General features: G+C 47.5%; 4 protein-coding genes and 1 long non-coding RNA gene across 8 annotated transcripts in view; 2 read left to right on the top strand and 3 right to left on the bottom strand.

The window, feature by feature from the left end:
* The window catches only part of Fam110c (family with sequence similarity 110 member C), a 6,367-nt gene extending 5,166 nt beyond the window's left edge, over nucleotides 1-1,201 (bottom strand). The window contains exon 1 of the mRNA XM_005327376.5: nucleotides 193-1,201. Coding sequence (XP_005327433.1) covers nucleotides 224-1,201 — 978 coding nt within the window. The 3' untranslated portion in view covers nucleotides 193-223. The remainder of the gene's footprint in view (nucleotides 1-192) is intronic.
* A 452-nt stretch (nucleotides 1,202-1,653) lies between these two features.
* Nucleotides 1,654-5,085, top strand: LOC144369487 (uncharacterized). Its single transcript, XR_013429317.1, has 2 exons — nucleotides 1,654-2,024; nucleotides 3,007-5,085. It is a non-coding gene; the product is annotated as an uncharacterized LOC144369487 (long non-coding RNA).
* A 59,073-nt stretch (nucleotides 5,086-64,158) lies between these two features.
* Sh3yl1 (SH3 and SYLF domain containing 1) lies at nucleotides 64,159-94,644 on the bottom strand. 3 transcript variants are annotated; one of them, XM_078029769.1, is made up of 10 exons: nucleotides 94,046-94,639; nucleotides 84,963-85,073; nucleotides 83,036-83,149; nucleotides 80,960-81,024; nucleotides 73,144-73,256; nucleotides 72,162-72,290; nucleotides 70,574-70,736; nucleotides 69,980-70,058; nucleotides 66,444-66,500; nucleotides 64,159-64,602 (listed from the first exon to the last, which is right to left on the bottom strand). In XM_078029769.1, coding segments are annotated over exons 1-10 (1,023 nt in total). In that variant the 5' UTR covers nucleotides 94,047-94,639; the 3' UTR covers nucleotides 64,159-64,411. The 3 variants fall into 3 exon arrangements, with proteins under 3 accessions (XP_077885895.1, XP_077885896.1, XP_077885897.1); XM_078029770.1 differs by lacking the exon at nucleotides 72,162-72,290 and having other exon boundaries at nucleotides 94,046-94,644; XM_078029771.1 differs by lacking the exon at nucleotides 80,960-81,024 and having other exon boundaries at nucleotides 94,220-94,641.
* Nucleotides 94,645-94,777: 133 nt separating this feature from the next.
* On the top strand, nucleotides 94,778-108,242 carry Acp1 (acid phosphatase 1). Of its 2 annotated transcripts, none has more exons than XM_078029773.1 (6): nucleotides 94,778-94,934; nucleotides 100,137-100,210; nucleotides 100,449-100,562; nucleotides 105,211-105,272; nucleotides 107,006-107,111; nucleotides 107,247-108,242. In XM_078029773.1, the coding sequence occupies exons 1-6, from the start codon at nucleotides 94,892-94,894 to the stop codon at nucleotides 107,322-107,324; spliced, it is 477 nt and encodes a 158-aa protein (XP_077885899.1). In that variant the 5' UTR covers nucleotides 94,778-94,891; the 3' UTR covers nucleotides 107,325-108,242. The 2 variants fall into 2 exon arrangements, with proteins under 2 accessions (XP_077885899.1, XP_077885898.1); XM_078029772.1 differs by lacking the exon at nucleotides 100,449-100,562 and adding an exon at nucleotides 100,298-100,411.
* Nucleotides 108,243-109,299: 1,057 nt separating this feature from the next.
* Alkal2 (ALK and LTK ligand 2) lies at nucleotides 109,300-117,951 on the bottom strand. Its single transcript, XM_005327379.5, has 5 exons — nucleotides 117,061-117,951; nucleotides 115,662-115,715; nucleotides 115,504-115,584; nucleotides 112,877-112,942; nucleotides 109,300-109,897 (listed from the first exon to the last, which is right to left on the bottom strand). Exons 1-4 carry the CDS (start codon nucleotides 117,317-117,319, stop codon nucleotides 112,878-112,880), a joined length of 459 nt encoding a protein of 152 aa, XP_005327436.4. The 5' UTR covers nucleotides 117,320-117,951; the 3' UTR covers nucleotides 109,300-109,897; nucleotide 112,877.
* Nucleotides 117,952-142,550: the final 24,599 nt, after the last annotated feature.

Genomic DNA, 142,550 nt, shown 5'->3' with positions numbered 1-142,550 from the left:
AGCACCTGCATCTGGTCCCTTTGGTCTGGCTGCAGTGATTCCACCAGGAGCCTTTCCATTTCTTAGGGCCTTTACCAACATAGGGGCTTTATTTTAAGTGAAAGTTATAACTGGATAGCATTCAGTTTAGTCATACTCAGCAACCTGAACACAGACTCCCGCCACTGTCCCCCAAGCTTTTTGGGCTCGCACCTGAGGTCCTGGTGTCCTTGGACGCAGGCCTTCAAGCAGGCCCCTGGCTGGGGGGCTCCTTGGCCTTCTTGCAGGTGTACAGCCACTTAATGATGCGGGCATTCCTCTCCACCACGGAGGTAGTGCTGGGCACCTGCTCTACGAGCTCCTCTTCCTGCAGCCCATCGTTGACCTCGTCGCTGTGCCGAGAGAAGCCACTGTCGGAAGTGGCCACACTTACGCTACGCACCTTGAGGGCAACACAGTCGGACCCTGCGGAGAAGTTGTCCTTCCCAAGAGCCTCTACCACCTCGGGATCCAGGCCGCAGTACAGGAAGAAGGTGTCAAACTCGGCCTTGGCCAGGGAGTAGCGGGAGCTGAGGTCTGACTGCGAGCGCTGAAGCCCCCGATGTCTGGCCACCAGCAGCTCCTTACCGGCGCACGAAGCCTGGCCCCCCGGGGTCGCTGCTGAAGGCAGGGCGGGGTCCCCGGGCTCTGGGCCCGCTGCACCGACTGGGGCCGTAGGGGCCGCAGTTGCAGCCACCAGGAAAGGCTCTGCGGGTGCGGCCTCCCTGCCGCCGGCAGGACTCTCCTCCCTCGCCCCGGGCGTTTGGAAGGACTCCCGCGCCTTGTCTTTGCTCGGTCCCTGGAAAAGTTTCTTCACCAGGCCTCCCCTGGGGCCGTCGGTACCCGGCCCTCGGACGAACTCGCATTTCTGCCGGTAGATGACCAGTGAGTCAGGCCTCAGAGACTTCCGCGCGATCACCCTGCGCGCCACCGGCGCGGGGACGCGGGCCGCAGCAGCCGGGTCACAGCGCTGCCCCGCGGGCGTCCCAGGGCTGCGGCCTTCAGAAGCGGGGTCCAGATGGGCCCCCGGCAGGCCTCGAACGTACTTGGCGCGGTCCGCAGCGAGCCTCTCCACCGCGCTCCTGCGCGCCGGCCGCACCGCGTGTGGATCCCGCAAGGCCTCGGAGTCCGGGGGAGGCGGCTGCTCGCCGGCAGACGCGTCTTGGGCAGGCAGAGCGCGCATCCTCGCAGGGCACAGACCCGCCGGGCTCGCGTCCTCCCGGGTTTCGGCGCCCGTGGGTCCCAGGCCAGTTCCGAAGTCCGCTCGGGGTGGGGAGTGGCGCCGCAGGGTCGGGCCGCTCAGGTCCGGAATTGGGGCGAGTCTGAGTTCGTTTGGGCAGGTGAATCACCCCAGTCCCCGCCCGCTGGCTCCTCCCACCTGCCAGCCACCACCCGCCACCCAGTCCCAGGTCCTAGCCGCCTCCGCCAGGTGTCCCCGCCCCCCATCCTGCAGTGTCCCCGCCCTTGTCGGTCCCCACCTCCTCACCTCTAGCTGGGTATCCCAGCCAGGTGGGCCCTCAGCCTCCGCACCTCCTCTCAGTGTCCCCTCCCTTGTTCTTCCCTAGACTTCTCTCCTCCGACCCAAGCCCAGTCTCTCTTCTACCTTAGCAGGCTGTGGGGAGGGCCAAGCCGTCCCCTGGGGCAGAGATGGGATGAACCACGCCCTTTCAGCTCCAGGTTTCAGCCATTTCCTTCCAGTCCCGGAGTCCCTGAGGGCACTGGCGGACAGGGCAGGGCGTTTCTTGAGAGGGGTTGGGCCAAGGGGACGGGCTCCCTGAGGCAGGTGCCTTGTGTCCTTTGATTTCTTAAAGTGATCTCAGCGTGCTTGGACTCTTGACTGTTTTCCTTAGTTTCTACCAGAGCCCATAGTATCAGAAAAGAAGAGGATACAAAACGAAAGAAAACTTTGGCCGTCAGGGTCAGTCTGTTTGGAGGAACCCAGGACCTTTGGGAAGGACCAGAGGATGGTGAAACTGCAGGCAGTGAGGCCTAGAAGTGCTGAAAGTGTAAGAAAATGTTTCCAAAATTCCATTCTTTTCAGACAATGGACAAAGGACTAAAAATATCTGACAAACAAGTGAAATACAGGTGTTATCTCCTACAGGGGTGTGGCTCTGGGATGCTCCCAGCACTTGGCTGTAGTGCCTGTTCTGCTGCCTTACTGAAACCTGTTTTTAGCACCAGAGGGCACCAGAAGTGGTCTGGCCCCTGGGAGAGAGCAACAGGGGGTGTCCATTGGTCCTGGGGGAAGGGAGAAGCCCAGAACCACACTTCCCAGATAACCCTGCTGGCAAACGTGGCACTTACAGATAGAGACAGGGGAGAGAGAGAGTATGAAACAAATCAGAATGTGTTCCAAGGTTGAGGGCTGTGCCTGGAAGGTAGATGTGCCTGGTATCTACTCACCAGACCTGGTGTCCCAGTCAGAGGACAAACCTTTTCAATTGTTTGGCTGAACCTGACTCCTGTCACTGCCTCTTGGGCAGCAGCAGCAGTTCTGAGAGAATCCTAAGCCAGGGACTCTGGAATTTGAACCTGGGCCCAAATTTACCAGTCATATTCCTTTGAACAGATGGTACTTATCAGGGATTTTATTTGTCATCTGCAGAAACCCTGTTTTTATAGTGTGCCTTGTAGTGAGTGCCAAGTAAATGTGAGGTTAAGGCCTCTGCCTCCTGATGTAGGAACTGTTGCTGATCTGTAATCAGCCCACTGTGTCCACGGCCAGGTCTTGTCAGTTACAGAGAATTCTTATTAAAGGGCTCGGCACTTCATCTGGTACAGAGTGGATTTTCAATAAAAGTTAAATTTTCTTGTTTTGATGAGGATATTATGATAACTGTTTGCCACTTTTGAATCAGAGTTAATGAATTTGCATATGAACACTGGGCACATTAAAAATAGTTTCACTTCTATAGATAGTTATATTTAAGACATTTTTATTTGATTAATTTTATTTATGTCTATGATCTCCCACCTCTTAAGCAGGTAACTTACTGGAATAATGGAACTGAAGTAGTAAGATACTGACAGAGAAATTTCTTGACTGGAAGTATCAACTTTGAGAACATTTCCTTCCTGGTATTCACCTTGAAAGACGTGAGGGCAAAACAAAGTGCAAATGGACTGAATGATCCCATAACTCAGCTCTGGGAATTTGTCCCTGGGAGCTCACAGTACGTGTGTGCAGCAGGAGGGCACCCACTGCAGAAGGGCCTGCAGTCAACCAGCAGGCGGCAGCAGAAGGGAGGCTGGGTGATGATGGCACTGTTGATGATTCAGAAGGAACTGGAGAAGCCTGGGGGAGCGTGTTGTGGTGTTTCTGTGGGCACTGGAAGCGGCAGCACTGAGTGGTGCAATGATTAATTTGTGGATCAACTTACCTGAGTGATGATGCTAACAGCTGTGGTCAGACTCATTCTGAGTGCTTCTTCGAGTGAAGCAGATTGCCCTCCCCAATGTGGATGGGCCTCATCCAGTCAAAGAGTGAAGGCTGGCCTCCTCTTGAGCAAGAGGAAATTCTCCAGTTGTTCATCAGACTGGAACTGCCACCCTGTCTTTCCTTGTTTCCTGGCCTGCTGGCAACCCTATGAACTTTGGACCAATCAGTCTTCACAACCTCATGGCCAGTTCCTTTAGCTAGGTCTCCTTTTATGTGTGATAGCCATATGTTCTTGGTTCTTTTTGTCTGCAGAACCCTGACCAACACAGCAGGTTAGGAATACAAGACTGAAAGGAAGAGAGGCTGAGATGGATAGACGCGCAGAGACTGGTGACCCCTGGATGTAGAGGGCAGAATGGATAAAGAGCTTGGCAGGCTTTGCTGATCTGACTTGGGGACTGCAATTGTCCCAAATTAAGTCATTATGAAGGGGTGGGTATTTAAGAGGAGAGAATCAATGTTGAGGTATGCTCCTAATATCCCTAGTTTTTCTAGTGTTTTGAACAGGAAGGTGTGCTACTTTATGTCAGTTGCTTTTTCTGCATCTATTGAGATGATCTTATGATTCTTGTTTTTAAGTCTATTAATATGATGAATTACGTTTATTGATTTATGTATGTTGAACCAACCCTGCATCCCTGGAATGAATCCTACTTGATCATAGTGCACTACCTTTTTAATATGTTTTTGTATGTGATTTGCCAGAATTTTACTGAGAATTTTTGCATCTATGTTCATTAGGAATATTGGTTTGAAGTTTTCTTTTCTTGGTGGGTCTTTGTCTGATTTTGGTGTCAGGGTGACTAGTCTCATAGAATGAGTTTGGAAGGGTTTCCTTCTTTTCTATTTCTTGGCATACTTTGAGGAGTATTGGTGTTAATTCTTCTTTGACAGTCTTATAGAACTCAGCTGAGAATCTATCTGGTCCTAGGTTTTTCTTGGTTGGTAGGCTTTTGATGACATTTTTTAATTTCATTATTTGACATTGATCTATTTAAAGCATGTATGACATCCTCATTTAGTTTGGGTAGAAATTTGTTGATGTCTTTGATATTTCTATTTCATTAGAGTATAAATTTTCAAAATAGTTTCTAATTATCTTCTGTATTTAGACATCTTTGTTGTGATATTTCCTTCCTCATCTTGAATTTTAGTAGTTTGAGTTTTCTCTGTTTTTCTTTTCATTAGCATGGCCAGAGGTTTGATCTATTTTATTTATTTTTTCAAAAAAACCCAACTTTTTGTTTTGTCAGATTTTTCAGTTGTTTCTTGTTTTAATTTTATTGATCTCAGCTCTAATTTTAATATAAAATTCTTGGTTGGCACCTGTTTTCTTTCAGAGCTTGAATTATATTATTCCAAGACCTCCTAGCTTTGAGGGTCTGGGCTGAGAAGTCAGTTGAGATCTAAATTGGTTTCCCCCTATATGTAATTTGATTTTTTTCTCTCTCACAGCCTTTAAGATTTTATCTTCATTCTCTGTGTTAGTCATTCTCATTATTATGTCTTGGTTTGGGTCTGCTATAATTTTGTACATGTTGGGTCCTATAAGCTTCTTGTATTTGATTTTTTATTCCATTCTTTAGAATTGGGAAATTTTCTGCTATTATATCATTGAAAGATTGTGCATTTCTTTGGTTTGTATCTCTGATCCTTCATTTACCCTGGTCTACCCCTTTCCCAGTGGGGCAGACACCGCCAGAGCCTAGCCTTTGTCACAGGACCACCCCTTCTGACCAGTACACTACCGATGGAGGTCAAGCCCAGCAGCCCAGATCCACCCACTCCAATATATGTAGGACCCAGACCCAGGATTCAGTAGCATTCATGGAGGGATACCATTAGGGTTTGGAAGCCCAAAATCAAGGTGAGGTACAGACAATCTGTACAGGTACTACAAGAATATAGGGAAGAAACTGTAATATCTCAGATTCACACTGCAAGAAAGGAAGACACATAGACAACATGAAAAAAACAAGGGAGGAAAGTGCCCCAAACAAACCAGGACACTATAATAACAGGATCTATGGACAGCAAAGTTGATGAAATGTCAGAGAAGGAGTTAGAAGGTTCATAATTAAAATGACCTGTGAATTAAGGAATGACCTAAATGAGCAAATGCAGGCAAAAATTGATCACTCCAACAATGAGATAAGAGAGCAAATACAGCTAGCAAAAGATTACTTCAACAGAGAGATAGAGACCCTGAAAAAAAAAACAGTCAGAAATGAAGGATACAATAAATCAAATTAAAAACTCAATAGAAAGCATAACCAATAGACTAGATCACTTGGAAGAAATAATGTCAGATAATGAAGACAAAGTACACAATCTGAAAAATAAAGTTGATCACACAGTGAAGACAGTTAGAAACCATGAACAGAACATCCAAGAATTATGGATCAGCACCAAAAGACCAAATCTAAGAGTCACTGGGATAGAGAAAGGTACAGAGTTTAAAACCAAAGGAATGCACAGTCTCTTCAACAAGATAATATCAGAAAATTTCCCAAGCATGAAGAATGAATTGGAAAAACCAAACACAAGAGGTTTACAGGATACCAAATGTACAAAATCTACACCAAGGCACATTATAATTAAAATGCCTAGCACACAGAATAAAGATAGCATCTTAAAAGCCACAGAAGAGAGGAATCAGATCACACATAGGGGGAGACCAATTGGTATTTTTCAACCCAGACCCTCAAAGCCAGGAGATCATGGAACAACATATACAAGCTCTGAAAGAAAATGGAGGTCAACCAAGAATCTTACATCCAGCAAAATTAAGCTTCAGATTTGATGACTAAATAAAAACCTTCATGGAAGGTTTTACAGTAAGAAAACCTGCACTACAGAGCATCCTCAGCAAAATATTCCAGGAGGAGGAAACGAAAAACCACAATAAAAATCAGCAAAGGGAGGACCTGCACTAAAGGAAAGGCTAATCAAAGGAGAAACCAGGTTAATCTAAAAATCAAAAATAAACCAACATGTCTGGGAATACAAGTTTCAATAATAACCCTGAATGTGAATGGCCTAAACTCATCATTTAAAAGACACAGACTGACAGATTGTATTAAAAAAAAGACCCAACTATATGTGGCCTTCAAGAGACTCATTTCACAGGAAAAGACATCCACAGACTAAAGGTGAAAGGGTGGAAAAAAACATACCACTCACATGGACCACATGGACAAGTAAGATTTTCCATCCTCATATTAGATAAAGTGGACTTCAAACCAAACCTAGTGAAAAGGAATAAAGAAGGACATTTCATACTGCTTAAGGGACTTACACATCAACAAGATATAATAATTATAAATATCTGTGCCCCAAACAATGGAGCATCTATGTATGTCAAACAAACTCTTCTAACTACAAGAACCAAATAGAACACAACAAAATAATACTGGGTGACTTTAGTATACCTCTCTCACCACTGGACAGATCTTCCAAACAAAAACTAAACAAAGAGACTATAGAATTCAATGATACAATCAATAATTTGGACTTAACAGACATATGTAGAATATTCCATCCATCAACAAGAAAATACACTTTCTTCTCAGCAGCACATGTGTCCTTCTCCAAAATAGACCATACATTATGCCACAAAGCAAATACAAAAAATAGAGATACTACCCTGCATTCTATCAGACCATAAATGGAATGAAATTAGAAGTCAATGATAAAATTAAAAAGAGAAGCTACTCCAACACCTGGAGACTAAACAATACACTATTGAATGACACATGGATAACAGAAGACATCAGGGAGGGGATTAAAAAAAATCTTAGAGGTAAACAAGAACTCTGATATAACTTATCTCTGGGACACTATGATGATAGTGCTAAAAGGAAAGTTCATTGCACGGAGTTCATTCATTGAGAGAAGGAAAATCCAACAAATAAATGACCTGATAGTGCAGCTCAAAGCCCTAGAAAAAGTACAAACCAACATCAAAAGTAGCAGAAGTTAGGAAATAATTAAAATCAGGGCAGAAATCAATAAAATTGAAATGAAAGAAACAATTCAAAATATTGACAAAACAAAAAGCTGGTTATTTAAAAAATAAATAAAATTGACAAACCCTTATCAATCAATAAAAGAAAAAGAGGGAGACAACTCAAATTACTAAAATTTCTGATGAAAAAGGAAATATCATGACAGACACTATTGAAATACAGAAGAAAAATAGAAACTATTTTGAAAATTTATACTCTAGTAAAATAGAAAACCTCAAAGACATCAACAAATTTCTAGAGGCATATGATCAACCCAAATTGAGTCAAGAGTACATGCACAATTTAAACAGATCAATTTTAAGCAAGGAAATAGAAGACACCATCAAAAGCCTACCAACAATTTTGCTTTTGGATAGGCAAAATTAATATTGTCAAAATGACCATAGTACCCAAAGCACTATATAGATTCAATGTGATTCCAATAAAATCCCAATGCCATTCCTTATAAAATTAGAAATTTTATCATGAAATTCATTTGGAAAAAATGAGAGGCCCAGAATAGCTCAAGTAGTTCTTAGCAAGAAAAGTGAAGCAGGAGGCATCAAAATACCAGATGTTAAACTATACTACAGATCTATAGTAACAAAACAGCATCGCAATGGCATAAAAATAGACATGTAGACCAATGTACAGAATAGAAGACACAGAGACAAATTCACAGAAATACAGTTATCTCACACTAGACAAAGGCACCAAAAACATAGTGGAGAAAAGTTAGCCTCTTCAACAAGTGGTGATGGGATAACTGGAAATCCATATGCAGCAAAATGAAAATAAACCTTATCTGTCATCGTGCACAAAACTCAACTCAAAGTGGATCAAGGACCTAGGAATTAGTCCCAGAGACCCTGCGCCCTGTAGAGTAAAAAGTAGGCCCAAATCCTCTTCGTGTTGGTTAGGCCCTGACTTCCCTAACAAGACTCCTAAAGTGCAAGAAATAAAATCAAGAAGTAATAAATGGGATGGTTTTAAACTAAAAAGCTTCTTCTCAGCAAAAGAAACAATCAGTGAGGTGAACAGAGAGCCTAGATTTTGGGAGGAAATTTTGCCACACACATGTCAGACGGAGCACTAAGCTTCAGGATATACAAAAAAATTAAAAAAACTTAACACCAAAAAATCAAACAATCAGTCCATCAATGAGCTAAGGAGCTTAACAGACGCTTCTCAGATATATATATATATTTAATCAACAAATATGTGAAAAAATCTCTATTAATTAAGGAAATGCAAATCAAAACTTCCCTAGATTTCACCTCACACCAGTAAGAATGGCAGTTATCAAGAATACAGGCAACAATAAATGTTGGCGAGGATGTCGGGGAAAAGGCACACTTATACATTGCTGATGAGACTGCAAATTGGTGCAACCAATATGAAAAGAAGTATGAAGAGTCCTTAGAAAACTTGGAATGGAACCACCATTTGATCCAGCTATCCCTCTCCTTGGTCTATACCCAAAGGACTTAAAATCAGCATACTATAGTAACACAGCTACATCAATGTTCATAGCAGCTCAATTCATAATAGCTAAACTGTGGAAATAACCTAGATGCCCTTCAGTAGATGAATGGATAAAGAAACTGTGTTTTATATACACAATGGAAAATCACTTAGCATGAAAAGAGAATAAAATTGATGACATTTGCATGTAAATGGATGGAGTTGGAGAATATCACGCTAAGTGAAGTAAGTCAATCCCCAAAAAACTAATAGCCCAATGTTCCTCTGATAAGTGGATGCTGATCCATAATGGGGAGGTGGGAGGCATGGGGAAAATGGAGGAACTTTGGGAAAAGGGGAGGGAGGGGAGGGAGCGTGCATGGGGGCAGGAAAGATGGTGGAATGAGAAGGACATCATTACCCTAGGTACATGTATGACTGCACATATGGTGTGACGCTACATCATGTACAACCAGAAAAACGTAAAGTTGTGCTACAATTGTGTACAATGAGTCAAAATGCATTTTGCTGTCATACATACCTAGTTAAAATAAATTAATTAAAAATAAAAAGTGTTAATAACAGCATTTGTATTCTTCATAAATTTGACATCTGTTTCCACATATAGATAATGGCAAATTTCTGAATCTAATGTAAAAGCTAAGTTAAAAATTTAAATTCCAAAATGACTGAATTCCAGTCCTCAAATAAATGAGCTTTTCCATGCACAAGGAGGGATTTGGAGCATGATGTTACTTGATGGCTTTGTTGCGTTGTACCTGGGTTAATGCAAAGCTATGATATGAGTTTTACAGTGAAGAATGAAGTCAGTATTTATTATAGCAAATTGCATAAACATTAAAGTAATTTTCTCAACAGTATGTGAACCCAAATATAAGTGTTTTTTTTTTTCTCTACCAAAAGCCACTTTCCTTTTCAACAGAATCACTGCACAAATGCATTAGTCACTGTTTTCCCTGAACTAGGACAGGCTGATTGTCAGATGCAGAAGTCCAATTGTCACTTGGGGAACATTTATCTTTGTCTTCCTGGGACAACCCCAGCTGTGTGGTCACCCCAATGTACGTGCTTATACTGCTTTCTGTTCTCAGAAGCACCTCAGTTTGGATATGTGGCCACCCTAGTCGTATGCCCATGCTAATTAGCTGTGTGACTAATTAACAATGATTAATATAATTAACTCTGTGTCCAAGCTAATTAACATATGAGCTCCATTCCCCTCTGTAAAGGAGGCAACTGACCTGTGCACTGCCTCAGGTCTGGCTGATTCTAGGTGACAGGTTGGAAGAGTACTGGTAGGTTTGAAGGGTGATGCTTCCCAGCACTCCAGGTATAAAGAAATTTGCAGAAAGACTTTTTAGAACCAAACCAAACCCAAGTGCTCCTATCTGCTCAAAGTACATGCTCCTAAACTCTGCATGACTCATCTCCCTTGTGAAGGCTTGTCCAGAACACCAAGGCTCTCATAAACTTCATCCTGTGTAGGTCTTTATATTAGATAGACTTCATCTCTTTGGTGGATATAAACTGGGGAAAGAGGTAGGCAGTGGAGGAAGAGCAGGAAGAAGCAAATCAGAATCGTCAGTCAAGTTGTTAAGTGGGTTGCTGTAGACCCTTTTGATGGCCAGGGGTGTGTGGAGCCTCCAGAGAAGGAGGTTGGCTGTGTGTGTCCAGAACATAACTTTCAGCCCAGGTTTCTGCAGCTGCCCTCAAAACAGACACTAGGGGTCTGTTACTATTTTCAACATTCTGAAACTCTAGTCGGAAATTATCTGCCTTTAACATTTACAGCTTTCTTAGCAAATTGAGAAAACAGGTTTCTGTGCTTTCAGCCAGTTCTGTGACTCCATCACGGTAGTGGTGGAGCCTGAGACAGACCGGAAAGCCCAGTGGAGAGGCCTCACCAACAAAGGCACTGCTTTTGGTCTGTGTGCTCTGGGAAGAGGATTCTGACCACATAGACCTCATGAGGAGGAAAAAGACTTTGCTGAGCACACCTGAGAGTGTCCTGCTCTCAGAGTGGTGCAGAGCTGGGCACCATCTGGAGCACAAGGAGACTGCACAGGCAGACGCAGCTTCGGCTGTGGTACGCCACCTGTGATGCTACTTGAGTGGTCTTTTACTTAGTACTGGGCCATGGGGGGCTTAGGTCTCCCCTTGGGAATGATCCTGGCATCCTGTGTGTAGACTGCCCAAGGCATGAGATCTCTGCCTTCACCCTACTAATGGGACAGCTCTCATGGCTCCGGAGTTGGTGTAAATTATTGGGAACTAACAGCCCACCCCCTACCTTATTTGGCAAAGAATACTCTGTGGAACACCTTTTGATGTTTCCCCCATATACAAATAAACCAAACGTGGGCGGGCGCTCTCTCTCTCTTCCCAGTGTGGAAGCTGGACCCTTAAGTTCGTAGAGCCGTCCCATTCTCGCATTTCAAAATTACTTTCTGTGTAGTGTGGTTTCTCCGCTGCCTTTTTTTTCTTAGCTTTATTTTGCAGCCATCCCGAATCAGCAGAGGAAACCCAATTTCCATCTCCAGCGTGGAAGATGGAAATCTGGGCGAGACTGGCAGCAGCCCTCTCTCCATGTGTATTCCGTGGCCACCACTCCCAGGACAGGGATGGGCACTGCTCAGCCTTGATGCTCTTCCCTCCTGTGAGTGTCACGGCCTAGTCTTTTGCAGTGTCTGCCACAGCACTTGCTTTTTGTCTCAGTTCTTAACTGCTAATTGCAGAGGGCCTTGGGTTTTGCTGAGCATTTTCTTAGATGCAGGCATATACAAAATCCTTTCATTTGTTTGTTTATCTCTTGTCGTTTTGGTTTTGTACAGTGCTTAGGACTGAGGCCAGGTGTCCTAGGCAAGTGCTCTAGTGCCCTACAGGCCGTGGAGCTGGTGTTTCTTATGTAGTGAATCCAACAGTGGAAGGGGGCAGGGACAAGGAAACGTGGAAGGAATGCCGCCCAGTGGGCATGGGGTGGCCTTGCAGGTATCATGGTGGAGGCCCAAGGCACCTCCTGAGAGGAGTTACGAGGTAATTGAACTGGAAGCCACACAGAGCTAGGGACTGCCTTGGGTCCTGGAGCAGCCTAGATTTTGTATTTTATTTAGAGACAGGGTCTCACTGAGTTACTTAGTAACTTGCTTTTGCTGAGGCTGGCTTTGAACTTGTGATCCTCCTGCCTCAGCCTCCCAAGTTGTTGGGATTACAGGTGTGTGCCACTGAGCCTGGCAAGCTCTCAAGAGACTCTTGCTGAGCTTTGGAAGGAGTGCTGCCCGCCTCGCAGCTACAGAACTACACTGCAGGAGACACCCTCCGGATGCCAGGAGGGCGCGCCCTGCTTGAGATGAGCCTGGCAGATCTTCTCTGAAGCTCTTCTGTTTGTCTGTGATTAAGGTTGCATATTAGAATTTTGAAGAACTGGAAACATCTATACTAACAAGTTCCGCTTAATTTTTGCCACTTAATTTTTCTTGCTTCCTGGAGAGCAAGTGTGTGCTGCTTACCTGCACCTAGCAGTTGGACAGCTCCTGCAGGTCTGACCATGGGTCTGCTCTGGGAGGGCAAGGCCATTCTCTGGAATGCCTCTGGTCATCAAACCGCATCATGGGGATGCAGTGCTTATTAAACTCTGGCTGGGTCAGAGCTGAAGGTGAAGCTCATGACAGGCCCTGAAAGGTCCGTGCCCTTTCCTCTGGCTGCGGTTCGTCTTTTTAACACACCTATTTCCTCTCAGTGCTTCACAGACAAGTGGAGAAACTGGTCAACATCCTTTCCCCAAGCCATCAACCAGCAAGAGGACTACTCTCAACGCCTCAACATCCCCTCCCGCTGTTTGTTCACAACTCTGGATCTCTTCATCGCCTTTCTTTGAACTCTGTGCTTTCCCTTCTCCTTTTTAAAACTAGGGCAGCTCTGGAGTTCAACTAGGGTTGTGGCAAACTAGAGAGAATGACAAAGTGGCAGATTGTTCTTCCTTAACAAGAACTCCTTGTGCTCAGGCTTTGGTTCAATGTTTCAAGTGGTGACATTTTAATATGAGCAAAAGGAAACATGGTGTCAAACTGCAGTCATGTACTAACCATTGGCCCCAGAGCTTGGAGACATTATCCTGTCAATCTCAACACAAACAACTTTACAGGAGCAATTGGCAGTTGACATATTGCCTGGACTGGTCCTGACCAGGCAGGTGGGTGGCTGGGGCCCAACAGCCCACCTCAGGAGCCGCACTGTTTTGCCTGGGTCTGAGTCAGACAAGGAAGGAAGGGACACTGGGACAAGGGCAGTGGTGTGGCATACATGTGCTGGTAGCCAATGACAGGATGGCTGTGTGCATGTGTCAGCCATGAGCAACAGGCTTCCCTCTCTGAATCAAAGCCGTGATGTTTCCTAAGCCAGACACTAAGAATAAGTTGTTAATTAAACAGAGACTAATTAATAAATCACCTAGGCCAAAGTACATTTGCAGAGATAATTGCAAAATTTGATAACTTAGTTTGCCCTTTAAGGAGAAAGTTTATTGATTTTAAAGGCTTAGGTGTCGGGAGGCCTTGGAGAAGTAGCCATCTGGACACATGGCTCTAGTTCCTGGTCCGAGAAGGCAGCTCTGATTCAGAGGGCTTGAGAAAGGACAGTGGTTTTGAAGCCAGAAGTTCTGAGGTCCATTCCTGGCTCTGCTGCTTACCAGTCATGTGACCAGACCCAAGAAATGCCTTCTTGCCAGTACAGTGTCGGTGATGGCCGACACTCCACGGGGTCTGTGATGGAGTGGGCAATTGCTTTGCCCTCCCTGACACGTGGCTTTTCCCCTCTCTCACAGATCTTGCCTTTCCCTCAATGCCAAAACCCTGGGTCTTGAGTTAGCGACTGTGTTTGGAAGCCACAGAGGCTGGGCACCTTGTCCCCACAGTCTCCAGATGCTGTGGGAGACTTGTGGAGTGTACAACTTGCCCACGCGATGCTTCCCAGGAAGGCGGAGGAAATTGCTGAGGGCTGGCTCTCCCAGCTGCACGGCAGATCCTGACTTTGTCCTCAGTGCCTCTTATTTTGTGCTTGAGTGCCTTGGGTTCCAGGGGGACATGTGTCATGAGAGCTGTACTGGCCAATTAGAGCACTTCACTTTCTAAGACAGGGTGAGATGACAAACCTCCCTGTTACACGTGGACTTCTGGGAACCCTGAGAGCTGCACAGGGCAGGTCATCTGCCAGCCTGCACAGTCCTTGCTTCTCCCCACTCCTCGTCCTTCCCCCGTGGCCTTGCAGTGCCTCTCACTCGGGAGTGGGGTTGGATGTCTGCAGGGTCCTGACTGGCACTGTGGCCAGCAGAAGGCTGGCAGGCCTGGAGCCAGTGGGTCAGGGAAGCCCTATGTCCTTGCTGCCCCTTGCTTCTCTGAAGCCCTTCTTCCAAGAGATGTCAGGTCATTGTGGAGTCCTTCAATTATTTTTCTGTTACAGTGATGCTCTTAACAGGCAGAGAGTAGGTAAGAAGGGGTACGAATATATAAACACATGAGTGGCTATCTGTGACTTCCAGCATCAGCCTGTATCACCCTGAAAGTAAAGGGGGACAGCATAACACCATGTTCCTCAGTGCCCTTTTCCATTCCCAAATACCTAGCCAGGTCTCAGGAACAAGGAGGGCAGGTCGTGCCAGAATGTCCAGATACGTATTGCCTCCAAGGACGCTGGTTTTTCTCTTATGTGTGCTGGGGAAAGGGGCAGATTAGTGTTACCCAGAGAGCTGCTTTTTTGATGGTCTGCCAAGTTCCTTGTGGTGCTGGGCATATGGTGGTATAGAGCAAGCTGAGATGCTGCCGTGGCAGCTACCTACCCTGCTAGCCCCTCTCTGTGGTATGGGTTGCACCAGAGCAGCAATGGAGGAATAGGCCTTCTCAAGCCTGCTATCCAGGGTCAAAACCCTATGAGGGCCACGAGACAACACTCTCTGGTGATGTGCTGCATGCACAGTCAGCAACAGAGCTGCACCTGTCCAGCCCACCTGGACCTCCCATAAGTACTTCTCAATAACCCCCGTGACTCATGTCCTGTCTCCAGGGGTTCCCTTGGCCTCTTGGCAACCTGCCCCACTGCTCTAGCACACAGGGACATGAAGTGGACCCTGGGGCTCTTTATCTGTACTCCTATCTTACCCCCAACCCCGGATTGCACCTCTTCCTCACTTGACTTTGCAGCTGCCCTCCCAGAGTGTGGGAAGGTTGCCTCCCTTGACTCTTGTGCCGGTTGTCACAGCTCTCCCTCTCTCAGGTCTCTGGCAAGGACTCAGGGCACTGCTCTCTCCTGTTGGAGGAAGCCCTCTAGCCCCCTCCAGGCACTCAGAGTCAGGTCAACCTTTCTGCTCCAAGGGTCCAGCCGCCGCCTATTCTGCAGTACCTGGGTATGAAATGATGCTAGCACCCCTTGCCCTTCAAGTCCACCCACTAAATTTTCAAATTCAAAACCAGCGAACAGAAGTAAACTGGCCCTTGTTCTGCCACCATTCAGCTAGGGGACCAGCACATCCTACAGCAGCTCTGTCTTCTGATGTTGCCAAATCCAGAACTGGACTGTCATCCCAGGGAGACAGCAATGTCAGGAAGAGCGGGTGGAGAAGAAGAAAGGCTGTGTTCAGTGCTGAACACGAGAAGGGTGTGCTTGGCTACACTCCAGGGGTTGAAATGCTGCAGATACAACATAGGAATAATGCAGGAGAAGGAGAATAACAGATATAACAGTAACTAGGGGAGGGATGTTCATGTTCCTTCTGGGAATGGGCAAGGACCTTCCAGGAACTTGGGGGCCACCTCTGCTCACTCCTTTCATTATCTGGATTTTCATTCCTGGCAGCTGGTGAGTGTCTTTAGCCTTGAAGTGGAGGGCAGAGACAAGACAGGTCTGGGTCAGGTCAAGCCCACATTATGGTCCTGCACAAAGCATTTCTCCAAAGATTTCGTCTAAGTGCAGAGCACAGTAAAGCTGACCCAAGGTTGAGGCAGCAAACATACAGTCAGCATGAAGACAGAGATGTTTATGAATGTCTGCCTGCCTGCCCTGGGGACCTGTGACTGTCCTCTGCCTGCCTGTGCAAGGGATCTATGTCTGCTGGCTCTTTTTTCTAAAAATCATCATTATTCCAAATTTACAGCAGATAAACTTGAAGCTTGAGGGCTTAGTTATTTCAACAATGCACCATAAAATGCCCAGGGGCAGAACTGAATTTGAGGCATTGCTGTGCCAAGCCTCAGCTTTTTTTTCTCCCCATATGCTGTCTAGGAAGAAGGTGACTCCTTTGGTCTAGACAGCCCTTTGATGGCATCAATGACAGGGAGATGTCAGGACAGTGAACTGGTATATGACATTGCTTGTGGGGTTCCTCAGTTCCAAGCAAAGAGCTTTTCCCTGTGTATGTGGGACACTCATCTCGATACCCTCAAGTGTGAACGTACGGAATGTAGTAGAGCTTAGTCTGTTTACCCTGCTTCTGCCTTGAGTACCTCAGTGGCACCTCTAGAGTAATAGACATATTTTCTGGTACTTTTCTTTTTTTTTTTTTCAAAATTCAGTCATTTATTTTCAGGTATTCTGTGATCATATGGGAGAAGTAGCTGGATTATGCTTTAACAAAATCTTCCACTGTCAAAGGAAGACAATGTCAGACACTTGTTAAAGGTGGCAGGGTGGACTTTATTCAGATGACAGGACAGAGACTCCCCAAGGCAGAACTCAACTCCCACTCAGAGAAGACTGAGGTTTCTAAACAGAGAACAGAAGTGAATAAAAAGGAGCCACACAGGAATGGAAAGTTAGAGAAGGGGTAACATAAAATTGTAGAGAGCGCTGTTCACCGCAGGCTGGGACAAAGCAGTCTTGGTGTACATCTCCTTGAGTGATGCACACCAGGCCATCACAGGCCTGGTCAGGCATGGGTGGGCTGCAGTGCCTGAGTGGCTCAGAAATTCCCCTGCACTGTGTGAAGTGAGAGTTCACACCCAGATGCTGGAATCACAGCAGCACATGGTCTCTCATTCCATCATTTCTGCAGCAAACCTCTGCAGCTCAGAGACTTGTGGGAACACAAGCGCATGCCTGTGACCCTGGAGCAGGAACATGAGTATTCTGTGTACAGTCCTGGAGGCCAGAAGCCTGAAGAGCAGTCTCCCTGGCGTCTCCAGCTTTCCCAGACTCCCTGGATTTCAGCCCGCTTCCTCCAGAGAAGCTCTACTTCATCCTCGCTCACTCCAACCCCTGCGCCTCTTTATCTTGAGGACCCACATGTTCACACTGGGCCCTCCAGTCATGAAGCCTTGACTTGAGGGCCTCTGGGAGTCCTTTTGCTTTGGGAGGCCACACCTTTACAGGCATACTGGGGGCTTTGTTCTGACATGTGGTTAAGTGGTGACACATGTTTGCAACTGCAGTTCTATGGAGATGGAACCCTAACCTCAATGTGTAGGACTCTGTCAGAAGTGGGGTGCTGTGCGGGATTGGCTGGCAATGCTCAGGCTCTGACAACAGAGAGCCTTCTGAGGGCATTCACACTGCCCTGCAGGCAGTGTGACCCCCCAGGAGAACCACCTGCAGGAAGATATGCTGGGCCCAGATGATGGTGTGAAGTCATCCTGTGCCATGCCACTTGAGAATAACTGTCCTCTAGCTTGACTGGGTCCTTCTGGTCTAATGTGTCTCAACAATGCCATGAGATGCACGGCCTCTAAACCTAGGGTGTAAGGCAGTGGTGACCTAGGACTGGTTCAGCTACACTGGGAGGCCTCCAGGTCGATGGCCAGCCTCAGGATGGCAGTAGCTTGCAGCCCTGTTGGCTGCCCACTGGTATGAGGTCAGCTCTCTGAGGACTGGCCTGTGGCTATAGTTGGACAGCTGGGTCTGTCCCAGGTGCTCACAACCACATGTCTCTCCCACCCTTGATCAGGCAGCTTGGGTGCTTTCTCATGCCCAAGAGAAGCGAGGGGCAGCAGGAATACAGGTTTCCTTGACCTTGCTTGCTTCAGGTCTGCCAGCCTTCTTTCGGCCACAGTGCCACTCAGGACACTGCAGGCATCTAACCCCAATCCTGAGTGAGAGACACTGCAAGGCCACAGTGGGAAGGATAGAGGAGTGGAGAGAAGCAGAGACTGCGGCAGGCTTGCAGAAGACCTGCCCTGCGAAGTTGTCAGGGCTCTCAGAAGTCCAAGTATAACAGGGAGGTTTGTCATCTCACCGTCTTAGAAAATTGAAGTTCTAAGGAGTGATCAATGCAGCTCTCTCTGACTATGTTAAGAGCCTGTGAAGAGAGTAGTTTCCCTGCCACTGGACTCCACAACTATGATGTCCATTCAGGCCCAGCAACTTGCCAACTGAGAGCTGGGGAAAAGCAACATACTCTGGAGGGAATGTGGAGTCTGAGAAGTTGCCAGACTCACTGCTGGACCCTGAAAATGGGAGCCCACTGAGATGTGCAGGTTGCACTGGGCCAGAGATGTATGGTCATCAGAAATTCCACACTTTCCGGGTAGCAACAGATGTCCAGCACATGCCAAACCAGCACGGGCTCCATTATGATGCCAGGTATCTATTTAACCAGAAATTCTAATTTCTTCAAACATTTAAAAATCATCCTGTAGGTGCATGTTTCAGAGAGCAAACACAGGGCAAGTTGATACCAAACCATGGGCCTAACTCAAGAGATCAAACGCCCTTGAACACTGGGATATTCAGCTTCTGAAAACACAATGTAAATATTTGTGACGAGTCATTATTACAATGGTTGCTACATATGAAAGAAGACAGAAGAGGAACTCACCCACATTTCACGGGGAAACCCTGGCCCATGAGATGGCTTTCAAAGTTCTGGTTCAGGGGAGAGGGAAAAGTTGAATGTGTATGCCACCAAGGTCCCTCAGAGGAAGGTGTCCCAAGCCCTGACCACTCAGCTGGGGAGCAGGGTAAGGTGATGGAGGCAGAGCAAAAGTGGTCACAGTCTACTAGGAGATAAAGCAAGCCAAACAAGAGGTGAAGAGCTATACGCTGTGAGGAGTGTAAGGTGTAGTTGAACTTCTACAGGAGGAAGTTACATAAAAATGCATAAGAGAGGGCACATTTCCTAGTGAGAGAAGAAGAAGAGGAGAGGCTCAGGGAAAATGGGATGAGGACTACAGAGACCAACTCTCATTTTAGTATAAATTTTCAAACGTCTATGCCAGCAGGTAGACAAAGACTCCATTCCCATGAAGCAAAGGACCAAGAATGAGATGAGGACAGAAGGCGGATATAGCCCACCCCTCAGCTCTCATCACTTGTAGGACAAAGGATGATGGGCAAGGATGGGCTGAGGGCAGAAGGTGGATCTAGGCCACCCCTCAGCTCTCATCACCTGCAGGACAGAGGATGATGGACAAAGATGGGCTGAGGGCAGAAGGTACATCTAGACCACCCCTCAGCTCTCATCACCTGCAGGACAGAGGATGATGGGCAAGGATGGGCTGAGGACAGAAGGTACATCTAGGCCACCCCTCAGCTCTCATCACCTGCAGGACAGAGGATGATGGACAAGGATGGGCTGAGGGCAGAAGGTGGATCTAGGCCACTTCTCAGCTCTCATCACCTGTAGGACAGAGGATGATGGGCAAGGATGGGCTGAGGGCAGAAGGTACATCTAGGCCACCCCTCAGCTCTCCTCACCTGCAGGACAGAGGATGATGGACAAGGATGGGCTGAGGGCAGAAGGTGGATCTAGGCCACCCCTCAGCTCTCATCACCTGCAGGACAGAGGACGATGGGCAAGGATGGGCTGAGGGCAGAAGGTGGATCTAGGCCACCCCTCAGCTCTCATCACCTGCAGGACAGAGGATGATGGACAAGGATGGGCTGAGGGCAGAAGGTACATCTAGGCCACCCCTCAGCTCTCATCACCTGCAGGACAGAGGATGATGGACAAGGATGGGCTGAGGGCAGAAGGTGCATCTAGGCCACCCCTCAGCTCTCATCACCTGCAGGACAGAGGATGATGGACAAGGATGGGCTGAGGGCAGAAGGTACATCTAGCCCACCCCTCAGCTCTCATCACCTGCAGGACAGAGGATGATGGACAAAGATGGGCTGAGGGCAGAAGGTACATCTAGACCACCCCTCAGCTCTCATCACCTGCAGGACAGAGGATGATGGGCAAGGATGGGCTGAGGACAGAAGGTACATCTAGGCCACCCCTCAGCTCTCATCACCTGCAGGACAGAGGATGATGGACAAGGATGGGCTGAGGGCAGAAGGTGGATCTAGGCCACTTCTCAGCTCTCATCACCTGTAGGACAGAGGATGATGGGCAAGGATGGGCTGAGGGCAGAAGGTACATCTAGGCCACCCCTCAGCTCTCCTCACCTGCAGGACAGAGGATGATGGACAAGGATGGGCTGAGGGCAGAAGGTGGATCTAGGCCACCCCTCAGCTCTCATCACCTGCAGGACAGAGGACAATGGGCAAGGATGGGCTGAGGGCAGAAGGTGGATCTAGGCCACCCCTCAGCTCTCATCACCTGCAGGACAGAGGATGATGGACAAGGATGGGCTGAAGGCAGAAGGTGGATCTAGGCCACCCCTCAGCTCTCATCACCTGCAGGACAGAGGATGATGGACAAGGATGGGCTGAGGGCAGAAGGTGGATCTAGGCCACTTCTCAGCTCTCATCACCTGTAGGACAGAGGATGATGGGCAAGGATGGGCTGAGGGCAGAAGGTACATCTAGGCCACCCCTCAGCTCTCCTCACCTGCAGGACAGAGGATGATGGACAAGGATGGGCTGAGGGCAGAAGGTGGATCTAGGCCACCCCTCAGCTCTCATCACCTGCAGGACAGAGGACAATGGGCAAGGATGGGCTGAGGGCAGAAGGTGGATCTAGGCCACCCCTCAGCTCTCATCACCTGCAGGACAGAGGATGATGGACAAGGATGGGCTGAAGGCAGAAGGTGGATCTAGGCCACCCCTCAGCTCTCATCACCTGCAGGACAGAGGATGATGGACAAGGATGGGCTGAGGGCAGAAGGTACATCTAGGCCACCCCTCAGCTCTCATCACCTGCAGGACAGAGGATGATGGGCAAGGATGGGCTGAGGGCAGAAGGTGGATCTAGGCCACCCCTCAGCTCTCATCACCTGCAGGACAGAGGATGATGGGCAAGGATGGGCTGAGGGCAGAAGGTGGATCTAGGCCACCCCTCAGCTCTCATCACCTGCAGGACAGAGGATGATGGACAAGGATGGGCTGAGGGCAGAAGGTACATCTAGACCACCCCTCAGCTCTCATCACCTGCAGGACAGAGGATAATGGACAAGGATGGGCTGAGGGCAGAAGGTACATCTAGGCCACCCCTCAGCTCTCATCACCTGCAGGACAGAGGATGATGGACAAGGATGGGCTGAGGGCAGAAGGTACATCTAGCCCACCCCTCAGCTCTCATCACCTGCAGGACAGAGGATGATGGACAAGGATGGGCTGAGGGCAGAAGGTACATCTAGACCACCCCTCAGCTCTCATCACCTGCAGGACAGAGGATGATGGGCAAGGATGGGCTGAGGGCAGAAAGGACATCTAGACCACCCCTCAGCTCTCATCACCTGCAGGACAGAGGATGATGGACAATGATGGGCTGAGGGCAGAAGGTACATCGAGGCCACCCCTCAGCTCTCATCACCTGCAGGACAGAGGATGATGGGCAAGGATGGGCTGAGGGCAGAAGGCGGATCTAGGCCACCCCTCAGCTCTCATCACCTGCAGGACAGAGGATGATGGGCAAGGATGGGCTGAGGGCAGAAGGTACATCTAGACCACCCCTCAGCTCTCATCACCTGCAGGACAGAGGATGATGGGCAAGGATGGGCTGAGGGCAGAAGGTACATCTAGGCCACCCCTCAGCTCTCATCACCTGTAGGACAGAGGATGATGGACAAGGATGGGCTGAGGGCAGAAGGTGCATCTAGGCCACCCCTCAGCTCTCATCACCTGCAGGACAGAGGATGATGGGCAAGGATGGGCTGAGGGCAGAAGGTACATCTAGACCACCCCTCAGCTCTCATCACCTGCAGGACAGAGGATGATGGGCAAGGATGGGCTGAGGGCAGAAGGTACATCTAGACCACCCCTCAGCTCTCATCACCTGTAGGACAGAGGATGATGGGCAAGGATGGGCTGAGGACAGAAGGTACATCTAGACCACCCCTCAGCTCTCATCACCTGCAGGACAGAGGATGATGGGCAAGGATGGGCTGAGGACAGAAGGTGCATCTAGGCCACCCCTCAGCTCTCATCACCTGCAGCACAGAGGATGATGGGCAAGGATGGGCTGAGGGCAGAAGGTGGATCTAGACCACCCCTCAGCTCTCATCACCTGCAGGACAGAGGATGATGGGCAAGGATGGGCTGAGGGCAGAAGGTGCATCGAGGCCACCCCTCAGCTCTCATCACCTGCAGGACAGAGGATGATGGGCAAGGATGGGCTGAGGACAGAAGGTACCTCTAGGCCACCCCTCAGCTCTCATCACCTGCAGCACAGAGGATGATGGGCAAGGATGGCCTGAGGGCAGAAGGTATATCTAGACCACCCCTCAGCTCTCATCACCTGCAGGACAGAGGATGATGGGCAAGGATGGGCTGAGGGCAGAAGGTGGATCTAGACCACCCCTCAGCTCTCATCACCTGCAGGACAGAGGATGATGGGCAAGGATGGGCTGAGGGCAGAAGGTGCATCTAGGCCACCCCTCAGCTCTCATCACCTGCAGGACAGAGGATGATGGGCAAGGATGGGCTGAGGGCAGAAGGTACATCTAGGCCACCCCTCAGCTCTCATCACCTGCAGGACAGAGGATGATGGGCAAGGATGGGCTGAGGACAGAAGGTGCATCTAGGCCACCCCTCAGCTCTCATCACCTGTAGCACAGAGGATGATGGGCAAGGATGGGCTGAGGACAGAAGGTACATCTAGGCCACCCCTCAGCTCTCATCACCTGCAGGACAGAGGATGATGGACAAGGATGGGCTGAGGGCAGAAGGTACATCTAGACCACCCCTCAGCTCTCATCACCTGCAGGACAGAGGATGATGGACAAGGATGGGCTGAGGGCAGAAGGTACATCTAGGCCACCCCTCAGCTCTCATCACCTGCAGGACAGAGAATGATGGGCAAGGATGGGCTGAGGGCAGAAGGTACATCTAGGCCACCCCTCAGCTCTCATCACCTGCAGGACAGAGGATGATGGACAAGGATGGGCTGAGGGCAGAAGGTACATCTAGACCACCCCTCAGCTCTCTTCACCTGTAGGACAGAGGATGATGGGCAAGGATGGGCTGAGGGCAGAAGGTGCATCTAGGCCACCCCTCAGCTCTCATCACCTGCAGGACAGAGGATGATGGACAAGGATGGGATGAGGACAGAAGGTACATCTAGACCACCCCTCAGCTCTCATCACCTGCAGGACAGAGTATGATGGGCAAGGATGGGCTGAGGACAGAAGGTACATCTAGGCCACCCCTCAGCTCTCATCACCTGCAGAACAGAGGATGATGGGCAAGGATGGGCTGAGGGCAGAAGGTACATCTAGACCACTCCTCAGCTCTCATCACCTGTAGGACAGAGGATGATGTGCAAGGATGGGCTGAGGACAGAAGGTACATCTAGGCCACCCCTCAGCTCTCATCACCTGCAGAACAGAGGATGATGGGCACGGATGGGCTGAGGGCAGAAGGTACATCTAGGCCACCCCTCAGCTCTCATCACCTGCAGGACAGAGGATGATGGACAAGGATGAGCTGAGGACAGAAGGTACATCTAGACCACCCCTCAGCTCTCATCACCTGCAGGACAGAGGATGATGGGCAAGGATGGCCTGAGGGCAGAAGGTATATCTAGGCGACCCCTCAGCTCTCATCACCTGCAGGACAGAGGATGATGGACAAGGATGGGCTGAGGGCAGAAGGTACATCTAGACCACCCCTCAGCTCTCATCACCTGTAGGACAGAGGATGATGGGCAAGGATGGGCTGAGGGCAGAAGGTACATCTAGGCCACCCCTCAGCTCTCATCTCCTGCAGGACAGAGGATGATGGACAAGGATGGGCTGAGGGCAGAAAGTACATCTAGACCACCCCTCAGCTCTCATCACCTGTAGGACAGAGGATGATGGGCAAGGATGGGCTGAGGGCAGAAGGTACATCTAGACCACCCCTCAGCTCTCATCACCTGTAGGACAGAGGATGATGGGCAAGGATGGGCTGAGGGCAGAAAGTACATCTAGACCACCCCTCAGCTCTCATCACCTGCAGGACAGAGGATGATGGACAAGGATGGGCTGAGGGCAGAAGGTGGATCTAGGCCACCCCTCAGCTCTCATCACCTGTAGGACAGAGGATGATGGGCAAGGATGGGCTGAGGACAGAAGGTGCATCTAGGCCACCCCTCAGCTCTCATCACCTGCAGGACAGAGGATGATGGGCAAAGATGGGCTGAGGGCAGAAGGTACATCTAGGCCACCCCTCAGCTCTCATCACCTGCAGGACAGAGGATGATGGGCAAGGATGGGCTGAGGGCAGAAGGTGGATCTAGGCCACCCCTCAGCTCTCATCACCTGTAGGACAGAGGATGATGGGCAAGGATGGGCTGAGGACAGAAGGTGCATCTAGACCATCCCTCAGCTCTCATCACCTGTAGGACAGAGGATGATGGGCAAGGATGGGCTGAGGACAGAAGGTGCATCTAGGCCACCCCTCAGCTCTCATCACCTGCAGGACAGAGGATGATGGACAAGGATGGGCTGAGGGCAGAAGGTGGATCTAGGCCACCCCTCAGCTCTCATCACCTGTAGGACAGAGGATGATGGACAAGGATGGGCTGAGGGCAGAAGGTACATCTAGACCACCCCTCAGCTCTCATCACCTGCAGGACAGAGGATGATGGGCAAGGATGGGCTGAGGGCAGAAGGTACATCTAGGCCACCCCTCAGCTCTCATCACCTGCAGGACAGAGGATGATGGGCAAGGATGGGCTGAGGGCAGAAGGTACATCTAGGCCACCCCTCAGCTCTCATCACCTGCAGGACAGAGGATGATGGACAGGGATGGGCTGAGGGCAGAAGGTACATCTAGACCACCCCTCAGCTCTCATCACCTGTAGGACAGAGGATGATGGGCAAGGATGGGCTGAGGGCAGAAGGTACATCTAGGCCACCCCTCAGCTCTCATCACCTGCAGGACAGAGGATGATGGGCAAGAATGGGCTGAGGGCAGAAGGTACATCTAGACCACCCCTCAGCTCTCATCACCTGCAGGACAGAGGATGATGGGCAAGGATGGGCTGAGGGCAGAAGGTACATCTAGACCACCCCTCAGCTCTCATCACCTGCAGGACAGAGGATGATGGACAAGGATGGGCTGAGGGCAGAAGGTACATCTAGACCACCCCTCAGCTCTCATCACCTGTAGGACAGAGGATGATGGACAGGGATGGGCTGAGGGCAGAAGGTACATCTAGACCACCCCTCAGCTCTCATCACCTGCAGGACAGAGGATGATGGGCAAGGATAGGCTGAGGGCAGAAGGTACATCTAGGACACCCCTCAGCTCTCATCACCTGCAGGACAGAGGATGATGGGCAAGGATGGGCTGAGGGCAGAAGGTACATCTAGACCACCCCTCAGCTCTCATCACCTGCAGGACAGAGGATGATGGGCAAGGATGGGCTGAGGGCAGAAGGTGGATCTAGGCCACCCCTCAGCTCTCATCACCTGCAGCACAGAGGATGATGGGCAAGGTTGGGCTGAGGGCAGAAGGTACATCTAGGCCACCCCTCAGCTCTCATCACCTGCAGGACAGAGGATGATGGGCAAGGATGGGCTGAGGGCAGAAGGTACATCTAGACCACCCCTCAGCTCTCATCACCTGCAGGACAGAGGATGATGGGCAAGGATGGGCTGAGGGCAGAAGGTACATCTAGGCCACCCCTCAGCTCTCATTACCTGCAGGACAGAGGATGATGGACAAGGATGGGCTGAGGGCAGAAGGTACATCTAGGCCATCCCTCAGCTCTCATCACCTGTAGGACAGAGGATGATGGGCAAGGATGGGCTGAGGGCAGAAGGTGGATCTAGATGACGGTTCACCTGTTATCACATGTAGGACATTTGAACTCCCTGAGCCTCCTCTCTGAAAGAAGAGGGCTAAGATTTGTTCACGTACTGTGAAACATTAAAGAAATAGAATCCTTTGATGAATATTTTCATGGAAATGCGCATTTCAGTGTGACAGGACTTTTCTGCTACCTGTGAGGCATCAGAGTTCACAGGTGAGTTTTCACATGCTCTTTCCCTTTGATCTTCCGGGTGTTACTGAGTGAACATTTTGCTCCTTGGCCTTCTTTTCCCACATGCTTCTCTAGAACACCTAGAATTCCACTGTCTCTACCTCAGTCCCTAGAGGTTTTTGTTGTGGCTGTTTATTAATAATTTCATGTCATTTCTTTATTCATGAGAACAAGTCCAATTGCAGGAGTTTCTTGTCATCTCTGAAGCGGCCTTTCTGCAGATGAGCACTGTTTATTCTTGCCGTCCAGCAAGCCTGCTGACCCCAGAGCACTGCCCTTCCATGGTTCCCCCCACTGGACTAAAGGCTGAGGGGCAGTACCAGGAGTGAGACCTCTGGTGACCTCAGTGCTGAGGTTCTTCGCACCAGAGACTCTGAGAGTTTCCTGTCACGTTTCAGCTCCCCACACCTAAACCACTATTCCACCACAGAATTGTCTCCGTCTTGACATGATTGTTGACCTTTATATTTCAAGTGTGCCTGCAGGTTAACCTCTTAATATTAATTTAGTGAAACTGTTAAATCTAATATTCGTTCATTTCTTCAGTACAAAGTCTAGTACATGTTAACTGTCCTTACACCCTGTAGGACAACCTACTCATAATCTGTCAGTATACGCAGAAAACCTACACGTTGCCTTACCTGTCTGTACACTAGGACAACTACCATTTTTGGCAATCTAATCCATGTCAAATATTGGGATAGGTGCTTTACCTCTGTTGTCTGGTGTACACTAGGCAACACTGTACTGAGGATGTAGTTAACCCTCCTACTGTGGAGGTAGAGCCTTCCCCCAGGGCCTGCAGCCCTGCCAGGAAAAGGCCTTGGCCTGCAGGTTCGAGCATGTCAGTTCCTGTGCATGTGCCCTCCCTCTGCTGCCCTCCAGGGCTTTGGGACCTGTCAGAGTCAGGGGCACCAACATGTGTGACGTGGTGTTTTCTGTTGTGGAGCTGTGAAAGAGCTTGGGAGAGGGCAGATAATTGATGTGGTGTGCTAAATAAACAGCAGATGGTGCACTGTGGCCAAGCATCAATGAGATCCATTCTGAGGAGGGCAGGGTCCCCAGGCCTCACAGTTTTGTAAAGACCCCACAGAATGAAGCTAGGCCTGGCCCCTGGCAGGAAGTGCATAGGAAAGAAGACAGTGGATGGGGCAGTGTCTCCAGAAGTGAGGTGAGAGGTACAGAAGCCGTTTGCCTCTGTGCATAAAGCACACACTGAGAAGTGGAAAAGTCAGAGAGTGTGGTTCAAATTCTCACCTGAGCAGGCTGAAGGCTCTTAGGACCATGGATGGGCTGCCACATAGACCCCTTCAGATAGACAGTTCCAGCAGCCAGAGGTCCTATCAATGCTTTTCTCTTGTATACCTGGACACCTGACATCATACCCTACCCATCTGCACATCTGGACAACCTACACATTGCCTAAATCTGTACACTTGGACAACCAATATTCTGCCTACCTGGACATCTGGACAACCTATGCATTAACTGTCCATACATATAGACATCCTATTCAAAAATCTCAGTATACCTGGAACAACTACATGTTACCTATCTATACACAAGGACAAACTACACAGTATCTTATCTGCTTTAGTCTTAAGAACATTTGATTTGTAACACTTAACATAGATACACCAGTATAAGTTGCCCTTGATACAACTGGTACAGTGTGCCAAAACCATGAGGCCCACTGGGCTTTTGAGTTAAGTGGCTGAATGGTTTTATAGGTGACATGGTGTCCACTGGGCTTTTAATGATGGACGCTTCTGTAGATAAGAAGATTAAATTTCACATGCCTGTAATCCAGCTGCTTGGGAGGCTAAGGCAGGAGGATGGTGAGTTCAAAGCCAGCTTCAGCAACTTAGTGAGACCCTGACTCTAAGTAAAATATTAAATAGGATCTGGGATATGGTTCAGTGGTTAAGTGCCCCTGGTCTCAATCCTTAGTACAAAAAAAAAGGAGGAGGAGGAGGAGGAGGAGGAGGAGGAGGAGGAGGAGGAGGAGGAGGAGGAGGAGGAGGAAGAGAAGGATGCCCAGATGGTGACAGCTAAGGAAGGCTTGGAACCAGGACAGACTCAGGTTGGGAGTAGGGATTGATACCGTAGGCCAGGCAACACAGAGGAGCCTGGAAGGGGCCAGGCAGCCCTGGTGATGCAGGACCCCAGGGCAACAATGAGGATGACTTAAATAATCTTGATGTGGCTCTGACAGAAGCAAAGGACAGAGTGGGAGTTGAGGAAGAAAGGACAGGGTATTGTGTCAGTTTCTTTTTGTAAGGTTTACTAATATATTCATGTAATTTTGAAGATCTTCATTGAAGGAAATAGAACATACATATGGATAGTTTTATCTTCTTGGAGAATATGAGCCCACAGTTAGAAGTTTAGATTACAAAAGAGCTATTTTTGGTAGATAGAGAAATCATTTCAAAAATCACAAGACCTCTTATCTTCAAAATAAAATCAGAAGTCACTATCACAGGTTAGGAGATGGGGGGAGTTTTGCCTGGTCTGCATAGATTTCATCGTTCAGTAAAGTAAGTTGGTGGAAATGAGTCAGTCTGAATCTGGCGTCACTATTGGCAAGGACTCTATGGAGCCATCTTGACATTTAGCAAATACCACTTGCTCTTCAGCACAGCATGACCCAAGCAGAGCCCTGCTGAGGACTGCGCAGAGATCTGTCCAAACACTGTAAACTCTGATCCAAAGCCTCAGCTGCTCAGTGTTGGACTTCTTCTAAATCAGTAGTTTACCTTGGGAGGCTTTTAAAAATACCAGTGCTGGGCTGGGGATGTGGCTCAGGCGGTAGCGCGCTCGTCTGGCATGCGTGCGGCCCGGGTTCGATCCTCAGCACCACATACCAACAAAGATGTTGTGTCCGCCGAGAACTAAAAAATAAATATTAAAAATTCTCTCCCTCTCTCTCTCTCTCTCTCCCTCTCTCTCTCTCTCTCTCTCTCTCTCTCTCTCTCTCTCCTCTCTCACTCTCTCTTTAAAAAAAAAAATACCAGTGCTTAGTTCCCAAAAATAAAGTGAAGTGTATGAGTGGGGAAGTCCTACTGCTGCTTACCAGTTGTAGCTGCTTGGGGCTGGGCTACAGTCTGTTTTACTCTGAGTCTGCAAGCAAGGGCCTGTGCTGGCTGAGGTCAGGTTTCCTGTCTATACCTAAAGGTTTTTCTTTCCATACAGAGTCTTCCAATATTTCTGGCAATGGGTCCTACTGTATCTTGTAGGCATTCGTAGAACCTAAAGTGTGTTCCACATTGTGAGGATCCATGCTGTCTCAACATGTGGGTCACAGTACACATATTGGCTAAACAAACCTGAATAGAATAGAATAATGAAGCCCTGGCTTCATTGAAATCTTAGCCTCTGGAGCCAAATTGCAATATGATCAAAGTGAAGTCAGGTGTTTGGGACATTTGTTCTTGACTTGCAAATGGGAAATAATTTTCTCCTGAGCTTAGCCTGTTTTACTATGACAGCCACCTCCCCCACACAGGAAAAGCTCCAGCACTTGGGTTGCCCAGTGCTGCTGGAAACAGGGCCTCACTCTCTTGAGGGAGCAAACATCTTGCTGAGATGCTGGAGGATGGAGCACCAAGGTGAAAGTGGAGGAAGCCACTCTATGCTGAAAGTGGAGGAAGCCACTCTAGCTGCCAGTGGCCAGTGTCCCCTCCCCAGTGCTGGAGAAGGGACTGCTGGTAGTGATCACCCAGTGTGAGCCCTGGCTGTGGGCTTCTGCTCACTCCTCTATGTGCCTGGACTCCCTTGCTCTGGACAGGGGAGTGTGCAGAGCTGCAGCAGGCTTTGTTGGGAGGCTTCTTCATGCCACCAACAAACCATTCCCACAATACATGGAGAACCACATGTGATCTTTCTACATTTGTGATGGGGAATGGCATACATGTGCACTGCTTGTCAGAAAGCTGTTTGCAGGGAGCATCTAAGTCAGGTCAAAGAAGCCCCAGTGCCAATATCACTTGGACCTGAAGGACAAGGTCCTCACAGAGGTCTCACCATCAGGCTAGACCTGTGCTTGGTAACTTGTATGACATCTGGGTGGCCTGCGCCTCTAGGTCCAAGAAATTATGCTGTTTTGTTGCTATGGTAACTTAGGGACTCTTGAAAACCCAACAGACACCTGTAACCTGCCACATTCCTCAACACCCCTGTGTGGATTCCTGTGCGGAATCCCTGTCTGCCTCTTTTTGTTTTTTGTTCTTTATTGTTTGTTTTTGGTACCAGAAGTTGAACCCACAGGCACTTAACCACTGAGCCACATCCCCAGCCTTTTTATTTTTTATTGTAGGGCAGAGTCTCACTAAGTTGCTTAGGGCCTCACTAAATTGCTGAGGCTGGCCTTGAACTTGTGATTCTCCTGCCTTAGCCTCAGCAGCTGAGATTACAGGAGCATGTGCCATCACTCCCAGCTGGTAATCTTGTTTTTGACTCTGGCACATGTATAATTAATTGAATTGGCTAAACAAACCTGAATAGAACAAACATGCACTAAATTAGCAGACATACAAAAGGGGAAACAATTTGTGTTTTAGTTTGCCTTACACATTTCCCAGAATGAAATGCATCAGGCCTCTGCCTGTGGAAAGGGGCTCTTGACTTTGACTTCCAGCTGGCTGTGCCCTAGGGAGGCTCAAGCAGATGCCCGGGAAGCAGAGAGGGCCTGTGTGTGTGTGTGTGTGTGTGTGTGGCCTGAGCACGGGCCCACCATCAATACACCCTGTCCCCAGTTCCTGCAGGCTGTGCCACCTCTTCCAACTGGATTCCAAGGACACAGATGTGCTCAGCCCTGGCCTTATGGGTCCTGGGAAATAACCAGCTACTCCAGCTACTGCCTCTGACTGGTCAGTTGCTGTTCCTCCTCAGCATACTCCATGATCCACTCCTTCTCAGTGACTTAGACTCACTCCATGCCCTAGTCAGACCCAACCTGACCTCTGACTGCTTGTGCCCAGCTCCTATGACGCTTCAATCCCTGTGTAAAGCCTCAAAACTGTGCAGAGAGCAACAAAGAGCCCCTTTGTTTCAGACTAAAGTAACGCTCCATGATTTACTCTCATGATTACTATTTACTACATGATTTACGTATTTGTGGGATATGAATTCTGAAAATGAAATTCCTCTGGCCACATATCTGCTACTTTACTTAGTCCTTGGCTTTCCAAAATATTTAACAAATTGGATGGGGGTTCAAATGCTCTTATGTGTTTTGTTAGTTATGGTCTTTGGATAGTAAAGGAAGCAAATCAGAATTTGATTTGTGAAAGGACATTAAACTAGGTTTTCTTTTTTTCACCATGATAAATGCAAAGAATATTTGGAAACCACTGTTTTTCCTGTAGATTTTGCTGCCTTGGGAATCCTCATCCTGCTGGTTATCCAGATGTGATGAAATTTCCTATTCCATATTTTCATGCATTTTAGAACAATGATTTTTCACTTTTAATGCATTGCCTCCCCAATATGACTGATGATGTTGAATAGTACAGGAAATTTGAGAAGAGCTACATATCACCAAATCAAGCTTCTACTTCCATGACAGAAATATGGTTTCATTGTTTCCCCACTGAAATTGATGCTGGGCAACATCACTAGATGGCTGGCTTTTTAGAGTCATAGAGCAATGACCCTTCTCCATAGGGTGGGGACATACAGCCGTCCGAGGCAAATTGTAGCCATGTGGGGAAGTCACATGCACACATCATCTGTGGCTCCTGAGGGTAAAAATCTAATCAGCAGGCTTGTGCTGGAGGAAGGCAGCTCGATTCACTGGAGGGACATTCATCCTGAACTCACAGGCTGTGCTGTCCTCCTATGAAGGTTCAGATGAGACATGGTAACTTGCTGACCTTGAGCGAGTTCTAAGGAAACGCCCGCTCGAGTTACTGATCTTCACATTCTGTATTTTGTGGAAATAAAAAGCTATGTAGCACTTGTGCACGCCCTCTGCTGATGCTGGCTTTATGGGATTTGCTGTACGAAAACCGTATGTGAAGCCTCTTGTGGGTCTTAGTACCAGGAAAACTTCTGTGTCTGGGTAGAAGCCATCCAACTGTAGAACAAAAGTTTGCAGTTGGGAGATCTAACACTGGAATATTCCCCAACTTTAAGAAAAGCCATTTACTTGGACCTGAATGTGGTAGGCTGCAGGTGCCTGGAGCCATGCAGGGTGGTATGCAGTGTGTCATCTAAAGGCAAAGTCCTCCTAAAGTTGGCTAAGTACTGTGGGCCCTTCATTATTTCATGTTGGTGTGCACCCCAGTTCCAAGGATGATTCTTAAAATCAATTCAAAGCAGCTATTTCCTTAATTCCACATGGGCATCAGAAACATTGAGGTGGGTTCCAAACCAGAAACCCTTTTGGACATCAGAAGGTATTTCTCTGGATGCAGAAGTAGTGCCTCCTCTTTACGTTCCAAAGAGCAGTGCTTAATAAATACCCGTTGAGTTGAAGGAGGGACTGACTGAAGGGTCACAGTATATCCTCTTTGCTGAAATGAGAATTAGATATTTTTAGTCCTTGTTATAATCTCAGAAAAGAATTTATTCATTAAATTTTTAATGTCCCACCCAGCAAGAGTCAGAGCCAGTCTGATGCACATTCAGGCTTGAGAAGATCCATCATAACCCATACCGATCCTGTGGGTATCGCAACTTATTGTCAACGTGGATATGCTTCCATTCAACACACGGCAGATCCTTTCAGGAATGATTAGTCGTAATTGCCCCAAACCTAAGGCAACCAAGATGTGCTTCAGCAGTGGAATAGACAACTCTGATACCTCCAGATAGTGGAGTATTATTCAGCAATTAAGAAATGAGCCATTGAGACACAGGAGACCAAATGTATGTGTTCAGTGAAAGAACCAGTCTGAAGAGGTCACACATAGTGTGATTCCAACTATAAAGTTTTTGAAAGTGACAAATCTGTGGTTGCCAGGGAGAGAAGGGGCTGGAGACTGGGGCTTTTGTGCAGTGGCACTGCTCTGTGAGATCACAATGTGATGGTGGACTCATGATATCATGCAGACTCTAGCCCATAGAATGTGCAAGTTCAGCGAATAAGAGAAAACACCTTCCATTTACCATTCTGTATCATGTGCTTCCTGAATGGGGATGGAGGAATGCTCTAGACATGCAGGATTGATCAGCTCTCTCAGGCTCATTTCAGAATGTTACTTAAATAACAAGTCCTCATCCCTTACAGCTGAGCAGTGGTGCAAATGGTTATGTGGTCCCCATCCACCTTCCTGCAGGCCCTGGTGCTTCACTGGGGCTCAGTTTAGCCAGCAGAGCACAAGACCGCAGGTCCCACCTGAGCTCCTTGGACCTCTCAGAGTTGAGCATTCTCCAGAGCCACTTAAAATTTCAGCAGTATGACTAATTCTGGACTCAATCTGTGTTTTTCCTTGAAAAGCAAAGGTTTTGTGACATAGGATGGTCTTCACCCTCTGCTCCAAACACGTTTGGAATCCAACTAGGATGCCTGCTGCAATGGCAGGGGGCCCCTGCTGAAGTCCTGCAGCAGGGAGGCCACTCTACGTCTAATGAGCCAAGAGGGGAGAGTTATAATCCACCTCAGAGAGTTAGAATCCAGGTCCTCGCCTGCAAGACCTTGCTTCCCATCTTCCATAGGCTGAGATACTTTGGGACTAGTATGTGCCTATTTTAAAAATGGACTCAATAATTCAGCAAGCATTGTCCAGAGGCATTCTGGACCACGAGTGACATTCAGCTGTGCTCACATGCAACTGGATGCATCCACAGTCTCCAGGAGCTTCAAGGTGCTGCCTATGGCCACAGAAGAGCTAGGCTATGTCTACCTCTAAAGCTGTCTTAACAGCAAAACCTTTTCTTCTTTGGTAAATTAGAGTTTACAAGAAACATTATAAAACATAAGTGACCAATTTATATGCTCCAGTCGTTTTACAGGAAATAACCAAATGAGTGATGGCTGCAGTTCCATCTAGCTGCTTTCAGTTCTCTCCCCATTTCCCTTCATACTATGCTGCTGGCATACCCTGAGGAGTGCAGGTGGGCACTTCCAAAGGGCACATCCTGACTTGTATCCAAAGATGTCCGTTAGAATTTCCTGCTATTTCTCTTGGAAAATTCTAGATAAGTTTGTTATGTCCTAAAACTAAGTGACTACAAACATCTAACATTTCTCACTGACCTTAATATAAACACATCAGTCAGAAACGAAGCACAATTTTGTGGCCAACTGGCTGGTGATACCCAGATGCACAGGCCTGCGCAGAAGCCTGTTCACCTCCGACTGCACCCGCAGTGTGCCTATCAGCAGGGTGCATCCTGTGAGTGTCCACGAGGGGGCTGCAGGCAGGAGTCATTCCCCACTGTGAACTGGGTTCTGTTCAGGGGCACAGAGGGACAATGTGCACATAGAGCTCCTCTCATGGCATGCAGGGAGACAGGTGTGGGCGGTCCGTGTCATTATTTCATTGATGACACATTTACAATACACTTGCCTGGCATGACCTTAAATGCATTGTTATGACTTTTAAGTCTGGGTGTGGCAGGCTGAGTTACTAGAGAAATAATCAGCTCACATATTTATGATGTGCACTCTGGATACGCCAGGGAAGAAGAAAGCACCACCTTCCCCATTTGCTCTTCATTTATGAAGGCCAAGGCAGGCTTCTGTAGATCAGGAATCTCACATAGGCACATGCACCAGCTCACGCGCAGCTCACACAGACTCACTACAGTCTCTAAGGGCCACAGGGGAAAGAAAGCATTTGCCTTGACAACTTACAGCAAGACTTTTTCAGGGAGATCTAGGATCATCTATGGGGTTAAGCTGGACTAACAGCCCCATCCCCCCCATTGTGAAGAACCAGCACTTGGCAGCCATGGCAGGAGGGAGGCAGGACGGACAATGGGCTGGCCACACGAGCCCCAGAGATGTCCCTCAGTGGAGGGGCGTTTTCCACATCTTAACCTGAGGGAGCTCTGCAGAGACACGAGGCCGTACAAAGAGAAGGAAGCAAGGCCTCCCTTCATCTGAATGCCACAGAGCAGCTAATGGCTGAGCCTTGGCTGTTCTGGATCCTGAGACACCAAAACAAAGCTCATTACTAATACAGTGATCCTCTTCAGAAGAACAGGGGAGACTTCATCACAGCAAGTGCAGTTTATCAATTGTGACATGCATGAAAACTCGTGCCCTAGAACCAGAAGCCACAGTCCTTACTCTAACTAAATTCACATAGGACATTCAACTCTGAAGTTCCTTGGAATTTCCTCAACTCATTTGAAAGCTGTTGGCTCAGAGAACCTCACAGGCATAAAATGTCTGAACAATAATCTTCCTTTGCCTGACAATCTACCTGTTTGGAAGGGGATTTGGAGGTGGAGCGCACCCAGGGACTGCGTGGAGGAGGCGTTGCAGTGTGGAATTCATACCACCAGAGGGCGCCAGGCGACTGTGGGAAGCTCAGGTGGCAGCCGCTGGGGCCAGGGTGACCAGGAAAGAACAGCTGTGCTCATTTTCACAAGCACCTTGATTGCTAGAGATGCTGAAATTTTTTTCCTTATATTTGTTGTCCAATTGTTTTTCTTCTTTTAAGAAATGTCTGTTTAGTTCTTCTGCCCATTTACTGATCGGGTTATTTGGTTTTTGTTGTTGTTGCTGCTGCTGTCAAGCTTCTTTATTCTGCATATATTCTAGATATTAATGCCCTATCCCAGGAGCAGGTGCAAAGATCTTCTCCCATATTGTTGGCTCTCTCTTCAAGCTCTTACTTGATTCTTTTGCTGTTTAGAAGCTTTTTAATTTGATGTCTTCCCACTTACTGATTTCTAGTTTTATTCCTTGTACTTTTGGAATCTTGTTAAGGAAGTCAATTCCTGTGCCAACCTGATGCAGTATTGGGCCTAGGTTTTCTTCTAGCAGGTAATTCTGAGGTCTTTGATCCACTTTGAATTGACTTTTGTGCAGGGTGAGAGGTAGAAGTCATTCTTGTGGATTTCCAGTTTTCCCAGCACCTTTTGTTTAAGCTCTTTTCTCCAAGTGTTTTGACACCTGTCTGACATCAGGTGATTGCACTTACGTGGGCTTTTCTCTGCGTCCAGCACCTCTGGGATGAGAGACCAGGTGTGCACTAGCCTTGGACACTGGCAGTCATGATTAGTCAGCCTTTGCAGAGGAACCCACAGCAGGAGGGATGCTCAGCACGAGAGAGAAGCTTGTGTATAGAATAAAAATTCTGACCACACATAAAAAAACAAAAAACTTGTGACCCTCTTTGCTCTTCCCAAAACAGGGCCCCAGCAGAACCTGCAACTTTCTCCCTTCCTTTCTGTAACAAAGGAGCCCGTTCTTCCCAGACCCAGGGAGGTGCGGAACAGGAGTAGAAGGTCAAATGTCAAGTCATTTTTTTTCTTGAATAAGAAGTTAAAGAATACCAACAAAGATATAAGAACCCCCAAATAATAAATTAATTTTCACAGTGCAATATCTTAATTTGTGTAGAGAAACAGAATGCATTTCATCTCAAATAAAATGTGGTCACAACCTTGAGACATTGAAGAGTAATTAATATGTTTCTTCAAAAAAACCCATCAAAAATCTGATCTGTACTTTTTGAGTGTGACTATTACCACAAAAGCTTGGCATAATATGTTTAAAACAAAGAAGAAGCAAAATAATTAATTATGCCTCTATCACCTCTTTCAAGAGTCTGGAACCTTAAGATATTCAGATGGGGCAATAGGGGCACCTAAGTAGTAGAGCACTTGCCTACCAGGCATGAGACCCTGGGTTCCATCCCCAGTATGCACTGGTAAATAATTAATAAATAAAATAATAAATAAATAATCCCCCAATGATCAGGTTACTGGAGATTTTTAAACCTTCTCCCAAATTTGACATTTTTAGGTGAAATCTCCCCAAGTCAAACATGGCAGACCCATGGCATCTCCCTCCTCTCCCCAGAACCACATCATGTGGTCTGGCCATCAGCAGGTGGGAGAGTGGCAAGCAGGGCTGGAAGGTGACCTGTAACTAATGCTGCAGAGGAAGGAGCCTCCCTGGCACAGGGACGCAAGGGCAGGCAGTGCGGGAGGGAGCACTTGACCCCAAGCGGGCATTCCTGCCTGCCTCTTGAACAGTCCTGCCTCCCCTGTCCCCATGAGCCACCCCAGCCTGCAGTGGAGTTCCACACTCACAGTCAAGTCCCTCCTCCCCTGAGGAGGAGAGCCCTGCTCCACAGGAGCGACATCCAGGACAAACACATCACTCACCGTATCTGGGAAATCCACCCCCAGACAGAACCTTGAGACAAGCTTTGAGCCCACAGGCAGACTCCCTCCTCCATTACTAATCACTGCCAACTCAGCCACCAAGAGGACACCAAAGGTTTAAGAGAACAGGCTGAGATGGACCCACTGGGAGAACCAACAGCCTCAGAAATAAGCATGCCTTGCCTGACAGTTCACGTATGGACACAAGTGCACCATTTTGATATGTTTTAATTGTTAGGATGAAGTATTCTGAGAGCAAAGATCAGCAATGGATTCAAAATCAGCAGGTCCACATGTTCAAGAGTTTTTGAAAAATCAAAAAAACAGAATTGACTCAAAATCTGGTAGCAACCCAGGAAGAAGCCAGCAGTAGGAGATTTTGTGATCACATAATAATGGCAGGCCATTCTGTGTTCATCGCAGTAGCAAAATATCGGGTTTTATTTTAATAGCAAGACATTGTGCATTTATTGGGCTTTAGGGGTTGTGAGACACATCGAGATACCTTATTTTGTTTGATTTTTAAGCAATTCTATAATTATAAATCTGAAAAATAAAATTGTTAAGAAATCTAAGACCTGGATGTGAGGGCGATCTGGCTGCGACATCTGTCACTCCATTGATGGCCAGGGTTGATTCGGCTGACCTGGCTGGCGGTGTCCCCTTCCTCCCTCAGCGCTCCACGTGCGTCCCTCCCGAAGCTGCGAAGCTGTGCTCAGTGGACGAGGACGACCTTCCCAGATAGAGGAGGACCGTTCTTGGTCAAGGGTAAACGAGTAGCTGCGCTCCCCTCTAGAACCTCCAGACAAGCTCTCAAGGAATCTAAGACCAAATACATGAACTCCTTGCTTGAACTCTGCTTTGGATGCCTGGTGGAGAAAGAGCCAGGACCAGATCACCTGGACCCAGAGCTCAGCTTCAGTTACCCCAGAGCCAAGGGGACACAGCCACGGGGGTTCCCGAGGCAGAGGCAGCAGGAAGAGAGTGGCTGAAAGGGTGGCAGGGAGGCAGAGGCGAAGGAGGCAACAAGGTAAATACGAGGCTTATCCACGTGGGGAGAAGTTGTGGAGCCGTGGAACTGGAGAACACCACATAGACAATCTCCCGCTGGCCCGAGGAACATCTCGGCACTGATTCCAAGAAAGAAAAACTTGAAATCTTCCACATGTGAAGGGAAGTCATGAAGGTGAGGCTCAGAAGCCGAAGTGAATTTACAGCACACACAGCTACATACAGCACACACAGCCAGGGAAAGGCCTGCTTCTGAGGACACTTCTGGAGACCAGCAAGTGGACCACACACATACACACAGACTCTCCACACTCTCACATGAACACACACCCACATACACACTCACACACTCATGCACACATTCTTGTATGAACATTACACACTTGCACACACATTCACACTCTCTCATAAACATACACTCACATGCACATATATGCATGTAATAACTTGTGCATGCCTTCACACTGTCTCACATGACACACTCATACACTCACATACTCATACACACATACACACATACCCTCGAATGAATGTGCACACACTCGTACACACATGCATGTGTGCACACACAAGCCAAGGGTATACAGGTGGCCTGGCACTGGTGGTGTGTGCCTGGCTTCTGCTGAGGCCTTAATGTCTTGCCTGGGGCTGCATGCCACTGCATGCTAGCGGCCCAGTGCTGCTGAGCCCAGCCAAGCCCTATAGGACGCCTATGGCCCGAGCACAAATGATCTCTGTTTTAGTCAGCTTCTCCCCTATTGTGACTAAAGGATCTGACCAGAACAACTATAGAAAAGGAAGAGTTTATTTGAGGGCTCACAATTTCAGAGGTCTTAGTCCATAGAAGGCCAGCTCCATTTCTCAGAGCTCGACACGAGGCTGAACAGTATGGACCAGGGTGTGGCAGAGGGAAGCAGCTCACATCACAGTGATCAGGAAGCAGAGAGGCTCCACTCTCCAGATGCAAATATATACCCAAAGCCACGCCCTCATTCCCACCTCCTCCAGCCACACCCACCACTTCAAACCCACTCAGTGAATCCCATCAGGGGATTGAGCCGCTGATTGGCCAAGACTTGTACGATCCAATCATTTCTTTCCTGAACTTTCTTGCATTGTCTCACATGTGAGCTTTTGGGGGACACCTCACATCCAAACCATAATAATTTCCCTTTCCTTTCTGCGTGTAGCTCCAGGAAGTGAGAGAACAGCTTCAGGAGAGAAAGAAAGAAAGCGTGCAGTGCGCAGATGGAGTAGGTGCCTGGGAATGGCTTCCCTACACTTGTCCCTGAATGCCCAAATATTAATGTCTTGAGGACAGAGCAATGGCTCCCCTCAGCAAGCTCAGAGACAGTGAGCATGGCCTCCTGTCTGTGCTAAGCCCACTGAGAACCTCCTGCTTACACTGTGCACCTCATGTCAGAGAGGACCTGGGTCCTTGCACAGTGCCCTCCAGCAGCTGCCTGGCTGGATTCACACTGGCAGAGGACTTTCCATGCCTGGCGCCTCCTGCATCCAAACATATTGAGGCCTCCTGGCTAGTGAAGGGGGAATTGCCCCTGAGGTTGGCTCTGCTTCAGCATGCAAAGCCCTGCTGTTTTTTCCCTGGACCTGGTGCTTGTCACCATGCTTCCCCGGGCACCCTTCAGAGCTGTGCTTAGACATCCCACCATTGTCCCACTGCTGTAAGCTCTTCACTGAATGGGACAAAGGCCTCTTGATCTTTAAGATGATCTGCTTGGGAAATGTGTAAAAATAAAACAAGTTGAAATTCTGCGACCCCCTCTAAAAAGCTTTTAGCAGAGTGTCCAGGGCAGGTTGGGTTATCAGAGTCTGTGGTTTCGAATATATGTGCACTTGACAAGCCGCAGCTGGTAAGAATGAGGTGGAGGCCCCCTGACTCCTCTGAAGATCAGACCAGCGCCCTCAGCCTCTGGCTGCCTATTTCTCCCATGATTCAGAAAGAACGTCTGGAGCCCATGCTCCAGACAAAAGGTGCACGCAAAGGCCGAGGAGTGGAGCCACCAGGCTTGGATTCTGGCTGAGTTTAGATGCACAAGCGGGGCCTTGATGACACCGAGCCTCAGCAGATGCCTGGCCACCTTCCAGGGCAGCACAGCTTTGCAGGTTCTCTGAACTGTCCTGAGGCAGCACAAGGCAAGGCTGCAGCCTGTGTGCCGGCCTTGCTGCCCTGGGAGCTGAGTGCCGGCTCTGGCACGATCGTTGCTCTCAGGACTGTGTTTAGGTTTTACAGATTTTTGCGAGATCTTGTTATATAAGCTCTATGTACTGAAAGTTCTTATTTAAAGATTTTTAAATGTTGAGTAAAGTGTTCTCTGGCCAGAGATATAATACATATATTAATCCTGTCATGTAATTTATTTTCTTTAAAAACAAGCCTCTTATACAAATTGCCTGTGGAACTTTTATTTAGAATTTAAGGTCATTTGGGGCTTAGAGTCATGTAAATACCTTCTCCAGAACACTGGGGTCTTGGGGGTGCACATTTTGTCGAGCCACAGTGGAGTTGGGACTCACAGCGGTTGGGCCAGCAAGCCTCTTGCCTGACTTTGTGAGGGTCAGCATGCCCCTTGCTGGACCATCAGCTGTGAGCACACAGGGGTGGAGAACACAGACATATCTTTACCTTGATGTTTGGAGTTGATGGAGACCTTGGACACCCCAATGCAAGAAGAGGGGCTCAGACTCTCCTGCAGGGTTCTGGTTCAGGGAAGAGGATGGTGGAGAAGTTGTGTCCTTCCAGTGCCCTCAGCTTGCCCATGTTTGGAAAAAAAATCTCACCAGGCAGTGGCTGGACTCCCTGTGAAAAGTGGACAGAGAAAAGACCTGAGGAGCCCCTCACCAGGCCCCAGACCCCAGGAGCCTGAATGTCAATTTCCTTTTAGTTGAATAAAAATCACAGCATCCATTCCCTCATATGCTGTGTGGCACTGTGCCTAGAAGGAAGCTCAATGTCCAATGCACGTCAGGCCCAGCAAAGCCACAGCTAAATCTAAAGGATCGCACACTGCTCTGCAAAGCTGAGGAAATCAGGGGTTCTAGATGCAGAAGCAGATAGGTCAGGATGGGTCTTGTGGCCCAGGAGGCTGTACCTGTCACCAAACGTCAGTGCCCTCTGTTCAAATCATCTAGCACAGTGTTGACCTTGCTGCCTGGTCACCTGTGAGTGCTGCTTATAGAATCAGAGTACATGAAATAAACAAGAAAGTGCAGAATAACATACAAGAAAATGGTGTGGAAGAAGCCCAGGCCCTGCCCTGAGTGACTCCATTGTGTGCAGAACTGCATCTGAGTGACCCCATGGTATGCAGAACAGCAGTGCCCAGGCCGTGCCTGCCCAAGTGACTCCATGGTGTGTAGCACAGCAGTCCTCAGGCTGTGCCTGCCCTGGTGACTCCATGGTGTGTAGAACAGCAGTCCTCAGGCTGTGCCTGCCCTAGTGACTCCATGGTATGCAGAACAGCAGTGCCCAAGCCGTGCCTGCCCAAGTGACTCCATGGTGTGTAGCACAGCAGTCCTCAGGCTATGCCTGCCCTGGTGACTCCATGGTGTGTAGAACAGCAGCTCTCAGGCTGTGCCTGCCAGAGTGACTCCATGGTGTGTAGAACAGCAGTCCTCAGGCTGTGCCTGCCAGAGTGACTCCATGGTGTGTAGAACAGCAGTCCTCAGGCTGTGCCTGCCCTAGTGACTCCATGGTGTGTAGAACAGCAGTCCTCAGGCTGTGCCTGCCCAAGTGACTCCATGGTGTGTAGCACAGCAGTCCTCAGGCTGTGCCTGCCCTGGTGACTCCATGGTGTGTAGAACAGCAGTCCTCACGTTGTGCCTGCCCTAGTGACTCCATGGTGTGTAGAACAGCAGTCCTCAGGCTGTGCCTGCCCTGGTGACTCCATGGTGTGTAGAACAGCAGTCCTCACGTTGTGCCTGCCCTAGTGACTCCATGGTGTGTAGAACAGCAGCTCTCAGGCCGTGCCTGCCCTAGTGACTCCATGGTGTGTACGACAGCAGTCCTCAGGCTGCGCCTGCCCTAGTGACTCCATGTTGTGTAGAACAGCAGTCCTCAGGCTGCGCCTGCCCTAGTGACTCCATGGTGTGTAGGACAGCAGTCCTCAGGCTGTGCCTGCCCTGGTGACTCCATGGTGTGTAGAACAGCAGTCCTCAGGCTGTGCCTGCCCTAGTGACTCCATGGTGTAGAACAGCAGTCCTCAGGCTGTTCCTGCCCTAGTGACTCCATGGTGTGTAGAACAGCAGTCCTCAGGCTGCGCCTGCCCTAGTGACTCCATGGTGTGTAGGACAGCAGTCCTCAGGCTGTGCCTGCCCTGAGTGACCCCATGGTGTGTAGGACAGCAGTCCTCAGGCTGCGCCTGCCCTAGTGACTCCATGGTGTGCAGAACAGCAGTCCTCAGACTGCGCCTGCCCTAGTGACTCCATGGTGTGTAGAACAGCAGTCCTCAGGCTGCGCCTGCCCTAGTGACTCCATGGTGTAGAACAACAGTCTTAAGGCTGTGCCTGCCCTAGTGACACCATGGTGTGCAGAACAGCAGTCCTCAGGCTGTGCCTGCCCTAGTGACTCCATGGTGTAGAACAACAGTCCTAAGGCTGTGCCTGCCCTAGTGACTCCATGGTGTGCAGAACAGCAGTCCTCAGGCTGCGTCTGCCCTAGTGACTGCATGGTGTAGAACAGCAGTCCTCAGGCTGTGCCTGCCCTAGTGACTCCATGGTGTGTAGAACAGCAGTCCTCAGGCTGCGCCTGCCCTAGTGACTCCATGGTGTAGAACAGCAGTCCTAAGGCTGTGCCTGCCCTAGTGACACCATGGTGTGCAGAACAGCAGTCCTCAGGCTGTGCCTGCCCTAGTGACTCCATGGTGTGCAGAACAGCAGTCCTCAGACTGCGCCTGCCCTAGTGACTCCATGGTGTGCAGAACAGCAGTCCTCAGGCTGTGCCTGCCCTAGTGACTCCATGGTGTGTAGAACAGCAGTCCTCAGGCTGTGCCTGCCCTAGTGACTCCATGGTGTGCAGAACAGCAGTCCTCAGGCTGTGCCTGCCCTAGTGACTCCATGGTGTAGAACAGCAGTCCTAAGGCTGTGCCTGCCCTAGTGACACCATGGTGTGCAGAACAGCAGTCCTCAGGCTGTGCCTGCCCTAGTGACTCCATGGTGTGCAGAACAGCAGTCCTCAGACTGCGCCTGCCCTAGTGACTCCATGGTGTGCAGAACAGCAGTCCTCAGGCTGTGCCTGCCCTAGTGACTCCATGGTGTGTAGAACAGCAGTCCTCAGGCTGTGCCTGCCCTAGTGACTCCATGGTGTGCAGAACAGCAGTCCTCAGGCTGTGCCTGCCCTAGTGACTCCATGGTGTGTAGAACAGCAGTCCTCAGGCTGTGCCTGCCCTAGTGACTCCATGGTGTGCAGAACAGCAGTCCTCAGGCTGTGCCTGCCCTAGTGACTCCATGGTGTGCAGAACAGCAGTCCTCAGACTGCGCCTGCCCTAGTGACTCCATGGTGTGCAGAACAGCAGTCCTCAGTGTGTGCCTGCCCTAGTGACTCCATGGTGTGTAGAACAGCAGTCCTCAGGCTGTGCCTGCCCTAGTGACTCCATGGTGTGCAGAACAGCAGTCCTCAGGCTGTGCCTGCCCTAGTGACTCCATGGTGTATAGGACAGCAGTCCTCAGGCTGCGCCTGCCCTAGTGACTCCATGGTGTGTAGGACAGCAGTACTCAGGCTGCGCCTGCCCTGGTGACTCCATGGTGTGTAGAACAGCAGTCCTCAGGCTGTGCCTGCCCTAGTGACTCCATGGTGTGTGGAACATCAGTCCTCAGGCTGTGCCTGCCCTGGTGACTCCATGGTGTGTAGAACAGCAGTCCTCAGGCTGCGCCTGCCCTAGTGACTCCATGGTGTGTAGAACAGAAGTGCCCAGGCCGTGCCTGCCCTAGTGACTCCATGGTGTGTAGGACAGCAGTCCTCAGGCTGTGCCTGCCCTGGTGACTCCATGGTGTGTAGAACAACAGTCCTCAGGCTGTGCCTGCCCTGAGTGACTCCATGGTGTGTAGAACAGCAGTCCTCAGGCTATGCCTGCCCTAGTGACTCCATGGTGTGTAGAACAGCAGTCCTCAGGCTGTGCCTGCCCTGAGTGACTGCATGGTGTAGAACAGCAGTCCTCAGGCTGTGCCTGCCCTGGTGACTCCATGGTATGCAGAACAGCAGTGCCCAGGCCGTGCCTGCCCTAGTGACTCCATGGTGTGTAGGACAGCAGTCCTCAGGCTGTGCCTGCCCTGGTGACTCCATGGTGTGTAGAACAGCAGTCCTCAGGCTGCGCCTGCCCTAGTGACTCCATGGTGTGTAGGACAGCAGTCCTCAGGCTGTGCCTGCCCTGAGTGACCCCATGGTGTGCAGAACAGCAGTCCTCAGGCTGTGCCTGCCCTGAGTGACTCCATGGTGTGTAGGACAGCAGTCCTCAGGCTGTGCCTGCCCTGAGTGACCCCATGGTGTGTAGAACAGCAGTCCTCAGGCTGTGCCTGCCCTGAGTGACCCCATGGTGTGTAGGACAGCAGTCCTCAGGCTGTGCCTGCCCTGAGTGACCCCATGGTGTGCAGAACAGCAGTCCTCAGGCTGTGCCTGCCCTAGTGACTCCATGGTGTGTAGAACAGCAGTCCTCAGGCTGTGCCTGCCCTGAGTGACTCCATGGTGTGTAGAACAGCAGTCCTCAGGCTCTGCCTGCCCTAGTGACTCCATGGTGTGTAGAACAGCAGTCCTCAGGCTGCACCTGCCCTAGTGACTCCATGGTGTGCAGAATAGCAGTCCTCAGGCTATACCTGCCCTAGTGACTCCATGGTGTGTAGGACAGCAGTCCTCAGGCTGTGCCTGCCCTGGTGACTCCATGGTGTGTAGGACAGCAGTCCTCAGGCTGTGCCTGCCCTAGTGACTCCATGGTGTGTAGAACAGCAGTCCTCAGGCTGTGCCTGCCCTGGTGACTCCATGGTGTGTAGAACAGCAGTCCTCGGACTGCGCCTGCCCTAGTGACTCCATGGTGTGTAGAACAGCAGTCCTCAGGCTGTGCCTGCCCTGGTGACTCCATGGTGTGTAGAACAGCAGTCCTCAGGCTGTGCCTGCCCTAGTGACTCCATGGTGTGTAGGACAGCAGTCCTCAGGCTGTGCCTGCCCTGGTGACTCCATGGTGTGTAGGACAGCAGTCCTCAGGCTGTGCCTGCCCTAGTGACTCCATGGTGTGTAGGACAGCAGTCCTCAGGCTGTGCCTGCCCTAGTGACTCCATGGTGTGTAGGACAGCAGTCCTCAGGCTGTGCCTGCCCTAGTGACTCCATGGTGTGTAGGACAGCAGTCCTCAGGCTGTGCCTGCCCTGGTGACTCCATGGTGTGTAGGACAGCAGTCCTCAGGCTGTGCCTGCCCTAGTGACTCCATGGTGTGTAGGACAGCAGTCCTCAGGCTGTGCCTGCCCTAGTGACTCCATGGTGTGTAGGACAGCAGTCCTCAGGCTGTGCCTGCCCTAGTGACTCCATGGTGTGCAGAATAGCAGTCCTCAGGCTATACCTGCCCTAGTGACTCCATGGTGTGTAGAACAGCAGCTCTCAGGCTGTGCCTGCCCTGGTGACTCCATGGTGTGTAGAACAGCAGCTCTCAGGCTGTGCCTGCCCTAGTGACTCCATGGTGTGCAGAACAGATGTCCTTAGTCTGCACCTGCCCTGAGTGACTCCATGGTGTGCAGAACAGCAGTCCTCAGGCTGCACCTGCCCTGAGTGACTCCATGGTGTGCAGAACAGATGTCCTTAGTCTGCGCCTGCCCTGAGTGACTCCATGGTGTGCAGAACAGCAGTCCTCAGGCTGTGCCTGCCCTAGTGACTCCATGGTGTTTAGAACAGCAGTCCTCAGGCTGTGCCTGCCCTAGTGACTCCATGGTGTGTAGGACAGCAGTCCTCAGGCTGTGCCTGCCCTAGTGACTTCATGGTGTGTGGAACAGCAGTCCTCAGGCTGTGCCTGCCCTAGTGACTCCATGGTGTGTAGGACAGCAGTCCTCAGGCTGTGCCTGCCCTGAGGGACTCCATGGTGTGCAGAACAGCAGTCCTCAGGCTGTGCCTGCCCTAGTGACTCCATGGTGTGTGGAACAGCAGTCCTCAGGCTCTGCCTGCCCTGAATGACTCCATGGTGTGCAGAACAGCAGTCCTTAGTCTTCACCTGCCCTAGTGACTCCATGGTGTGTAGAACAGAATTCCTCAGGCTGTGCCTGCCCTGGTGACTCCATGGTGTGTAGAACAGCAGTCCTCAGGCTGTGCCTGCCCTAGTGACTCCATGGTGTGTAGGACAGCAGTCCTCAGGCTGTGCCTGCCCTAGTGACTCCATGGTGTGCAGAACAGCAGTCCTCAGGCTGTGCCTGCCCTGGTGACCCCATGGTGTGTAGAACAGCAGTGCCCAGGCCGTGCCTGCCCTAGTGACTCCATGGTGTGTAGAACAGCAGTCCACAGGCTGTGCCTTCCCTAGTGACTCCATGGTGTGTAGAACAGCAGTCCTCAGGCTGTGCCTGCCCTAGTGACTCCATGGTGTGCAGAACAGCAGTTCCAGGATGCATCTACTCTGAGTGACTCCATGGTGTGTAGAACAGCAGTCCACAGGCTGCGCCTGCCCTGAGTGACCCCATGGTGTGCAGAACAGCAGTTCCAGGATGCATCTACTCTGAGTGACCCCATGTGTGTAGAACAGCAGTTCCCAAGCCGTGCCTGCCCTGAGTGATTCCATGGTAGGTAGAACAGCAGCTCTCAGGCTGTGCCTTCCCTGAGTGACTCCATGGTGTGTAGAAAGAACATCAGTTCTCAGGCTGTGCCTACTCTGAGTGACCCCATGGTGTGCTCAGTCTGCGCCTGCCCTGAGTAACCCCATGGTGTGTAGAACAGCAGTTCCCAAGCTGTACCTGCCTTGGTGACTCCATGATATGAAGAAGAGGAGTTCCCAGGCTGTTCCTGCCCTAGTGACTCCGTGATATGAAGAAGAGCAGTTGTTCCCAGGCTGTGCCTATTCTGAGTGTCTCCATGGTCTGTAGCTCTCAGGCTACGCGCCCTGAGTGACTCTATCATATATAGAACAACAGTTTTCAGACTATGCCTAAATCTGAGTTATTCCATTTTATTAAACAAAAATTTGCCACAAGCTACTCCATTTTGAATACATGTGCCAAGGTGGGATGATTCTACACCTGTTTATATAATTAAACAACCACCATCTGCCTAGCACCACCATAAGGCACAAATTGATAAAAAACTTATACCCATGAATTTATCAAATTAAATTAAGAAGTATCTGGACATGTGGACATCCCGAATCCTATCAGGAACACCAGACACCACAGCTAATCAACCTTACCAGATGCAACCCCTAACAGCCATAAAAGGAGGAGCCTTCCCAAACTGGACAAGGGGGGACCCTGACTCTTCAGTTACCTGGTGTTTCATCTCCAGGTGTGCCCAGGGAAACCGACATAGTGAAGAATCTCCAGATTCCTGTCCCATCAGGCTTCAGCAGAGAGGTTTCTCCTGCCCATGAACACCAAGCACAGCCACTCTAAGCTGACATCTGAAGCTGCACCATCTAGACCCTCTGCAGAACTGACCACCTACAGCCACTCTGCTCTGCTCATCTCTCCCTCTGCCTGTGCTCTGGGTTCAGCATCCTGTGACCAAGTGGTTGTTTCAGTCCTTCCTGAGTCTTTCTGTGATTTATTTATAGATGATGTAGAAAGTGTGGGTGTGACTTGAGAGCTATAGATACTGCGCATTAAAATTGGATTGAAGAACCTGCGATTGCCCAGTTGACAACTACCAGGTTTTGGCAAGTATTTGGAAAACTGCCACCATTGGAAGTTGTGCAGCTTCTGAATTCAGTAAGTTATTCAGTAAGTTCTGTGTTCATGTGGACAGACGTGAATGTGTTTGGTCTGTTAGTGGCATAGCTCATACTCTCCACACAGTGAGTCCTGAGCAGGATCGGGCTGTGGTGAGCTCCCACCCTCACGCAGACGGAGGGCTGCTCTGCAAATGCATCAAGCTGTTCAATCTGGGGAAGCGGCAGGGAAGCCCAAGCCGCAGAGCATCCAGCTTCTCTTGTACACTGGCAGGAAAGTATTAGGATGATACACACTTTGTGCAAGTCATTCCACTCTTCCAAAGACTCCTGATCCCTGCCAAGGAAGGGGAGCCACAGTGTACCCCAGGTCTGCCAGGACTGGGCCTAAGCATGGAGACGAGCATTCCAATTAAATAATAAGGAATAGAAATGTGCCTTCATCACAAGTATTTAAAAGTATTATTAGTTTTTGTTGTTTCTCATAACATAAAGCTCAAATCATCTAATTCTGCAGAATGTGTTGTGGCAAAAAAAAAATGTTATTTGGCTTTTATTGTGAGCCCTGTGGGGAGTGGGCAGACTGGGCCTTGGAACTGCCAGGTACTTAGTTGTGGCTGGGGCAGAACCCCGGAGTCCAGTCTTCTGAGAGACTCTCCTTGAGAGCACACTGCACCAAACTACTTCCAGTGGAGGGTCACGAGAGAGCTGGATTGTCTTCCCTGGAGAAGCCATAATTCTCTGGGCGTAAGTTGGGTTCTTTCTATGATGGCCGACTGAGCATCCGAGAGCCTGGGGCCAAACTCAGACAGATCTGCCAGGTCCTCAGAGGGGCCATAGTCCCCATGCAGCTGTATGGCAGGCTGGTGCAGGACCCTGATTCCCAGAGCACAGGAAAGTGTCCAATACACTAAGTTGGGGTGATTTGTCATGTTTCCTTAGGGAAAAACACATCCCTCCACAATGTCCATTTAGAGTTCTGGGGATAAAGACACCTGTGTCCCCAGCTGTCTCTCCAATGGCTCAAAAGAAGTAATGCACACATTCAAAAATGCATGAAGAGAGGTGGAATGAGAATGTGAACGGCTGGAAGAGGGGAAAGGGTGGAAGAGAGTTTCAGGCACAATGGCTCACACCTGTAGACACAGAAGCTTGGGAGGCTGAGGCAGGAGGATTACAAGTTCAAGGCCAGCCTTAGCAATTTTAATGAGGCCCTAAACAACTTAGTGAGACCTTGTCTCAAAATAAAAATACAAATGATCTGGGGATGTGACTCAGTGGTTAAGCACCCCTGGATTCAATCCCTGGTACCCCTCCCCCCTAAAAAAGTGGAAAATGAAAATTACTCAGATGGTAAAAGAAAAAAAGCCAGTTAAACTGGGAGTGAGCTACAATAGTGAGACTGGAGATCAGCAATGTGTGTGCACAAGAGAGCCAGGGCCTCCGCTCCCCGAGTGGAGGGAGTAGTTTGTCCCATGGAATCACAGGCCGACTGACCAAGACACAGGGTCCTGGAAATACTGAGGCATCTTCTATTCCAGACCAGCAAGGTGCATTGAGAAAGAAACTGATTTCATAAAATTGTGAAATAAAATTAATCTAAGACAGAAGCCACGGGTATTATTTTGTGAATAGTTACTAGTTTGGGTTTGGGAATCTGAAAGAGCCCTTGGGAACCTGTGGGTTGGGGCTGTTCCACCTGCCTGCTGTGAATGGCCGCAGCCACAGCCCTAGCCCCACCAGCTGCACAGCGCAGGTGTCCACCCAGGTCAAACCAACAGTGGATCCAACATGCTGTGAAGACCTGCATCTGCACTGAGCGTGCATGTGTGTTTCTTGCCATTGTCCCTGACAGTGCAGGGCGACCACTGTCTCCACGGTACCTGTGCTATGCCAGGTGTCGTGGGCAAGCAAGAGACAGCAGTGTGCAGGACCCACAGAGGTCACATCACGTGGGGCCTGAATCTACAGAGGTCACAGGTGAGCACATGGCCACTTCACACAGGGACCTTAGCAGCAAGGGCTGGGAGGTGCCCTGGGCAGTCACTGTGGCTTCTGAGGGATGGCTGAAACCCAAGGCCAGCATCCCATGATGCTCACTGGGGATATTTGCTTCTACTGGTGTTGAACAAATCTGTACAACTTGTTTAAAGAAACAATTTAGTCAGGTGTGTGTGTGTGTGTGTGTGTGTGTGTGTGTGTACAAAGCTTTATGATAGTCTGACAGTATTTACAAACTTCTCTTGGCAAGTGGGATGCTACAGGAAGATTCTAAGCACAAAGATACGTATGGCAGTGTCTCATGTAGTAGCAAAAAATGGAAATAAGTCATTTGCACATTAATTAAAAATGGTTCAGCACAAGGAGGAATTTGTAATATTACATAATATTTATGAAAATTTTTAAATGTGGGGGAAAGCTAGCTTTAAAACGTTACTTAAAGATTATAATATACAGCATAATCTCACATTTTAATTCATAAGACTTGAAGGAAGTGCCATTTTTCTTTATGCTCACATGTATTTCCAAACCAACTGGAAAGTACTGTGGTCCTATACATAGAAAGATTATGCAGTGGTGTTTGACACTCCATGGTCTTTCTGATGAATGAAGATGGCTTTCCTGAATCTTTCTTTAATAATTAAGGCAATTAACAAGACACGTCAGTTGTGCTAAAATAATTGGTGAGTTATAAGTTTATAGTTTCCTAAAGTAGGCACCAGGGAAAAAAGAGTTTTATGGTCATTTTAAAACAACATGTGTTCATGCCAAAATTTAAGAGCAATTACATGAAGTTTATTTTTTTAAGAATATTTATAAGTGGTCTACAGAGAGATGTTTTATTTTTATATTCTTAGAGTACAGTACATATGTCAAATATAATTGAAATAACAGTAAGCTAGCTGTTTTGCAAATAAATTGTATCTGCATGTGGGCTTCATATCACTACCTTATAAGATATTAAAGCAAAAACAAAATTTTAAATTTCTCTAAAATATCCACATTTCCCCTTGGAGCCATTTGTATCACAGGAGTTAACTACTGTGGAATCTTATGGAATTAAGAGCTCTCTTTCTCTTGACTATCCCACAAATACTCACAAGGCATAAAACCCACCTTCACTCCAGCGCACAGTATTTTGGTGCTGAGAAAGAAAAAGCCTTAAGAAACCCAGGTGGTCAACATCATGGACAGTTCCTGCAAGGATTCCCGAGTAGCATCCCCAGGTTCCTGTGCAAAACTGCAGGTCATGGCTTCTGCCCAGGCGATTTGCCTAGAGAGGATGGCCTCTGGAGCAGTGGCTGAGGGCGGAGCACAGACGGGCCTCACACTGACCTTCCAGTTGGATACGTGGGAGCTGTGGAGAAGCCTGAGCCAGGTGGGTCTCAAAGATGACCTTTCTTTTTTGTGCGACTTCTCCTACTCCCATCAGACCCCAGATCCCACGCCTATGTGCCACTTACCGGGGAAAATCACCACACCTTCACTGACCCAGTTACTGCATGAATCCACAGCACAGATACCTGCAGAGCACGAAGAATCACATCACAAGACGGCAGGGTCTTGAGCAGGTGACTGACCAAAGAAGACACAAAAGGGCCACCAAGCACACGCCAGTGCTGGGCCTCACTAACGGTGGGCACACGCAGGGCGGAGCCACAAGTCTACCACCTCACACAGGAGACTACCTACCAGGACAGAAAAGCCAGCAGGAGGCTGCTGTGAACAGGCCCCTCAATAGTTTGGCAAGGAGGGTCAGGGGTGCAGGGACCCAGGGGGAGCAGGCTGCGGAAGGCTGTGTTTTGCACGTTTGTCTTCGCCACAGCCAAGTGGAAACAATCCCAGTGGAAAGGTGAACGGGAAAAGAAACTGCTATTCACAGGAATATTACCCAGCTTTGAAAGGAAGGAAGCCCTGCTGCCCACCACAGCACATGTGGTGAGCTGCAGGGGCGTCAAGCCGAATGAAGTAAGCAGCCACGAAAGAATCCACCACGGGAGGTCATTCATACAGAGTGTCTGTGGAAGCAGAAACCAGTGGATGCAAGGGGCTGGGAGCAGGGAGGAGGGAATGAGTATTGATGGGCATCGAGTTCTAGAGCTCTGTGTGCAACAATGCCAAAGTCCTTAGCACTGGTGACAACTACAGTCAAAAGTCAGATTAAAATAAAATAAAAGTGTCAGCAGCACATATGTGTACCTAACCTTAGGGCATGAGTACCAAGACTAGCAGTAGCTTTCTGATGTCGGTTTGACCTCAGCGTAACCCAGGGTTCTCTGATGCCTGACCTGGACCCATGTCAGTCTTCTTTCTGTTCTGTCTGCACCTGTTTCTATCAGCCTCCTCCCCAGTCCCCTTCCCATTCCTGGTCACCCTGTAAACCTGCATCACTGCAGCAGCTGTTCTCCCAGAAACAAGGTGGACAGGCTTGAGGGTTCCAGGTCTAGCTGCAGCCAGCACACTTAAGGTTGGTAAAACATCAGGGAACTAATATGGGGAGAAGTTGAGTGTCATTGCAACTGTAATGGAGGAAAAGCGCACATGGCCTTGCTTCTTCAACAAGGGCACTAGCCAGAAAAGAAGACATCCACAGAACAGCCGTCCATTCCCTGCAATGCTTTCCCTAATTCCTGGGAAGAACCCAGGCATCTTCCAGGTAGAGTTTTTTTGTGCTGGTGACTGCTGGGGCACTGGTGACATGGTTGTAATTATACCAGTGGCTCCAGCAGTTTGAACACCTCTGAGAGGCTAACAGCCTCTTGCTCACACCACGGAGCAACCTGGAGATGTGTATTTCCAGGGGCAGTTACTGTGGGTGTCTGTTCATCCAGAGGGCTGGACTTTGCTCTTGTGCCTTAGGAAGTCCTGGGGTTTTCTACTCACTCCTGGGCACTCAGGAGGGGAGGCCATAGGCCTCCTTGTCAGCTGTACTCGGATGACTCTGCACCTCCTGCGCCTTCCAGCATGGTGGGCACCAGTGTGTTCAGCCCCCACACAGTCAGTGCCCTGCAGAAATCCCTGTCACCCTGGGGCTCTCCCCTGGCACATGTGCCAGCAGAGGTGCGTGGAGAGCTGGCCTGGGATGGGCACACAGAGCCTGAGCCCTGCAGCAGCCCCAGCAGCACTCTCATTGCACCAGTGCTCAGGGCAGCTGAGGGTGTGCTGATGCTCAGGCACGTCCTTCTTCCCAGATGTCATTTTCCTTCCAGAAACATCTGACTCTCAGTGTTTTCTAGTTTTGGGGGAAAGAGAGACAGTTATTTTGGAGGTTTTTTTTTTTAACTTTCTAGTTTCAGTGGCCTCCACCCTCTGTGGCCTGTGCATGTCCCCATAGCCTATTGGGGACCTTGAGCCCAAGATGAAGGTCAGTTTACAGCAAGGTCACCAAGCCTCAGGACACTGCTCACCAGCTGTGCACCTTCAAGGACTGGGAGGGGCTGCAGGGCTGTAGCTGTGTGGGGCTGGAAAGGTCCCAGAGAACAGTTCCACACCCAGTTCTACACCGGTCCTCGAGCTCCAGGCTCTGGTTCCGTGTCCTGTGGCCTCCTTCAGGCAGTGCTCCTCTCCACACTAGATCCCTCTTGGAGGTGCCCTGTTGCTCCAGGTCCTCATTTCCACTGCCTGAAGAACAACCCTATGAAGCCTGCCTGGTGTCCAAACAGATCCCGGTAAATGCCCTCCGCCTTGACACCACTCTGGCCTCAGTGGGTCTGGCTGACCCTCCCCTATAACTGATTCTCTGGGTCCATTTCATTAAACTTCAGTGTGCCCCCAGCCTTTCTGCTCCACACGTCCAGAGCTGGCCCCAGGATTCCATCTCCTCCTCTCTCTGGGTGCTGAAGTTCCTGTGCACACACCTATCCCCAGAGGCTTGCAGACCCTCTCTGCTTCTGGGCTACCCCAGGGCGTCCACAGGTGCTGGAGATGCCCCATAACCAGAGGAGCACTGCAACAGTCCCTGGTTCAGACAAACTCCACACCAGAGGAGGCTCTCAACCTGGGGAGCGGCCCTGCCCTTCTTTCCCTGGCAGCTTAGCTCCCCCTCCCTTGGGATGGTACAGATCTCTGGGGTGATCTTTCCCCAGAAGATCTTCATTCTTCCACCAAGAACCCTGTAAAAATCCCACTCTCCTCCCTCCTTCTCTCCTTCCTCCCTCCTCCCGCCCACCTCTTCCCTCCCTCCTTCCTTCCATCTCTATTCCCTCCTCCCTTTCTTCTTCCCTCCTTCCTGTGCTAGGCACTGAACCCTGGGCTTCTGGTATGTGAGGTGAGTTCCTTCACTAAGTTGCACCAGTTCTGCTTTTGGCATGTGCACAGGTCCCATATCCTGTGTGGAGATCTGCCTTAGTCTGCAGGAGGGCACCTGGCCAGAGGGAACATCAGTGTCTGGTTAGCTGGGGGCAGGGAGAGGTGTTATGGCAAAGGGAGAATTCTTCCAGATTTTCAGACCTCTCAAGGTCAGGCTAGAAAGGGCACTTGCGTTGTGGGGAGGGACCCAGGAGAGAAAGAACCAGGGGAGAAGTAGGTGGGCAGTGGGTGGGCAGTGAGCAGATAGATGGGGGGCAGAGAAGCATAGCAGGGGGCAGGCTGGAGGGATCAGTGAGCCCCAGGCTTCAGGAGATGTCCATATCTCACCTTCACAACAGCAATGGCTATTTTTCCTCCATGTTTCCACATAGTCTGAGATTAGTTATATGTAGTAGAATGAGCTCATTCACCTTCCTTCCAAGTCCTTAGCTTCTACCATGGACACCAACTCTTTATCACATGTGGGTCCTGCTGGGCTGGCACAGTGAGTCAGGGATTCTGAGCTCACTCTTTCCCCAGACTGGTCCCCTGCATTCCCACAGTTTAAAGTCTATTTTAAGTTGTATCGTTTCCCACGTTCTTTGTTTCTTTTAGATAACGTGCATGTAATTATGAAAATATATTTGGACCAAGGCTGCGTTTCTGGAGGTTGGTGCAGGGCAGAACGGCCGAGATCTGGAGCGGGTGGCATGCCACCTCTGTCAGTACATATTCTGTGGGAACAGGGCAATGTGATTCTTTTAGAATAATTAGGGGAGATGTGCAAAGCTGCCAGTGGTGGCTGGTTCTGTCCTCAAATGTGCACCCATGCATACTTGTCTTGTGCACTGAGACTTCTCCCAAAGGATTAAGCAGCATGAGCTCTCCTGGTGCAGCAGTGTGGAGGCCTAGAGGACAGCCACCGCCCCCTGCCCACCAAAGTACACAGTCCCAAGGGGAGACAGAGAGTAGAGTTAGTATCTTTAAAGCAAAGCTGAGTTGGCACACAAGTGAGGGATGTAGAGATAAAAAACAAAAAACAAAACAAAACAAACAGGAAAGATGATGCCTAAGCCCATTAAATGGTGCTACTGTTGGAGGTGAGGTGTCCCCCAAGTCCCTTATTAATGAAGAGATGCTATGGTTGGAAGTGAGGTGTCCTCCAAGATCCCCTGTTAATGCAGAGATACTCTGGTTGGAGGTGAGGTATCCTCCACGGTCGGTCCCTTGTTAATAAAGGGATGCTATGGCTGGAGGTCCCCTGTTAATGTAAGCATGCTATGATTGGATGTGAGGAGTCTCCAAAGCTTTCCTGTAATTACAGGGATGCTATGGTTGGAGGTGAGGTGTTTCCCAAGCTCCCATATTAATGCAGAGGTGCTCAGACATGAGTGATTAGTTTGTGGACCTGTAACCATGCTTGTGTGAATGCACTAACAGGTGGTAACCATGCACAAGGCAGGAGCATCTGCATGAATACGTTTTCCCTGTGATCCTGTTCCTCTCCCCTCTGGTTCCCGACCCAGCCATCTCCTGAAGAGCTGTCTTCCCTGGGCTCTTCTACCATAATGTGCTGCCTCACCTTGGGCACAGAGCAGTGGAGTTGTCTATTTATGAACTGAGGTCTCTGAAATCATGAAACCTAAGTAAACTTTTTCTCTCTAAGTGGTTCTTGTTCAGCATTTTGGTGATAGCAACACAGAAGTCAACTAGAACAGATGTAGATGTGCTCTGTCTGGAAGGCTGCGCTAGACTGGAAACACAGGAGAGAAAGCCATATCTATCCCAGTGGACAGACTAGTAGGTGAGCCCCCAATGAAGCTGGGGCTCAGCATGGGAATACGTGAGAAACCAAGTCCATGCAATGAGAAATAAAGTTGTCCTGAGAGCTATGCCCTGAATCACATATTCATCCCTAGGCCCCAGATGCCTCTGAGATGCTCCAAGATGAAGCCTTTCTAGGCTGCTGAGCCCCCAGGAGATGGGCAGAAAAGAATATCCCTTGGATTTCTGAAACTTTAAGCCAAGACACAAATACAGGGCCTGGGAAATTGATTCATGTCCCATAAAAAAATCAGGAGCAAATAAGCCTGTTCCATGAGCAGGAGAAAACAAAGGAAGAGCAGAGATTCAGACTGGATGGGCTCCAGGACTGAGGTGTTTGACACCCTACAGAGTGGAGGAGAACCTGAAAGCACAGCAGGAACAGAGACCCCGAGGAAGCCACTGAGAAGAGACAAGAAGCACATGGACAGATGAAGAAAGTCATACTGCAGCTGGAATTTAAGCTGTGATGAAGTGTTCCACAGCATGTTCCACACTCAGGAATGAATCAGAAAGCTAGAAAGACCTCTAAAAATTATCCAAAACACAGTCCAGTAAGACAAAGAGAAAACAGTGAAGTGTGAGAAATGGGAGGTCCACTGAGCTGTGGCTGAGGCTCAGAGGTCCTAGGAGATGAAAGACAGAGAGGAGCGCCAACACTGACCGGAGCTGGCTTATACTGTTTTCAGGACGGCAGAAGGGGCAGCTCTGGGTCCAGGAAGCCCACAGCCGTGGGAGCTGTCACTGCCGAACGCTGGTCTACAGGAGAGCTCTGTCAGCCATCCAAGAGCATGCCATGCAGACTCCTGCAGTCTGAGTGTGGCATCCTCTCTCACTGCCACAGACATAAGGTCACTTTCTCTGACCTTGGGACCACACGCACCTTGGCTCATCCCTGCCATCCAAACATCAGCCATGCACCTTTTACGTAGTCAGTCTTCTCTTCTGCTTGCTCTTAGGGTCTGCCTTTGGTGATCTGTGCTTCATTGTTGATTATTTCCTTTTGAGGTACCTTAGCACCCCTAAGCATCTCTTTCATATTTGCCATCTTTATTTATATGCCATAATTGATTGAATTCTACATTTTAGTTAAATGATATTTTCCTCTTCTAAGTCTGACCTGATGTTGAACCAACACTTCAATTTAAAGTTTAATTATTATGATAGTATTCACTATGCTATCTCTAAAAATTTCCATTTTTAAATGTGCTTCTTTTTCTAATTTCTTGCTCTTTTCTCACATTTTAATCCTTTTAAACTTCTTTCAACTTATTGAACACGCCAAGTCTACTCTGCATTTCTGTGCTCCTATGTCTGAGGAATGTGGAGCCTGATTCTGACTTCTGCTCCTTCTTGGCTCCTACCAGGAAGCCTTGCTTACTGCAGTGCTCAGTGTGGGATGCTTCAGGATTCCATTTGCAGCAATATCTTCAAGAGAAATTGTGGGTCTGCTTCTCCCCCACCCTTGAGGCCTCACTCACAGTGGAGCACTCTGAAATCAATTATTCTGGGGCATGGTGGTGCAGACCTGTAACCCTAGCTACCAGGAGGCTGAGGCCACAGGATTGCAAGTTGGAGGTCAGCATGGGCAACTTAGCAAGACCGTGGCTCAAAATAAAAAATAAAAACTTCTGGGGATTTTGTTTAGTGGTAAACTGCTCCTGAATTCAACCCCCAGTACCACAAAAATAAATAAATATATAAAATCAACTTAGTTTGAAATCCTTTTTGGACTTACAAGCAGCAGCACTGTGACATAAAAGGGCGTGTGAAATGGCTGGTTGGGCCCCACTGTCAGAGAAGGATTCCCTCATTAAATTGAACTCATTTCCAGAAAGAACCTCCAGGTGGGCACAGACCCCCCCCCCACCCCTCAACAGGCTGCATCCTATGCTGTTGGCTGTTTGGCCAACTGTAGCTGCTCAGAAGCACAGCAGAGCCTCTTACCCTCTAGCACCTGGCTTTGGCAACAATTTGGAAACAGAATGTCCTCTGAGTTTCCCACTTTTATTTTTTGACTGTGAGAATTTCTTATTTTCTTGAGACCATATAATTCATTTAAAATGATTTTTGAAATCAGTTTTACTCTTATTCACCTCTGCTTTTTAGCAAGAGGATCAGGAGGGCTGTGTGCACCCACAGTGCAGAGACAAAGTGAGTCCTGGAGGGACTTGCAGGTTGCAAGCTGATCTTGCCTGAGCACTGGGGCCTGTCGCAGGCTTGCGTCCTCTCCAAGGACCTCGGCTTTGACAGGGCAGAGGGTCCCCTTACTGTGCTGGCTGCACCCATTTCCCTGCAGGCCTCCTCCTCTCCTCACCAGGGACCCCAGGCAATTCTAAGCCTTCTCTCTCTGTCCTCATGTTATACTCATGCCTCATCCACTCTCGTGGCTTCAAACAGCCCATGAATACTACAAGTTCCAAATTTGAATCTTCAGCCACCAAACTCCAGCTCTTATGTCAAAATGCCTGTCCCACATTAGTCTTCACACCAGAACCTCCCAGTGGACAGTCCAAAGTTACATTTCTGATGTGCAGTTCTGGAGCTTGGCCTCCCTCACTCTCCCCCTCACTGGATGGCAAATATCTTGCAGACAAAAGCCTTGTGATGGCCTGTCTCCCTCTCTCCCACCCACGAACACGGTATTTTGTTTACATTCATAGTAGGCTCAGAACTCAACTGATTCTCACCAACTCCATCCTTCCTTTCTTACAGTTCATTTTCGAAGATGCAACCAGGAAAATCCTCCTTAAAGATAAATCAGGTGACAGCACAACTCTGCTCGACACCTCAATGGTTATCTTACTCCAGTAAAACTCAGGATCCTCCCATGGCCTCAAAGGTGGCCCATATGCTGCCTCCCCTGACCTACCCTCCACATAGGGGCTTCTGTCCGATTCTGGAGTTGAGTTGATTCCAAGCCAGGACGGGTGTCACGGAGGACTCTGTCAGAGCAGCAGGCCCCCCTGGAGCAACACCATCTTCCCATAATTTAAGTTTCTCCATGAAATTTGATATGCTGCAATTGTGCTATTATATTTGCTTATGTTGTTATCTTTTCCCAGAAGTCTTAAGCTTTATGGATAAATTTGTCTCCTTTGTTCACTTTTACATTCCTGGTACTGAAAATAATGCTTCTCACAAAGTACATACTAAATATATTAATGATGAGGGGTAGATGGATGGGTGCAGATGGATGGTGGGTGGATGATGGATGGGTGGATGGATGGTGGATGAATAGTGGTTGGATAGATGGGTGGGTGGATGGTAGGTGGGTAGATAGATGAATGATGCAGGGTAGATGAATGATGAGGGGTAGATGGATGGGTACAGAGATGGTTGGTGGGTGGGTGGATGATGTGAGTGGGTGGTAGGTGGATAGTGGGTAGATGAATGGTAGGTGGGTGGATGGTGGATGGGTAGATGGATGGTAGGTGGATAGTGGATGGATGGATGGGTGGGTAGATGGTGGGTGGACAGATAGATGAATGATGGGGGTAGATAAATGATGGGTAGATGGATGAGTGCAGAGATGGCTAGTGGGTGGCTGAATGGGTGAATGGATGGTAGGTGGGGGGCAGAGTGTGGGTGGGTAGATGGTGGGTGTATGGATGCATGGATAGGTGAGTGGGTAGACAAATGAATGATGGGTGGGTAGGTGAATTATGGGCGGTAGATGGGTGAGTACAGAGATGGATGGTGGGTGGCTGATGGGTGGATTGATGGTGGGTGGGTGGGTGGATGAGGAAAATGTCACATGCCAGCTCTAGATCAGTGGTTCAGGACTATAAAATGTACCTTGATTGCTAGGGCCACCAGTGACTGGTTTCCCTGGTTTTCTCGTCTCTGAACTTCTTCTCTGTCTCCCTACTTCCTATTATTTAAAAAGAGGAAATTCTGATAAGCTCAGTGCAGTGTTTTCTTGTCTGCACCTTGCTGCTATTTCAGTAGCAAAATTGCTTAAACATGGATTTTCATCATTTTAGGAGGAGCCTTCCATCAGAAGTGTGCCTGTGAAGGTGAGCAAGACCCAGCAGCACAAGGTGAGGGAGGGTGAGACAGGTGGGACAGCAGCCATGCCTCCCCACCTGGGTGCAGCACCAGCCGCAGGAGGCCGTACAGGCACCCTTGTGTCTCCCTACACACCATCTTCTGGCATGAGGTGTGGCATTTGATATTAGAGCCCATTGATGAAATCAGTGCTTACATTGTCTTCAATTTGTTTTTTATGTTGCTCTTATGTTCTAACAGGCATTTCTCTTTCCCGAATCTCCTCAGCAGAATAGCCAAGTTTTCATGGCCTCTTCCAAAGTGTAACTCTAGAGCATTTTGCATATTGCTGGGCTGTGGGGACAGAAAGCTGAACTGTTTCCCCAAAAACTGAAAGCCCCACTCCCAGAGCCCTGACTTAATCCCAGCAACCCCTATCCCATCTGACCCTCTGACCCTGTGCCTGCAGGGACCACCAGTGGGTGTTTACATCCTCTGCTGGAAAGCAGCTCTATTCAGGCAGGCTCTGAGGCAGGGCTGGCTCAGCCTGCAGCTGCACTGGCTTAGAGAATTGCCCACAGTGGGACACTCGGTCATCCATGACCCCCAGGTGACCCCTAAGCACTGAGGAGGCAGTCTGGGGTTCTATCTATGGCCTCTGCTTCCTCCTGTGTGAAGGCAGGTAGCCTCTGGGTAGAGGGCAAGGCATTGCTGGTCTGGTGGCCTTCAAGGCTGTGCAGGGACCTGGAAGGCTGCAGGCCTGCTGGAGGGAGCATGTGTGTCTTCAGAGTACCGCCTCTGGCCTGCCCTGTGGTGAGGCAGATCTGGTAAAGGGGCTGCTGGACTAGCTGCCTGACCACTGCCTTCCTCCCCCACTGCAGCCTGTGAGGTCCCCACGGTGGCCCCAGGACCAGGCCTGCCTGCTCCCTCACAGGGGCACAGTGCGGGAGACCTGGCTCATTGGTGGCTCAGATTCCTATTTATCTTTAATAACTGTTCTCATTCATAAATGTGCCCATCATTTACACTGCTTAGACCTCAGTTTTAACCAGCTATCAGTTTGAATCTACGCTTTCTTTTCTTTCCCTCCTATCTTCTCCATTTTTTAAATAAAATGAAATTGCACTGACTTACAGTTTTGTACTTTGGTTTTTAAATTCAGCAAAATATAACATCTTTTCAAACTAGAAATTACTCTTCATCTTTAACAGATCAGCTTTACTGTGGCCATCCTGTGTGAGGACTGTGCCAGGACACCTGGCAGCTCTAGCACCTCTGATCTGAGACTGATCACTGGTCGGCTACAGCTGTCAGCTAATTGTCAGCAGAAACAGGGTTTATGTTTGAACTGTTCAAACTAAAGCCAGTAGTTTCCAAAGTGAGGCAGGTTATTTTGAAATTTATTGTTACATACAAATGGGTAACAAATATCTCTGGCACTAAAGTAGGTAATCTGTGCAATTCCTAGAGAGCCTTGCATCTTTCAGAGTTCTCGTAAGTTCTTCAAGTACTGAACACAAAATCAAACAAGCTTTCTTGAGATTGCAGAGAAAACTTTAAAAGCATGGGTTCCATACTGATTCTACTAGTAGGATTTATTCCTTCCTCTCAGTGTCTAAAACCACTGCAATGGCTTGTTTTTTCCTCTTTCAGAAATCTATTGTGCTTTCCCTCCACCACGAGAGCTTCATTCAGTTTGCCTTGAATAAAAAGTGCTCCAAAAGTACCTGTGGACCGATGACCCGAGTCACCCCTGGGTATCTCCATTTGATCAGTGACAGAGGAAAACTCTCGAGGAGCAGTCACCCGTTCTGAAGCCTGGAGGGCCATCCCCTGTGGCCCAGGGAGGTCTCAGAGCCTTCCAGCCAGGTTTGGGACCAGTGGGCTGTAAGCCTCCTCCTTCAGGGGGGACAGTCTGCCTCATCCCAGGTCAAGTAGGAGAAGCTCCAAGCAGATCCCAGCAGGACTGCAGGCTTAGTGCAATCTGGTTGCAGGGAGGTATTCTGAACCTCATGTTGAGGGGAAGCACACCTTTCCGCGGCCAGTGAGCTGCTCAGTGCCACACACAGGCAGCAAACTGTGGAGCAAAGGAAAGAGCTTCCTAGTTCAGCCTGACTTGTCCCTAGGGCCCACACAAGCTCACTTGGAAAAAGTGCCTAAGCCATTGTATCAGTTAGGGCTCTTTCTGATGCAAAGAAAGGTAGTACTTGCTAATTTATTGGTCTCATATGCTCAGCAGTATTCAAGGTGCTTTGGTCAGTTTCCAAAGGTGGGGAAACCAAGGCACGGAGCTGCTAGGTCACAGTTGTGAAGGCAGCTCCTGCTTGCAATCTTCACCCCCATGCTGTGCACTCTGCACAGGACAGGTATTTACTGACTGCCATAGCCCATGCTCTGCATGGGGCAGTTACTTACTGCATCACTCAAGAAGCCTGGGTCCTGCCCAGAAGCAGAAGGCTCCTCTTTCTGAGTGTTAGAGGGCTGGCTAACAATCCTTGCCCAAAAGAAGTTAACAAGAGAAGCATAACAAATTGATTCAATTGTTCTACACAGGAGTCCCAGAATGAAGACTCAAAGACCCACCAAAAACCCCAGCTTCATGCTTAGGTTCAGTGAAGAGTGGACAACCGTGCAGAAAGGTGACTGCACCAAAGGTTGCTCTCTGATAGTGGGAGCTGAGGGAACAGCCAGCCCATCTCTTCAGGTTCTGTTTGGCTTCTGATGCAGCATCCCTACCTCCAGATCCAGGGCAGGAATGGGGACTCGTGATCTATCACTTTCTGATATAAAAAAAATTTCTTTATGGCCAGTTCCAAGACAGAAAGTCAGAGAACAGGTGAAGATTAGAGTAACACTTTGAGGCTTAATGGCTGGATTTGGAGGAAAATGGTTTTAGTTTCTGTGACCTGCCTCAGGGAAGAAATTCTAGTCTCTGTGCCTGGGGAGAGTGGGAAGCAGGAGGATGGGAGTCAGCAGAGTGCTTCTGAGGCCTTCATCTGGGCTGTTGCTTTCTGAGCCCCAACACCACTCATGATCCTCATAATTCCTGGGAATGGCCACAGTCATCCCCCATTGCAACCAGTTTCCTGCAAAAAAACGTCAGTGGGGGTTTACAGTGGACAACTTTGCACCTGGTATACCAGACCTCTCCATCTTTCCAGTGCTTGTGAGCAGCAGCCTTTCCAAGTGGGCAGCCTCTCTCCCGTGGGGCCAGCATCATGGGTGAGCGAGCAAGTGGCCCAGGCGTCCACAGGAAAGAACAGGTGCCTCTGCTTTGGCCACGCAGCCCCGAGGGGGGCTGCTGCTCTTCATCTTCACCAGCTCGTTTAACCTTCCAAACCGCAGTCAACCCTGATCAAACTTTACCGAGGCTCAGAAGTTCACTGATTGACCCAGTGTTCACGTGACTGGAGCACTGCTACCAGTCCACATGCAGCACTGAGTGCTCCAGGAAGTCACCAACTGCTCTGAGACAGTTTCGCTAAAACTGTCTGGCTAGACTGGATGTTTGCTGATGTCTGACAGTGAATACAAAAGAACCATGACCACACAGACGGCAGAGTGTTCAATGTTCAGTGGTGCACACAATGAAATCAGCACAAAGAGTCTGAGGTCTCTCAGGTCAGCTGTTATTTTATAGAAAGAAATATCTTGCATTTTGGATTAACATTTTTCAGGAAAGAAGTATTTTAAAACCCATACTGTACACTGCTTAACTGGACAGTAGACTTTTTGTCATTTACATGTATATATGTAATTGTAATCACACACACACATACACTCACACACACACACACACACACACACACACACACACACAGATATGTAATTGTAATTTTCAAGGGAGAAAATAACAAAACTTTAATTCATGGTTACATAGTTGGCTGGAAAAATGCCAGTTTGGCCACGAAGATTTCCTTCCCACCAATCAAAATGTGAATCAGTTTTTGATGTAACTATGATTTTGTCTCCAGCTTGGAAATTCAAGTCTCCCGGCTGCTGTCCTTCAAAAGAATACAGTGCTGTCACTTCTATTGGCTGATTTGAACCGCCTGAAATAAGAAAAGGCATTCTGATCATTCTTGCTTTTGAGGGGGAAGTAGCATGTGCAGGTGGAACAGAAGATAATCACTTGAGGGTTAGGGTCTGTGGACTGGCACACAGTCTGTGGAAGGTGCGCACCATGAAACTTGAGTTTTTTTCCTTTGAAAAGAGCAAGTGTGTGGCAGTAACATTTCCCAAATTCACATACAAGTCACAACCACACACTATTACATATATAATGAAATGTTTAGGAAATGTATACGGCTATACTTGTTTGAATTTTGACCCATAAAATAACATTATTCATACTTTGCCCATTTTAAAGGAATAGTCATTGCCATGGTCTGAATGTTCCCCCAAATTCCTATGTTTAAGTCCTGCCCCACCAGGTGGTGATCATGAATGGGATTACTGCCTCATAATGGGCTCCTGCCAGCAACAAGGGCCTGGTGAGGAGTGTGCCTGAGACCTGGGGTGGAGCTGGCACCACACGCGTCTTGGATTCCCCTGAAGAACTGCGAGGAGAGAGACTGTCCAGGGTGGCCTTCTGGGGTGCTGTGACAGCCAGGGGGCCTGCTGGGAGGGTGCTCGCTGGGGTGCTCTGTGGCCACCCAGGGGGGCCTGCCGGGAGGGCAGTCTAGTGTCCATCAAGAGGCGAATGGATAAAGAGAATGTGGTGTATGTATACAATGGAGTTTGGTTCAGCCATAAAGAAGAATGACATTGTGTTGGTTGCAGGGAGTAGAAGGACCTGGACAGAAGCACCATTTTAAGTGAAGCAAGCCAGACTCAGAATGCCAAGTGTCACATGTTTTCTCTCCTATGTGGAAGCTAGAAGGAAACAGGAGGAAAAGGCTGGGAGGGGGGAGGGAGGAGAGGAGAGGAGAGGTCCTGAGGGTGGCCTTGATGAAGTCACTTCATGTTTGTGTGCAGATGCATCACATGAAACCCAGGCCCACCAGGAAAGAGATTCTGCGCACAGTGTCTGCATGGTAACAATCTGGGTACCTGATTCCTTGACGCTGCATTTACAGAAGCGGCTAATTCCTCACGGGCATTAGTTCTGTGATATATGGCTTTGTGACCTTATTTACCTTAGTTATTATAGATTAATAGGGCTCTTTAGACCCCGGCGACCATTTGTGAGCCATTCACTTTTATAAGTAACTGCTTAATTCTTTCAAGGAAAATTTCTAAAGATTATTTTAAGTAAGTCAGGTTGAAGGGTTATTTTTTTACTATGGAAAAGCTTAATAAGTTTTATTAAATAGTTCCCAATAACAGCAAAATATTTGAAAGGAAAAAAAATCTTAAAAATATAAAACTCATGGGGCCCAAACTTTCAGAGACTGCAATGGTGATTGTTGGAATGCAAAATTACCAAATGTGCACTCTTCTCACTAGGCACCCAAAGCCCTCTGTGGGCAGCAGCTGGCCCTGTGCAGGTATGACTGCAGGTGGTGGGCAGTGCTCCTCAAGAGCTCAGGTACCCTCATCTTCTCAGATTAGAAGCCAGTGAGAGCACACAAGTACTATGTTTTACAAGAAGCACTTTTGAAACGAATATGGACATCCCATAAACCATAGGGGATGAAATATGCTCTCAAGATTTTCCCCAATCTACCAGATTGATTAGAAAGCTTGATTATAAGACGGATATGAGTCCTCTTTTTAAAATTATATATATATATATTTAGTTGTAGATGAACACAATATCTTTATTTGATTTATTTATTTTTATGTAGGGCTGAGGATCGAACCCAGTGCCTCACATGTGCTAGGCAAGCACTCTATCACTGAGCTACAATCTCAGCCCACGAGTCACTCTTAATAATTTTTTGTTACTTACCAACAGTCTCATGATAGCTGGAAAGCTCAGGATACAGTTTATATTCATTTCTGTTACCTGCAAAAAAGGGGGGAGGATTTAGAAAGGTAATTAGTGTGTACTGTATCATAAAGCACACAGAAAGGCCAAATCCTGCTCTTGTCCCTCAACCACCTTAAGACGCTGTTCACAGTAGGAAACCAATATTCAGTCGTGCTGTAAGTCAAAAGGTATACCTGAACAAACCCACCAGACACACCAAGTTCAGGAACCCAGTACCTATGACACAAAATATCTGTTTCCAGAAGCAGCCATGAAAAAGCTAAGTGAACAAGACTGCCAGCCCAAGCCAGGGACTTCTGAACATCCCCTGGCTTACCCTAGCACTCACTTCAACCTTCAAATCATATTTCAACGTTGATGCCATTTCTCTCAAAATCTTATAATAATGTGTTAAATTGTATTTTTATGTAGCATTTCCTACAACAGAAATCTGTATGTAAATTTACTTTTTAAATTTAAGTAAGCACAGCTTCTATTAAATAAATTCTTATAATAGATTGAGTTATCATTATAATTGCTATTTATAGATGATTGATCAAAATTTAAGCATATTCTAAACTCTGTTAGCTTACTAAACATAAAAGTAAAATTGTATTTGAAAAGCATCTGTATAGATGATGAGGCTTTAAAATTCATTCATTTGCACAGGGTCACTTCTTCTCATTGTTGGAATGACATTGGTTCAACATCCATTCATGGTTTAGTGCACTTTTCTATAGATACAGGTGCTCAGAGAGGTTCTTTTTGTTGGAAGATGGGCCTCACTATGTTGTCCTCCTGGGCTCTGTGATCCTCTTGCCTCAGCCTCCCAGGTGCTTGGGACCACAGGTGCCACCTCCCCCCCTCCCCATAGGAAAAGTAGTTTTTATAAAAACTAGAGAAGACTAGAAGCAGAGAATTTATAGCAATGTAACTGAATTATTTTATAGCCCTTCTTAGAAGCCAATAAATAATTTAAAAAGCTCACATTTATCATTCATCAAAACAACATATTCATAAGATAATAAAACATTATATAACTTTTGTTTAGGTGATGAATAGCTATTTGATTTTTTAAAAAATAATTACTATATAATGAGACTATGAACTACTATTTTCATTATAAAAGTAGATAAATTTCAGTTAGGTTCTTCCTCCAGAAATCACTCTGTGGAGGCTCTACTGTCCACCAGAACCATTCGCTCAGGACACTGGTATCACATCCATGTTTCACATTGGCCTGCTTTTAGGGCTGCAGGCAATTTCACTTGGTGAGAATCAGCATGCTTGAGAGTTTGCTTTTCCTCTTCACATACAGAAAACAGGGCAGAAGATGCAGACGGAGCCTGTGCACAATGCCCAGTGGAAGAATTCCAGGACCTGGAATCTGGAAACTGCCCTGAGAGATGCCTGAGCCCACAGGTCGTGGCTGGCATCTCTGTGAACCCTGAGCACGGACGGGAGCACACCTTGGAGCTCAGGCAGCAAGACACAGTTGCAAATGCTGGTGGGCAGGACGATACTCCAAGGGATGTGCTTTAAGAAACTGACTAGAAATAATTTGGGGTGAATGACCAAATTTCAGACCAGCAAAATGTGCGCCCCTTGTGATTTCCTGCACCCTGGTCTGGAAATGGAAAAGTGTATTCCACTCACAGGAAGGGCACAGATCCAGGAAGGCCCACTGGGAGACAAGGCACCACAGCAAGGCAGAAGGGACCCAGGTCTCCAGGTGATTAATTACAACACTGTGGCATGAACATGAGTTCATAGTATGATTTCAGCTAGAACTGAAAGATGGCAGAGGAGGAAATGCTTGGTAAATGATCTTAACATACAGGAAGAACAAGTATCCAGGAATCAGAAATAAAAATAGCACAAGGAATCGGGGAGAATGCAATTGTTTATCGGACATAGGAAGACCTTTGTAACCATGATTAAAACACATAAATTCATAAAAACTAGATGGTTAGGCAAATTTCTACATAAAAATTAAAGCTCTCAATTAGTAAAACATGAAAAATAAAAAACACATAATAAATGTAAAAAAAACTACTGCAACCCAATGACAGAGCCACTGAAACAGATCATTTTCAAAAATAGAGAAGGCAACAAACATTCCATTAGGAAAAAAGGAACCAAGGAAATGAAAAGACTGCTCATACAAGAGAAATTCTAAACACTGGCAATGTGAGAGGGTCGACTTCACAGTGATGGGGGAGAAAACTTCCAGTCTCGATGTTCACAGACCTGAGAATGCTCCAGAGCCAAAAGCTGTGGGAAGGGATGTGAACATTTTGAAGGTAATGTCATTCTGGGAACGTCGTGGCAGGTGTGTATGTGGTGGTGAATGCGTGGGAGAGCGAGGTAGGGGAGAGAGTGGGAAGAATGCAGGTGGGCAGCGTGTGGGGCGAGCACCCATACATCCTGGGGATGTCTGGGAAGTGGAGCGTGTTTCAGGTGGACTGTGTGTGTGACAGGAAAGGTATATGATGTGGAATGAGCGTGATCAGGTGTGGTTGTGGTGGAGAATGCTAAGAACCCATGTGAGGGAGCTGGGCTGAAAACTGGAGAAAATAGATGTGAAACAGGACTGAGGAGTCCGAGAAGGAGCTTTCTACTCTCTGAAGAGCTTCAGTGCCTTTTCTAATCCTCTTCCCACAGTAAAAGTTACACACTCATATGCAATCTCTCCTTCTATACGGAAATCCACTAACAGCAGAATCTTTGAGTTGTGCTCCAAAACACTGCAGCACAGTGCCTCTTATATAATAATTGTCCATTACATGAAAGAGCACCAACTTTAGTACATTTCTATTTATAGTTAACTTGTATTTATGAAAAACAGAAGTCTCAGAGTTACTATCATACTGATAGATAGTAAAGACCCAAATTGGATGTTTTATAAACTTCACCTAGCTTAACAAGCACCTGAGAACGTCCTGAGATCCCAGGAATAGGTGGTAAAAATAATACTCAGAAACATAGGTGTGAGGGCTGCGGTTGTGTGTGGTTCAGTGGTAGAGTGCTTGCCTAGCATGTGCGAGGCACTGGGTTCGATTCTCAGCACCACTTATAAATAAGTAAATAAATAAAAGTCCATCAACAACTAAAAAACTTTTTAAAAAGAAAAGAAACATAGGTGTGAGAACATACCCCAGATTAGGTTTATGTGTTCAAATTGGTAAACCTCAGTGTGACAAAGTACAGGCGGGTGGGCTCCTGTGCTTGGATCAGTAGCATAGCCATTTCAGAAGAAAAGACAAAGTAAATGGTAAAACTTGAAAGATATAACTCTTTGTAGCTTTAAGAAAGCATCTCATGAGTGAGAACAGAAATTTTCAAAATCACATGGCTGAGAACTCAGGATACAGAAGAGACCCAGCATTTTCTTTTTTCTTAATATGCCATTACTTCTTGTATTTGAAAAGTGTAACAATGTTGCTTGAAGTCTTAACAAACTACTTATTAATTACTTAATTATAATGTACTTAAATTGCAACAAGAGTATGTACTTTGAGAGCTGGAGCTCGGCTGGGCTGCTGCAGATGACCCCTGTGGTCTTGAGGACGGCTTTGGAGGTAATTCCTTAGCCTGTGAGGAATGACAATGACATAATTCTTCCGTCCAGTTCACACTTAGCAACATAGGATGCTTTTGCGTCTAAGGAGTCTAAGCAGCAACGTTTGCCCCATGCACTTACTGAGGTGGCACACTAGGAGCTGACAGGGACCTCTGGCACTGGGAACGAGTAGGCCTGGGTGGGAGGGGGGCTGGGCGCGACTGGGCAGCCCAGGGGAGGGCAGTGACCTCATGCACTGTGCGGCAAGGGCCAGGCTGTACAAAAGGCTGTCGTGGGTCGTGGTGAAACACCACAGAGTTTGGGGATGTGGGCTTGGCACGGGGTTAGTGTGGCCGTCCTCCCCTTCAGGAAGTCTGGCCCTGAGATGGCACGTCAGGGTCACGTGACACCTTCACACTCACTGCCATGCAACTGAAGTCACTCGGGAAGTGGAGGGGTCATGGGGCCTGACACCAGGGACAGAGGACAGAGGGCTCTATGGAGGGGATTCCTGGGACGCGGGGAGACCAAGGGCGAAAGCTCGAACCTTGTGCAGCTCCCTGGCTGCTCTCCTGGCGTTGGTGCGCTGCGCCTCACTCTCGTACTTCTGGGTGAAGGAATCAAGAATCTCATAAAGATCTTCGGCTTGTGCAGGTCGTGGCACGTCTCCAAATAAGATGTCACAGGCTCGAATGTCCTGGCAGTAGAATCTGAGAAGAACAGGCCATTAAGAAAGTTGTTTCCGCAGGCACAGGAATGTCTCTTCTGCAGCCAGGCGCTGTGGCTCCCGTGGGCCGGCCTCCCCAGCCGTCCTGTCCCGCTCTGCAGTCCCCTCAGGTTGCCTCCAGAGGCAACTGCCCTGAGTATTCTGACGTGCACCCTTCCTCCGTAGGCACAGAGAGCACACAGACACATTCTTATGCATCTACCACACATCTACATGGAAAGGGTAACGGAAATCACAAAATCATGCAGTTTTATAGGTTTTTCCCTTTAAGTTAGTTTCTTCAAAAATGGTACCTATACACATGGCTGCGTGATTTCTTTAAAATGTTTAAAATGTTCATTTTGTTAAAATTAAATAAAGATTTGTCTTATATGTTTGGAAGTCCTGAAGTTCATTAAGGACTATATTTGTCTTAGTAGAACTTTAGTGGAAATGTCAGCCAGAGACCTGGAATCAGAAGTTGATGAAGCATTCTTAAGTCCTATTTCTCAGACCACTAAATCCAGCAATGAGAACTCTGGTTCCACAGCATAAACGGCCCTGTGTCCTCACTCTCCCCTCCAACACCACTTTCGAGTGGCTCCCAGATGCTTTAATGTGAGGTGTGCTACTGAGTTCTCTTGTCCCGTCTGGTGGCAGGTCTGTTCCTGGCCCTGGGGAAGCTCTGCCAAGCAGCACTGCCTGGGTCACAGGCAGGCGGTCTGGGCCTTCCTGGGGTTCTGGAAGTAGCCTGCCCTCGTCTCAGCCACAATCCTAACTGGACTAAAGTGGGGCAACATCTAGGAGCAGCTGGGAAAACTCTCCAGAGGTCAGTTAGAGAGCAGCCTTCACCCGTAAGTACTTCCAAATGCTTTTTAAAAACCAAACTGTATTTCTAATTAATATTGGTCTCCATTTGATAAGGAGGGAAGGCAAGGGCAGAGTGTAATAGCAGAACATCTCTCACAGTGAGGCCCATTTCATTTGACCTGCAAGTTTAACGCAAAGCCCTCCCTGGACCTTTACAAACATGTTGAAGTGGGGTCTCTGGCCAGCAGAGAGCCATGTGGCAGCCAGTGAGTGCTCACCGTCTTTAGGGTGGTAGTGAAAAGATAACATGCTGTCACCTTCCTTGATGGGACAAAGGACAAGCATGCCTAGGAGACTGTTGGAGGCAGAAGGTATATGTGAACAATGATAGTGTTGGAGCGATGCAGTTTTCTTCTGTTTTTTTTTCTTCTAAATTTTCTGTAAGTATATATTACTTTTATCTTGCATGTTTCAATATAAAATATATGTTTAGAGTCACATCTCATTATATTTAAGAAAACATACATAGGTACTCTGTAAACTAAAGAGCTGTATCAGTTTTGAACTATCATCTTCTTGTCACCTTCGAAGTCATTTACAATCTGCAGCATGAACTTACTTCCGGTTAGTTTCTTTCCTTTCAATTAGACAGCTCCCTTCTAGAGAGATGCCTGCGAAGAGCCCCCTGGACTTGCAGTATGTGAAGACAGCTGCAGAGCTCCTCAGGGCCACATTTCCTTCCAGGTTCCTGAAAGAATGGAGCCTGAGATGACAGAGAGCACTGTACAAGCATGTGAGGAGCCCTGGCACTCACTCCAGGGGGTCTGGCAGGCTCACTTCCTGATGGCTGCAAGACAGCTTTGAGGTGCCTATAGGGAAAGCAAGGCCACCAGAACAGACAGAGGGTGCCCGACTGGAGCTCTGCTCTGCAGAGGATGCATGGGAAGCTGACATCTTTCAGACATGGAAACAGCTCCAGAGAGCTGAAGAACTGGGTGCAGTATGCACACCTGTAAGCCCAGTGGCTTCTGAGGCTGAGACAGGAGGACTGCAATTTCAAGGCCAGTCTCAACAACTTAGTAAGGTGAGACCTTGCCTCAAAATAATAATAATAATAAAAATTGAAAAAAAAGAGAGTGCTGAAGAGCTTGATTTCAACTAACATCATATCACTTTCATTAAAATACATGCCTTTCAGATGATTTTTCTGTTGACTTTCTTAAATGTGAAATTTTCCTACACTGCTTAATTAACCCAAGAAGAACACTTCATCAACAGAGAAGGAAAATATGCAATTTCAATGTTGTGAATATCCCCCACTTCAGCACTCAGGACTCAGAAAGAGGCTTCCCTCTTCTGGCCCTGCTATCCTTTACCACGCACCGACCTTCCTCAGAGCTCGTGGTGAGTGTTCTGTGCTCTGTGCTGGCTGTTTTCGTGTCTTTCTTTTTTTTTTTCATTGGCTTGATAACCATCTCTGGCAGATGCAGAAATCATAAGTTTGTCTATTTTAATTAAAATTTCATCTCAATGCAAAAAAAGGAGTTTTTAAGTCTTTACTGCCTTTGATATCTATTCTAAAACCACTTTATAAACCTTACCTTCCCAAGGGCCCAACAGCCACAGTACAGTTCCCTCCAAGCGTCAGATTCCCACCTTTCGCAAAAGCTTCAACGGCTCTATCATAGTTCAGAATTATCACCAGATCCGATACCTAAAAGGTAAAACCAGTTTATTTAAAAAGTTACAACTAAATATCATTTAAAATAAGGTCGATTAAAACTCAAACAAATCCTAATGTAATGTAGTAAAATTTCATGCCAACAGAGAACAGGAAGCCAATGTTCTGAGCCGAGACACCACGAGTACACAAGTGGCACCCCAAGCCCTCAGGCCCCAAGCACTAGATCTGTGCTCCAGGGGCACCTGGCTCTACGCCTTGCTCCAGCCAGCACCCAGGTGTAGGAGGCTACAAGCTGCCACTCCTGTTGCCAGGACCGTCCAAGTGGGGCAGGAGGGAGGTGTCTACATGCCCTGTGATATCCTCCACTACTCTCTCCAGGAGAGCCAGACTGGAATGGTGTGTGTATGAAGTGTGTCCCAAGAGCTCATGTTTGAGCTGGTGCAGGAGTGCTCCGAAGTGAAAAGATTAGATCTTGGGAACTCTCCCCTAATCAGCACACCGATGCACAGCTGGATTAACTGGTAACTGTAGGGAGGCTGGTTGGGGCTCGAGGAGGTAGGTCACTGGGCATATCTTTGAGGTTTATATTTGTTCCTGGTGAGTGGAGCTCTCCCTCTCTGCTTCCTGGTGGTCATGTTCTGAGCTGTTTTCTTCCCCCACACTCTTCCCCATGATATCCTTCCTCACATGAGCCCAGAGCTATGAAGCTGGTGTTTATGGCCTGAGATCTCTGAAACAGTGAGCCCAAATAAAGTTTTCTTCCTTTAATTGTTTTTGTCAGGTTTTTTGTCACAGTAGTGAAAAAGCTGACTAAAATACAAACTCAGGAAACTAGGAAGCTGCAGTGGCAGATCCAGGCAGCACCCACATAGTGCTCTGGGGGAAGCTGCATGCACACCCCCAGGGAAGTGCAGCCAGGCACTTGGCCATGGATGTTCACAGTGCAAGAGTAACCTGGTTTCCATTAGCAATGCCCACGACTGGGAGTTTGTTTTCCTCTAAGTAGAAGGAAAACCTGGGATAAAAGCCAGCTGACTGCTCACTGCAGGTCCTACTGTGCTAGAGCCCAAGGTTAGAAAAGTTAATACCCCCTTAAAGCTTCCCACAGGGCCATGCAGCAACCCAACCAGGCAGCTGGAGGCAGTGTGATCTTGGGGGGACTGCTGAGCCACTCTATATAACATAAACTCCTGGTTTCCTCTATATAACATGGGCATAATCACAGTAGCTGCATCTGTAAGGCCATTTAAGGATGAGTGGGAATCATGGTGAAGCCTGGAGTAGTCCCCACATCTCAAAAAGCACAGAGGCCAAGCCAACCTTGACAGATGTTTTGACTTGCCCATTCTTTACTTTCTGAATGTTTTCAAACCAATGCTTTTGTTGACCTACAGAAAAATCATGTTATTACCAAAGGAGATTGTACTTGAAAGGACCAGATGGAGTTCCTGGTACAAGAGGCTGCTGACCCATGTGAAAGGCTTCCCTGTGGCACCTGCCGAGCACTACTTTCACTTCACATACAGGCCATCTCTGAGAAATGGGGTTGAATGACTTGGAGCGACTTGCATTTTCTCTCAAAGCTAAACCCCCTTTGGCAGTGATCACAGCCTGTGCCTCATAGGCACTTGCAGATGACAAGATGGCCTTGGTCTTGCGCTGTGTTCAGCATCCACACCTGGAACATGTACACCTGCCCAGGACCTTGCAGCTGCTCTAGTTGTCCTGTCCTGCTCGGGATGTCTCAGTTAAGCATGGAAAAGCTCTAAGAGGCAGTTAAGGAAAAACGTCCATCTCTAATCTTCTATCTGTCTCTGTTTGGTTCCTTTGAAATGGGAGAAAAATGATCCCGTGTTCTTTCGTAATACCACTAATGAAGCAGAGAACCAGGTCACAGCTCCACAGACAGCTCGAGCAGCATGTGAGTACCAGCAGCCCCAGGCTTATTTCTGGGGAGAGAAATAAGCACAGAATGAGGAGCAGAACAGGTTCCTGCAGGGGCACCGGCAGGGGGAACACTGCCATAGGGTGAGAAGCCATGAGAAAATTTGATAGGTGCTTCCTTGGTATTAATCAATAAGATGCCAGTTTGTCAATTAAATAAATCTGTAACTCTAAGGATTAAACATAACCACCACCAGCAGCAAAACCTGGAGGGATGTCTTCTGAAGCCAACTCCTCTCTGCAGCTGCTGCTTGGAAGCCTGCTGGGGACTAGCACCACCTACCTCTGCCCCTGCTGCCATTTCCAGCTGAGAGTCTGGCTTGTATGTGAATTGGGGCTGCCAACTTGGGCACCAGTTAAGGCCTGGGGTTCCTGCATGGCTCTGTGGGAAGTTTCCTGCCCACCTGCACAGCTAAGCTGCTCTCCCCTCCCCACTCTTTGAGCTCTTCTTGGATAGGTGAGAGCTCCGGTGTGGGTCCCAAGGTTGCCTTGCTCCCGGCATGTGGCCAGTTTTACTGCAGAACAAACCTGGGACCTCTGCCAACACATTCCACTCCTTACACAACAGGTCCTTCACACATCGGCCTCTGACAACATCACTCTTCAGCTGGAGCCCAACGGCCTGCCTCCTGAGGAAGGCAGAAGATAAGCTCTCCTTGGAAGAAGCTGAATCGTTTCTTCAAACTCCAGTGAAAGCAAGATTTCCCATAGTTACTAATGCAATGTGAACTCTGAATTTGGTACAAAACACAATTGGATAGATTCCTACCCAATACTATGCAGTAGTCCCCCCAAAACAGGTCCCACCACAGGCCACTCTGGACCTCTGTGACATTGTTTCCTTCACTTCTCTCGACCATCTCTCTTTACCAATCTCTCCTACTAAAAGAACTTTCCCCACCCAAACTACCCCTTATTCCAGATGTAGGCAGCCATTTATTCATTTAGAGGGCTACTCAGTACACTCAATATCCAAAGGAACAGGGAGTCGGTACCCAACTCCCACCTTGCAGAATCTGAGGTCCAAACGTGTTGACCGTGCCTGTGGCTCTGGCAAAGTGCAGGGTTCCTGGTGTGTACAGGCCAGGATGAAGCTGTGGGTGGTGAAGGTTCCACAGTTGCTGCTCAGGAGCATCAGGCAGGCTGCCTTTGCTAAAGCCACACCCTGTCCATAGCCCTAGTTGTCAGTCATACACTCGGACAGCAAGGCATGAAAAGAACCACATTGAGATTTCAGTCTTTCTCTACGAGGACTCTCTCAGCATGAAGCCCCGGTGCTCTAAGGGTTGGTTCAGGAAGATTCAATACTTTGCCCAATGTTCTAGGGCTAAAAGAAGAGCTAAAACTGAACTTCTTAGGTGGACTCTCTACCCTGTCTACGGTACATCTGCCAATCAAATGCCCTCTGAAGATGGAGGGTCCTGGAGCAGCAGGAAGTTGGCTCAACACACACTTAAAGGGGGAATGCTTCCAGAGCAGTGCAAAGAGTCCCCGCAAACCAACAATAACTTGGAAAATAATTAGAAAAAGCACTTCCCATCTGTGGAAACTGCCCCACAGGCAAGCAAAGTCAACAAAGTGATACACACTCAGGAACTCTCTTCAGACTTGGCCGAGATCGCTGCAGCTGGTGACACTGGTGCTACACACGCAGCCCAGGTTCGGCCAGTGGACCACCCTACAGGACAGTGGCACAACGACACAGCCCCTGGCCCCAGCTTGTTGTTGCAGGAGCTGCAGTCCAGGTCAGTGTCTGCAGCCCCTCCTCAGGCCCCTCTACCTGCTATGGTTTGATGTGAGGTGTCCACCAAAAGCTCATGTGTGAGACAATTCAAGCAGCATCAGAGGAAAAATGATTGGGCTATGAGAGTCTTAACCTAATCAGTGGACTAACCCCCTGATAGGACTAACTGAGTGGAACTGAAATGGTGGTGTGGCTGGAGGAGGTAGGAGCTGGGGACATGGATTTGGGGTATACATTTGTATCTGGCAAGTGGAGACCTCTCTCTCTGCTTTCTGATCATCAAGTGAGCTGCTTCCCTCTGCTACACTCTTCTGCCATGATGCCCTGTCTCACCTTGATCCCCAAGGAATGGAGCTAACTATCTATGGACTGTGATCTCTGAAACTGTAAGCCCCCAAGTAAGCCTTTCTTCCTCTACAGTTGTGCTGGTCAGTGGAAGAGCTGACTGAAACACAATCTGTGTGGCAGAAGCCTACCCAGGAGTCGCAGGGCCCATCCTCCTTGGTCTGGCTCACCTGTAGTCACGAGTTCTACCCAGAAGACAAAGGCTGTGACTGCCCAGAGATGCTGGAGTCACGCTAGTGAAGCAGGCCACTGTCCCAGCCTCCAGCTCTGGAGGAACGGCATGGAGATTTTGGCCAGAGAGAAGTGCAGACTTCAATCACAGTTCCAAAGTTCTCTGGGGAAGCAAGCTGAACTGAAGCAGAGTGGGCAAAGCTCAGGGTGCTGTGGCAAGACAAAGTCTCTGAAGACACAGTAAGCAGCAGCTGGAGCTCCACGAGAACAGTGGAGCCATATGTTGAGGATGAAGCCATCAGCAGGCTAACACCCGAGCGACATCAACAGTCAGACAGCTCCACAGAGACCAAGGAAGAGCCCTGCTGTCTGTGCACCCACGCCTGCACCTTTCCAGGAGCAGTTGACGGATGCACTGAGACAGCCCAGCAGAATCACTAACTGAACAAGTCCTCAGAATCAGCTGCACTCACTCTTACTGTAAAGAGACTGTCAGGGTCCGGGCATCCTGAGGCGACCAAGCGACTTCCAGGCAGATCCTTATCATAGAGTGTACACAGGACTAGGATGGCTACAGACAAGAACTAGGTAAGCACCAGATAACACAACCCTAAACGCCATCCCATGTGTGGCTCCTGGACAAAGTGTCATTAAGTGACAAGGATGCATGACCCAAATCATGGGTTTTCAATAAAAATTATGAGACAAGCAAAGAAGCAGAACATGACCCAAACACAAGAAAAGAGAAAAGCAAACATGAGTAACTGCCTTTCCCACTTAGCAGACAGAAATTGTTCAAATTATGTTCAAAGAATTCTATGATTAAGAGGCAAACTCTGGAAAAGGAGAACATTGACTCAAAGATAGAGCACTTCATCATTGCTCAACTGGTACAGACAGAGGCCACATGAAGAGCAAGGAGAAGTCCTGGGATTGAAAGCAGGTGACAGATATAAAGAATCCCCTAGAGGGGTCAACCGCAGAGCTGAGCAGGCAAAACAGAGTCAGCGATGTAAGGACAGATCCATAGAGAACCTTAAGACTAAGAGAAGAAGGATGAGCAGATGCCATCACCACGAGGTACAAGGTGCCAATGGGGATGCCAGCACCATAGGAAAGAAACAGAGGACACTCTCCAAGAGGCCATGACTGGAAACATCCCCAGCCGATGACAGGAGCAGACACTGTTCTCCAAGCAGAACAGTGAGCCCTGAACAGGCTAGATGAGTGGAGATCCACCCCCACACACAACTGCAAAGTGCTGGAACATGGAGAAAAATCTCAAAGGCAGCAAGAGAAGGAGGACTCACCTTGTGCAAGGAACCTCAGCAAGATGCATGCAGGTTTCCTACCAGGGACAGCGGAGACTGGGAAGCCCTAAGATGGCAGATCAGACTCCTGAAGGGTAGACTGTCAGCCCAGAATCCAATACCAGCAAAATCGCCTCTGGAAATGGAGGTGAAACTAAGACGTCCCCAGACCACAGGAAAAAGAACTGGGGGATTCTGTTGCTAGTAGACCCATTTTACAAGTGCTGCCAGTGACAGCTCCTTAGGTTGAAGCCAGGGGCCCTAGGTGGCAATCAAAACCATATAAAGCAGAGCACTGGCAAAGACAAGCATGGAAACAGGCCTCTCTCCTTGATCCCTGACCTGAGTATAATGCACAGTTTGAAATGCCTCCTGTGAACTGTGTTGCTATGCCTGCAACTGAGAAATGCAATGTATCTGCCACCAGCAGATCAAAGGAGTGGGCAGGGGCAGGGCTGAGTTGCAGAATGGACACCACACCTTTTGTCCCCTGGAATCCACAGGAGCAGCCATGCAACACAGGTGGCAAGTTAGAAGGCCCATAGTGGGATCAGAAAATAAGCACCTGCTCTCAATTCTTCACTTGATTTCTTTAAAGACATGACATTATATAACTGCCAACTGTAAAATGTATAGTTGGGCTTATAATTATAGATGTAATAACACATTTATAGCAAAAAAAGGAGAAAAGGGAATATGACTAAATAAAACAACAATTCTGTGTCTTACAGAATAATGCTAATATAAATTTGAAATAGTTTTTGCTAAGATGTGTTGTAAACTCTACAGCAACCACTAAAATATGACTCAAAAATAATAAAAAATCAGAAGAAAAATACAACTTTAGATAGAGAAAACATGAAATGTCAGACACCCATCAAATGATACTGATAATACCAGTACACATAAATGGATTAAACGACCCAACTGAAAGGCAGAGACTCTCAGGCTAGAGTTAAAAAAAAAAAAAAAAAATCCAACCACATGCTGCTATGCTCACTGCAGATCCAAAGCTCCTGGCAGACAGCGTAAGGGCAGTTTCAGGGAAGAGGCAGGCTGTGCTCTTTCTAGCCTCCTTGCCCATTCTGACCCAAGCAGACAGAAATGCTGGCTGGGGCTGGTCCGAGACCAGAGGTGAATGCTGTCACATGTGTACTGAAAGCTACACATACTTCCTGCTGCTGCTGGAGAGTGCTGACAGCTCTAGCATCACTGCCCCTTATCATCTCCAAGAGTTGGGCTCAGAGCAGCAGTCTGGCCACATTCAGAAAGCTTAAAGTAGGTTTCCAAATGTTAGGAAATGCTTTTTATTATCTCTACTGAAATTGATACCTTAAAAAGCTAGTAATTATCATTTATGCCTGTTGTTTAAGTGAAATTTCAGAGTTGATTTCCATTCTGTCATGAGGATAAGCTTTGCAATCAAAAGTTCTATATATGACAAGCTGAGTAACAATACAACCATTCCAAGTGCTTTTCATGTATAAACCCATTTATTCACTCATCAGTTTAAAGCCAGAGGAAGGCTATTTTCACCTGTTTCACAGAGTGAAAAATTAGGCCAAATCATGAAAGACAGCTCAGGAAGAACTAACTGAAATGTGAAAAGAAATGATTTCAGCACATCAGGAGATCTGATTTACCAAGAACTTAGTAGTAAAGCAACAGATGAAACTCTAACAGCATGGATGAGTTGACGCCACACCTTTGTTGTTGTTGAGGATGAAGCCATCAGCAGACAGACTTGTAAACAGGGACACCCCAGTGTGTAATTCCTAGTCATTGATAACCTCCATAATTATGAGGAGATAAGTCATACACAGAAATAACACGTGCTAGCATGCACTTCCAGAATTTGAAGGAAACTGTGTTTAACCACAGATGGTGACCACCTAGGGAGTAAGCAGTTTTGTAGTCGGTGACCCACAACTGCCAATGCCAACAACCATTTGTCAGACCCTCCTTCCAGGGAAAGGAACAAAAGCTTCCTAGGGGAGTCAGAAGAAGGTGGATGTGCTCAGGGTCTGCACACACAGGTATGCCTCAGGTGAGATCTCTAGCATAGAAAAAAAAAAAAAAAGAACAAAGGGGAGGCAGGGGAGGGGTGCAGAATAAGGGGGAACCATTCCCCAAGGCACTAGACTAGAAGCCAAGGGAAACCTATGGCTTTCACATGTTGAGACTCCAGGGCCTCAAGGACACACATGCTACCCACTCACCTCGATTCCTATTTCAAATCCCCCGCCAAGCCCAGCTATCCCAATGGCTGAAGGTGCAGACCACGCTGATAAAACAAAAACAAAAGCAAACAGTAACATTAAACACCCCTGACATATGAACGACTGTGGAAATATAACAAAATGTAAAAGATGGCTTTTTAAAATTACTTAGGTATTTCTCTATGCATTTAAAAATATTCTTTAAAAAGCATGTGCAGTCTTCTAAAAGCTGAAGACACTTCAAAGGTGTTAGATGCTTACTGTAGGTTTGAGATCACAGACTCACGTCCTCCAGCTCCCCGCCAACATGCATAACTCCAAACTACTATGCTGTCTGCTACCTTCAGCTGCCAACATTTGTACCACTGAACCTCAACTCTAGTCTTTGGATACAATTTCATCATAGACAAAAGGTATCAGAGGATTCAAGAGTTCATTTTCACTCCTGGGGTGAACTAATACTAAATTCTTTTCATTGTCAATTCTCAGGGCAGGCTCTTGTTCTTAGTAGAGCACAAGTTACAGACAACAAGTTCAAGATCATTAAAATTCTAACAAAGGAAGTTTCTTTACATTTGGAAACCAAGTGCAATAATTCCATGTGCCATGATATGGTATATTTTAGGATTTTTGTGTATTTTCCTCAATATAAAAAGTTATGTTAAGTGAGTCTAGAAAGTTGGTGGGGGTGGGAAAGCATGAGAAAGGCCTTCTCAGGCTCACTCTCTGCCTCAGCAGGCTGATTAAGGAAGTCAGTCTGATAATGCCAAAGCTACTTTTTACTTATGCTGGAGCTGCCCTGGCTCACAGGCCCCTGGGAGGACAACTCATTCTGTCTCGCTGCAGTTTTTAACCCCCCCCCCCCGCCCCCACCTGATATGCAGCCACTGCTCAGGATGAAGAGGGACTGAGGTTCTGGAATGCTAGAAAGGTGAGTTGGAGCTGATAGGCCCCCAGGGCTGGGTACGGGTGGGTCCTGCACCAGCTCTGCCCAGGGGGGCCTTCCAGCTCCAAGAACTCCCTGCAGATACCAGTCCCACCTGGCAGGAAATCCTCAGAGAAGCTATATTGCTCAGCTTTACTGTTGAAAAGTCTTCCCATGAACAGTGGGCAATGCTTTTTGTTTTCAATTTTTGAAGATTAGGCTTTTTAAGATTATTTTAACGTTTGTGAAAATAAACTTTTTAATTAACAATTAAACAGTTTTGATCTATATGTTTCTTTGAACTTTCACATGAAGGGTCTGAAGAGGGAAGATGCTTGATGGATACAATACAGTGGCTTGCAGACTAGGTCTTGCGGTGCAGCCCCAAATCACAGCCACACATAGAGCTGTGACGCCGAGCCACACTTCAAGAGAGCCTCAGTTTCCCAGGGGGCATGTGGAGGAAACAATGAGTCCAACCATCTGAAATTTAAAGAATGTGTGTTCCACGAACACTCCTATTTATTGTAAGTGTAAATTACTATGTTATAAAATATCTATTAGCAGAGCAGTGTGTTCCTATATGATGGACAGCAAATGTCAAAGCACTTTGTAGAGTGTAGACAGCAAATGTAGAGGCACTTTGGTGGTCACAACACCTGCATACATTATAAACACTGCTACAAGTGTTGGTTCTTGGGATTCATGGCAAATACACTTTGACTTCATCTCTGAGAGGTAAAGTAGATTTCACCCCAGAAAGTAACAGCCAGTTAGACTGCCTGGGTAGGTTCTCCCTTGGTGGTTCTTCAAACACTGCACATATTACCGTGTCCCACAGAACCACAGGTGCTTGCAGATGGTCCTCGTTTCCACAGCAACTTCAGAAAAAATGAGAGAACAATACCAATAAAGATGGGGAAGAGCATTCACAGTCAGTGACAGACAGCAGACACTGCCCCGTTACGGGCTGTGTGGAAGACCTGCAGAACGAGTATGAAGCAGGCCTGCCCTGAGTCCTACCCAGCATCTCCCAGGCTTCCTTCCCAACAGGCAGGTGTCATGTCCAGCTCCTGCCATGCTCTCCATGGAAGCATCCTTATGGAAAGAAGACAAAAAGGAATTGTGGTACTGTACAAAGGTTGACTTACTTCCATCTGGAAGGCGGGCCAGGACGATCCCACTGCCTCCCCTGGCAGTCACCAGGAACCCAGCTTTGATCACAGACAGAATGGCAAGGCCTTTAGCTTTGGCAATCACATGGGCTACAAGAAGAAAAGCAAACAGAAAACCAAAGCATGAGCAAAGGCAGTGTGGGGCAGAACTTACCCTAACACAATGTAGAAAAGTTCACCTTTTGTTGATGTGAAAACTGTGATTCAAGAATACCAGTCAAGTGATTTTGCTCCTTTAAGAAGTTGTTTAGCATTATAAATGATCTGCTATAGTATTCGATTGTACTACTACCTTACTAGTACACTGAAATTATAACTCAATTTCTAACATACTGGTTTATTCACATTTCAGAGAATTCTGTATAAAATGAGAGTGGTCCAGTGGGTCAGAACAGGGTTCAGGGCCTGAGTTTTAAACTTGACTAATGTTGGAATCCACTGAACCCAGAACTTCAATGTTCTGAGAATCTACACGATGGCACAGCTTCCAAACCAATGATGAGGCCCAAAGATACCCATGAAATAGTTCCAAAGCCCCTGGAGTCATTATATATCACCTCTGCTTAGAAGCAGCAAATACAACAGTATACTCTTTAATGAACAGGGTTCGTAGGCCAACTATGTCTTTCCAGATTGTCCATCCAAATCCAGGAACATCAAGTGCCAGCACAGGGAACCTCTGAATAATGAGCCTTTTAGCTTTTCATTTACAGCCTGGGATATACAGCAAGACGGAATTGTGCTGTACAACATCCAGGGGCATGAATCACACTGGCATCTAAGGCTGGGAAACACTGTCCACCCAAGCTCACGTGTGTGGACCCCTGGGCCAAGAGGCTTCCTGTTCCCTGCTGCAGCACCCTGCTGGGGCACTTGGGGTTTCCTGCTTGAATTTCCTATAAGCCAAAAACTAGTGTTTTTTTCCCTCATGCCTGTGTGTGTGTCTCCCTGAGGACCTTCTGGGAAACGCAGGTCCCTGAGGCCTGGTGACCCCTCATGAATGCCGGGGAGGCCCAGCAGCTCAGCCATTTGTACCTAGCAAGCAGCAGAGCTCCATTTGCTCCAACTTTTCAGGGTGGGAGAACCAGCCAGGCTGAAGTAAGAAAAAATGATATTACTATTAATGTTATTATACCAACAAGCATTTTAAAGCTCCTTGAAAGCTGTGAAATAACTTCAGAAAGTCTAAGAAAAAACTATTCAACACATGACACAGTCATGTACTGGGATTAATAATTAGTCTGCCACATACCCAAACCAACTACCTGTGGAGCTTCTCCATAGGAGAGGAGTATTCCATGCAACACCTTGGAAGTAACTGATGACCCACAGATAGGAGTTCCAAGCACTCACCTGAGCACACAACAGTCTCATGAATATGTTATAAATACACATTTTGCTGGCCCCACTGCTCAGAGTCTGGTCCAGTGGGTCAGAACAGGGTTCAGGGCCTGAGTTTTAATGACAAAGGCATAGTGATACACAGATGTGTTGGAAATTATTGATAAATGTCTCTGTATACCACTATAGAATCTGATATCTCAGATGGAAGAGAAAAGCACAAAATTAAAACTTGTTTTTGAGGTTGTTAACTTTCTTACTAGCTAGTAAGTTTGCAAGATTTGCTTATGCAGCACTTAGAGTGGGCAAGTATAGGAGAACCAAGAAGGCTCCAGGAAGGCTCTGGCCCAGCATCTCCTTCGTAGCTGGGGGAAGACCCTGCCCCTGGCTCAGGCCGCTGCTGCCTTGCCCAGGAGACCCAGGACACCGGCAGGGATCATCCCTGAGAAAAAAGGTGGCCTAAATGTTTACTAGTCTCTGTGGGATCAGCAGAGCGATACTGGAGCGATGCTGAGGAATGCAGAAGGGCAATGTAGAAAAACACATTCAGAGATTCACCCACCAGGAATGATCTTATCAGGTCCATTTCTAGAAGTTATTTCCGTGAATTCTCTTAGGATTCTAGCAGCCTTCTTTGCTTCTGATTTCAGATTGGAAGGTATAGGGTTATTCACTGAAAACAATTTTTTAAAAAGATATTTTAATGAAAGAAATCTACATTAAGCTTTAACAAATCATACCCCCCCCCCAAGGAAATGGCTTGGTGGTCTTCAATTATTGACTACTTTGTTTTTTTCCTAAGACATCAAATCTACTCTGATTAGAAAACCCTAAGCTCTCAAAATCTCAGAATCATAACATTGTGGGATTCTAAGGATGAGAGAATCTGGTCCACCGTCCCACTTTGAGTCTCCTTCACATCATCAATGCACCTTATGACTATCAAAAAGATTCAGAATTTAAAAATTAGGAAAAGGTGCATTTCACAACTAGTGGTGTCCTAGTAAAGTGTAAAGTTAACATATTTGGCCATTCTCATGAGAACACTGAACAGGCTGTCTGCAGACTTTGCTAGAGCTGAATCCTGGGGGCCTGGGAACTGGCTCCACTGCGCTCACCAAGGCCTCCCTGGGCTGTGGGCACACACGTGCCCCTGGGTGTGCTTCTCTAACAGCACTTGTGGCCCTGGGGTTCTGCAGTGTGGGAGGTGGCCCCTCACTTGTCACTGGACCACATCACAGGAGCCCATGAAGTCCAGCAGCTCTGATGTGCACCACGTGAGTGTGGCAGCTAGGATCCCTCACTTAACTGTCTGCAAGGTGCACACCTGGCAAGGTGAAGGCACCCCTGCACATCTTGTCTCTGGTACAACTTGCATGCCAAAGGACGCTCAGACAGACAGGACGATCCAATGGCCAGGGAAAGAATCCTTTGATCCAGCAAAACACTGGTATTTCTCCTGAAGTAATGTGATGCATTTGGGCATCTGGCGTGCTTACTGTATGCAATACATTTTAAAACTGGAAACTGAGTTGGGTCATATTGGAGCTTCGTTCTGTTGAGAAGTCAGTTTGGTTTTCTGGGTCAACACAGGAGCATCAACAAGACTCTAGCAGTGCAGCGTCAAGTCTGTGAATCATCAGTGAGACTAGTTTGGATAGAGGAATTACTTTGAGGGGGAGGGTACCAGCAATTGAACTTACGGGCACTCAACCACTCAGTCACATCCCAGCCCTACTTTGAATTTTATTTAGAGACAGGGTCTCACTGAGTTGCTTAGCACCTTACATTTGCTGAGGCTGGCTTTGGACTCATGCTCCTCCTGCCTCAGCCTTCCAAGCTGTTAGGATTACAGGTGTGCCCCATGGCATCTGGCTTAGAGGAATGTTTTCAGAGTTTGTGCAAGCAGGATAAAATGCATATGGTGTGATGTGTCCTTTTCCCCCTTCGGCATCATGCCACCCGTATGTCGTGGCACCTTTCACTTTCTCCCAACTTTTACTTCAGAATGGCTGACACACTGGCTATTGCTGTAGGCTATTCCAATTACCTCTGAGATGCACCTTCCAGAATGGAATTCACCTATGTTTTCAGGGCAGCAGAAGGAGCGTGTATCACACTTCTCTCCTACAGCCACATCCTTCCTGAGTTTTGCAGTCAGACAGCCTCTCCCAGCCACAAGTAAGAGCCACTCCAATCTCTGTCACATATGGCAGTTTTTGTCTGTGCAGAACATTACACAGATGGAGTGGAGCGCGTCTCCTTCTCCACTGCTGATCTCACTCACTGCAGGATTGACGCTACCTGTGATGTCATCATGTGGATCAGAAGTTCACCCTCCTCCTGGTCAGAGGGCACCTGACCTGTGGGAACTTTTCCTCCTGCCCTACCTTTGCCAGAGCCTTCCCAGTTTTGGGCTATTCCAAATGAAATTGGTAGATATTCCCATGAAAGTTTGTGCACAGATGTTGTGTTTCTCTTGGACAAATACCTAGACACAGGATCCCTGTTTATAGGGCAAGCACATGCTAGCTGCCAAGGTGGCTGAGATCCTCTCACATGTCTACTAGAAATTTGGGAGAGTTCTAGCACTCTACATCCTCACCAAGCCTTGGCATGGCCAGTCTTGTAAATGAGTTATTTCCATGAATTTCACTGTGCATTGTTTTTATTTCCCACAATTGATGGTGTTGAACACTTCCTTATGCTTATTTTTGTATCTTGTAGCAAGTGCTAAAATATTTGCTCATTTAAAAAAGTGGATTGTTTTCTATTTTATTTAGTTGTAAAAGATCTTGCATCATAGATTTTGTGTATTCCAGCTTCTTTGTCCTGGCGAGAGCTCAGTGTGCACTTCCTGGGTCCGCACAGTGAGCAGTCAAGGCCACCTCTCCATTGCTTTTGAGTGCTTTCATACTTCATGTCCACCCACAGGGGACACAGTCCCGTGGACACAGTTTCTTACTGACTCCTACACTAAGGGGACTCACCTTTCTCTGGAGTCTGTTTCCCATCTGTCTTTTGTGATGGTCTTCTCCACTTTTTTCCTTAATTAAGTCAAATCTATCTTTTAAGTACCACAAGTTTCTTTTAACTAAACATACTAATTCTCAGATTCACATGGAAAGATAAAGAAGCAAGAGGAGCTGGGGAAAACTGTACAAGGAGAACAGTGAGGGCCAGCTCCACCCAAAGCTGGAGCATATGAAGAGGTCTCATCTTAGTGCCCTGCAGTGGACACAAGCCTAGGCAGAACCAGCTTCACCAGGCAGAAAACCCAGAAGTAACCCAGATACATGCAAGAACACGCATGACAAAGACAGAGCCTCAGGTCAATGTCAAAGTGACAGGAGACAAAGGTCTTTGGGGAAAAACCTGAAGTTAAGGTCCAAGTGCATTATAAAGCTAAAAGTCTAAAAATGTGAGGAAAGAGGCCCCTGCTGCTAATCTCTCAATGCTCAGTCCCCTTCCCAGGTGCACCTGGAAGGTTCCTGCAGTACACATGCAGGCCATTACTGCCTTAGCTGTCACAGACACCTGTGCTGGGTAGTAATCACCTTGGCACATACTCTTAAGTTAAAACTGCTAAGGAAAATGTCCAACAATCTCAAGGTGCTCTACCACCAAGCCACATGCCCATTCCTTAAAGTTTTTATGTTGTCCATATGCTTTCCAAAAATACTAGCCATGTTTAGAGCTGCTGGGCATTGCCATCGAAGTGTCTCTGCTTAGAGGAGGCATGCTGGGAGGACAGCAATAGGATGAGGCATTTGTATTTGAAATTATCTGAACATCAAGGCACACCACACAACAAGGCATTCTGAGATAACCAGTCCTCTGTATAAGATGAAATAAAACCAGTTCACAATGTCACGACTTACAAACAAAAAAAATGCCAAAATAAAAAAAGTATCTTTTTAAAGGAACTCCACAAACAAGGTATAAAAATAAAGGAGAACTACAGATAAAAAGCTAAAAAGATTTGCCCACAGACACTTCAAAGATGAAAATGTAAGCCACAAACTGGAAGACACTCTTACATACACACACTACACAGATCTAGGATCTGGACATAGAGAGACTTCTGAGACTCAATGAGAGACAGATAGCATGGAAGCTGGGCAAGGCATCCAGGCAGCTTATTTTCAGGAGAGGAAGACTCTATGGTCAGTAAGTGGATGAAACCTGATCAGATGGACCAGGAAGCAGGAGAAAGCAAAGTGAGGTGGCTGAGCCTCCATTTCTCACCCATCAGAGAGAAAAGCTACAGGTCTGCCAGGAAGTGAGTGCAGGGCAGCTGGCCATGGTGAGAGAGCCAGCCTCCAGGACAGGAGACCTGAGCTCCTGAGGCAGTGCCTCTAACAGGGCATATCTGAGGGAGCTTGCATGGGGGAGGGCAGTCCCAGATACAGGTCAACCTGGACCCTGAAAATGAGACCTACTTGTAGAATGGACCTTGATCACCTGAGTGGAATCACAGGAGACAGAGGGTGCAGAGAGAACTGGAGAGGGCTGCTTGCTTGCAGGGAGCTCCAAGAGTCACTAGCAGCAGGAAGCAGGAGGATGCTTCCTGCAGCCTTCCGTGGGTCCTGGAAGACCTGTCCTGTTTAGTTGGTGACCTTGAGAGAAGGAAAGCCTGAAACGCTTGATGCCACAGCTTTTACACACAGGAAGATGCTCAGAAGCACCTAAGTGTCATTGGACAGGGGGCAAGGAGGTCCCTCCAAGGCGGTAGCATGACCTCAACCCAGTCCAGGTAGGTTCCTGATTTATACCCCTAAAAATTCCAGGACCTGATGAAAACAATCACAAGCCAATATTCAAGGACAGCAGAGGTGTACACATCCAAGGACAGGGTGCAGTGCCCTCACCTCCCAGAGATGAGAGGACAGAGGGGCCAAGTGGAGCTCTGACTACGTACAGGATTATCCTGGGAAGAAAAGTGCAGGTTCCCAGGAGAGCTTCTGGGAGTCAAGTCCCAGAACCACCACCCGATGCCTGGGTTCAGAATTTCTCCCTGGTTAAGCAGTCCAGCCAGGAGCCAGCCTCAGTCACATTTGAAGACTGAATGCAGGATGTTTAAATCGACTGTTAGGGTTGATCTGGTTCAAGAACTCCCCAGAGGTCTTGCTCATCTAACAAGAGACAGGCTTGGTTGGTCATGTTGGTGGACCTGGGCCTCCATCTGGAAAGGGCTTTTCTGTCCCTCTCCCAGAATCCACACAGCACAGGAGGAGTCTTAAGGAAGCCATTCAAAACCCACATCTATTTGCTGTGCCCGCTAACATTTTCCTCTTATTAATGCTCTTGCTATGCAGTCTGGATTCAGAAAGTCTTAAGAAACTGAGAAGGAGGAAAACTCCAGGTAAACACTTGGGCCTACAGAGCACAACTGAGGGAGGCAGATTTCAGTCATGATTTGAGGTAACTTACTAAAGATGGAAAACTGTTTATTCGGTATTCCACAAATGACTAAGGAAAAAAAATACAGGAAAGGGCATTTCCAGTTTCCAAGTTTCCACCTATACTTGTTCAGCACACAGACTTTGAACTCTCTGGTGTATACATACTGGCTTCCTGACATTTTGATTGTAGGAGGGAAGGTATCAAGCTGTGATGAATCAGCAAGACAAGCAAGCATATGAGTAGAAAACTGCTGAGGTTGACGGATCTGTTCATCAGGTGCATGCTCTGGCTGCGACACATACCTGTCTGCAACACACCTGTTTCCTGACTTGGCTCATAAAGGAAGGCAAGGACATACAGCCTTGGTTTTCACAGAATGAGGGTTCCACCAGAGGGTTTGCCATGCTGGTTGAAGGCAGTGCAGCTGTGTGTTCATTCACGTTTCCTGACATAGGATGGGCCATCCCCAGAGATGGTAGTGTGTGCGTTCCACACCAGGATGGTCAAGAAAGCTGTGTCCACCACTTGCTGGATGAGGAAGGAAGGATTGAGACCTCAACCACTACGGCAAGACCAGCCCACCCATAACACCCCACTTGAGGGAGAAGGGATTTCTGCTGCACTGAGCAGTGGGAACCAGAGGCTTATTTATTATGCAGCTAACCATACCCTAATACCATTGAAGAATATTCCTGATCTCTCCATGGTATTTGCTGGAGAATTATTTTGAACTTCAATTTTCTACTATGGGACTAGCTTTGACTGGTCTTTATCTACATTCTAGTCACTTAGGAAATGGGAAAATGGGTAGAATACATAAACAATTAACCTATATGTCAATGTTTTTATCTACGATTACTCAGTACGCACATTACATTTTTTGGAAGTTCTTCTGGAAAAAAAAAAAAAGTATAACCATGGTTTTCCTTTTCATTAAATGCTAAATGTATGGTATGTTACCCTGGATCTACCAGGTTCTTCTATTAGCATACACACCTTAAAACAGCTCAACACAGTACGTTTTACCCTGCACTCCCTCTCTGGAATCCTACTCTTCTGCCTGGCCTTTCATGGCACTTGGGTGTAACTTGAGGGGGATATTTTCATAGGGGATCTGGGAACATAACCATGCATAAGAGCATTTGGTAGAGGTGGAGGGAGAAACTGGGCACTGTGGAGGCAAGTTGAATTCAGAGGAGCCCCAGACTTTAAGTCACATGGACCAGGAAAATCCTGTTCTGTTAAGGACCATTTAAGTCAGATTTTCTGATAAGTGTAACTAAAGCACAGTAAATTATACATAAATTAGTATCCACAAGGACTTTTTACTTTGAAATCTCTCAACTGAACTGTATTAGACCAGTCAAACAAGAAAATTTTACAATCAACGGTTGCTGTGCAATGTCCTGCTGAGGGGAAGGTCAGGCCAGTGCTGTGACCTTGGCAGGAGAGCTCTGTGATCAGATGGGCCCAGGAGCTGCTGTCCATGCAGTGCTTTCCCACAGGCCCACAGCTATGATGGACAGGCTGCTGACAAGCTCAGCCACAGTGAGGACTCCTGGCATGTCTGAACTTCAGAAAATACTATGGGTTCTATCAAACTTCTAATAAAATCACTTTGCCTGATCCTAGTTATGCACAGTGAATTTCTGTCATAACTAAAATACATAAATGAAAAATTCAGATATAAAACCTCACTTTCTGTCCTCAGTTTTTAACCTACTTTCCCTTCTTGTCTGCTTTGAGGAATAGAGTACATCTGACCAGGAGGTTGATGTTATTCTCTCACACTGCCGGAGTCAGGATGCATCTGAACAGTCATGAAGTCTGAAGCTTTTGAATTCCAAAGCCAAGCAAATTGTCTACTAATGCCTGAGTTTTCTCCTAAGGGTTGCCACCAAATCTCAAGCCAAGAAACTCTTAGATGTGCAGCATTCTATAAAAAAGCAATTGAAATGTTTGAAATTTTCTGTACAAAGACTTTTTTTAAAATTTACTGTGAAAACCTCCACAGCCTAAATGAGCCTAAGATATATAAATAATTTTACATGTTGACCAGAGGTCAATAACTCAGGACCATGGTCCCTGGGGGCCAATAGCAGCATCTGAATCCTAGTTGTAATAAACTGCTACTGGGTGAGAAAGCTGGCCACCATTTCCAACCTAGACCTCTCCCCAGGGTCAGGAACAGCAGCCAGCAACCAAAGGGTTCTCCCCCCGACCATCAACCAGAGTCGGGGATCCCAAACTTTCATTCCATCAGTAAGCATCAATTATGTGATTTTCTTCAACAGATCTAAATTATGAAGGAAAACCTATAGGAAAAATGAGCTTATAAATGGTTTTATAAATTTCCATTAATTATATACTAATCAAATTATTAAATCTTATAATTTACATGAATTGAGAGTTAACTTGCTAAACTGATAAAACTGCAAAACCAAGATCAAAGAAACTAGAATGTGTCTAAGGATATACAGAATTTAGAACAAACTGATTAAATCTTAGCCAAAATAAACTTTATCTGTGTAATCTCCCAAGAGGCTTTTAAAATGTTGCCTCTCTCAGTAAATCCAACTCTGAATACTGCTGCCTGACAATTACTGCCTTTGTATCTTAGAAGCATGCCTATCTTTCTGGGGCCTTGGTTAAATTACTTTCTTTGTCTTAAAGGAGACAAAGCTTGTCAGTTCTAGAAATCAGAACCTGAGTCCCTGGTCAGATTACCAACCTCTTTAATTCAAACTTCCAGACAACCAACGATGTGAACACCAGATCTTCCTGTGCCTTGTGCCTCTTTCTCAGCCCTCTGACTGAAGGCTGTAGATGGAGGACAAGAGCCAGGAATGATGGGTGGGAAAATGCTTGGCTTTCACCAGCTCCACTTCTCCTCAGCTTAGGCAAGACCTTGAAGGACCAGACAGGTCATTCTGGTCTGACTGTCTTGTATAAAAAATGGACTCTTTCCAGAGAAAATAAAAATATTCAACATGCTTACGTCTTAAATGGCAGGGAAGTATGTCTTGTCATGATACCATCTGCAAATAAGCTGATGAGCACAAGGGACTCAGGACTAGCCCTCAGTGTTCACATCACACAATAGTTCCCTTTGACCCCATCAACTTTATTTTTAAACACCAAAAGCTTATTTCTGAATATTGAGATATCTCCTGAAAATAAAGTTTTCCTAAACAGAATAAAGGTACCAAAGCACTTAAAAATTATTTTTAATCTTAAAAAACGACTAGTATTGACTTGTTTTACAGAAATTTTGCTTAAACTGAACAGTAATAAAGCTATAACCAATTCTTAATTTAAATGTGATGACAGGATGGAGACCATCCCCCTTATTATTTTAACTTCCAACATAGCAATTTGGAAGCAATCAGACTGCTCAGGTATTTCAATAATAGGCCAGCACAGCAGGCTAAACAGCACCTTAAACCAGAGACCTACTATTCTCTGAATGGTGTGTGCAAACTTTCTGACTAACTCATGTTTAATCCAAACACTTCCTCATATCTTAATAAAACACTGAGGTGAACAAGAATGCAGGACGGGCACACCCTGTAAGAAGAGCCAAGCCAAGCCTTCTCTGCTAGGGCGGAAACCTCTGGCCTTTGTGTCATTATTTAGTTTGGCTGCAGCAAAGCAGCGGCAACAATGGAATATTTGCTGGAGTGAAAATGATTTCCAGTCAACAGTGAAATCCTATTTCCTCAAGGTTATCAACCAACTCAAGAGTAGTTCCATATTTTTTAAAAGAAAAGCCATCATCATAGGGAGATGCCCCAGCAGCACCATGCTCAGCGCTGGGGACTTCCCCACCTTAGTGATGGCGCGCCTGTTCCTGGTCCCAGGGCCAGGTGAGGCCTAGCACTCGACCCTGCTCTCCGCAGTACCCCGCAACAGGAACGTTCAGGGTCTGGCAGCGAAGGAGCGGACTCCTGCCCGTGTCAAGCGCACCGGAAGCCTTTCATAAAAACAAGTCGGAAAATCGGTAACAGACTAGATATTGTTAAATAACACATTCGAAACGTAATAAGAGTTTTCCTACGAATTTCAGTGAACGTAGCTGAATGAAAACCGCTGTGGCCCAGGGCGCTGGCAACTATTAATGCCCATCTTGGACGCCTTGCGTCCTCTCCCACCAACGGTAGCCGTCGCCAGCAACGCCTTCGTACAGGTGGAAGGGTGTCCCGTCCCATCTCCAGGCGCGCTCGTCTGCGCCCTACTCACTTGTGCCGGCGAGCTGCTCCGCTGCGCGCCCCTCGAGCTCCGCACACCTGCCTGCCCAGGAAGAGGAAGGGCGGCCGCCTCTCGGTGCCGCCTCCCAGGGCGGGGACGGCTCCCGTGAGGGGCACACCTGGCACGCGCGCGGACCAGGTGTGCCGCCCCACCTCGGCCAAGTACCTGGGCATTTTCGCGGGGCTCAGCGATACAGCGGCGCTCAGCGATACAGCGGCGCTCGACCTCCTCACTCCACGCAGTTTCGAAAACATTCCATTATCTTAAAGAGGGACCACCCCACCGACGCGGGCTCAGACGGGACACAGCTCAGACGGCTGCCTGGCGGACACGGGCGGAGGGTTCCTCACGCCCAGGGAGGCTCCTCCACCAGGACCCAGAGGGCGTTTCCGCAGGGCCCTGCTCATCCCCTCCGCCCGCCGCCCGCCAGCTGGTGTCTCTGCGCCCCGGCTGCGCCCCTGCGGCGCGCTCAGGTGAGCAGCACAGCGGCGCTGGACTCGGCAGGGGTCCTGCCTGGAGGAGGCAGGAGAGCGGTCCAATCAGGCTTCGCCTACCCGTCCCCGCCCCTCCAGCTCGGCCCTGCCCAAGGTTGGGAGGCCCTCACCCCACCCAGCCCCAACCCTTTCTTCCGGCTCTTCCCCTCCAGAAAGGGACTCTTCCCCTAGGCCCCACCCCCGTCCAGGATGTAGACCGCCCCACCTGCGGCCCCGCCCGAGCGTCGGGCGGCGGACTGCGCAGGCGCGCGGCAGGGCTCGCGGTCCAGGGCTTGCGACGCGCCTGCGCTGCGTCGGGACGTACGCCGACGCGGCCGCTGGGCGCGAGGGTCTGCGTTTGAAGATGGCGGAGAATGGGCCAAAGTCCGTGCTGTTCGTGTGTTTGGGTAAGGGCTTTTCCTTCCTGGAGCGGCGGTTTGTGCCCTGTGGCTCTGGGCTGCGTCGCTAACCATGAACAGTGGGCCGGAGGGGCCTGGCGGGTGGCCGAGCCCGGTACCCTCGCTTCTGATCCCGCGATCCTGTGTCCTCTCACCTGCCATCTGCCTCCCAGCCGAGTCCTGGCATCTGTAGCAGGCTTTCCAAGCCGGAGGTTTTCATTGCACCTGCTGGAATCTCTGGTTGTCGCCCATTGTGCCCAGGTGGACCCAAAGCTGCAAGTGTTCTCTGTGGAGCTTTGCACCAATAACTACACTGGTTCGCTTGCTGGTGCCCTTGGCTTTCACTCACAGTGGATCTCAACTAAAGAGAGGTGCATCCCTATCATTCCAAGTTCTGGGTTCTTCAGGTTCAGGTCTCTCTCTGACTTTGGTCTCCAGCCTGTCAGTGTACCAGTTTCAATTTATTACTTCAAGTACCTTCCAGATCAGAATTGTTCTCATTTCTAGAGTATCAGCACGTAGTCTCCCTTACTTGAAATGTAATTCACTTTCTTATTAGTTTGCAGTATTCTTCCTTGATGCCTCCACACTAAGGGGGGATAGTCCCAAATTATGCTTTCTACCTGGTTTGCTTTGCTTCTGCTCCTCTTTAGGATAGAATTCTGCCAGGTCCATTCCCTGGCCTCCCTTACATTTTCCCACCTAATATGGGAGGGCTTGACTTTCCAGCACCATTGCTACTCACACTGGAAACACTACTGTGCCTCGACTGATGAGTCTTTTACTGGACACTATGTTGTATTTTGTATGGAACCCCTTATATTTTTGTAAAGTCAAACCTAAATTCTACCTTCTTTGGTTTCTCAGACTGTTAGTTGTTTCCTTTGATTCCTTATAGAGATATTGTATTCCACAATAATTATTTGACAGCCTTTTGAAATCCCAGCCAGAGCTAACATTCTTGTGGTCAATAACTGTGGCTTTTTTTCTTTTTTCCCCCAGTTTCAGGACAATACAGTATAACATTTTCTATGGGGGGGAGGTAAAAAGCTCCATTACACATTGATAGTGAACACCATTTGATGTTTAAGGAAATCAACAAATTAAACAGTAGTTAATTTCAAGTTGGGTACCTATGGTATCCCCTTGCCAGGCTAATCTTTGCTTAATATTATTGCTTATGTGGGCGTGATGCACAAGGGTAACTGAAAATGGGGAGGTATATGCTCACATGCATTTGTCTTCGATATAGTTCAGCAATTTTTTTAGTACTTCCTGTGTGCTAGGCACTGGGTATGCATAGAATAGTGACCCACAGACAGACCCCATGCTTTTTGGAGCTCACGCTGTCTCATCATCAGTCAGGCATCGCGAATGGGCTTGTTCTTTGGTATGAGATGTTAAGAAAAATAAAACAGGAACATTCAGGTGTGTGGTCAGAAAGCCTTCACCTGAAGGTGAGCTCTGAGCAGAGACTTGAAGGAGTCAGGAGACATGCCCATCTTGGGCTCACAGGACACCTGGTATGGTTTCTAGGTGAGAGTGCTAGACATATTCCAGAACAGGGAAGCCACAGTGGCTGGGCTTGGAGACCTGGTGTTCTTCTCAGCCAGGAGTCCTCTTGTGTGTGAGACACAATACATCACTTGAGTGACTGTTTACTTGGCTCCATGGATACCTAAGTAGTGCCATTCTAGATGCATGGGAAGTTTATTCCTTACGTGTATCAGATGCTTTAGAGCAGGCTCTGTAAACTCTGTAAAGTACCACGGTGAATACTTCAGCTTCATGGCCCCTGCCAGTGTTGTAGCCCCAGATAGCACATAGATGAAGCTTGGCTGTGTAGTAGAACTGTTCATAGATACCAGTGTTGGAACCCTACATGTAAATTTTCACATATCACAAAATTTTCTGGTTTTGCATTTTTTTTTCATCTGTTCAAGTTTGTAAAAATAATTCTTAGCCTATGAGCCCTCATCCTTAGTGCCTGTGTTGAGGGGGAGATCATGGGCAGCTCTGTGAGGAGATGGTCTCTGTGGATGAGACAAGCGTTGAGAACTTTCTAGCAGACATGGGAGGGACAAGACTAGTTCCAGCTGTAGTGCTGAGATAGCCTGGAGGAGGAGCTGAACTGGGAGGAGGACACCCCTGTGGGTGGCCAGAGACTGTGCTGGCATTAGAGTTTCCAGAACTTGTCCTAGAGGCAGCACCTGGGATTCTGTGCTTTAGTGATAACTTTTCTGTGCTGCATTTTCTGGTTTATTTTTACTTATTTATATTTTGGTGTTGATGGGGTAACCCAAAGCCTCACAATGTTAGGCAAGTGCTCTACCATTGAGCAATACCTCCAGCCCGTACATTTTTTAATAACATTAGCACAGTGATATGTGATGTCAACTTTTGAAATCTAGAGGGCAAGCAAGTTACTAGCATTTCGATTTCTTTTCTGTTGATATTGTAGACAGTATGACTTCACTTCTAGTCTCTTAGTTTTTATTAATTATAGTCTTTACATGTCTCCTTTAAATAGAGCTATCAGGGGAAAACATAAGTGTGGATGGGTGTGTTTTAATTCATTAAATATTCTAAGTTTTTGTATTGTGGGAAAATTAATCTGTTATTTTACAGTTAATGAAAATTATGAGTAAAGGGGTGGTCCCAGTCTTTTTATTGTGTCTTTAGATGCTGAGATACTGGGCATCTGTTATCATTTGTAGAGTTTGAAAATAACAACAGTTGTCCTAGTTTGGTGAGAGGGTTTGCTATTAAAGTATTGCCAGGTCGGTGGTAACAAGGGACATGATAAGACACCCTGAGGAAGCTTTTCAGAAATTAAATAATGCTGATGGCAATACTTGTCTTAAAAATCAAACCAAAATTTGAAGTGTGGAAGGGAAGAGCTTCACAGCATAGACTAGCACATGGAGGCTATCCATGGTGAACTCCTCTCTTCTTTCCTTCCTTGCCTTACAAAAAAGCTTTTTAACTACTATGCACAACCACGTGTGTGGAAGAGCGCGAGTCTTATAAAAGAGAGGCTGAAGGTTTGGTGCTCAGGGTGGTGAGCCAGCCCATGGACCAAGGGGGCAACTGTGTGTTTCACCACACTTTGGAAGATTCCAATTCAACATGTTTAATAGAAGCCAGAGTAAAGTGTGTCCTCTAGCTTCGTCTCTTCTGAGATTTCTGTTTCCTCCCTTCATTTTCTATTAGCACCTCCTTAAATCAGTTACTAATGTCAGCGCTCATACAATACCCCACAATATGGTACTTTGTCTTGATGAGTAGTTTTGAAAAAAGTCTCTCTGATCATCTCTTGCCTTCCTGTGTCTTGCTTCCTGAAGTGAAGCAAGTCATGGAAACCAGAATTTCTGTAAGACAGGTTATTGAAAAGAGAATTCTTTTCCCCAAAGAAGCCTTCAGACCTAGAGTCTCTCTCCCTTCTCACTTGAAGACATTCCTTCCAGTGAGTCCTGTCCCAGACCTGGGAGGAAAGAGTGCTGCATCAGAGACCAGGGAGGGCCTGAACAGATGGCATGACTGAGTTCCCTGTCTCTTACCATTAGATAGTAGCCCTTTGTTCAGTCGTTCTTCTGTACAGCTGTCACTCTTCATCTAACCTAAGCATAAAACTAGACAGTTTCCCCTTTGGGTCTTCCTTTTAAAGGCTCCATTGTCACATAAAACTTTAAATCACTCTGTTGTGCTTTTCTCTTTTTTGACCTGTGTCATAGAAGTGCAGGCTGCAGTCTTTAGGATAAGTGAGGAAAGGAGTCACACCTTCCTGCCTCACTGTCTTTCCTGTGCTTTCTCATATTCACCTCATAGATGGTCTTTTTGCCTTCAGTCCTGTGGTTGTCCAGCATTTTTTAACCCTGCCAGCTGCTTTTCTAACTTGTAGGAATAGTCTGTTGTCTTAAATATCTCTGTCTGCAGGCCCTGTCTCAGTGCTTGGCTGGCAGCCACTGCTTCCTGTACCTAAAGTACCATAGTCACATCTTTTAATCCTGCAGCCCTGACTTAAATGTCTCTCCTGCCCTACTTATTGGATTCTCTTCCCATAAACATCAGCTGTCTGGTTTTCTTATGTGTCTCTTCTGTGCTTTGTAGCATTTTTATTTTCTGTGCTTTGGTAGTATAATGCTTGTTTATTAGCATATCTTTCATATTTTTGTTATACTGTGTCTCCTCTAAGTTGTGACTTTATACATGATCTGTTTGGAGGTGAGAGCTGCTGCCTTTTGTCATTTTCCCCGTGCAGTTAAGGAATTTATTCCTTGTCCTGGCTCCTGGGTGGTAACCTGTAATCACCTTGGGATTTTCTGTGCGTGGTAGTGTCTGTTACTACTCATAGTGGCCCCACATTTTATGCTGAGCTCAGAGTCATGTGCTCTGTGAACCACATGTGTCAGGGGTGGGCCTGGAGGTTCAGTCTGTCATCCCTACATAATTAAACCCCAATAACAATTCTGAGCACCGTGCTCAGGCAAGCTTCCTAGGTTGGCCGTACTAGTACTCTTTATTTAAAGTACTGGCACTTATCATGGGCAGGTGGGTAAGGGTTTCTGAAGAGATGGAAGTTTCCTGTTTAGAACCATTCTAGAATAGCCCTAGTATTTCTTCCTCTGGCTGGTTCTAATCTGTATTCTCTTATAATGAAGCTGTCATCATTGTAGCACTTCCTGAGTTTCATGATCTTCCTAGAGAATCATTACACCTAAGGGGGCCCCAGACTTTGTAGCCAGCTAGCCTGGAGTGAGGATGACCCTTTTAACACAGGGCTTTGCAGCAATCGCTGAGTAAAAGTTTGTGTTCACTCACTGTTTATGTCTTAATACAGTTGTTTATTTGCATATTTTATGAAAAATTTTTATGTTATCTATATTTGAAAATACATTCTTTCAATTTTGTTGTATTTTGTTTTAAATTAAGCTGATTACAACCTACTTCATTGATTTCTTAGCCTATTTCAGGTCATTAGTTGCAACCTGTAAAACTAATATTGGTTATAATTGCTTTCTGTTGTTTTTGTATCTGGGCAGTTAGTGTCAGATCACTGAGCCTGGTGATCAGCATTCTCTGCCAGGGTTCCTCTGCACTGCAGTTTTGTTTTTTGTTCTTCTGTAGAGAAGATGCAGATACCTCCCACCTGGCATATGAGTCTTTGCATCGCAACTAACACACTCTTTATGTCCTCTCCTTCTTTTTAAGGTAACATTTGCCGGTCACCTATCGCAGAAGCAGTTTTCAGAAAACTTGTAACTGATCAAAACGATTTAGACAACGTAAGTACTGTTCAATACATTAAAGAGGCCAACCTGAACACCTCTGGGCAAGAAAGTGCCGAAAACATTCTCTTTCTTCTCATGCAGTGGAGGATAGACAGTGCAGCCACATCTACCTATGAAGTGGGGAACCCCCCTGACTACCGTGGGCAGAGTTGCATGAGGAAGCATGGCATCCCCATGAACCACGTTGCCCGGCAGGTACCGTACTAGAACTTGATTGTGTTCTGTGTTACAGTGGACCATTGACAGCGGTGCTGTTTCCGACTGGAACGTGGGCCGGGCCCCGGACCCGAGAGCCGTGAACTGCCTAAGAAATCATGGCATTAGCACAGCCCATAAGGCAAGACAGGTAGAAGAGATCTTGTTTAATTTCTGCACAGAGGTGGAGAGGCCTGTGTGTTCACAGCTGTGTGTATTTGGGGTGAACCAACCTGCTACATGTGGAGTTCTGAAAGACTTGCATGACCTTGGGATTGCTTACTAAAATGCACATAAAATTACGTCAATCACTGAGAGCAGTGGCTGCTAGAGGGCTGCCAGCTAGAGCTGTGGTCTCCATTCTCTTACCACTTCGTGAGCTTTAGTTAGACATTTAAGGCCTTTGTGACTGTTTGCTTACATTACCAAGTTTGTTGCTAGAACACAGTCACATAGTATATACAAAAGCATATTTTAACTATAAGTACCTTAAACAAATAAAAGGTAATACTGATATTATTATGGGTCCCTAATTAAGGATGTCATGCCGGACTTAAGTTTGAAGTCTACTAAGGTTTAACAAACTTCATATGAAGGTAGCTTTGTATTTATATTATAAATCAGAAAATACAGTTGTGTTTCTGAGAGTTCTTTATTTGAGCTTGTTATTTTCACTGGGCAGAAGATGAAACATTTTATATCATGTGATGATTGTGATCTTTCCAGGCTTTTGCATAACTTTCCGGGTTCTACTTGTATTTTTTAAGGTTATATATTTATTTTAATAGTCCTTCAGCATTATGAGCAGTCTATTTTCAGGTCAGATGTCTTTTCATGCACTAGGTATATAACAAAAGTGGATGTGGATGGGTTATTTCAAATACACATGCCCTAAAAAGCAAAGCTGAAAACTTTAGGAGCAGTTTTGATTACCAGCTTTGGAACTAGCATTTCTGGAGTCTAATTCTGCTTTTCTTCCTGTTACTCTCAGGGATGTTTTGTGGCTGGCTGTGGTGAGGCATGCCTATAAGCAGTGTCACACCAGGTCTTTTGTGTTCACATGTTCCTTACCAGTTGTCACAGTTTGTGTAGTGACTGTTCCAGTACGCTTCTTATTTCCCTTGTACTTTCAACCTAGGTGTAACAGATGATACATTTTTACAGTTCTCACTTCTTTTCAACTCAATCAGGCTCTGGAGAAGTATGCTCTCAGTCCATTTGGTTGCATGGAGATTTGTCTTTGTTATACAGGCTTTCCTCTTTTCAGTAAACTTGTCATTGACAAATGCACAGAGTGAGTGTAGCCCTAAAGCCCTTTGGAAACCAGTGCCCATTCCTGCAAAGGTCACTCCCAAAATATTGCCTGCCTTTCAGCCTTGTAGAAGTAGGGTCTTGGGCCTCTGCATTCTTGTGCCAGCTGTTTCTGTTGTGCTGCTGCTCGTCCCAGAAGCTCTTCCTTGTCCTTGCTGGATGCTGTGTGTTCCACAGCTTGTTTGCCCCTGTGCCCTGCTGGGTGTGGGCTATCGCTAGTTTGGGCTGCACAGGTGGTGGAGGGTGGTGAGCATACTGAGATGTTCCCACTTCTGTTCTTTGAAAAAGTTTGAAGAAGATTGATGTGATTTCTGCTTAAAACTACTTTGATTTTTCTCTGGCTAAGTTTTCCTTTGGTATTTAGATTCAGCAGTTTTGTTGTGGGAGGCCAAAGTGTTCTTCTTTACCTGTGGAAAATTCCGGGATGTTATCGTTTTATATTTTACTTCTCCTGTTTTTCTTTTCTTCTGAGAGTCAGTTTATATTGAACATAAATTTCTTATGATCTTTCCTCCATTTTCCATCCTTTTTACTTTTCTTCATTCTGAGATTTCCTACTGACCTGTTTTCTGATATACTAACGCTTCTGTATTTAAAGTCTATGGAATTGTTCATTCTGAGTTCTTAGTGACAAAATTTTGTTTTATTGACGGTATGCGTTTACTAGTTTTTATTTTAAATAGATTAATTCTCTGAAATCCTTTTCCAAATACACATTTGTTTATTTTGTTTGTTTTTTGTTGTGAGGTATTGGGGCTTAAACCTGGGTCTTTGTACATGTGAGGTAAATGTTCTGCCACTGAGCTACATCTCCCAGCCCATCTGAGTTACTTCAAACAGTTTGAATTCAAGCCTAGATCATTTGTGACCCTACTGTCTTTGTTTCTTCTGTTTGTATGCTTGCTAACTTCCCATTAAATTCTGAACGTGGTATGTGGGGCATGGTGGAACCTGTGGGTAATTGTGTTTTGCCCCATATGGTTGGCTGTTGCAGGGAAGAAGGTAGGTGGTCACCTCAGTATGATCAGGTGGAGCTGACTTGAGGCTGGCAACAACTTTTATTCAGGAGGCTTAATCCACCTTTGAGCTTCCCAGTCTTTCCTCTGGAGCATCAGGCACAGAGTTGGCAGAATGCCTCCAACGTGGCAGCTTCTACAGTAGAGTGCTCATCTCTTACTGAGTCTGTGCAGCCTCCAGGTGCCCTCTGGAGCTTCTTGCCCTGGGTTGGTGGAAGACTTGGCAAATTCTTAGAAAAAAAGCATGTGCCAGGCCCCCGTCTTCCAGGACCTGTGTTCCTCCAGGGATGGCTGTCCCACCACCCCTAATTTCAGTTTTCTTCTCAGCCTCTGAACTTCTGACAGCTCAGCAGTGCTCTGCTTGAAGAACATCTGCCAGCACCCTGCCTGGCATCGGTGCCCCATGTCATGACAATGAGAACATCTGGCATTGCTCACTGTCCCCTCTTATGAGAACCCCAGTCCCCTGGCTAAAATACAGTTTTTTAAGTGTGGTCCAGTGGCCATCAGTCTCCTTTGAAGATGTGTTAAAAGGTTCATACTGAGCAGTGGGCCTGAATAGACAGGTGTGAAATGATTGTTGACTGGACCTCCAATTCTACATTGTAGCTGACCACTGAGAAGCTGTCTATCACATTTCAGTTTTGTGTAATGATCTGCAGGGTTGCTGAAACACTCCTTTAAACTGCATGTTTGGGTGGGGCTGAATTTACTTCATGTAGTGCAACTCCAGCAGCATTTTGCAACAGAATGCAATGCAGATAGACATAGGAAGATCCATCCTAACCAGTGGCACTCTTCTAACCAAGAGCTCGTTTGGAGAGTATAGTTGTTCTTCATTAAAAATAAAAAAAGTTTTAAATTGTAACAATTAATTTATTTAAACATTATTAGTAATGGTGACAAATATTGGTAGATATAACCCCTGTAAACAAGTTGCTTTAAAGCAAGGATGAATAGTTTCTGAGAGTTCCTAGGCTCTTCTGCTGAACATGAGCTACGATCAGTGTTGGTGCATCAGCAGGTGAGACTCTGCTGTCTTGTGTGAGCAGCCTGTGAGACCAGCCAGCTTGTTGAGTGCCATCTGGTGGCATTGCTGCCACAGCTGCAGAGTTGAGCACCTTCAGGAGTTCTTGGGGCCACAAAACCAAGTGGGTGGGTGAGGGTCTTCTAGTTGTTTTGGGTAGTAGAGTTAATTTGACCCAAGCCATACATGTCTGTCTGCAAACAGAAATCCTCTTCTAGATATTTCCTGTGAAGCATTAAGTTATAGCTGTTGCTGTTCTTTCTCAGTTATTTTAACATCTAAAAACCATGTGTGACTTCACTTAGCAAGTTGCTAAGCATTTCTTTTTTTAGGGCAAATTAATTACAATCCAAATTGTTCATCCAAAATTAACAATTTTTAAACAGTAAATCTTTGGACATTTCTCACATGTGATTTGAAAAAATAATGTAGTGTGCTTATATAATTTTTGTTCTAATATCTTAAAGTAGATAAATTTTTTAAATAGGTTAATTAGTTAGTGTCTTGGGAGTATTAATACAATCCAGTCCTTTGTAATTATTGATCTGCTACACTAAAAATTGATGGAAGTGCATATGAAGTCATTTTTAACAGAATAATGAAGAATAAGCATATTTATTGTTCTTTTACCATATTCATTGTCTATGATATTATTACTGTTCCTTCAGGTTTTCATTGTCTCCTACATTAAATGACATTTTAGAGGATTTTTTTTCAACAAGGAAGATTATTATTGAAGTTATATTCTAGGGTTTATTTTCACTTTTATTCTGCAGCATGTTGATGATCTTTTGTTGTTTTATTTTCTTAATAATCACAATTTATAAAATAAGTTTTCACTTGCATCGTAAGTGGTTTACATTTGTAATTGATGATGTTGGGTTAGACTCAGGAGTTCCTAAGTGACAGTCTCCTTGTGTCATATTTAAGTTGTGGGTGTTTGGTCAGGGTAAAGTCCACAATTCAGTTGCTTCTGGTAAACCTCCTCTGACCTCCCTGCTGGAAATTTATCCTCCTCCCTCTCCCAGAACCCCGTCCTTGGTGTTTTCTGAGGTATCTGTGCCTCCTGCCTGATTGGGTGGTTTCACGAGGACAAGGCCTGAGGCTTCAGCTGGGTCTGTAACAGGGCCTGGGACACTCAGTGCCCATGAATGAGAAACAGTGATGGAGGGTTGTGTGCCCACAGACTGCCTCTGGTTTCTAGGGGACGAAGCTGACTGTTAGTGATCACCACAAGGAGTCTTAGGAGATAACATTTTCTTGTAAGCACTAATACAACTTGGGAAGTAGATTAACTATATTTTAACTTAAAAGTGTCCTGAATTGTTTAATTACATTGTTAATTAGCAAGTTTAAGAAACATAGTGTTTGGTTCTGTTTTTCTTCTCTATTTTTGAGAGGTATAAATATAAATAACTGTATTTTGACTTCTTGCTCAATTTTAGGTGACCAAAGAAGATTTGGCCACATTCGACTATATATTGTGTATGGATGAAAGCAACCTGAGGTAATCTTTTTTTTTTTTTTGAGGGGAGATACCAGGGATTGAATCTATTTTCAAAGCGTAATCTTATCCCATTCTCAGTGTGATAATAGGCCAAGTAGTTTGCTGTCCAAAGTGACTTTTATTATGTTACAGTTTCTCATACACAGTGCTGTTACAATGTGCATAATTATTTACTTAAATAACATAAATGGAAATTCAGAGAATAATCTGGTATTTCTCCTGGGTCTCTTTACATAGACAGGAAAATCCGTTTGGCATGATAGAGCTGGACAGTAGGGCTGGGATCTGTGATTGTAGGAGATGTGTTGATTCCTATGACTGATTTCCTACTGCAGCAATTCACGAGCTAGGAGTGTTTGTTCCTCCATTGACACTGCCCCCACTCAAAGTGAGACTGGAAAGGCAGAAGACCTTTTACTGGATTTAAGATTGAGCTAAAACTAATGGGCTGAGGTATTACATAGCAGCGACTATAAAACCTCAAGCTTACATGCCTGCAGGCCCCAGCACTTCTGCAGAAAGTTTCTGTTACTGTCAGAGAGGAAACTGAGGAATGGCGAGCTTTAGTTCAGGTGCACAGCAAAGGTGGTGGATGTGGGAGGCCTAGGCTGTAGCCTCCACCACCACAGTTTCCTCGCACATCATCATGCCCTCATCTTGTCCACCCCCAACCCCCTGGTGTTTATTATTGCTGCTGTCAGTGTAACCATAAGCATTTATTGACTTCCATCACTACTTATTTAAAAATATTCCATGTTTTTGATGAAGAGATATTATCTGTGCTTTTAATTACTTATAGGAATGAACCAGTAACCATCGTAACAATTTTGCTTATGTTTTTGTATTAATTAGGCCCTTCATTAAAATTCAGATTTTTTTTTCATTTTTATTGTTCAGTTGTTAATTTGTTTTGTCCTTTTCTAAAAAAAAATACCACAGCTTATAGGTATTATAGAAGGTATCCTATCGGGAGATAGGATACTCTTGATTGTTGCTGAGTGTACAGTGTTCCCTGTGGGATGTCAGTCGGGTCAGTTCTGGGTGAAGCTCCCCTGGTGCTCTGGCCTTTGGGTCCCAGCCTAATTTCACTTCTTCTTGGATCTTCTGTTGCCCTGCAGCCTGGACCAGATTGTCCACTGACTGTGAGGCCCTGCAGGTCCAGGGACTGCGCCTAATTCAGCTCTGAGACTTCAGACAGGAAGGTTCTTGTCTGTCCTGCTCCTAGACTCATCATAGGGGCTCAGTTGGAATTTGTCAGCTATGTGGAAGAATGATAAAAATGTAGCAGTGTGAAAGTTAGAAGTGAAGACACCAGGAGAGTGGTGTGGGCATAAGTAGTGAGGCAAGAGCCATGGACATGCATGTTTGGTCACCACGGGAAGAAACTGTGGCTCTTGGAGTTCCCTCATGTTTCTCTCTGAAATATCTTTCTGATTTGATGGTTTCAGTGTATTTCACAAGAGAACACGGAGCTGCTGTCTGACGGTGAGGTGTACTTCCTGTGTGTAGGAAGTAGTGGGATGTGCTATTGCTGCTCACTCCCTGCCCAGGAGACAGAGCTGTGGCACACAGTTGCACAGAGGGCCTGTGCCTCAGTGCAGGATTTGGTTTCACTGAAAATCAGGTCACTTTTGCTGGATTTTGATATGGGTATTTCATAAACCCCTAGCAGATGTCCCTGTTTAACTTGAAACCATAGATCAGAAAACTAAGTTCATGTTTCGATTTTGCAGAGATTTGAATAGAAAAAGTAATCAAGTTAAAAACTGCAAAGCTAAAATTGAACTGCTTGGAAGCTATGATCCACAGAAACAACTCATTATTGAAGATCCCTATTATGTAAGTACAGTGCACATGGTAGGGCCAATGTAAAGATCTGCAAGTCCAGGCCTGCGGTGTTAAGTGACAGGCTGAGGTCCCTCAAGGACACTTTGGGTGCTGGTATTGCCAGCTGTCCTTCTTCCTGTCTTCCAGGGGAACGATGCTGACTTTGAAGTGGTGTACCAGCAGTGTCTCAGGTGCTGCAAAGCCTTCCTGGAGAAGGCCCACTAGGACCACCTGCCCACTACCAGCTGGGGACGCTCCCTATCCACGTTCTGCATCCTCATCCTGTGCTCCGGTGTACTGCCACTCCTTTGACCCAGGCCCTGCCTGCCCCTTCAGCTGACTGTTGTCTCTGACCTGACCTGACAGATCATCGTAGTGGAAACCAGCTGTGTCTACAGAAGAATCAATAAAAATGTTGGACTCAAAGACAGTTTGTAGGGTGCAGTGAGAGTTCTTAGACTAGTGGAGCCTTCTCTTTGCCCTGATTATGCTAGTGGAGTGAGCAGAGAGAAAAACAGCCCCAACCACTAAGTACGCACACCCGAAGGCCCAGGTTAGTCTCTGTGCCCAGTAAGGTTGGATGGCCTGGTCTCCCTGCAGTGATTGTGTGTGGCTGGCCAGTGCCTACAGGGCACCTGTGCTCATCTGTGTATCCAGAGTCACAGTGACCCTGTCCATAGCGGCTCTCCATGGCTGCAGCAAGTGTTTTAGCTCACCCACACACAGTGCACATGATAGGAGACAGACCGATGGGATTGATCTTTAGCACCTTTAGTATTTGTTGGTTTTTGTCTGATTTAAGTCAGCTTATTTGCTCTCATTTGAGCCACTTTGTATCCAAAAATTTAATTATATCTGGAAAGGACACTTGTATGCTATGTATCCTATGGTTGGTTGAGGGGTATGTTTGTTTTATATGCACAGGTAACTCAAATGTAAATTGGCTTAGGTATGAAAAAATAATTTAAGCAGTCAGTTATGTTGGTGTCCTTAAGTATTGATATGTTAATAAATGTTTCATGAGTATTTAAAAGCTATAGGCAAATACAGGTAATTTCACTATAATCTCAAATTCACATGGATATATGTCAGAAAAGATTGTTTTCAAAATAAACTTGGGAGTTATAAAATGAAATAGATAAATCTGATGTATCGCCTGCTTTTTTATTTACCAATGAGGAACGATTGAGAAACCGTCTGTTTTGTCACTTTCAGATGGTCTGTGGTGTGTATGTGCATATTTACCCTTGGTACTAGGAAGTAAAATGATGAAAATAATAAGCTGTTCCACTTACACTGGCATCTAGGTATGGAAGACATCGGGGCCCTGGGATGGAGGCACTCTCAACTCTCCTTGTGGAGGTGGTGCCTGGGCTGGCCTGCCACTCAGCGGGTGAGTGGCAGTTTGCTTTATCCTATCCTGGTCCTGCATTCAAAGCTGGTGACCTCTAACCTGTAGAGGACTTTTAGTCAAAAAATCAGTCCTTGTTGAAAGGCTGAGTGGAACACCAACCTAAGAACAGGGAGAGTTGGGGGACGGACACCCTGAGTGAGGGTCCTGGTGGAATTACTGTGTCACACAGAAAACTCCAGAGGTTAGGTTAGGGATATGATAATGGTGTCCCCAAGCTAAAGAACTGGAAAGAAAAGGTCAAATGATCAGCCACAGTAGGGAAGCAGGTTTAAGTAAGAAGTCAGGGCTGTTCCCTGTCAGTAATTGCTTTGTAATCCCATTGTCAGGAGTATTTCTTAATCCTTTCCATCCCTGTAAATAAAAAAAATGCTGTAGTTCTCTCTGATATGCATCTTAAATGCAGACTCTCAAACTATAGAATGATGCTGTGTCCCTACAGCTGCTCACATTGTGGCCAGGGACTCTCTGCTTTGTGAGTTTAACTTTTTAATTAGATCCCAGGTCTTTTCAAGATCTATCCAACCCTAACTGTTCACAAGTCTTAAAGTTCCTTTACCTGGGAAACAGTGGATACAACTTATTTGGAGTACTTAACTAGCAAAGAGACCAAGCTACCTCAGGAGATTATGTCATTGATGCATAGTAACCTCTGCTATTAGAAAATGCTAATTGCCCTTTATACGGATCCTTAGCTGTTGAGTTCCATTCACTTATGACTTTTAAGTGTGTAAGCCACAAATGCTCAGTGATGAACCCAAGAGAAGTAAAGGACCACTCCAAAAACTGTTCATTATAACAACATTTGTTCATTTATTATTTATTTACAGTATTTACATATTGCACAATAGCAGGAGGGCTGTTTTTCATTTACCGTATAAGAACAAACGGAACTGGCCTGGATATATTCACAAATTTATACTCCACTGTCTTCAAAACATGACTGAAGTTTTTATTTACCTCTTTTTTTTTTTTTAATTTTTCATGCAGGTCCAAATAATATTCTGGGAGTTTAATTGTAAAAGTAATACAAAATATCGAATCATACTATATGCTCTATGAAAATATAGTTTAAGATTCTGCCTATGTTTCTAAAGTAATTTTTTTGTGATTTCATCTAATCTGGAAAATGAAATAGTCTCTCATAACACTGCACATCAAATGTGAAGTGTTCTCTTGTTTTTTAAGATATAATGGCAAGGATCTCCTTCAGGTACACTGATTTACTGAATACATATCTGCAAACAGTGTCAACAGCTTACAAAATGCAAAGGAATTTTGGAAGAGTCTGTAAAAATAAACCTCTGTCCACATGGAGTGGGTGTGGAGAGCTGTCCGGCTGGTCTCCAAGGCACTGCTCAGGGTCCTGCTGTGTGGCTCCTTCCAGCTGAAAACAAATGCATCTGGTGTCCTGTGGCTGCACACACTTTGTTATCAGTGCTAGAGGACCTGTTGCTTTAGCTGTTTAAGAGCACACTTAGAAACATGGAGTCTCTATGTGTGTGCATATAGCTGTGCATTCCAAAAAGCAGTCTCATTTATTCTGGAAAATAACTCAGTTTTGCAGTTACCATATGCTCACTGCACCAAAGGATGAAAACCATCTACTCATGGGAACTCTGATTAGCATTAGCACAGGAATGTTGGGCTGCCTGGCCCTCTGTGTGTGGTCACAGCCTCAGGCTCATTCCATGGGGTCTGCAGCTGGTGGCTACTCTGCGAGATGGCTGGCCAGCTTTCTACCTCTGTTCACAGGTGAGCAAAAGGAGTGCTGTGGTTTCTGGTACTCCTAGAATAATGATTACCCTTCATTCTTTTAACATTTAGTTTTTAGTTGTAGTTGGACACAATACCTTTATTTCATTTTATGCATTTTTATGTGGTGCTGAGGATCGAACCCAGGGCCTCCCATGTGCTAGGTGAGTGCTCTAACGCTGAGCCACAACTTCAGCCCCTACCCGTCATTTTTAAAAGTGGGGGACACCTGCAAGTTTAAGAGGCTGTAGCCTGTAGGATAAAGCAGATATTTACATATGCTCAGAACTACACTTTTTTGAACATATCCCTGAACTTGGGCATTTCATCCGACTACCTGTAAAGGAATGTTTGATGTAGGGAATGAAGTTTCTCTTTGGTCTGAGGTCAGTGAGCTCCAGAGAAGGGGCCCAAAGTTTGACCCTTGCTCCTGGCCGATTTAGAGACCGGCCCTTCTGGACTCTGGGCAGGTGCTAAGAGTGGGATCTTACCCTGCAGCCTGTGTGTGGGATGGAGAAGAGGCCACTGGGCACAGCAGAGGGACATGGCATGGCCACTTGGCAGAACATTTGCTTAGGGTTCCCAGTATATCATCCCCACCATGGGTGTCATGGGACATGTGCTCTGCCTCTGAGGGTCTCACTGATGTTCCAAGCCAAGCTGTGAAGCACAGAGAAACTGACCTGTGTCTACACTGGTGACCCAGCCAGTTAGGAGTTAGCTATTGCAATTTAAGACTTTTGGAAGAATTTAATCTTTAAAACATAAAAGTCATGACAACATCACAGTAGAAATCCCACTGTTTTAAATTTACCCATTTCCTGGCCAAAATGAACCTGGCTACATTTGTGACAACCGTGACTGCAGCAAACAGGTGGCCCTGGGCCTGGAAGCATGCAAGCACATGCCTTCATCCTACAATTGGCAGTGCACATGGGGAAATGACCAAGGGACAGCAGGCCATGCCAGGGACTTGTGGCTCAGCACACAGGATGCCTTCCCCTGGCTACTTTCCTGATCTTATCCCTCTGCAGGCCAGAGCTGAGCCACATAAGCCCAGTGTCCCTGATGGTCTGCCAAATGTCCACCTGTGGTCTGCCAAGAAGATAGCAACATGTAGCTGGAGCTCTGTAGATGGGCAAGGGCACCTTTGCCTTCCCCACTTGTAAGTGAATGGCAACTTCCAAGGGTCTGTGGCTAACATCTAAACAGTGATGGCAGGCTAAAGGCCCTGTCTTCCCCACACCTTCCCATGGGAGACTTGTAGGCTATATGTCTGTTCTTGGCTTGAAAGAAAGTAGGCTATATGTCTGTTCATGAATTGAAAGAGTATTCTGCCTGCCTGCCACAAGGCAGCTGATGGGCTTAGGATGTGGAGGGAAGTAGGAAGCTGCACTTTCTGGCTTTGACTGGCTTCAGAACACCTCTACCAAATAGCGAGCCAGGGAACCTCTGTAACCCTCTGCACCCACACACCCTGTCCTCAGTGCTGCTCTTCTTTCCAGGGGTACTTGTTCCTGATGGGGATGAGAGGATGTGAAGATGGTGAGGATAGTGTCATGAAGCCCCCTTCGCCCCCCGCACTAGCTCAGCACACAGCAGAATCCAAATCGGCCTCTGCTGCTTTTGCACACTAGGCATGTGTGAAAGCACCACACTCATTGACTGCTGAGACGAGCTGGTGCACCATGCTATTTACTACCTATAGCCACCTACTGCTGGTGCAGGATTAGTGATGGTCCTGTGGCATCTGTCAGGAAAGTAAAGCTTACCTCCTAGCCATTGCTGTCTTCCTGGACAATAGCTGATACTATTTGTTACACAGCACACCTTGAGAGGCCAATGTAAAATTAAACTCTTGAAAATTCATTTACATGTCTGCCACTACAGCTTAAGAAAACCATTGATGAGAACAGTTAAAGAGGATGACTATTCTGTTGAAGCCTCTTGGTACAAAAAGATTCCCAACCTTTAGCAGATACAGCATAAAATTCACATGGACACCTAGTCACATATGGACAGGCCCCTACTTGGGATGGTTTGACTCACGATGTCTTAACTTTACCCTGGTGTAACAAAGAGGTACAGATCATGCTTCAGATTTTGATTTCTGATTTTTTCCTGGGCTGATGTGTCCTACAATTTCCTTGTGAGGCAGCAGCAGCCTCTAGCTACATCTTCCAGCCAGCACACTGTCTAGGTTATGCGTACTAAATGCGTGTTTGACTGATGATGGATTTGCTGGGACGTAGCCCATTGTAAACTGAGTAGCACTGGTACTCACTTCTCAGTGGCAGTGAGTGAATGAAAGCCTGAAAGGAAATGGGCATGGTTCTAAGTGAGTGCCCTAGTTCAGGCACACATCTACACAAAGTCAGCCACCAGCCTGCTCCTTGCTGTTTAAGTTCGGGCTGGACGACTGAGGGCTGCTTGGACCGCCAGTAGGGGGCACCTGCTCCTCATGGTAGCCTTCTGAGCTATTCGGGTGTTAAGTTCTCTCAGGAAGGCTAACTCCACCGCCAAAGGATGAGTGTTCTAACTCTGAGCTCCTCATGTCTCAAACCAGATTCTGACCCTCAGGGAGTGGCCAACACAGCTGTGGGGAGCTTACCTTATCCTTCCATGCACATTGGGCTGACGGCCAGCCGAGTGAGAAGCCTGGCACATCTTTTATAGTCTACAGCAAAAATAAACCACAGACCCTTTCAGTTATCTGAACAACACTAAAAGAAACAGTAGATTTTTCAATTTTTGGAAGTATATAAATTGAGACAGCCATTTTAAAAAATATTTTGAATTTCCTGGAAATGACACAGACTCTGTCATCTACATTCATGGCTTCTAAGTTGTTGACTTAATAATTTATGGTTCTTCAAGGATGTTAGCATCACAAGCAGATGTCAGAGCTCATGGAAATGCCTGTAGTGTTGCTTACAAGAACACAGAATCTTAGTATGCCCTTGCGTGACTAAACTTTTAGGTCATGTGTAAACTGAGCTGACCATGCTGCAAAAAGTTGTGTGTTAATGTCCTAAAGAAAGTGGGTCACATTAGCAGAACACAGACCCGGATTGGACAGCAAAAAAAAACTAATAAGCTAATTTTCCTTTTTTTTTTTTTGAGGAGGAGGAGGGGTGCTGGAGATTGAATTAAATGAGTTTCTGAATGCAGACTGGTGTTCCCCATTACTCTATTCCACCAGGTGCTACCTCAGAGAATCCATGGAAAGGTTCTGTGACCACAGCCATAAGGGAATTTCCTCAGGATAAATTCTGTGGAAAGCTACACTTGTTTATAAATTACTAACACTTCTTTCTCAGAAGCAACAAAACCCAACTTAAAAAGGGAAGTGCTCATACTGAACTAAGAATCTGAATGAATGGGTAAATTGACAATAATAGGTATGCACAGTGTGTCAGACAAGGAACTTACTCCACTCTAAATATTTAGAGTTCATACTCTTTGTGTTCCAAGCAGGGAAACTATCTACCCACTGGCAGCTGGTCACCTCAAGGATGGTCTAATTGGCAAACTGTAAATACTTCCATTTGTAAATTGTCCAGAGATCCCAGTTGGTGCCCATGCTGTTTAATCCAGATGTGTCTAATCTTACCCCTCAGACCCTAATGCACAGAGCTCATCTAGGGATATAGTTAAATGTTGATTCCATTCCTTAGGTCTGGGAGGGATTTTGTTCTGCATTCTAGCAGGCTCCCATGGACCACAGAGTAAGAAGGTTCTGAGACCCCTTCCACTTCCAGCATGTCAGAATTCCAGGGATATGCTTTTATGCTGCCTAAAGCAAACTAGAAGTGGTCAACTTAGCTCTCCAGCTCTTTGTAGGCTGAGAAGAGGAGAAGGCAGCCACACATCTAAGTGCACACACATGTTGCCTTCCACCTTTGGGGACTCGGGGTGAACTGTGACTAGGAGTTTTGGTATTTTGCAACCAAATGGAGGTGGACAACATTGGCATAACATGGCATCCTGGAAAAGACACTGCAGAGATGACACACGATACCTGAATCCTGCCTTGCTGACACCTATTGACTGAAAATGAGCAATTTAAAATTGTCTCCATCTGTGAGAGAGAGGATTAGCAGTTTCTTTAGGGTCTCTTCCACATGTAAAATTCATGGTCCTACTCTTATAATACTGAACTTAAAATATGTGCACATTAAACAATAAAAAGCTTCTTTGGCCCCAGGAAGCATGTGAGTGATTTTGAAAAAAAAGAAAGCAGGGCTGGAGTGGGAATAAAGGCTCCAGTCAATGTGCCATGAGCTGAGATGGAGCTGTATGGTGCTCAAGAAATGCTCCCTGTGAACCTAGGAACTTTACTTACAGTGAAAGATTAGACAAGCTACCTGACTGGCTGAGACCCACAGGTGTGATATGAATGGCCCTAGCAAAGTTCTTGGTGTATGACACAGCTCTTAAACAATGCACATTACCACCAGGGCAGCTATGCTGCCCCACAAGGAAAACAACCTCTTGTGATCTGGCTCTGTTTGGAAGGCAGGACAGATGCCTAGTCTCTGGCAGGCTGCTGGCCTTGGTGGTCTCTGAAAGCAGTCTTCATGGTTTTTCTCCTGTCAGCCTTGAATGAGGTGGAAGTTGTCCCAGTTAAAAAATAGCTTTATGGAGAGCACAAAGAGCCACTTTTGGGGAAATAAAATGTTTTGTTATGGCCAAACAGCTGGAAGCATGCCAAGGAGAAAGGAAAGAAGCCCTAGGGGACAGCCATGACTGAGAACTGGACATATGAGAGCAAATGACATTTCTCCGCTAGAGAATAAGGCAGTCCAAAGTGCAGAATTCTGAAACAACTGAAAGATTCTTGGGTGATGAGGCTATCACTAATGTAAAAAAAGGTCACAGCACTGGACAAGATCAAGAATGTGACCTGAAGATCCAGGCCAACTTAAAGGTAAACCCCAGGCCTCTGCACAGGCAGCTGGTACTTCAAGGACTCATGCTTCACCTGTCTGATTGTCACATTTAAGCAGAACAAATATACACACCACACCAGAATTCATAAGCAAATGAGAAAGTGAATCAAAGCATTCAGCCTACTCCAAGCATGGACTAATTCCAGAGACTACGTAAGTTTTGTTCAGTGTGGCACTGCCTGATGCAGAGGTTAGCTATCTCTTCCGATCTCTGGGGATGGTGGCCCAACTCTTAGCTAGTGAAGACTCGGCCCCAGTGCATTTAGAAGGCAGGCTGCTCACTTACATGCCGGGATGGTGCAGTCTCGGGTGTTGTGGTAAAGTCTGTGGAAGTGCTTACTGCACTTAGGACTGAAATAGAGAGGACCTGGAACAGGAAGAAGAAGGCCATGAAAACACAGAGAACAGAGGAGCAGGGAGGGCAGCGGGGGGCGGGGGTCTCACCTGTGAGATGCTTCAGAAACTTGTCCTTCATCCTCAGGTCTCGAGGGACAATTTCTGTAGGGGGAGAAAATGTTACACTGGCTGAAGAAACCATGTTTAATGTGATCCCCAGTTAAAGTCGAGAAACCCACGAATGTGAATTAGCCACAGCATCATGTATGGGAGCCCCCTGGATCCTCACATACAATGGAATGAAGACTACATCAGGGACATGTTTTTCTTCAAACAGTGTTACCTACTCATAAAGTTCCAGTGATATCTGTCTACTCTCTATGACTAGGATAGAAACAGGGGCCACAGAGCTGCAGGATGAAGAAGACTTCTTGTTTCTTAAATGGTTAGCTGCTAGGAACAAATCACTTTTAGACACTTCATTTTAAATCAAATCCCATGACATTTCAAAGTGCTAGAAAGAAAACTTGACTCTTCAAACAAAAGCTGAGTGATAGAACATTACATTTTTCTGGACATATATTTAGAAAAAAGGGTTAAATGCCTAAACCACCTGCCAGGAAGGTATGAATGGAAAGGCACAATGGCCTGGCCTGTAAGATAGCCAAGACTTCCCAGGAGAAGGCTCCCAAGCCAGCTCCACACCCCTGCTCTGCACTGGCACCTGCTTCCAGCACGGTTGCCCTGCCATTCTTTGATTCCAGCCTTTGCTTTCTAACAGTGCTCTGTCACTCTCTGTCCCCTGATGTGGGTTAGGAACTTTGCTGCGATGTATGTGATGCTGCACTTTGGAAGCATGCTTGGCTCCTTGCACAGGGACAGATGCACTGGAGCCTTCTTTGTACAAGGGGGAAACTAGTGTCAGTCTTCATTTACTCCTCACCTGAGTCAATCCATATAAACTGACCTTATCATATTTGACCTAATTGTGTCATGAAAGCATTAAAAGCTTGCATGCTTTCCTGGGAAATTCCCTGTGGGGCAGCTCTCTGAGAAGGCCAATGCATAGGGGAAAGCTCTGGACCATTTCTTCTCAGCTGAAATGCTGTGCTTAGAATACTTCCATTTCCAAAATAACAGACGCCAGTTCGGTGCACATTCCTGACCTAGGCAACAGCTCCACATCTTATAAGCAAACTAGGGGCAATTATCTGCAAGCCTCAGGCACAGAATTCCCATTTCCTTTTAAAAAAAAAATACCCCTTGGTTTTTAAAAACAATCAACTTGATTTATCTTTTAAAATGTGCTTCTCATTTCCATTTCCAAGCAAATATGAATCGAGTGTGTCAGACATGGAAGCTAGACAGTTGGGAGCAGACCCTAGTTCCCACTGCTCCTCTCTGTGCACACTGCCTGCCCAGAGCACTCACTCTGTCCCTCAGATCCACACAGCCAGGACCCTCTCCGCTCTCTGCTCCCTAGGGTCCACACTGGCGGGACACTTACCCACTCTCTGCTCCTCTGAGTCTGTCCCATAGTCTGAGGCCTCCCTGCGGCCCAGGGCAAAGTCCGGTTCGCTGAGGACCTGCAGCCTCTTGGACTCCCCGGAGTGGTATTTCTTCAGCTCCTGGACCAGCTCCACCAGGAGCCGCAGCAACGTCTGCCGGTCCGTGGGTCCCTGGGGCTGCAAGCGCCCCCGGCCGGGCCCTGCTGCGCCCAGCACCAGCAGCAGCCCCAGGAGCAGGGGCCGCCCCGGCGCGCGCATCGTCCCGGGTCGCAGGGCTGTGGGGCCGCGAGGACCGAGGGAGAGCGTGGGAGGTAGGGTCTGTAGATCTCCGGGACCGGTGCCGGGGGCGACCGCGGTGACACCGGCGCCTCGGGGCCGCGCGCCCTCAACTTTCCCCGCACGCGGTGTCCGCCGGGGCCCGGCGTCCACACAACTTTCTTCAGCCTCCGGGCGCCTCGCCACCTCCGCGAGGAAGCCGCCGCTCGCAGCGGCAGCCGGGCCTCGGGTCCGCCGGCGTCCCACGCCACCGGGACCGCGCCCGGGAGCCCTCAGCCACGCGAGGCCCGGCCCGCACCTGCCCGCGTCGCCCGCCACCACCTGCGCCCGGCTGTGTGCCCGGCGCCCAGCGTCCGCCCGCGTCGTGGGCGTCTGTCCCGCGTCCACCGCGTCGTCCGCCCGGCCGCGACGCTACTCCATGGCCCGCGGCGCCCGAGCGCAGGGGACGCGAACCGCCGCTCCGAGGGGATCGCGGTCGCCCGGTGCCCGCGCCGAGTCCTTCGGCTGCCGCGCTTCTTATCCCCGGCCGCCGACGTCAGGCGGGTCCCCAGGGCCCGCGCGCGGCTTTAATTAGGGCCGCGAGCGCTCCCACCGCGCGGATCTTCGTCAGACCCCCCCCCCGGCCCGCTCGCCCCCGCCCCGCCCCTTCCTCCCGGTCTCCGCGCGTCCTCTCCTCTGCGCTCCCTCGCTCCCGCCTCCTGTCCCCTCTCCCGCAGTCTATTTCCCCGTTCCTGTCACTCGTGACAGGATGGGAAGAAACGCCTTTACCAGGAACTCGGATCTGTTTTTGTCTAAACGCAGATCTGGGCTATTGAGAAGGAGATGCTGACTGCTCGCCATTTAATAAGTCAATTAGCGTCTGTCCGGCTTGAAGGAATCCGCTGGCGAGGCCAGAGCCGCTTTCGGGACCCGAGCTGTCTTCACCGCCCGAGTAGGGTCCCCGGGCCGAAGAAGGTGACGCTCGGGGCGACGCTCGGGTCCCCGTGGGCCGCCCTGAACGGCAGGACCCCGCGCCCTTCCCGGGCCTCGGAGCGGGGCCCTCCGCCTGCGCCCCGAATGTGGACCCTCGGCCGCGGGTCGTTTGCTCCTGGGCACTTCCTCCAGGGCTTTGTCTTTAAGAAAGTTTGATTCTTTGGATGTAGCCAAACACTTTTGTGAGGGTTCGGTTCCATAGTTTACTTGATTTTTTTTTTCTTGTAAAATGTATTATCAATCAATTGCGCACTTTCCCATTTTATTGGTGCTTTCTGGGCAAGAGCTGGACGTCTTCCAAGTCGGAGATCTGATCTGATTGGGAAAGGTGTTCTAACCCAGTCCCAGAAAGGGAGAGAGTGGGCGAGGATTAAAAGCCTCCACCATTAACCGGCAGCTGCACGGGCGGTGGCACCAAGATGCTGCCAAGGTGCAGGTGCGCTCTCGCGCGCAAACCCGCGCCTCCACAGGAGGCTAAAGTCACTGTCCCCCAGCGACCGCGGAGAATGGCTCAGTTCTGTCTATCATCCGTGTGCTCTCTTCCCTAGGTCTATTGGGGAGAAAAAATGTATGTCAGGGTAGAGGTGGGGTAGAGGTGGGAGATACTAAAGCGGGACCCTTGGGCATGTCTATATCTGCTCTCTAAAAACAAATGGTTTGACTTCCCAGGAAGGCTTTTGTTTTGTTTTAGGTTTGCAAGAAAAATTACTAACATGCTAACGTTTCTGCTGAAATACACTCAGGAAAAAGTAAAGTTTCATGTCAAATATATTAGGCATATGAAATGAGATATTTTTCCTTTCTCCATTTCCCTTTTCATGAATAGGGAGAAATTTAAGTTCTTTAAGTTCCTCTAGCAAGAGCGACGCCTGCCGCCCAATGCTTTTTGGTACTGGCTGGGTGAGCGGTCAGGGTAGCCTGGCGGCTTGGGGGTGTGCACACAGCTGGTGAGCAAGGTAGTGGGAGCTGATGAAGCTTCTGTCTGTCGTTGCTGCTGTTGCTCCAGCCTAAGCATGTGTTATTTTAGACTTACCTAAATAGTATTTTTAAATAGCATTTCACAGAATGAAAAACTACACTTTTATAAAGGACATCAGTGGGATCTACTTCCCACAAATACTACTAACAAGGAAGTTTCGACCAGTGTTACCCTTCTTCTTTTACACTTTTTAATGGGACCTGATGCCCACTGTGTGGATGCTGCTTCAGCCTCACTCACAAGCTAGATACCTACACAGCACAGAGCCAGCACCTGGTTGGAATTTGAATCCATGAAACCTGACAGTTAAGGATTAGAAACTCCAGGCGTTCTTTCATTCACTTGTGTCAAGTTCTGTGTTAAAGTCACTCCTAGTGCCGCTCATGTTATATACACAGATTTATAGAGTTTAAATAGAAGACTATACTGGTTTACTAGTCTTTCCTAGACTTTTCAATTTACAGTGTTGCTGGGATGAACTCTGTGAAGCTCTCCAGCTTCCAGAAATATGTGTCTTGTGCTCAATGTAAGCGCAGTCTGACCTGCTGAACTCCCTGCTTTGAGGCCTGAGAAGGCAGGTATGTACCAGCTCACGGAGACAGGAAGTTGTGTCATAAGTCACTTGGTCTCTCCACTTCTTTTTGTGTAAAACAGGGAGGCTGGAGTTGTCCCTAGTGTAAAACTACATGATCTTCTGATTGTTACAAAAATACGTGAAAAAATGCAGTGTTTCCTACAAAAATCTCAAGGTAATTCACTTGAAGTCATCATTATGAGCTTATCTATCTACTTTCAGGCACGAAGAGGTAATGCATTTATATTAAATAATGTAATTCTCTCCTTTAGTAACTGAACAAATGTCTACTGTCAAGGATCCAAAAAGCTGGAAAATTAGCAACAAACTGTTTTGAAATTATTGAAAAAAATTGTTTGCTGGAATTGAGTTAGTTGTTGTGAGCACCTCAACCTTTATTCAAGATGTTTGGCAAATGAGAGGAATATAATTTGCTCAGTTTTAAGCAGTGTAAGGAAAGCTGCAGCACCCCAGCCACAATCATTCTTGTCTTGTCAAAAGAGGTATTAATTTAATTTTAGATGAATATTAACTCTCTACAAAGACTTCTGACAAAGGTATGTATTAACAGGTTTTAAACTATTATATCACTCATTTAACAACCTAATATCTCATTAGAAAGAAAACAATCACCTTTCATAAAAGATAGTCTCATGTGCTATGATGAATATTGCTTCATGTTTAGCCTTTACCAGTCAGTAGCTATCAGTCTGCTAGGAATGACCAAAGCTTTTAGGAAGCCAAGATTGCTCATAGGACGGTCTCCCTAAGAAAGTGCAGGAGCACAGCCTCACAAGTAGCAGCTTTGCCTGTGTCCATGAGGGGCCTCCTGCCTGATTCTTTCCCTCCTATGCTAAGGACACCCAGGTCATGGGCCTCTCACATTCTTTGGTTTAACTTTTGCTTCTGCAACACCACATGATGTAGCTCAGAAGAGGCATGAATTACACATTTTGCAGTAAGGGTTGGAATACCAGTCAGCACGATGGACTTTATTCAGATTTTTCCACCTACAGCAGAGATGAAGAGGACTTTCACATGGGAAAGGCCTGAGGACATGTGGACTTCTGTTTAAGTTAGAAGTTCCAGCTAGAGAAGTCTTGAGACATTGGTGCTTTGGACTTTTGGAAGTCCCAGCCTGGCATGTTTTTTTTTTGTTTGTTATTGATACCAGGGATTGAACCCAGGGGTTCTTGACCACCTCAGCTACATCTCCAGCTTTTTAATTTTTTTTTTAAATTTGAAGACAGGGTCTCACTAAATTTTTGAGGCTGGCCTCAAACTTGCTATCCCCATGCCTCAGGCTCCAAGCCACTGGAATTACAGGTATGAGCCCCCACACCTGACCCTGGCATGTCTTGATGGCCACAGTGAGAATAAATTTGAACATGCACACCCATTCTCAATAGTTAAAAAAAAGACCCTACCCACTTAGTAAAAGGGCTGTCAACTGCCAAAATGGTTCATGGGAATATCTGAACAAAGTAGAGTCTTCATGTAGGCAGGTGAGACCCGCAAATACTGCATTCCTTATGTTTCTGCAGGAGATGAAATGACAGAAACTGAGGCCCAGGTATGGCTCTGCCCTTTGGCCTGGCTATCTCAATTCAGGGTCCTCCCTTTCTGGGACCTGGACATGGGCCTGATTGGAAGTGAGGAGGACTGAGTGGGGTTTGGGGAGAGGGGCAGGCATGACATCTACAGCCCCCTCTGGCTGGCTCCTGTGCTTGCCTCATTGGGTTTGCATTCCTGGCATCTCCAACTTCCTGAGGTCTAATTACACTCTCACAGCTCCACATACCACCCTCGCAGGGACTGTTTGTAGGCTGACCCTGCTGTACACTCTCTGGCTCCTAGGTTTCCCTGTGAGATCTTGTGGAACTCCCATGGCCTCAGAACTCTGGCATTCTGCACATCTGCAAACCAAGCATCAAGTGGATGGTGCCACAGTCTTCAGCCAGGTGGGCTGGGCCTGGGCCCACTCAGGACAGTGCAGCTGTGCTCAAGTGCCTGTATGGCAGTACATGGGGAAGCCAGATCCCTAGGCACGTGTTTTTGTAGGGGCAGCATACTCTGGGCTCTCTTCTCAAAAGACTCTGTCCTGGAAATAATTCTGCATTTTTACATCTCTGAGCTGTGGTGGTGGGGTCTGGCCTCCTCTTGAGATGCACTTGAGACATCTTTCCTCTTGTCCTGGTGCAAAGCACTTGGCCTGTTGTTCTTGGCAGTAATGACAAACCCTCCTTGGCCATACCTGTAAAACTCCTTTTCTCCCCAGACTGTGTTTTTTCCCCCCAAATCTTTCTGCTCTGCTCTTTTTTCTATCATTGTAAATTTGGCTAAAAGTAGCCAGTAATACCCATGCCACAGTCCAAGTGCTGTGCTGCCCTAAAATATCCTCTGCCAGACAAACTGATTCATAACCTTTAAGCCTGACCTCCCACAAAGTCCCAGGTCAGAGAAAAAATGCAACCAGATTCTTTGCCAAGCCTAACAAGGGTGGCCTCTAGTCCAGTCTCCAATTTCCTTTCCATCAGAAACCTTGGCAGTATCACCTTTGCTGTCCACATGGCTACTGGTACTGGTCTTCAAAGACTCCACCAGATCGGCTTGTTAGGCTCCACTATGGCATTCCAAGTTTTCCCACATACCAAAGGCCTGTCCACATCAGAGCTGCAGGCGCAGCAACCACCCACTTCTTGGTACCAATTTTCTAGGCATCCTTTAACCCAGTCAAGCAGATGCCAAAATCAGTCATCACAGAAACCTATGCTGTGAAAACCAGTGTTTAGAAATATAAGGAGAATGTGGACATCTCTTTAGAAGGATCTTATCATTCAGGAAGGATCTAACTGTCAATCTACTGTCAGTCACATGAGGATGCCTTCCTGGAGCTATCTTGGAAGACCTTACAGAAATGGGCATTTGAAATGCCCTAGATGATGGGTGGGAATTGCTTATGTTGGTCAGGTACTGTGCATGCTGGACAGAGAGAAGTGAATAGGCAAGCTCCCAAGGGGGACTGGGACCTGGGAGTCCAGCTGCAATGATAGGCTGAGGGGGGCACAGTTGGGCAGCTCTCCAGAGTACAGTGTGGACGAGGGGAGAAGCCCAGAGCCACTACTTCCCACTCCTTGCCCCAGCTGGGTGGCATTTCCTCTGGAGCCCCTTTCTGCACTTCTGTCAGGGAAACAACATGAGGACCTACTGCTCTTGGGACAATGAACTGGTTTTGTGAACATTGAGATTTGTTAAGTTCATAGTGCAGTGTGCAAAAGTTTTACAAGCCAGCTAATTGGCAGTAACAATGGCCAAGTCTTTTGGTATGTACTGTCTCATGGTGTATCTCTCCCTTCCCCTGATGTCATTTCTAACAATGCATCCTGAAAGACAGCATCTTTCAAATCCTATGGGGTGTCTGGGGCATCAGAATCTGTGACGTGCTTGCAGCTGCATTGAAACTATAGTTAGCAAGTGAACTGAAATATCCTGAATTAGTAAGTTTTCATGTGACCAGTCAGCAATCAGGATGGTGACTGAGGGCTCAGATCAGTCAATGGGGACTCAGAACAGTGAGCAAGGGTCCAGGCCAGTGATTGTAGGTCTAGGCCAGTGGGTAAGGGCTCAGAGTAGTGGCTGAGGGTCCAGGCCAGCGACTCAGGGTCCAGGCCAGTGGGTGAAGGCTCAGAGTAGTGGCTCATCCAGAAGGTCACTGATCTCATCATAAGGCTCCACTCCAAAGGCCCTACCTCCTAATACCTTCACATTGAGGATTAAGTTTCAATATGCACATTTGGGGGAGACATAAACATTCAGACCATAGCAGCACCCATCAATAGGGGCAGATTTCTGGTCCTGTAGAACTCAGGCTTTAAACAGACACGAGACAAATGCAAGTCTATACCTCCCCTGGAGGGCAAATCCACACCGAGGATCTCACTCCTATATCCCATGGCCAACACTTGAACTCTCAGGTGCTCATGACATTGGTGAGTATTTCTGCCCTCAAATTAGTTGTATGATAAAGAACACTAGACAGAACATGATGCATGTGTGTGGAGGCTTGGTTATGGAGAAGGAGGAGAGAAAACCAGTGTAAAGGGTATGGAAGTACAAAAGATTATGGCATATTTGGAAACTCCAACTTCCAGAGTCCCTTTCTAGAGCAGAGTGTGATAGAGGAAATGAGTGAGAAGAGGCCATTCTAAATGCTATTCTAAGTTCTTTGAACCTTACACATGGTGAGCTTTGAGCAGGGGATTGACATAGTCAGATTTGTTCTTTGGGGCTAGATAAAGAGAGAGGACCAAAAGGACTATGGAAAGTGGCAATTTTGTCAGTGAAGGATCTTCACCCATCCATCCATTCACCTACTCATCTGTCTATCCTCCACCATCTGTTCATCCATTCACTATCTACCCATCCATCCATCGATCCATCCATCTACAATTCACCTATTCATCCATCCACTCATCCATCATTCACTCACTCATGCATCTATCCTTCATCATTAATCTATCCATTCACCTACCAACCCATCAATTTTCCATAATTCATCCATCCATCCATCTACAATCCACCCATCAATCCATTCACCAACCCATCTATCCATCCTCCACCATCCAACCATTCATCTATGCAATCATTCATCTTCTAAACATCCATCTATCCATTCATTCACCCATTCATCCATCCTCCATTATGCATCCATCCATTCATCCATCCATCATCTACCCATCTGATCCTTCTTTCTATCACTGAGCAGAGAAATTGATACATGAGTTGCTGTAGATATAAGAGGGAGCACAAAACCAGGTGTGGCAATGAGATGGAAAGCAGAGAAAAATCTGTGCTTCCTGGGAAGATCATCTGTCTCTATATCGTTTCATCCTGACAATGGCATTCCTAGAGATGAACACTTCTTGAAGTTCACTTAAAAGTGTAGTGGGAAAAAGAAATGAAAATTTGAAGTAGTAACTGTTTATAACTACCATAAAGTAAGCAATTCACTCACTCAGAAAATACTGGTCCTGGACCACCGTGGGCAGCACAGTCCCAGTCAGCCACACTGCAGTGAGCAAACATGGTTCCCATGACTTGGCCTTTCAAATATAAATAAGCCTATTTATAAAAATAAATAGAAAATTTACTAACAAGAAATGCAATACAAAAGTAAGCTTTATAAAAGCAGAGCACCCTAATTCAGCTTTGTCTGGGTACTGAGGATGACAGTTCTTCAGTCAGGACATTTCCTGCTACATAAATGGATGGCTGTCCAGGTGGATGGTACTGGGCTTCTCAGAGGGGACCAGTGCTGAGAACCAGGTGTGTTCTCAACTATGCACAGATGGACAGGCACTGGGACTGGCACAGCTCTGGGTATTGTACGGATCTCTGGACCATGGAAAGACCCCATGTCCACCAGCTCTGTGCCTTTGCCTTCAAGAAGCCATTGCTGTGAGCATGCTCCTTGTTCTCTTTCATGTTAAAAGTCTTCTGTTGGCTGTTGTCAGTGTTGGAACAAATCTCCTTAGAGTCTTCAGATGTGTTTGAGTCTGTAATCCATGCACCTCTCTGCCACAAGCTCTAGAAGCTCACATTTTTATGTGGAAGATCCTTTCTTTAATCCATCCTCAGCATAATGCAGACTTTCTTAGACATATCTCTGAGGTTTTTCTTTGTTCCTGTATGCCTGGATTGAGGGTGAAATTCCAGAGGAAGTAACAAGTCAGCTTCTGAATACAGGGAGAAGCTTGAGTCAGAGCACTCAGCGGGGACAATAGGGTCTGCCCTGCACTTTGGCTGCACCCAAGACCAGTCCCTTCAGCTCCTGTCCTCATGTGCCCAGAGGAGGTGCACCTATCCCTTGTAGACACAGGGTCTTTTAAAGAGGATTTAATGTTCTTGATAAACTCCAAAGCAGGCAGCATTATTCTGCATGCTGTTCATGACTTTGAACGAATGCACCTGGCCTTCCTCTCTGTGCTGCATTTTGGGCACTGTTTCTAGATGGCAGTCTTGAAGTGAGAGAGAGACCTGCCCCAAGGGCTGAAGGTGCCCCCCTTCAAGTCAGTGGTGCTGTGCAGTGAGTGGCTGTGTCTGTGGTGTCCGGTGTGTAGGGCCCGCTTTTCCCAGGACCAGGTCGGCTGGGTGCCCTGGCTTCCGCTGCAATGTGGTCAAAACTCTGCAAAGTGCATCCAGGGTGTTTTGGATCATTCCCCTCCTCATGTGTTTTCATCACAGCTTGAGGTGCCAGTCTCTGATGTTCCTATGGCCTTGTAAGCTTGACTTTCAATTGAACACTGTCCGCACTGACACATGAGGTCATGCCCTGTCACTGGCTGAGCTGAGGCCCCCCTTAGAGGATCTGTAGGTGTTCAGAAGAGGTCCATTTGGAACCCTCCCTGTTGTCCTGTCTGTGTGGACAGGTCACCATAGTCACAGGTCATTACCAAGTTCATACTGTGGTTCTTTTCATGGGTCCTTGGGAGCTTGCAGGAGCCTGTCAGCTTGCTTTCTGAACTGAGAGGCTGGGTCTGGGGTTGGCCACAGGCTCCCTCCCCAGCTCCCCTGATTACTGATCAGTGCTGTGAAGCTGAATGTTTTAGGTATACGTCTTGCTGATGTACGGCGTTGTTTTTATTTCAAATGCACTTCAGAAAATCATCAGGCTAGGGATAATAATGGTCGATTCTAACAGTTCTGTGTTTAAAGTTTGAACAGTATCTTGCACAAGTGAGGTTTGACAGATGGCAATGGGTAATCATTGTTTCCCCATGTAGAAATATTTGAATTTGAGAAGGGATCCAATCTTTAAAAGGGAAATTTTATTGTAAAGTCTGTATCTTTCATAACTATATACTAAGACCAAATAGCCTTGCACATTTTGATAATTGACCCTTAAATTGTATTTATGTTTCAAAGCAACAATGGTGTGCAGGGAAGAAGGTAAGTGCCACCTGCAAGTTTCAGAACCTTGGGGGCTGGCTTTGTTATACAGGCCCTGGCTGGGACCCAGTCACTGATGGTCCTGGGTGTGCAGGTGGGCTGGGGGACACCTGCCCACTCCTGCCCCTGTGCAGGCCTGGTTGGTGAGGTGTTGGCAGTGGGCAGGGTAGAGAAGATATTTTGGCTGAAAGTAGTTGACAGTTCTTCCTGCTTATGATTGTGTGCTTGCCCAGACTTTGATGAATATTCCTAATGACTGATTCCATGTACATACCACAATATGAAAAAATTCCGTTTTTATTGTCAGCAGGTTGAAATCATAGAGTGATAGAAAACAGTGAAAGCAAATTTATGTCAACTTCAAATCATAGCTTTCATTGGGCCCAGGTTTTCTCTGATATGTACAAGAAGTGAAAGCCTCTACAGCTTTGACTTTTATTTGAACTCTTATGATTAGCAGATTTGTGAAAGAACAGCCCTGAATGTAGGGGTATGGTAATTACAACTTCCTCCATTTCTTAAAACGTGTTCAGTATTGAGAAACTGCTATATGTCAATGTCTACTCTACAACATACAAGAACAATCAGATGCAAAACGAGACATGGAACCTACAACGCTGCTGCCCCACATTCTTAGCAAGTCCCTCTGCAGAAGGCACAACTCCCTGCAAGCCATCCTGCTGAGCTGGCCCAAGGGTGTGCTTCTGATTACTTACATACATGTATCCCGAGGATATTGGTGAAACTTAAGTCGAAATGAATCTTAAATGTGCTAATGAGATTTGTTATTTGAAGAACCTGTGGGTAATTTATTTTTAAAGCAAATAAGGACTTCATAAGGAAAATCACTATCCATTATTGTTATTTTTTTTTTGGTCAGTCTAAATTTATGTCACTATGTAGAAATGGATTTTTAAAATAATATGTGACTGCTTTAGAATTATTTTGATTATTTCTTTCCATTTATTTTACCATAATTATTTTAATATTAAATTTAAGACTTTCTGGCTGCAGAGAACAGAGGTGCTGTGGAAGTGGCTTCTCCGGGCCTCAGTGACACCAGGCCCACCCCTTCTGCCAAAGTGCGTTCCCCTCCTCACCACCATCACCGCTGTCTCTGAGACGGCCTGGGGTTGAGCAGAGACTGCCCCCCACTGTGCAGTTGCCCTCTCCGGGGTGTGTACTTCTCTTGGTCAGTTCAGGCTAGGAGCTTGCCCAGATCTCGTCTGTGCCTGTGAGTGCCTAGAGGCCACCACAGGAGGTGCTGCTGGGATGTGCTCAGGGATTACAGTGCACCCACTCCACCTCACTCAGAGGATCAGGTCTGCCTCTCAGCAAGTTCACCGGCCCTGGGAGTCCACACAGAAGGTGAGAGGCACTCACTCAGGCCATGGTAAAGAGGCCAGACTGCTTGAAAACCACTGCTTTGTGGGTATGTCCAATGCAGCTATTCTTCTGTCTTGCTTCCGGCTGTCCTGTTACCCGTCACAAATCCTCATGCACATTAGATGAAGCCATTGTCCTGGTGCTCTCCATGCCACCTCCTCTCTCACTTTCTGCTTCTGGGATTATGTTTTCCTTCTGAGAGCTGACAATGCACATATCACATCCAAATCCACAAATCAGCCTCCATCTCAGGCCAGTCAATACAAAGGCCGAAAATGAGCAACTGAGCAGTGACTCAGAAATGGCTCACAATGACACGTAAAGTACCCACTGTGGCTAGGTGGCAAGAGCTACTGGGGCCCACCCTGGGGGCTACCCCCACCGCCATGGCTCTCCAGCAGCAGTGGCATCACATCCACAGAGGGCACTAAGTCTTCTCGACTGCAGACTTGATGGTGCCCATCCCTGTTCCTCCTCCACCAGGCATGTCGGTCCTGCTGATGGGCAGTCTCAGGTTTGTGGCCTGGAGGAACCACACATGGTCCTCATGGGAGCACTTACCATGGCCTGAGCCCTGGGCTCTGGACAGGAGGAGCATGTGGGTGGGGCTGTGTGCATGGATGCTAGCTGGTCAGTCAGGGACAGCCACACTCTGCTTGGTCATTGGAATATAATGACGGGGAATGGGCCTAGGAAGCCCCAGGGTGACTGCAACAACCATGGAAGTTCCCTCCACTCCCAGGGAGAGGGCAGTGCAGAAGAGATGACCTCTGGTGGAAAGACAGTTTCTCCGTGGCTCTCAGCAGAGGAAAGGGACACAGCAGCATGCATCCCTCTTTCCACTCAGGAGCTCCCTTGAGGATGGACACAGGGGGCAGAAAGGGAGAGGCCACCAGCCAATCAAGCTGAAGGCAGCAGGCATAGCTAGCTCCTCCTCTTCTCACTTATGGAAGCCCAGCCAAGAGCAGGAGCCTTGGCCAGCTTCACACATTCAACGTTCAAGCAAAAGCCACCTGGAAACCATGAAGACAAAGACAAAAGCTAAGTCCAGGACTCTTGAAGCAGAAAGTTTGGCCCCTGCTTCAGGGTTGGTTGCCTGCCTTGCACGGCTCACCTGAGAGAGGTAGTTCTCTAGTTGGTCAAGCCACAACAAGCAGGTTTCTTTGTACCTATGACCAAACTCACCCCAGGACATTCCTTTAACCTGTCAGTGAGCCAGCCCCTGGCCCTCCAGTTGTGACCCAGGGCTGCCTGCAAGCCTGGCTCTAGGCTCTCCCTATGCAGATGAACTCTTTCATCTCTGGTGTTTGTCCGGGAGCAGAGCCGGCTCCATCTTATAGGCAGTGGGATGTTTTCCTGCTGAATAGTGTCTGTGTGAAAGTCTTCATTTGTTTCTCTTGCTGTCCTGTTAGTTGACATGATTAGGACTGCTGCTCTGGGGCTGAGCTAGGGTCTGGACTAGTGACCAAGCCCTGGCAGGAGTCTCAACATGAGGTGCTGACCTCACCTCATCTAGGAAACTGCTTTCATCCAACAGGGCCTGCCTATTGTCACACTTGGGAAAATGATGAGTTTCATGGCCTAAAAACATGTTTAAAGTATTTACCTGTTCTCAGTCCTCAGAGAATTCAAACCCTGAAGTCACAGTGGCAGAGCTGAGGCAAAGACTGGCTCTGGAGGGCTCTATGCTCCCACCTTCCTTCTGGCTTCTCATGCACACCACGTGCGGGGTGCCTACTTTATAAGGAGGGCAGAGGCAGGTGGCTACAGGGGTGACCTCCTTTGAAACAGGTCAGGGTGGGGACCAGAGAGCTGGTGCATCTGAGGAAACACCCTGGGTGCTGATGGCCATGTGATGTGGTGAGTTTGCAGATCATGGCAACACATCTGTACTCTCTTAAACGTATTGCATATTCTCTGTCAGTTTGTTTCTTAACCCAGTTTGTGCCAATGCTTCTGTCCAATAAGAATCAGACTTCCTGAGGGAGGAACACACTACAGGTGAGAGCTGTGTCACAGATTGTCAGAATACTTTGACTCAGCAAGTACACAGAGCTGGTGCTCCAAAAGGCCCTAGCTTGCTGGCATTGCTATGGCAACCACCCCACCCACTCATGCTACTGTTAAAGGAAATTTTGTTCCAGCTGGAATCTGGCCGCTCTGCTGACCAGGAGGCTTTGCTCTGTGCACTCTGTAGCCAGCCCTGCTTTTGCTCCGTATTTCCCCTTCTGGTTCTGCCCCCTTGTTTTACAGCATCTACAGTTATTGGTTGTGCTGTGTCAATGGCTAACTTTGCCAAGGAGCATCTGAGAGAGCACAGAACGTCTCTCGTATTCCGTGGAACGATACCTGGAGCATAGAGAACATGTGGCAGCTAGAGGGCCACTGGAAACACAGGACAAGTCAGGTGCCCACTTCTCCTTTGGGGTTGGGAAACCATCCCTGGAAGCCTGCTTCTCCCCTTCCCCACTCCAGAACAGATGGGTGCAGACAGTTCCAATCTTCTCCAACCCTCTCTCTTCCCAGCCTACATCTCATACTTTTTAACAGAGCAAAACTCACCTATCTTGCCTGAGGATTTCTGCTCAGTGTTCTTTGCTCATCCAGAGATGGGTGCTGCTTCTCAGTGGGTTCGCTAGGAGCCTGATGGGAGGCCAGTGATGTGTGAGGCTGGCCACTTAGCTGAGGAGCACACCTCTGTGATGTGTGAAGTCTCCCTCCTCCAGAGGCTGACCATCTCTTTTTAAAAAGTAAAATGGAAGCACATCAACTACTCTAAAACTGCCTTGCTGTCCTCTGTGGGCTTGATATGGGATTGAACCCTTGTAGGTCACTTCTCAGGGGCCAGGACAGGGCATCTGAAGGCATTATGCTCCCAGCAACACATGAGCCCCCACAAAGATAAGGAGAGAATGATAGCTTTCCCTAAAGCGACTTAGAAAGAGCCAGTGCTAGTCTTCAGGATGAAGACGCATGGCAGCACCAAGGTCAGCTCAAGCAGGAGAGATGTCAGACCCCTACCAGACGTTGAGAGTCCTACCTAGCCAAGTCCCCTTGTCGAGTCTGCAGGACTCTTGGGACTGCATGAGTGTGTTTGCCTCTGCTAGGGTGGGCACACCCTGATGTGTGCAGGCTGGGAGGAATGTGGGGCTGCACAGCAGGTAGAATCTCCGTGCAAGAGAAGATTTTGCTGGTTCAGGGGCAGCTCCCTCCAAATCGCTACCTGTGTTGTGCTGGAGGTGCTGCTTGGGTTTCTCACTTGTTCCTAAGTTCATTCACTTAATACTCACTTGGTATTTCCCCCTTGGGTTTAATGGAAAGGATGTTTCTGAAGTGAGGAGAAGAGAAAGAAGGAACAACAATTTGTTATCATTTTCTTGCGCATAAAAATGAGGACCTCCAGTAATTTCTATAGTGAATCTTAGGAATTTCTACAATAAGAGGCTCATGCAGGGGTGACCTGCATGGTAGTGGCTTCTGGGCAGTACTGCCCCACTCAGCACCCAGGGAAGGCACCTGGGTGTTGTTCATGCAGAGCAGAGTCCAGTACCCCCATGATGCTCCATAGGGTTGTGCTGCTGGGTTGGCAGGGTGCAGCAGGCCTGGGTGCATGCTGAGTTGCCTCTGGTGAGCTCCACATCAAAGCCACCAGCTTCCTTGCCACCGTGAGCATCATGAGACCTGGGAAGACTTGCTCTCAGCAGACTTCTCTGATAGCTGAAGGATTACACCTAGCAGACATCAACAGGGGTTCATGAGTCAGTGAATCAGTGCCTCACTGTCCATCCAGAGTGCAGACTGCAGACAGGTCCTGGGGAAAAGACCAGAACTGCTCACTCAGGGGTGCAGGCTCCACCCCACAGAGAAAACTGCTGGACAGGGGGCGATGGTCCTCCCACAGGCCAGTCAGATGGAAACAGCTGCTGTTCCCAGGAGCAAGGTTTTTCATGGGGCCACCAGCAAGTTCAAAAGGACTCTTACATCTGCAGGCAGGACCAGACAGCGTTGCTCATATTAATGGTGTACCAGGCTTAGCACCAGTACCTGGGCGTGTGCCCGTTATGTTATCTGGTAGAGCTCAAATGAAATTTTTTATTTACCGGTAAAGAAGTATTACAGGACATCACCTGGGTCTGAGAGTGTCATAGGACATGTGGGTGGACTGAAAATGTTGTGGCTGCTCCTAACCCATTCATCAGGGTTAGCATGGCTGGAATCATTGAAGAAAGCTCGGTTTAAATACCCAAATGAGGAGAATGCACGCTCAGCTGAGTCAAATCGGGCAAGAACGCACTGGGACATGAGTCCAGGGTGGGAGTGAAGTTGGAAACCAGGGCTCCTCAGCAGGGGCTCTTTACGGGTCATGCTGGACACAGGCTGGCCTTTGCCCCCAGACAGCACCTGCACTGTGGCCCCTGCTCTTACCATGAAATCAGGGATCCCTCAGGCTCCTGTGTGTCCCACACACATTCGGGAGTGTGGTGACCGTGACTCTCTGCTCTGAGAAAGTGCTTGTGCCCTGTGGTCAGAGCTGTGGCCCCCTAGGAGACAGTCCAGGATGGAGTCTCCTAAGTGTGTTCACTGTGACAGAACAAAGCCAAAGCCCTTTCCTGCTGGCTGTGGCAGGGTTCTGTGGCAGCTCAGACTCACATCTCTGGGCCCCCACCTGTGCTGGCCAGGCCACCTGATGTCTGCCGAAGGGACTGAAGGAACAGGCAGGACGTGGGAGTGCTCTGGCCACTCCCATGTGCTCAGGGTTCAAGCTCCTGCAGTCCCTGCTGTCTCTGGATGATCCGCCCCCGCCCCACCTGGAATCTCAGCAGCCTCTGGACGTCTCCACTGAGTTTTGGTCCTAAGTGAGAACTGCAGTGAAGAGGTCGCTGAGCCAGAGGGAGGTCACCCCACACCCTCCTCAGCTCCTCAGGAGGCTTGACTGTCATTGGCAAAAAGTTTTCCTATTTTTGTGAAGCAATGTTTTTGGCGTGTTACCCTCTAGGATTCAAGTTTCTCACTGCCCCAGAACTTGCTGGCTTTGTTTCACAGAGGTAAACCTTCAAGCTTGCTAATGCAAAACTTAGATTCAAATCAAGGTTGTAATAGTGGTAAGAAGATGAAAAAAGACTGGGAAACCTGATTTAAGTTGCCTTCAGAGCAGAGCAACAGCCAAAATCTGTAGGATCTGGAGTCAGCCAAAAGGTGGAGGCTGTTTCAGGAAGCAGGAATGACCAACTCTGGCTCCTGCCCACCTGTAAAGGGCGAGCTAGCAGCTAGACCACAGAGCCGGGGCCGTGTGCGCTCAACATGCCCCAAGTGTAAATCACGGCTAGTGTCTGTGGCGATGGAGGGGACGGGCTGCTGAGGATCTGGCTCCCTTATATGTCCATGTTTAATGAACACTGATTAGACAAGCCTCATGCCACAGCATTCTGCTCATAATGCAAGACATCTGTCGAGCATGTACAAGGGCCAGGAAGCCTGGAGTTTTCTTTCCTCCACACCAAAGCATTAGAACAAGCCTCTGGGCCCTCATGTCCAAAGGGAAACTTGTATTTTTCATCGAGAAGGATGTTCTTAGCTTTCGTTCTTCCTCCCTGCTCGTGTTCCTTCTTCTGGTACCCAAATAAAGGCAGAATCCGTGATCAGCTTTGCATGGCAGCCTCTTGGCCACTGGCTTGGCCTCCGGCCAAATCACTTATGCACCACCAGCACTAGAGTTTTTCATCTTCTGTGGTGGCTTAGCAAGTGACAGGGAAAGCACCAGATATAAACAGCGGCACCAGGGCCTTGGGCGGGCTGGAGCGAGGCCAGCACACCACCCCCACCACTGCTTGACATGATGGACCCTGCTCTGTGGGGCCTTCGCCCTCCCTCAGCCCTGGACACAGGCAGCTCGTGCTGCACATGCTCCTCATGAGAGGGCGAGTAAAACATGGGCGTCACTCTGCATGGGACCTGGCACCCAGGACCCTGGCAAGGTAGTTTGCAGAGGGCCCTGGGTTGGGCTGAGCTTTAGTCAAAGGCAGAGGAGGCAGTGCCCCACCAGGTTCAGAAGCTCCCATCCAGTCAATGAAGGAGGAGAGCACAGGGGAAACTCAACACGTTGCATTGCTGAGGCCAGGGCACAGTCTCCAGGATGATCCTGTGGGACTTATGAATCAGCTGAACAGAGACTGGGAAGCTGACTCGGCTCTGTGGCTTCTTGGGAGGTGCACCAGGGGCTGCTGGGAGGTGTGCCACACTGCTTTGCACCTTCTGAATCCCATCCATGGGATTCTAAAAGTTCTATTTATTTATTTATTAATAAAAGAAAGAAGAAAGATTTGCAAACTCTGGGATAACAGGAACCCCAACTCTTTTTCATGAATGGGTGTTTACAGTGTATAATCATACAAAATGAGGACACAGGAACAGAAACCAGTTCCCAGTTCCTGTCTCTGTGCTTAGCCAGGGGTGCTGCATCTGTGTCCTGGGCCACAGGGTCTCTGTGTCATTGAATGGTGTAGAGCTGAGCCTACCCTCCTGATCCCTCTCTTCAGCTCCAGAGCTTTCACAGTGAGGTTTCACACTGAGGTTCTTGCTTTGGTCACAGCCAAACTTAGGCCACTGGTCACATGTGCAAGAATGAATTCCACCTGCTTTTGTAGGCACCGTCTCAGAAAAGGATCTGGGAAGAGGTGCTATGGAAGTCACCATTTTTGGAAGGTCAGACTATGTGAGGTCAAGTTACAATGGACAGTTGAGACTGTGCCTCTCCTAAATGATTCCCTCTCTTAAATCTGTCCGTGTGGAAGACTGCACATTGCTAAGAAAGGCTGGGGAAGGGCCCAACGTGACTATGAGGAGGAAGGAGAGGGAAACTGTATGAAAGATAAAACACTTGCATGTCTAAGGCCTGAGATCAGATTCTCCTCCAATCTCCTGGAAGAATATAGGCAGAATGCTCTGTCCTGCAGTGCAGATGTGAGCATTGCCTCACACCCAGCAGCAGAATTGTCTGTAGCAGCTACCCACTGAGCCCTTATGGATGGTGATTGGTCTTGCATGTCCTCACAGCTCTGGCTGCCAGCCCATTACTAGACACACAGCTTATAGATTCTGGGTAATTTACTACTAGGCACCTCATTGAGGCTCCACACAACCTGGGAATTACATGGAGTGGCAGTTTCAGGCCAGGATGTGGGTGGTGAGGCACATACATGAGGCAGAACCACTTTTTATAGAGAATCTTTAAATAAATAAGGTAAAAAAGAAAAGTGTCATTCAATTGACACATGCCAGTACGTGTTCCACTGATTTGGGGAAAGTGCTCTGTCCATGGAGATGCCTGACCCATTTGTGTGGTCGGGTGGGTTTGGCTTATGGCAGTCACAGAAGTGGTGCAGTGAGGTTGTGGAGAAAGCCTGGTTTTTCAGTGGCCAAGTGGGGAGGGCAAATCACCTTCTCTCTGTAGACCTTGAGTTTTACATCTGTGAAGTGGAAAAGTGTACAATTCCTACTGGCCTTGCGAACCACAGGGAAAGTCCATGATGGGGGTGGCCTCATTCTCACACTTCTAGCTTCTGAGGTCTGGCCCAACAGAGGTGATTTTTATGTCCCACATAGAATAAAGCCATGGATGGCAAAGGGTGTTCTTGGGAGGATGGGTGGGAGAGGCTGTAGGATGACAGAGGTTGCCAGGGATGCAGCCTCATATGCTCACCAGTCCCAGCGTCCTCCTCCCTGAGAGGGCAAAGTGTGGATGAAGTTACAAATGCGAAGGGCTCACCAAGGAGTCTGGAGGGGTGTCTGCCTCCAACTCAACCCAGCCTGGCACTACTCGTCCAGGCTGAAAACTATGTCAGAAAGGAAACTTTAAGATGTACTGAGCACCTAAGATAATGCTGATTTTTTGATACTGCAATGATTATTTTGGGTCTGAGTGATGAGATCATTATGAAGCTGCCCATCATCATTGTGCAGCGAGCAAGGAGTGGTGGTGTAGGAAGCAGCCTGTGTACACAGGCCACCACCAAGACCATCCCCAAAGCTGCACAGCACACAGCCAGGTGTGGTTCTCACGCTCTGCAGCTTTTGAAGCTTGGCACTTGGGGAGAGCTTACAGGCCCCTGGTGCCCCAGCATGGGAGTCCCAGGGGACTCTGCAGGGGACGAATCTGGCCTCAGGACTTGCGGAAGCACAGGTGTTGCCTGCACGGACTCCTATCAGTAGAGCTGGCAGGAAGGAGCCTCTGAACCAGAGCTTAGTGGGGGTTGTATAAAGCAGGTGTGGTGCCATCCTTGGGGTCCCCCAGGGCCCACGTTTGGTCTGTGAATTCTCTCTGGATCTTAAAAGGAAGGGGAGAAGAGAGATGTGTTGAGAGCAGAGTGAGCAACACACTGAGGAGGTGCAGTTGGCAGAAGGGTGCCTGCTCCGCTGAGACCAGCGCATGTGCTGGGTAACACTCTGGCCTAGCGAGTCTTGGTGTTCCTGTGTGCATTTATCAGCCGGGTGTGGTTCTCACACTCTGCAACTTCTACAGCTTGGAACTTGGTACCTAGAGCAAGCTTCTAAAAGTGATAAAAACAGACTCCACGTGTCTCAGGAAGACTGTGACACCTGCGTCCTGCCTGTGAGCCTGCAGATTCCACAGGGTAACACCACAGTGTGAACCCCCTGAAAAATCTGGGGTGCTTGGGTGTCTACAGGGTGTATGTGGAAGTCTCCTTCTGGTCACCCACCTGGCTGGAGTCACAGGGTCACACCCAGAGGCCCATGTGAGCAGGGAAGTGGGGGAGAGGGCTCTGTGCAGAGCTGGTCGGCAGGCAGGGTGCTCCCAGCTCTGAGGACTCCCTCATAACTTGCATCCTACAGCTCAGTGTCTCCAGATGTACCAAGTCCGTGGTTTGCAGATTCAGACTTAGAAGCCAGAAATATTATTTTTCACACACTTGGGGTGCCTTTGGCTGAAGCTGGGACCCTCATTGTTCCTGAGAGAGCCAAGAGAAACAGGGTGTGTCCCAAAGAGGGTGGTGTGTGGGCTGGGGCATGGCTAGCCGCCTCTGCAGGTCTGCTTGAGTCCTCATCGAGGTGCGGCTCAGAAGGGTCCTGGGGCCCAGATTCAGCTCTCATGACTCCAAAGCAAACCATGTCTGTTTGTTTTTGTTTAATTTTCCAAGTTTTATATAGCAGTCCCATAAATAAAACATTGTGCTTTGAGAGTGAGAGGGCATAAAAACAAATATAGCTTAGCAAATAGCAGTACCTAATATTCTAGTCTCCAGAGTTGTTCTTCAGGAATCCTGCATTTTACACTAAAAATGATTCTCAGATGCAAAAGTGATGCCAAAATAAGCATTTGACTTTAAAAAAAATTATTCATGAAATGCGAGTGATATCTTGTGCAAACCTTCTCTTACATGGTGATCAGCAAGTGTCAGGTGCCCCCCAGTGTGCACGGTGTGCCATCTGTGCCATAGCAGAGATCTCAGCAGGCTGGCTGTGATGGGGGAGCTGGAGGATCCACTATTCCTCACCAACCCTGTTGGTGCTCTGTGATCCTGGGGTTGGTCCTGACTTATTGTGTCTTGATGTTTGTAGTTTAGGGACCAAGGACTTTTTTAATGGGTTCTGTTCTTTCCTTGGGATATTTTCAGGCTCTGCAAGAACAACTTTAGGGCAAACATATGAAAACATGCAGACATTTCTCTGCATTTTGATTTGGTTTTCTACAGCAGCATCATAGCCCCTACCTACATGATGATTCAGTAATAGACACGGGAGAAAATTTTGGTTGTCTACAAAGTGATGCTTGGTGACTCTATTGCAGATTTATCTGTTTTTGAAAAAAGGGGCAAGATTGAGACTGGATAAATGCATTAGAGAGAAAACAGGGAACCTAATGGCCAGAATGAAGGTTTGGGGAGTTACCTGGGTCATCTACAAAGGCACATCATTCCCTGAGGGCAAGCAGAGTCTCTGAAGTCAAGAACTCAAACATGATCATCCCCTGGAGTGAACGTAGCAAAACATTTAGTGAGAGGTGGGCTTAGTAGATTCTAAACAGACACATAATCTGGGGAAAGTACCAGCAAGGAGATAATTTGAATTTGGATTAAAGTAGAGGTGGGCAAGCAGAGGAAGAGAAGGTCAGGCAATCTGTCAATTAAGCAGCAGCCTGTGAGACTTATTGGGCAGTTCAGGCCCTGCAAGAAGGGCCTTGAGGCTCATGCGTGAGCAGCAGTGTTCTCAGTGCAGAGCTGAGTGGGTGAGTCAGGCGAGGCTCTGGCCTGGAGCACTCAGCTGGTCTCTCAATCACTGGGGGGTAGCTTCAGGTCCAGCTGGTGGGGACCACGGAGGCCTCGCTGAGAGTGGAGTGGTCAACGGGCTGTGATCAGCGCTCTGGAGCACAATGGAGGTCTGGGTTATTTTCCCTGTGGTCTTCAGTTGCCAGGACAGCCCGGCCTCACATCCAGGAACAGGTAAACAGGTGAGGTTCAAAGGGGCCACGAATTTCAAACAAAACACATTGTCAGGCGAGGTGAAAGTGAGGCTTGCCATGTGCTGTCTCCAAGAGACTTTCCTGAACTATAATGCAATGTCTCTTGAAAGTAAAAGGATAAAAAGAACACACCAGAAAATGGGCTAAGAAGGTGATGTGTGGCGACAGTGTACCAGACAGTGTAGACCAGAGGCCGGGTCGGACCACATCCTGAGAGGGGCCTGGTCACCTTTAGGCCCAGAGTGTTGAAAGCTTGGTCCCCGGGCAGCAGTCTTCAGGGTGACTGGGATCTGTTTTTGTCAAGGGATCATCCATTGAGGGTTCACAGCTGAATGGACCTGGGAGGGGTGGAAGCAAGAGGAGGTGTGCCCTGTCCAGGGGGCAGGCTGGAGACATGTCTTGGAAGGCCAGGAGTATCCTCTCTCGCTTCCTGGCCTCCACAAGGGAGCAGTTGTGCTCAGCCATAGCCGCCACGATGTGCTGTCTGACCTTAGGCCCACAGCAGTGGGGCCACGCAATGATGGACTAAAGCCTCCAAAACCAGGAGCCACAGTGAACCTTTCCTTCTTTAAGCTGTTTTCCTCAGGTATGTGGTTACAGAGACAGAAAGCTAATACCATATTTCACAATAGTAAAGGGCCAAAGGAAAAGATGATTATTAACAACGATGCAGTTAAATTCACAGCCTCATCATAAATGGGGTAAACATGGTGCAATGAAAGGAAGAATTAGACAGAGCCAAAACTGCAGAGGATATTTTTAACATTCTTTCCTCAGTAATTGTGGAACTCAATGAAAGAGTCTAACACAATTCCTGAACACTTGGATTTGAACAATACACTCCTGAACAACTCATGGGTAAAGGCTGAAAACACTGGGAAGTTAGAACTTATTTTTGCTCCATGAAAATAAACACAACAATACTGGTGTTTAGGGAAATTCACAGCTTCAAACGCTGACATCAAAGAACATGAACTTAAACTTGTTCCGTATTTTCACCTAAAATCTAGAAACCAACCCCAATTAATAGAAAGAAGGAATAGTAAAAAGCTGAAATAAGCAAAATATTTTAAAAAACCAAAAACAAAGATAATTTGAAAAGCTATTTTTTAAGAATAATAATAAACTTTAAGAATCCTCACAAATTATCAGTATGAGAAAAGAAAAAGAGGATATCAATGTAATTTTTATATAGTTCAGAAATATTATAAAGAAATATCACGAACAAAGTTAACCCAATAAATTTGATGACTTAGAGGACGTGGAGAAGTTCTTTGGAAGATAAGTTACCAAAATTGACAGAAAGAAAGTGAGGCGCTTACTAGCCCACACCAATGGCTTTGTGCTTCTCTACTGTCTCTGAAGCGCCTCAGAACACCTCACCACAGCGGCACATGGAGCCTGGAGCCTGGGCCTAGGAGTGTGGTGGGAGAAAGGCAGAAAACAAAGGCTTTCAGAGTGCAGGGACGGGGCACCATGTTCTCCGCGCCCACACAGCCCCCTCACAGCACAGCAAGGGCACGTCAAGAAAGGAGCACAGCACCGCTCTCAGCATGAGCTCAAGAATCTCACTGGACCACAGGAGGAGAGCAAACCTGGCTGGGGTGATAGGTGCCAGGAAGGCAAGGTCAGTCAACATCCGAAAAGCATCAGCGTGAGCCTGGCAGCAGACGAAGGAGCAGGTGCCCAGGATCATTTCAATACGCACAGAGAATATCTGACAAATTTACACTCGTTCATAATTCAAACCTGTTAGCAAGTTCAGAGGATACAAAGGGACTCCCGTGGTGGGGCAACAGGTCCGTGAGGACTACACAGAGTGGAATATGAAAGCCAGAGCGAGTGACAGTGCTCTGAGGCCAGCATCAAGCTGGAGCTGCCAGCAGAGCGAGGGAGATGAGAGGAAAACAAGAAAGGCAGCTGGTGGGAGAGGAAGAAACACAGGGCTCTGCTCACAGTGCAGGCTGTACACAGAAAAGTCCAACGGATGAACAGGACAACTGCTGTGGGAACCACAGGAGTGTGGCAAGGCCACAAGTACAAAATAAACAAAAAGATTAATTATATTTCTGCAAAGCAGTGTGATCAAGTGTAAAGTGAAATGATTCCATAAATCAGGAAGAGATGTATCTCTTCTTGTTCTATAGAATAGTGCCATCTTTTTACAAAAGTGGTCTAGAAAGGATCAGAGAAGTTGAAGAACTAATGGAGACATGTACTTTCTTTTTAATTCTTAATTTTATTAAGAACCCAAATATTCCCAAATTTTTAGAATCAATACAACTAACCAAAATCTCAAAGGCTACTTTTGAAAATACAAGAAATTCTAAAATATTTGCAGAAATGCAAAGGACCCAGAATTGCTAGAGAACTTTTGACAAAGACAAATAAAGTTGAAGCCCCACCCTACTGGTCTCATACTTGCCCTAGGGCCCGCACAAAGGCAGTGGGGAGATGGCCACCCGGAGGCTCTGAGAGGCTGCAGGACCACAGCTGGGCGGCTTCCCCTGGGTGCTGCCTCACTTGGGTGCTGCCTCTGTAGGAGACATAGAGATGCCACCTGTGCCCAGACCTCAAGGGTCAGGACAAGCAGGAGTCACAACCAGGGCAGAGATGGGGCCAGAGGAACCCGGGGGCAGATCCTGGGCTGGGCAGGAGTGGACAGAGCGGTTGACCAGGAACATGTCTATGCTTTCCCCTCACTCAGGTGTGTCCTCCCCTCACTCAGGTGTGTCCTCTCCTGTCTCAGGTGTGCCCATCTCCTCACTCAGGTGTGCCCTTCTTTCCCTCAGGTGTGTCCTGTCCTCACTCAGGTGTGTCCTCTCCTCACTCAGGTGTGCCTATCCCCTCACTCAGGTGTGTCATGTCCTCACTCAGGTGTATCCTCCCTCACTCAGGTGTGTCCTGTCCTCACTCAGGTGTGTCCTCTCCTCACTCAGGTGTGCCTATCCCCTCACTCAGGTGTGTCCTGTCCTCACTCAGGTGTGTCCTGTCCTCACTCAGGTGTATCCTCCCCTCACTCAGGTGTGTCCTGTCCTCACTCAGGTGTGTCCTGTCCTCACTCAGGTGTGCCTATCCCCTCACTCAGGTGTGTCCTCCCCTCTGTCAGGTGTGCCTTTCTGTTTCTTTTGACAGCCCAGAACCTTCTCTTCTTGGTGGTGTCCTTGTTTCTTCATTCACAATTTGTAGTAAGTGTCTTTTCATTTTAAAATTTAACAAAGAAGGAAAAGTTTTAAAATTGCCTCTTCCTAGTGAAAGGACTGTACAAGTTAAGAAGAAGCCCTCACGTGTTTAGAAATGGACCTGCTGTGGGTGCGTGGTCTGTGGCCTCTGGCGTCTCAGTGGGTGCCTGTGCTCACGCAGGCCAGCTTACCAGCGTTCTCTCTCACCCAGAGCAGGGGCAGGCATGCTCTTTGCCATCCCTGCTAAATGAGTGCCCAGAGCACGGGGGCCTTTTGCTGCACTGATAGACATTTGCAGGATTAGTTCTCTTGGATGTTCCACCTGGATGTGAGTCGAAATCTGCAGTGTGCATATTGAAATTTACGTAGAATTAGGCAGTTCCTCATTTTATTTTCCTTGATGCAAACTGGGCATCTCAGTCTTCCTGTAGTAGCCCCTGCAGTAGGGTGTGTTCTCAGGTGTGAACTCTGGGTGAGCTGGTGTGAGACTTGGGGAAGCTGCACATGGACCCTCAGCAAGGAGGGAGCTGGCTTCCCTGGAGCTCTTCCCAGCTAGGCTCTCTCCCCTCTAAAGAGGTGGGACTTGTAGTTTTTGCTTTCTTGTCTGGTCCTGGGAGCCACAGCATAGGCTACTCTGGGGCAGAGAACCCTGGAGTGTCTGACCTAGCTGTAAATGGAAGCCTAGCCCTGGAAGT

This window comes from Ictidomys tridecemlineatus, chromosome 12, assembly GCF_052094955.1.
Source record: "Ictidomys tridecemlineatus isolate mIctTri1 chromosome 12, mIctTri1.hap1, whole genome shotgun sequence".
NCBI lineage: Eukaryota > Metazoa > Chordata > Mammalia > Rodentia > Sciuridae > Ictidomys > Ictidomys tridecemlineatus.
This window is presented reverse-complemented; position numbering and strand designations above follow the sequence as displayed.

Excerpts from the sequence above, each read along its gene's own strand:
- Sh3yl1 (XM_078029769.1), bottom strand. Across the intron at positions 81,025-83,035 it reads GGCCCGCCTTCCAGATGGAA|CGTGGTCTGCACCTTCAGCC; the intron begins GTAAGTCAACCT and ends TTGTTTTATCAG. Across the intron at positions 72,291-73,143 it reads GCTGTTGGGCCCTTGGGAAG|GAACCTGGAAGGAAATGTGG; the intron begins GTAAGGTTTATA and ends CCATTCTTTCAG.
- Acp1 (XM_078029773.1), top strand. The coding sequence starts at position 94,892 with ATGGCGGAGAATGGGCCAAAGTCCGTGCTGTTCGTGTGTTTGG. Across the intron at positions 94,935-100,136 it reads CGTGCTGTTCGTGTGTTTGG|GTAACATTTGCCGGTCACCT; the intron begins GTAAGGGCTTTT and ends CTTCTTTTTAAG. Across the intron at positions 100,563-105,210 it reads CAGCCCATAAGGCAAGACAG|GTGACCAAAGAAGATTTGGC; the intron begins GTAGAAGAGATC and ends GCTCAATTTTAG.
- Alkal2 (XM_005327379.5), bottom strand. The coding sequence starts at position 117,319 with ATGCGCGCGCCGGGGCGGCCCCTGCTCCTGGGGCTGCTGCTGGTGCTG. Across the intron at positions 115,716-117,060 it reads CTCAGAGGAGCAGAGAGTGG|AAATTGTCCCTCGAGACCTG; the intron begins GTAAGTGTCCCG and ends CTCCCCCTACAG. Across the intron at positions 115,585-115,661 it reads GTTTCTGAAGCATCTCACAG|GTCCTCTCTATTTCAGTCCT; the intron begins GTGAGACCCCCG and ends TTCCTGTTCCAG.